The sequence below is a fragment of the Lynx canadensis genome, chromosome F1, assembly GCF_007474595.2.
Source record: "Lynx canadensis isolate LIC74 chromosome F1, mLynCan4.pri.v2, whole genome shotgun sequence".
Classification (NCBI taxonomy): Eukaryota; Metazoa; Chordata; class Mammalia; order Carnivora; family Felidae; genus Lynx; species Lynx canadensis.
The window spans coordinates 43,678,943-43,793,128 of record NC_044319.2 but is presented as its reverse complement, the minus strand read 5'-3'; the positions used below and the strand labels follow the sequence as shown (position 1 = coordinate 43,793,128).

Sequence of the window (114,186 nt, the reverse complement as noted above, 5' to 3'; positions counted from 1 at the left end):
ACTCTCCCAGCCTGAACTTGAGTTAACCTGGTGAAGGACAAAATGCCTGAAGCTCTTTGAAGGTCATTTACAAAAAAAAAATATTTTTGATGTTATTGACCTTTCAAAGGAGTTTTCTACAGAGATCACTTTTCTTTTAAACACCCTCAGTATTAGTAAGAGCTTCCTCTATTTGTCCTTTGCCAGAGAAGGAGGAAGTGATATATAACTTGCAAACTATAATTCGGGTGAATCAATCAAACACACACATATTTACAGTTTCTTCATTCAGTGGAGACTGTAGGAAATGGTTGCAATTTGAGGGACACCAACAATGTCCCCAGTCCAGAAAAACTTCTTCACTGCTGTTTGAAATTTTATTTAAGGGTTAGGCACTTCTCACCCTCTCCCTATAGAAGGTTTGTTGTTTTTTTTTTTTCCTTCTTCTTCTTCTTCGTTTCCCCTATGACAAATGCCCTGGAAAAGAAAGGTTGGGAGTTAGATCCCAATAACTTAACTCAAGTTTGTTGGTGCATATTTCCCTCTGTGGGGATCACAGTCCGAGATGGTATTATCCACTGCTTACACGGCTCAGAAAGGGGATGGAGCACCTGGGGACAGGGGGATGAGGGGAGGAGTCCAGCCCACTTAGCCCTCCCTCCAACAACAAACTCCTGATGAAAGGACCAACTTGGATTTCCCTTCAGGTCCAGCAGGAGGGACTTAGAGCGATTTTCTAGGTCTCTTAGACTCCATGTACCATTTCCCATGTCCTACCAATGCCTAAAATGCCTTTGCCAAAGTTTGTGCCTCTCAGTTTAGGGGATCGGCAGGGCGGGGGGTTCAAGGGAAATCAGAGAACCCCAAGCCAAGGGAAATCTTGGTACAATCCTAGAGCCTGCTTTTACTCAGAGATCTGGCAAGGTTTGGGTGGTGGGGTACTTTCATACTATGAATGAACCTGAATGTAGAGTGTAGTGGGATAGGTCACTCACACGCACTTTTGAGGAAATACACAATTCTTCGATGACTCTTCTGAAGCTGCTCCCATCTGGTCTGCTCTCTTCCCTAATTGCTGTTTTTTGGGGTTTTCTGGCAGCTACCTTTAGGTCTTTCCAAAAAACATACCACTCCGTCCCTCCTCCCTGTTCCTGCCGGCACAACATTATTGTATATCATCAAAGTGTTGAGCCTTTAGTGCTATATCTATGGGTTGAGTCTAATAATGACTAAAAATCTATGATGCCTTTTTCGAGAAACGTCGTGCCCACTGAGCACTGCCGAGTGAGGCCTTCAGGCCCCCGTGGGGACGCGGTCCCCTGTCCTTAGGGAGCCTCATGGGAGTCGGAGAGGCACAGGGCTGGGCAGCCTATCAGGGCCCCGTTGGGAGATAAAAGTGAGAACAAGTCAATACCCAGTGGAGGCCGCAGCTCCGCGGAAGGCGGTCCAGTTACAGTGTAACTGGCTATCAGTTATCTAATGTAAATGGCTGGTTATCAGATCCTCTGGTTTGGGGGAGGGAGGTGGGGGAGGGCGTGAAGAGGGCAGAACCCTAAGTGCGCAGAGTGGGAAGAAGCTATGAAATGGGGGCCGGAGGTGCCCAGAAGGGCAGTTTGCAGCAGAGAGGAGGCCCGGGGAGCTGAGAAACCTCGAGCGCCTCACAGGTCTCGGTGGGCTCAGCCCTGTTTACCTTCAGCTGGTCAAGGACAAACAGAATGGGCGTGCTGAGGTATTGATCATGCCCTTGTAAACACAGCTTCCCTGCATTTAATGAAGATTAGATTTGGGGATGTGGTTTTGGGTGGTTTAAGTAAAAAAGGTCTGAGGGGCACCCGGGTGGCTCAGTCAGTGAGACGTCTGACTCTTGATTTTGGCTCAGGTCATGATCTCACAGTTTGTGAGTTTGAGCCCCACATCCAACTCTGCTCTGACAGGGCAGAGCCTGCTTGGGATTCTCTCTGTCTCTCCCTCTCTCTGTCCCTCCCCTGCTCCCTTGCTCTCTCTTAAAATAAATACATAAACTTTAAAAAAAGTAAAAGTCTGACTTTATATAACATAGACTCTTTCCCAAAGAATGTGGAGCCATTATGCTGAGGGAAAGAAAGCTTCCCAAGAGTACTTATTGTATGATTTCAATTCTACAAATGAAGTTATAGAATGGGCAAAATGAATCTGTGGTAGAAAAATATCAGGACAGTTGTTGGGTGGGGGTGGGGAGGGAACAATGGGGAGGGGGCATGAGGGAACTTTCTGGAGCCATCACCAAGTTCCGTATCTTGATAGGTGTAGGCATTTGTCAGCACTCATACATGGTACACTTGAGATTCATGCATCATCACGTGTAAAACTCAAAAGAAGTAACTGCAAAGGATATTGAATTCTTGTTAATGCTATGATGCTGAAGTGTTGGCCAAATGGGTACTAATGTCTGCACCTTACTTTAAAATACATCCAAAACTACGAGGGGCGGATGGATGGATAGAGGGATGGAGAGCTGGACAGACGAGGGATAAAGCACAAGTGGCAAAATGTTCATGGTAGAATCTAGGTCTATGGTGCTCACTGTAGAAATCTTTCACCTGTTCCGTAGGTTTACAATTTTCATGATCGAACGTGGATATAAAGAGAACCCAATCATCGCGGCATCATCCTAGTTCCTTAGGACCCTCTCAGCCCTCTCCAAGCCCTCTCCAAGCCCAGGGTCTTGCTTCATTCAACTTGGTGGCTTCTGACTGAGCAGAGAGGCAAGGCACCCCTCTTAGCACTTGTCGCGCGGCTCCCCTCCCCCCCCCCATCACCGTCACCTGAGTTCACTTCCCCGGGCAGACCCAGTGACCTGCTGACCACTCCAGATGTCGTGGGCCCGCCGGGCACAGGGAAATGCTGCATCTCACAGACTCCTCACCACTTCCCTGTTCTAAGGACCAAGGAATCTGCTTCCTTGGTAACTGTTTGGCTGGTAGGCAAGCAGCCCCTCTCTGCTGTATTCCAAGCCCAGAATCTCTCTCTCTCTCTCCCATTCCCAGGCACAGAAATCAGTAAGGGCTATAGTTCCTCTGCACCTCTTACTTCGCTCTTTTATTGCTTTTCTTTCCGCCCAGGCTTGAAGATGTTCCCCAGGAGGGACTTATTTATCCAGCTGCCTCTGGGCGAGTCCAGTTTAAGGGTCTCCCCACCCCCACCTTCATCCCCACAACCAGAGAGCTAAGCCTTTCTTTCACGCTTGTGACGACTGCCATACTTCTTTCAGAAGGTTCCACGCTGTTCAGTCTCTGATTTAAGATTCTCACCCCAAAAAGTTCTCCTTTGTGTCTAACTTAAATCTTGCATGCTGCTTTTCTGTAGAAGCCAGCGAATCCTGGGGCCTGGGTCTGTGGCTCTCGGCATGTGGGTGTTCTCATGTCGGGTGTGCAGGGTGTGTTTGTATAATTGGTGGGGCAGCGAAAACAGGGGCACTGGGGTTAAACCAACCTTTCTTCCCCACTGGCCCTTTATCCTGAGCTCCACCCAAGCACCTGGTATGGCTGACCCACTCGAGGTGAAAGAGCGAGGCCCCATTCCCCCCCCCCCCCATCACCAGTCTCACTGGGCTGAGGACTTCCCAGGGGCAGCCTGGCGAGGTCTGCCCCAGCTGGTTAAGCGGCCCACCCAAGTTTACACAATGCCCTCTTTTCAACGTTGCGCTCAGTGTCCAACGCTTCCTGAGCATAAGTCAAAACAGCCTGGCAGGGTACAGAAGTGAGGACACAGGCTAGAAGGCAGGAACCTGGAGGTCTGGTGCAAGCCTGGGTATTTCCCAGCTGTGAGTAACGCATCCTCAGTTTCCACATACATAAGACGGGGACGAGTAGCCCGTCCACATCACAGGACACGGCCAGCAATTAGATAACGCATGTGCACGCTCCCTATAAACCGTAAGTATTCAGGGGCTCCTGGGTGGCTCAGTCGGTTAGGCGTCCGACTTTGGCTCAGGTCATGATCTCACGGTTCATGGGTTCGAGCCCCGCGTCGGGCTCTGGGCTGACAGCTCGGAGCCTGGAGCCCGCTTCGGATTCTGTGTCTCCCTCTCTCTCTGCCCTCCCCCGCTTATGCTCTGTCTCTCTGTCAAAAATAAACAAACATTAAAAAAAAAATTAACCGTAAGTATTCTGCAAATGCAAGGAGTCATTAAAGCATTATTTTTTCTCAACCTCCATTAGTGGCACAACTACATATGTCACCTGCCTGCCATTCCCAGGGAGACTATCAAGGTATGTGGTGACAAGTTACCAACCCACAGGGTGCTTTCCTGACCCTAAAGACTCCTAGCTCTTCCCCGTGTCTTCTCAAGCAGGAGGGCTGAGCCCTCACCCCAGGAGGGCTGAGCCCTCACCCCAGGAGGGCTCACCTTCACTGGGGACCGCCATCATGAAGATTCTGCTGTTAGAGATGTGGAGGGCTGGACGTCCCAGCTGACCCCAAACTGGGATCCAGAGTCTGGGTGTGTCTGATGAGCCCATGAATCAGAAGCCCTCCAGACCTCTCTTTGCAGGAGAGAAAGAATCTCTGTGGTCAAGTCTTTGGGACAGAGAAGGAGAAGCCAGGAGAAGGGCCTCCATTGGCCCTTTGCAAGCCGAGCCCTGGGAATCGGTCCAGCCCTTACAGTGCTGGGTGCGGGTCTACAAGCAGAAGCTGGAGGGGACTGCGTCCTCATCACACTCAGGCCAGTGTGTGTGGTGAAAGCTAAACTCCAATACAGTGGAGAGAACCCTACTACCGCGGATTCCAGAACAGAGGAGTTTTTCTCCAACAGCCCTAAACAGTCTCAAGGTGAACAGTCCAGACTGATGGAGCCCTCAGCCTCGTGAGGTCATTGGTGGGCTCAGGTCCTTTCCACATGTCGCTCTCCCATTTGCCAGGCCACTGTCATCATGCATAGTGGAGGCTGGGTCACCAGCATGGCATGGGAGGCGTGCCCAACACTTTGAGGCCAGACCCGGAAGCGGCCCCCGCCCCTCATTCTCCACTCCACTGCTGAGGGCTCGTCATGTGGCCACACCTCACCGCAAGGAGAGCTGGGAAATGGAGTCCAGCTTGCCTCCACGTGTCCCTCTGTAATACTGTCCCCAATGGTAGACAGCGATAGTACCCTGGACCACAGCACCACCAGGGCTGGGCCAACACAACGTGACACAGATTGGAGAAAAGCCACCACCCGCACTTCTGTGTGACACGTGACGAGGATGTCAGTTACATCAAGCGCTGAGACCGTGGGCCCTGAAGGGGTGGAGCTCTAGGACACAGCCTGGAATTCTCAAGGAGGGCCCCTCTCTCCGTGACTGGTGGACAATAGACAGCAAGAATGCGTTTGGAGCAGAAAACCCCAGAGACACCCAGAGCCTCCCAAGGCTGACCATGGGAACCTGCAGCCAAGGAAGGGACCCAGGCTCTGAGTCAGAGGCAGGGGACGCAAGCCAGCAAATTGTGGGAAGATCACAATACCATGAGCTCACCACCTGATAGGGTGTGGCTGTACCTAAAGCCCACTCTAGAACCCTTGGGCCCTCCCAGAGCATGGCTGAAACCACAAGAAAGAAATGATTCTTCTAACTGCCCTGGGACAGGACCCAGGATGAGGGCATTCAGTCAATGGTAAGCACTTGCGTTAGTATGCCGAGCACATTTTGGTCCGAAAAGGACACAATAGAAGCAGAACACCCAAATCCTATGCTGCAGGAAGGTAGCTTTTTGTAAACCATTAGAGCCAAATCCCAAACAGCCCATGGTCAGGTATCTAGCTTCAGTTATCACCGGAGAGTAGTATAGGAGCATAGATGCAATCAGAGCAAACAGGGCAGGCTTCATGGAGGAGGTGTGGCTTGAGCTGAAGGACTGGGACAACTGAGAAGGGAAGGGAGAACATGTCAAGCCGAACGGGGAGGCAGCGTGAAAGAAAAGACAGTGTGTGGGGGGGGGGGGGGGCTCGGGAGCTTCCCTGTGTGTTTCACGCGTTACCTTGTCTTACCTGCCCAGTGTCGCTCTGACGTGGGTGCTATCATGATCCGCATTTTGCAGAGGAGGAAACTGAGAGCTCAGAAAAGTTCAGGAACTTGCCCGTAGGCACACAGCTTGTTCCCGGGGAGCGTGAGCCGATCCCGTGTGGCTCTGGTTGACGGGTCTGCTCTCAGCCTCCTTGCCAGGGCCAGCAGCGGCGTCAGAACCTCCCAGGCAAACTTGCCGCAGCCCTTGGCAAACAGCCCTAACGGTCACACCACAGGCTGATGAGCCCCTGCTGCTTCTGAGCTCCCCGCTCAGTGGAGAAGCCTGGGTTCTGCCCACAAGCCTGGCGCCCTGCCTGCCCCCTGAAGATGTCTTCAGTGGGAATCACAGCCAACAAATGTACCAGCAGGACGAGACAAGCTAAATGCTCAAGAGGCTCCCAGGGAACAATGCCGCTCTGTGAGTAGCCGGGGCTGGAGCGCGTCCCTGGAGCACTGACAGGAACTAGCCCCAGCCGACCGAGGCGTCCCCAGGACTCCTCAGGACCTACTCACGCTGGAGCCTGCTCTCTGCACTCTGGGGGTTAGGAAATGCCCTTCTGGGACCTTTGGACCCCAGAGCCACTCAGCCAGCTTCTGTCATACCCACTCCTGCCTGCTGAGACCCAGAAAAGCGGCCCAAGCTGAAGTCCCAGAGCGCCATCCCCTAATTCCCTCATACTGGGACCACGTTCTTAGGAAATTCTGTGCACAGCGGGCTCAGGCCAGTCAGGCTAAGCAGCCTAAGGGACCCTGAGTATGTCCCCGGCTGCAGCGAAGGCTCGGTCCCAGTCCCAGTCCCCACCCCGAGTGGACAAGCCCCTTCTCCAGGGCTGAGAACCAAATCCCCGACCATGCTCTCACCCCCGCCTTAGCCCTTTATGAATAGCGTGGGGCAGGGGGCTTGCTGGAAGGAGGGAGAGGGAAGAATCATGGTGCTAAGCGCCCTGACTTTGGAAGGTTAAAAAACAAAACAAAACGAAACGGAAAAACAAACTGCAATAGGAGGCTTATTTGGGAGAGGGGCGCTGACAGAGTCCTAGACTTGTCCCCCAAATAGCCCCTGGGAAAGAACTCAGGGTAGACACGACCTCCCTTGAACGGAGGGTAGCTGCACCTGTAAGGCTCTGTTCTTGCAAAGGCTCGTGTGAGTCTAGTGCGAGTCTGACACTAAAGAGTCCAGTTTATTCCTTGGGCAGGAGGGTTCAGGACCTGCAGGGTCAGTGGGCTCACCCCAACCCACCGGATGGCCAGCTGCATCAGGAGCAGGTGAAGGACCACAGGCAGAGGGTCATCGGGGAGGATGGGGGCGAGGAAGGGTGTATACGTGCCCTGAGTCCCGCTCCCTCTTGGAAGGGCATCCCTGCTGTTGTTCAGCACCCACACCACAGATGTTCACACTCCCAGTCACGCCCTCTCTCCTGGGCACGTCCCAGAGGCAAAAGGGGACAGTGGGGGCCGGGGCTCCAAAGCCCAGGTGCAGGTGATACAGTGATGGTCTTGCTTTACCACAGCAGCTCGGGAGAAGAGCCTTTCCCGAATCCCTTCTGCCAACTGGCTGCATCCCGGGAGGCTGCCACTCCTGGTCCCCTGGGCCAAGGGAGCAGGGGCACTCGTTGTGCAGGGGGAAGAAGGGTGTCCGTCGGGGTGAGGTTGAAGCAGTCGGGCACCGGAGAGCCGATGGAGAGAAACAGTCGTGGGGGAGGGGGGCGTGTGTGCGTGCCCGAGGGAAAGGACCTTACCTTATGAAAACACTTCATTTTTGCCGTGTGTCCCCTTTCACAGATGAACAAACCGAGCCTCGGAGAGGTTAACGCTTTGCCCAAGGTCACACGACTAGCAGACCCAGAGTCAGGGTTTCACCATGAAGACTGTGTTCTTCCCAGTATGTCTTGATGCCTCCCAAGGGCAGGCGATACGGTCCCTGACAAAGAGCTGTCAGGGAGATGACACCTCGGGGACCTAGGACACCCCCACTCCTGCCAGCAGTGGGACTCAGAGAGCACAGCCATGGCCCTGGGAGAAGAGAGGCCTGTGTGATGGGGATGGTGGGTGAGGAAGTTGGAAGCACTGGACCGGGTATTGGGGGGCAGGTACCTTCCATTCTTGCTCTTTCCTGGAGGACGAGAACCGGGAGAGGGGACATGGGAAGGCTCATTTCCTTATGACTCTCCCAAGGTCACAAAAACAACACCTTCTGCCCCAGTTCTCTTGCAGCCCAGGCTAGGCCCTGGAACCCATGCTTCCCAATTCCGTGTTTCTCCAGCTACCACACTGTTCCCCGAATTGTGGGTCTCGACCCTCCATACCTCACCCTTAGAGGCAGCCCCTGTACTCAGGTTAACGTGTGCCTGGCTTAAGGCCCCAAAGCAGATTTACGGCCAGGAGGCCATCAGTCAACATTAATAGCCTGGAACTCACCCCCTCCCCACCTTCAGCCTCATTCTCAGCATGTCCAGGGCGGTGTGAACTGCCTTGAACACCCTCACCCAGCCGGCCAATTTCTGGTTCTGAGCAGAATCTTTTCCTCTGTCTGGAAGCCGCAGGACTGGCCCACCCAGGAACCGCATCCCCTGGGCTCTCAATCCCCAACACGCAGGCCTGCTTTCCCCAAAACCCCTCCCTTCATTTCTGCTTCTCCCAAACCCCTCCCTTAACAAAGTCAACTGGAACTCAGTGAACAGGACAGTGCCCCTCACGTGCCCACCTTGAAAGAGCATCATGTCTCTGGGTAACAACTGAGTGACACCCAGTTGAATGGGGACCGGGAGGGGGTCCCCACATAATCTCCTCTTCCCTTTGTGGAGGGAAAGCTTGGTGTGTGCTGGAGTCCTGGGGCGAGCACCGACCTCAGCCCTGCCACTGCATCCCTGGGTGACCTTGGGCAGGTCCCTCCCATCTCTAGGGCCTCGAGCTTCTCATCTGTGACACAGGGAGGTGACTCAGATGAACCCTAAGCCTCCTTCCTCTTCTCCCAGTTCAATAGGTCTGTGACACTCCCTTCCCTCTGACCTCAGATGCCTGGGGGTCTTGGCCAGCTCCAATCTGACTCTCTCCTGAGAGCCTTTACCCTCCACACTTCAGACCCTGTTTCTCGGTTCCTTCCAACGTACTGTCCTCCAGCCGTCATTGTGTGTACTCTGAGAAGCTCTCGACCTGCTCCTTTCAGAGTCTTGACCTCCAGGGACTGGCTCTGAGAGGTCTTGTGTCCCCAGAAGCTGGCACCGTACTGGGCACATGGCGGGAGCTCCGGTTCCCTGAACTGGAAGGCCAGACACAGGTTGGCTTCCCCCTACTCACCCTGCCTCCCATACCCTGACTGGTCTAAGATGCTCACAGTTGGGGCACTGAGCCCCTGGCTTCCCTGGGGGAAAAGGTGAGAATTGACCTTGGTATCCCCACAGCCCCGATCGCTCCCATGCCCTCGTGAAACTGGCAGCCGCAGGGCCAAGTCAGACCTTGCCACCTCAGGGCAAGGTGGTGAGACTTTTCTGTCCCCAGCCTTGAGGTGTTTGCTTAAGTCACTGCCCAAAACATGATCCTGCCCACACCTTTGGCACAGGCCCCGCACAGAGCACACGTGCAAGCAGCCAGCAGGTGTAGATAAGGTGACAGGCCCAAGGATGGACAGAGGTGGCAGAATTAGCCTCCTTCTTGGGGGGTTAGCCTCAGTTTGCTCATCTGAAAACTAGCTGTGCCCTAACGGGACCAGCTCAAAGGTCACATGTGTCAGCAGGATAATCTGTGACTACTTCGGCCTTGTCGGCATAGCTCAGTAAATCCCCAAAACTTATTCGGTGTAAGTGTGTGTGTGTGTGTGTGTGTGTGTGTGTGTGTTCATACTTCCTCGTGAAAGTGGCCACCCTGGGGTTTAGAGCTCAGGTCTCTGGGCACAAGCCATAGCAGGCCCTCTGTGCTCCCACACCTCCCACACCAGGGGAAGTCTTCTCTGACCTCCTTTCTTCCCCATCAAGGGCTGAGACGGGTGCCTCCGCTCTGTTCTCCCGTAGCACTCCATGTTCTAGAGGACAGTGTTCTCTCCATCCCCTGTCTTCCCCACCAGAGCGAGAGCTTTTCAGGGAAGAGATTGTGTCTTATTTATCTCAGTATCCCCAGAACAGGATCCAGGCACTCGATAAGGGGTGTTAAGTGAATGAATGAATGAATGAATGAACACAGCTTTCAGTCCTGGAGGTGGGGTAAAGTAGCTTTGCTGGCAAAGGACAATCTATGCTACTCCACTGAGAGGTACGGTGATGCTCACCTGTTTTCACTGTGAAAACAGTGATTGAACAAACCTCAAGACTGAGCTGCTTTGGAAGCAAAACAGTAGTGTTTTTTGCTTTTCTCTCTCTTTCCGAGTCTGTCTTTTTTTCTCTGTATTTCTTCTTTTTAATGTTCATTGATTTTTGAGAGAGAGAGACAGAGTGCAAGCTGGGAAGGGACAGAGAGAGAGGGAGACACAGAGTCCGAAGCAGGCTCCACGCTTGAGCTGTCAGCCCAGAGCCCGACGCGGGGCTCGAACTCACGAACCGTGAGATCATGACCTGAGCTGAAGTCGGAAGCTTAACCGGCTGAGCCACCCAGGCACCCCCATTTTCTCTGTGCTCCTACTGCTATCATCTGTCTGTCTCTCCATGTCTTTGTGTTCTTCCCGCCGGCCCTAACTCTGTCTCGTGGTTTAACTCTACCCAAGATCCCCCTAACATGCCCTTTTGAGCCATCAGAGCTTCTACCTTGCCTGTCCTCTGCTCATCCAACCTCTGGTCTGGCTTCCTCCTTCCCGGGTCTCCCACCCATGACCAGGGCCCAGATTCTGAGGCCTCCATCCATCTCCCTTGGTGACTTCACAGAAACCTCTGGGCTCATCTAATCCCTCCTCCCCTAATTATACAAGATCTACCTATCTCGAATTTTGCCAAAATGGCAGGAGAAGGGTTGGAGAGGAGAGCTAACAAGTTCTCAGGCCCAGAATCTGTTCTGGAGGCCCCAGCCATCTTCATCGAGGTTACTTTTGGAGATATACCTAACAGGGAGACTGAAAGTGTCTAAAAGGCGGGATCTCGTATAGGGCCTCATTCCTACCTTTTCAGGTTCAAACGTGAAAGTGATATAGTGGACAAAACATAAGATTGGAAACTATAATATCCAGGTTTGATTCCGTCTCTTCCGTCCAGATCTTTCTGACCTAGTGGCGAGTTATTTCACTTGAGTCAACCTCAGATTCTGCATCTGAAAAATGAGAGCAACATGCCTACATTACATGATTGTTATGAGAATTAAACCAGATCACCTGTGTCAAAGCCACATGTTACTACGGAAAGTCAATCACACTCAAGGGAGACTGACTCACATTAACAAAACTCACACTAGACCAATTGGCAGAGCCAAATGTCCATAGGTCATTTAAGAGACAAATGTACCTGCAGGCAGCCCCAGATGCTCCAGTCAGTTGGGCAATGCATTCTCTGTTCTGAAGGAACCAAATTCCGACCAGAAGTTTCCTCGTCAGGCATTGTACCCCAGGAAGGGGACTTAGTTGTTTGATCTTGATGGCCACTGTCACCCTGGCTATAGGGAGAACCAGATGACTCATCTGCTTTCTAGGAATCGCCTGCCCAAAATTCAGAATAGGTCAATGCCACTGGGCAATGCTGGAGATGCCTAGACAAATCCCTGCCCTCTGGCTCTGCTTTGTTTAAAGACTCCATCACACAGGCCTTCACTTATTCCATAAATCTAGCCTAAGCTCCTTCTAAGTGCAGGAGCTAGGCGAGGTGGTAGGGATACCAAAGCGAACAAAACTGGCACTGCCCCACCCTTCTTATGGAGAACCAAGCCTTTGGAGAAACACTGACAATGGAAGGCATAACTACCATCAGTCGTGATCAGCGTCTGGTTACCATGGTGAAGCAAAGGGAGTCATGGGAACCTAGCAGCTAAGCCAATGCAGGAGCCTGGAGAAGTGCTCCTGGAGGAAGTGGCCATGCACACATCCTTCCTTCAGCAGGTGGCAGGGCATGCCCCTTACCCGGTGGCAGGGTGGCTTGCCGTTCTAGCCCTCTTTCATCATGTTCAGGCCCCTGGCTACACCCTGACAACTCTCAGTGACCTCTGGCATTTCTCTCGTCCCCACAGGCAATGCATCTGTAAACTCTCCCCTGGGTTGGGCTTACAGACAATTCCTTCTTTCATTCAACACATATTTATTGAGCCCCTACTAGGTGCCGAAACCAGCTCATTTTGCCTTCCCGCTGGGACTTTCACCCTGGCTTCCAGGGAGGCCTTGCCGAAGCACCCCATACTGGTTTCGGCCCACCTCAGAGCATCCATTTTCTTCTGGAGAGATGGGAGGACGATTCAGAACCAGAGCAGCGTTGCTCCAGATGTCCCAAAGAAGGAGCTCTTGGCATCAGGTGGGGACTCTCCTTCCCGGGAGATATGTCGAGAAAGTTCCCCCGACCCTCCTACCCACCCTCTTTGAGGTTCTCCCGCAGCGCTCGGTGGACATGGGATGGGCAGGCGGCTCTAATCCAGAAGGCAGGTAGCAGCCTGAGCAGAGCCGTGACCAGGCAGACATTAATTCCTGGAAGTGACAGAGGCCTAGGATTTAGAGACTTGCCAGCCTTCCTGTCACCTTACATATACTTGCCATAAGTCCTGTTTCTTGAGCTCCTTTGCCTGATCCCAAACCCCGATGTTCCCCCTGCACCCACCTGGGAAGTTAGGAGGGCGAGGAATATTTCCCCTGTGGCACTGGTGGGTAGACCAAGGCGCGGAGCTTACGAGTGGCTTAAGGGCCGGGACAGAACTGGGAACCGGGTGTCCACTGCAGCCCCAAACCTCCCAAGGGCCCTCAGGGCTTCCTCAGGGCTCATCCCCTTACTCAGGGGCGCTCAGAGGTCTACCGTCCCTCCAACGCACGCCCAGCTCTCCGACCTTCAAAGCAAGCAGCCCCGGGACCCCACCCCTCGGGTGGCCTCAATGGGTTCCATTGTCCAAGAGGCTCTTTGGCTTGACCCCAGCCCTACAAGCAGCAGGACAGCAGGCTCGGAGAGGGGTCTGCCTTGTCCCCTCCTCAGGCTCTGCTGGCTGCCTTGGGGGAGCCTGTGGGCCAGGGGCCCCGCTGAATGTGACCTATTGTCTTCGGGGTGGATTTAGGAAGTGCCAAGCTCCCATCAAGCAGCTCTGCTCCTCAGGTAAAACAAAAAAAGGGCTGTTCATTTGGGAACTTTTCCCCCTTATCTCCTTTTCCTATCTCCTCAGGCTTAGCTATGGTGTAGTGTTCAAAACCACTTCCCCTCGGAGCCAATCAGAAGCCGGGGCTCACCCCGTGGCCCTGAGGTAAAGTTATTTATAAACGCCTCCCTGGATTATTTGAGCAGAGCCCTTTCGCACACCTCGGAACACCTTTCGGCTCCCTGCTCCCCAGACACGCCTGCAGCCCTGCCCAGCCGGCCCTGCTCACTCACCGGTAAGCCCCACCCAGCCCACCCCACGGGGCTGGGGGTCATCCCTTGAAGAGGGTGGGCACCGGGGGGCACCCAGAGGAGGAGCGACAGGAGACAGCCGGCCCCGGGGGTGGGCTGTCTGCCAACCTGAGCACGAGTGGGAAAGACGCTGCGGCCCCTGAGTCTGAGAGCCGCCCCCAGCCCTTCACATCTGAGGAGCCCGCGGGGTCCTCACTCCCGTGTAAGGACCTCGGCTGCAGGGCAGGAGGCTGCGGGGAGCTTGTAGGATGGAATCTAGTGGAGGAGGCCTGCCAGACCCCAAAACAGAGTGAGGTGAAAGAAAGGGCTGGCTGTTTTGCAAGGGCTGCTGTCCTCTGCAAAGGAAAGAACAAACATCTTGGGCCTTCCTTGGGGGACCAGCCTTTGAAGCTGCTGGCTGCACGTCTCCCCTCTTTTCAAGTCTTGCAAGCAAAAAGCACGTAATGCTGGGCTCCCCAGCCTGCTGTGTGGCTGTCTCCTTCTCCTTCTGCCCCTTAGATGCTCTCTTGCACTCCTGTATCTCTCCACCAGCTCGGGGCCCCCACATGGGCTGCATGGAGTCCCATTTATCCCCATTAGTCCTGAGGGGTTGGAAGAGGTGGAAGGAAGGGAGACGGAGGGTTAGGAGAGACCGAGCGAGGGAGCAGTCCATCAGACCGGGGGAACAGGACCCAGGGGACGTGGCTCCCAGGTGAAAGCTTCCACACAAGAGGGTTTTGGTCAGGACGGTGGTTTGGGCCAGCTCCCCCAGCTCCCAGCTTCCTAACCCCCCATCCTGAAGCTCTGAGGGGTCCCAAGTCACCCTCAGAAAATGCCCCCATTCCTCAAAATCAGACCGTGAGGTCTCCAGCCAATCTTTTCTCTTTCTAGCATGAACCCCCCACTTATACTTGGCCCTGTTGAATCTGAGCCACCAGAAGGAAGACCCGAGTTAAGAGTGTGCCCCTAGGAGTGGCATGGTGCCCCAAGTAGGGCAGATGAAGAGAGGGCCATGCCCCTGGATGGCTTCACTCACAGAGACAACCCTCTCCCAGAGCCCCCACGGTCCTTCCCACCCCCTCTTCAAGCCCAGAGCCCCACAGTCCTCCCCACTCCCTCCCCACACCCAGAGACCCACAGCCCCCCACTTCCTTTTCACACCCAGAGCCCCATGGTCCCCCCACACCCTCCCCACACCCAGAGCCCCACGGTCCTAGTGTTCAGAACCTGGCAACCCCCCCCCACCTTGGGCAGCATGGAGACTAACACACATGTCCCCTCCACCACCTTGGCCTTCCCAGCACTTCCCACACTCCAGCGACTGTTCTAAATACCCATTTGTAAAAAACCCTGGGGGCAGAGATGGACTCTTTTTTTTACCTTTTAATGTCCAGAGTCTTCCTAGAGATTGACAAGTAGTGGGTGTTGAGTGAGTGTGTGTTGATCTGAACTGAATAACCACAGCCAGCTCCCTGAAGGAAGGAGATACCAGTTCGGTGCTGACCAAGCTCTGGAGTCCTTGAACCAGACCGAAGGGCCCTTCACTGGTCTCCTTGTCCGCTCGCGCGCTTCCAAGTAAGACTAAGCCTATTTTAAGTGTCTGTTTCAGGGATCCCGTGACCTTGGTCTGGGCTCACTGCGGGAAAGTGCTTTGCAAAGTCTGACCTCAATCCCTTTTGCTGGAGCCTATTCCCTCAGCCCAACTGCTGTCCCCAGTAGGGAAAGCAGAGAAGGAGGAGAGAGTGGGTGTACTGAGGGGATTTGGGGGGTGACACCCATGAATCTCTCCCCTGCAAGGGTACCAGTCCCTAGAATTGCCAGAGAGCGGGAACACAACTCAGGGATATCGCATCCTTCTCTCCATGTGACTGATGAGGAAACCAGACCAGGGGGAAAACGGGGTGAGAAATTTGCCCAAGAAACACGCGGGCAGTAGGAATAAAAGGAATATTGATAAAACGCCAGGGAGACCTACAACCTCTACCCTCCCTCCACCTGCCAGGGGCGCAGTTCCCAGCTGAGAGGGCAGCCCTCCTCTCCCGTCCCCACCTCCCATCCCCAGCCACAGCCACCAGCCGCTCAGAGATGGCTCTTGCCCTGTGGCTCCCACTTTGGATGAGGCGGGAAGGAACCAGCAGCTAGAGCAAAGAGAAAACCTCAAAGTGACCTTTCCTCTCCCCAGAACACAGCGACCGCCCCGGTAGGGACAAGTGATAAGAATGCCAGGGCGAGTCGACCGTGCCGGGGCTGCTCCCGTGCCTGGCACATGTGCCCATCAAAGAACCCCCCCACACACACCTTACACACACACACACACACACACACACACACAGCAGGGCTGAGGAGGAAGTCAGCCTGGGCCACAATGACAGGATCACCTCCAGACCTAACCAAAACCCCACAGATGGCTCTTACCTGCTCCCGAGAGCGTCTGCCCTCGTCTAAAAAGATTCTCTGCTTCTCTTCTAACCAGTCCTGGGAAATTTCGGAGGGGCTAGGGCAGGAAGAGGGAGGGCGGACTGGATGAACGTATGCAGGCGGATAGGAAGAGAAAGGCCAAGAAAGGCAGAGTGACCTGACTGCGGTTGCAGAGCAAGGAAGAGAATTCTCTGGAGTAACCAAAGTAATGGTAATAATAACACGGTCAGAATCCGTGGCGCGCTCACCGTGGCCAGGCACCGCTCCGAGCCTCTCTATGCATTAACTTGGGTGCCACGCTGGAGCCCATCTCTGTCCAAAGTATTCTGCTGATGGAGACAGACCTAGGCAGAGATACGCCTGGGAAGAGATACCTGTGGGCTTTCTGTTGGACAAACTCACTGGGGCGGGAGGGGGGCATTAGGGTTCTATGAGGGGCCCTGAAGGAGCCTGGGAGGAAGTCTGCTCAGCCCATAACCCCTCCCCTCCCACACACAGAGTCTAGCTCCCCTTCGTCCTGCCCCCTCCCCGGCTCCTTAGCTCTGCAAGAACCCTGGATCCCCCTTGCCCCAAATGTGACCCCATTTCCCTGCCAAGCCTTGGAAACTGTCCACACACCCACGTCTCCTTCGCTGGGCATGCTCTTCCCTTCTGGCCCTCTACTTCCCTCAAGCCCCGCTCCTGCCCTCCCCACCCCCCCCAACCAGGTCTCTCCAGTAAATCAGGACCTGCCCCTCCTTCCCTCCACAAAGCGGGAGGCGACAGGGGCACCCTTTTGTTCCTCAATATTGTCACATGGCACCTGCTGTTTATCCCTGCTCCCGTGGGGGATGGGAGGCAGAGAGGGGCTGACACTGTTTGATGAGAGGCAGGGCTGGTTGACACACACCTATGGCAATGGGGCACTCGACTTTTTTCAGCGATGCTGACATCACTCGGTAGGGCTGTGTTTGTTTAACTAGGGATCAAGTCCTCACGTCCTCTACACCTCTCTCCCTTTCTTGCTCCCTCTTTCATCTTCCCACCCCTGACCTAGCATTGCAGGAGCCCTGTCTGGGGGTCCCCGAGAGCCCCTTAACTCTCTGAGAACCCCAGAGCTGTCTAAAAGAGGCGGTGCCTCCCGCCACCTGGCCTCTCCCATCCCCCTTTCCTCCTCAGCCTACAGCACTGGCCAGGGATGAAGTAACCCCCCTCCTAAGCCCCACCCCACCTCAACCCTATTCTTGGAATTAGGAAGTGTGCCCAGGGCACCTCCTCACCAGCCGCTGGGGCAGCTCCTGTGGCTACAGATTTGCCACTCTGTCTGTCATTGTCCTGAGGTAGCCAAGGCCAGAAGAGAGGTCAGAACCACTGCAGAGCCCTCAAGGGGAGAAGCAGCACTCAGAAGTCTTGTCTCGCTCATCGGCTGGGGTAGAAGGTCACCAGGGTGGTGCGAAAGGGGCACTCTGGATGCCACTCAGGGGACAGCCCCCAGAGAGCAGGAGCAGGAGGACTGGGGCCCAAGAGGAGCACTTAAGACAGAGCCTAAGGCCCCGTTCAAATCCTCATACCACCTCTCTCTAAGACTCAGCTTCCATATCCACAAGACGAGAGGATTAGACCAGCCTGGCGCTCAAGTTCCCTTCCAGACAAAACTTCCTGAGTCGAGCCGGCTGCTGGGTTCACCTTCTTTTGTGTGGCACAAACTCAAGATTGGGAAAGCTCCCAGAGCCTTCTCCTCTTCGACACCCTATTTCTAGAATGAAATGGGCAAAGCATATGGGAAAGGACAGATTTTGCATTCCAGTAAAGCAAGGGAGCTTTTTCTCCTTGGTTAGCCTGGATAGGTAGGAATTCCCCCAGCATCTGGTCCCCGTCCGTAGGAGGCCTGACACTGGGGCAGAAACGATCCTGAGTCACCCCCTCCCAGAAGGATTTCCACCAGTGTCGCCCCCTTGCCTCCCTCCCTTCCCTGGAAACGACAGCCAGGAGTGGCCAAAGCCAATTGGTGTGCGGGCTGGAGAGGCCCAAATAAAGGAGGTCTGAGGAGAAAAAGAGATCCCAGGCCAGGGTGGCCAGGAAAGGCTTCATAGAAGAGGAGAAGGAGGTAGACGAGGGCAAGGCAAAGAGGAGAGGGAGGGGAGGGGAGGAGGAGGGCCCTAAGCAGGTCTTAAGGATGGGCAGGTCTAGGGAGGCAGAATGAGTCAGGGCATCACAGGTAAGGAGGATAGTGTGGACAGAGCCCAGGGGTAAACCTGAGCCCGGCCTGTCTGGCGTGCCGGATGGTGCCAGGAGACCCAGCCAACAGCTCTACCGAGTCCCCCAAGACACGGCCAGATGGCAGAAGAACAAACACACCCAAATAAGGAGTTTGGGCTTGATCCTCCTGGGAATGAGGAGGCTGAGGGTTTCTGATTAGCGGGTATAGGCTGGAGATGGGAAAAATCAGTCAGAAGGCTAATGTAATAGTCCAGGTGTGAGATAAGAACTGAGGGGGTGGGGGACAGGAGGGACACTGGAAGAAAAGAGCAATGGGGCTTGATGAACAGCTGAATGTGGAGGCTGGCAGGGGGTAAAGAAAGGGCATATGTGGGGGTGGCCGGGGTGACAGGGAGGAAGATCCCCACTGGGAAAATGAGGAAGTGAGGGGGTGCTGGGTTAGCAGGGTTCCGTGGGATCAGACGTTGACCTCGTCCCCACAGACACACTACTAGAACTGAGAGCCTTTGAAAAAGCAGCCTGGGAAAGCGCTTCGAGGGCCACCCGCCACCTGCCAGGGGCACGAAGCGAGATCTCCCATCACCCCCTCTTCCCAGGGGCTCCCTCTTCTGGGTTCGGTTCCCCTTGAACATCTCGGCTATTCCTTCGCGGGCAGTCTGTTCGGTGGCCAGGGACAGACTCCTTCCTCCGAACCGCAAGTCTTTCTCTAAAGCCACGTTGGACCTCTGGGTTCCTCTAGACAATCATGCTCCCTACTCATTGCTCCCAAAGGGCCCACCCGGGAAGCCACCTCGAAAGCCAGACCCTTGCAACCCTCGGAAACGGGGGGCGGGGGGGCAGGGAGGAGAAGGAGAAGCAGGGGCACCTGCCTCACTGGAGGGTGAAGGACTGAAGGCCTCTGAATAGTCTCTCCTAAGAGGAAGGCAGCAGCCTCCTACCTTAATAATCATCACCATTACCGCTTACCAGGTGCCTGGAAAGGCCGCCCCTTCATGCACACTGTCTCATTCCACATCCTCATGGCAACCACCCAGAACCGTTACTTTCCCCATTTACCGATGAAGAAACTGAGTCTTTGAACCCAGGCCATTCTGGCTCTAAAACATGTGCTGTTTTCCTTGTGCCGCTCGGCCTCTCACTTCTCTCACTGAGATGTCTCACATGCCATCGCTTTTACTCATTTCTGCCCATGTCTCCTCCAAAACACCGTGTAGTGATTCATTCCACAGGCGTTTGTTGAGTGTGTCCAGGCAAGGGGCTGGGCACAGGCACCGTGGGGGGATTCCTTCCCTAACTCCCTCCCCGCCCGATATCACCCCAGTGATTTGGCGGGGCGTCCAGCCCTCGCTCGTAGGTTCTGATGGACCGCGGGGTCCTGCCACCAAATGAATTGAATTCCCCAGCCCAACCTGCATCACCTTGTGTACCATCTCATTGATAGTAACGACTCCCATTTGTCTCATTTCGGGTACATTTCACGTACCCCTTTCTTGCCCATATCTCACCTCATGGTCATACCCACCCTGTGAGATGGATGTGTTTCTCCCATTTTACTGGCCAGGAATCTGAGGCTCAGAGAGGTGAGGTCTGCTCCACCCCACCATTGAAGCCTGGACTAAAACCCAGGTTTCTGGACCCTTCGTGAATGTACTTTCCATCTTTCTGCCACGTTCTCTCCCACAAAAGGCATCAACCAACCCGCTCGCCTCCGACAACCCCTAGGCAGCCAGGCTCTCCCACGGGAAGCCGAGGGACATCCCTAGCCCCCTGTGTGGTTTCTCACTTTGAACTCCAGCTCAGATCTTTTGCCAAACTGGCCACAGCCACCCCACACTGCCCACCTCCTTCCTCCAAACGTGCCCCACCTCTTTCTTCTTTCCTCTTCCTCAGAGGTTCTCCTAGGGAGTTCTCCCAGCTCCCAAGGGCAGGGTACAGGAAGAGGGACCGGTACTTGTAGGAGGGAGGGGGAACGGCTCCCACGGGGAGCTCCTCTGGGCCTCAGGGGCCCTGGCACTCAGCTCTGCCCCGCGCAGCTCCTGGAACATCAGCCAGGTTGCGCAAAAAGCAAGGAGGAGAGAAACACCAGCACACAGGGTGGGGGAAAGGTCAGGCACAGGAAGCCGTGGGAGAGCCAGCCGGTATAGACCATCCTGATTTCCCCAGACACACCATTATCCCCCTGGGAAAACCTGTTGGTAAAGTCTTAGTTGCCTCTTTCCAGAAGGGCCCTCCTGGGGTCACCTCAGTCATCCCCCTGCCTCCGGGCAGGCTGTTTTCTCTATTTCTTCCAAGCTGACTGGCTGAACAGTCTGAGCCTTTCTGCCAGGAAAACTGAGGTCCGGGGAGGGAGAGGGGCTTGTGGGGGCACCAGCAGCGAGGGTTGGGGCGGGGGATGGAACCAATGTGCTGACATCCAGTTGTGACTCCTGCCCTTGCACTCCCGCCTCCTTTTTGCCCGGTGCTCGGCGGGGGTGACGGTGATGTCACAGGTGTGGCGTGCCAGCCACGTGCTGGGCGCCAAGCAAAACAGCCAGGGCAAGTGTGTGCATCATCAGTACCTGGGAAGGAAGGCCACCAGAAGAAGTGAGTCTGGTGGAAAGACCTGAAAGAGGGAAGGGAGGCACCTTGCTGGATGGGGGCGGGGAAGAGACCAGAATAAAACCCTGCTGTGGCCAGAACTAGAGAGAGAAAGCCAGAGCTGGCACTGGAGAGAGATGCCCCCTCATCTTCCCCTCCTCTGCCTCTCCCAAAGCTTGTAAATGCCCCAGACATGAGCCAGCCCAGGCCCCGCTACGTGGTAGACAGAGCCGCGTACTCTCTCACCCTCTTTGATGATGAGTTTGAGAAGAAGGACCGGACATACCCACTGGGAGAGAAACTTCGCAATGCCTTCAGGTAACGTGGCCCAGAGCCCAGACACCTCTTTCTTCTGCTCCCCACCAAAATCCTTTCTGCACCAGAGCATGGCTCCTGTACCAGCATCCCTAAGACAGGGCTTGGGGAAGTCTCGGGGAGGGGAGGTTCGGAACCCTGACTTTAAGATCCTACAACCCCCCCTGTACTGACACCCACCCTGTGGAGGATGGGGAGTAGCCGCAAGGACCATCCACAGTCTCAGAAGAGTTGTAGGGCATCTCCAACCCGTGCATGAAGTCTTGCCATCTTCTCAGTCCACTCAAGTCTCTCTTCGTTTCTTAAGGGAGCTCTAGACGGGCCTGCTGCCACATGGGGCAGAGGGAGCATCAGAGCCTTGCTGAAAGTCCTCTTCCCTCCTGATCACGAAAAATCTGAAGCCACCACCACTCCATGCCCTTTGTCCTCTTTCCCTCCTAGATGTTCCTTCCTTTTCCTGATCCAGAAAATGCCCAAAGGCAGCCCCTAAATTCCTGGGCCCTCCTAAAGGACACCTACCAGGATGTGGTCCTGCCAGACCCCCGGGCTCTCTTCACTCTCAGATCTGTGAGACTGCGCTAGTGGGGAGTAAAACCTCACCTCCGAGGAGGGGGCTTCAGGAGGTGATCTGTGCCCATACTCCAGGAACCTGCGGCTATGAGCTTCACCTTCCCCCTCCCTACACTTCTGGCAGACCTTGCTCAGTCCTGGCTGTGGGCTAACTTGCTCTTCCTCACTCCCCTGGGGAAACAGCTGATTCAGGTACCTGGATTGAGGTCACTGGCAATGCTGAAGTGGAGGTGCAGGTGGAACAGGTTCGGACCAGGGGAATCACCCACTTGAGTCTTCACCAAAAGCCCTGGTCCAACCCTACTTCTCCCGGGAGGCTCCATTCCCGCTGGGTCACAGCCAAAGCCTTGGGTGTTCAGTGTCCAGACACCCTACCGACAGCTGGGCTCCCGGGACCGCTGGGCTCTGTCGACCTTAGTTACCAAACAGTTTCAGTCTGGTTTGTTGCTGTGCTGGAGGGACGAGGGTATCTGCTGTTGTCCTAAAAGACTATAGATTAAAACTATAAAGTGTTGTAGGGAACTAACAATTTCCACGAGGCTGGCATTGAGCCTTAAGCAGTGCCTGACACAGAAGGTGCTCCAATAAATATTTGTTTAATGAATGAATGAATGGCTAGAAAGCTAATCCCTCTGTCCACTTCCCTCTTGGCCTCTGAAGCCTCTGTATAGGCATCTGTTTCCAGCTATTCTATCAGGCCTCAGATTGCCTTGCCCAGCGTACGACAGGCCTGCCAATAAGGCTGGACGGATACCGCCCTCAAGGGGGTTGTTTGTCTTCCCCTACTCAGCTCTCTATATGTGAGTCCAGTTTTCCTTGCCACAAACAAGCCTGAGAGAGTTCCTGCAGCGCTGGTGCTCCCTTATGACAAAGCTGTAGAGATGCTTGGAGCTATTGACCAAGGATGGAAGAGGCACACCCACCCGCCCCAGAGGAGACCGGGGACTCAGATGTCGAGGGTGATGCCCTTCCACAGAGTATTGGTTGGGACAGAAAATCTGTCCAGACTCCACAGGGTACAAAGCATTGTCTGCGTTGCTTTTAGTCTTGGGTGACGTCCAGGGAACCAAGTGTTGGGGAAATTATTGTTGAATAATAGCAAAGAGCAGGGATTGGTGCCGGGCGGGAAAGGAGGCCTAATCAGAGCAGGCTAGTGAGTCACCAAATGTGCCTTGAGTATTTGAGTTCCCTCGACTGGGAGAAGAAAAGCAAATGCCTCCCACTCCCTTCCAGTCATCAATCCATGAGCTGTCACCCCTGAGTTTTTTAGGCCCTTGTTCCTACCGCTCCTGAGTTTCTATGAAAAGACCTCAAGGTGTTCAACAAACAGGGAAGGAATCAACTTTCCCCACCCTGCGTTGGCCAACAAACAGCTCCCCCATTCCTTCCGCCCCCAGCGAATTAACAGTGGGAGGAACTCCAGCACTGGAGTCATGACACATGAAGGACGGTCCGTCAGCAGAGGCACACCCTGCAGGGACAATGGAGCCTTCTTTGGGGGAAGTGCTAAGAAAGATGGCAACAGCCCCCACTCAGGCCGAGTTTCAACACCAGCCAGTCCTTTCACTAATTCACTCATTCATTCATTCAGCAAATATTTACTAAGCAGCCCAATGCAATGTGCAAGGTACAAAAGATGAACCAGAGAGATAGACTTTTGGTCATGGTGGGGTTTATTCTCCAGTGAGGACAACAGATGAAAAGCAAGCAGTTATAACCCAGTGTGCGCACGAAGCTGTAGGAGCCCGCACAAGGGTGCCGGGCCTACGTTTGGTCAGACCGGAGAAAGGTCATCTGAGATGGGGGGCTGGACTCGGCAGCTCGGAAGGCTAAGTGACCGCAAAATCCATGCCTTTACGCCGAGTCTTCTGGATGTCCCAAATGAGCAGCTGTTTCTAGACACCCAGCTAAAACCGAGAGTGTGTGAATGGCTCTCCAAAGAAAGCCCCTGCCTTTTTTTCTCAGTGTCCCCGGCCTACTGCATGGTGTGGGGGCTGAATGAGTGAATGAATTCTGAACGAGTGAATGAATGAATGAATGACGGATGACCAGGAACAGAATATATAATATGCCTCCCCAACTCAGAGTATCCAAACCACGCAGTGCCGACTGGAAGCCTGCCCTCTTCCCCTCCAGATGTTCCACGGCCAAGATCAAAGCCGCAGTGTTTGGGCTGCTCCCCGTGCTCTCCTGGCTCCCCAAGTACAAGATCAAAGACTACATCGTCCCCGACCTGCTGGGCGGACTCAGCGGTGGATCCATCCAGGTCCCGCAAGGTGAGGGGGTCTGTCCCCCAGGTTGGCTTGGCCTGCCACTCTCCCCCTTCCTCTCCCCGTCCCCTGTGACCCCCATACCCCAACTGTGCCCCCGAGCCTTCAATCTCCTGTTCTCTGCAGGCATGGCATTTGCTCTGCTGGCCAACCTTCCTGCAGTCAACGGCCTCTACTCCTCCTTCTTCCCCCTCCTCACCTACTTCTTCCTGGGGGGTATACACCAGATGGTGCCAGGTAAGGCCTCTCCCCTCTCAGCAGGCCAGGTGACCTGGACCACAAGGACAGGGGATGTGGCAAAGGGGCTTTGGGTGTTTTCCATCTGCATTCCCCTAGAGCTGGTGCTGGGCGGTCCTGAAGGGACCGTCACTGTGAGCATCAGTCCCAGGTCCGCTGTGACCTTGAAGAAACCACTTAGCTTCTGTGAGCTTGGTTAGCACTACCTGTTCTGTCTCCCTCCCTGGAACGTGGGGAAGACTTGGTGGAACAAGGTATACCGTGTGCATAAAGTGCCAAGGAGATGGGAGGGATTACTCTCAGGCTGGTCCCTGCAGGGATATTTGGAGCTCTCTGGTGCTAAGTGACATCGAGAAAAAGGGCCTGGTCACAAGGTCTGTTTCTGGGTCAGGTACCGCTTGTATTTCCAAGCTCATTTCCTCACGTGTCCAATGAAACAATTTTAACAGTCGAGGTGAAAGCATCTTGAAAAGCGTAGATCGTGGTGACATGTGAGTGTTGGTTTTCTTGCTGGAGAGGAGCCTTGGAGATGTGGGGGTCCATCTCCTCGGGGGTCGGGAAGCACTCCCTCCTGGGCCCCTTTCTGTTGTCCCTGGGTGTGGTGCAAACCTCTGACTCCTGCCGGCTGGGTGGGCACCACAGGTACCTTTGCCGTTATCAGCATCCTGGTGGGTAACATCTGTCTGCAGCTGGCCCCAGAGTCGAAATTCTGGGTCTTCAACAATGCCACCAACAAGAGCTACGTGGACACGGCAGCCATGGAGGCTGAGAGGCTGCACGTGTCAGCAACCCTGGCCTGCCTGACTGCCATCATCCAGGTGAGGGGACGGCCGTGGCCTTGTCAAGGGCGCGGCCTCAGGGGGGCATCTTTCTGTCCTGCCCCTGCCTCAAAGCCCCAGTTTGACATTAAAGCTGATTCAGGGCCCTTCCTCCTCCCTCTCCCCCATTCCCAGGGCCACAAAAGACCTTGAGGAATCGGTGTATCTCCTCACCTGCCTCCAGCAGGTCTATGAGACCAGTCTCTGCTCGCAGTAAAACTGTCCCGAGTTAGACTGTCTGGAAGGCTCACGGGCTCTCTCTCCTCTCCAGCACAGCCCTCCTGTTTCTCTAACATCCCTTATCCCTCCTCCAGCCTCTTCTGCCCCAAGCCACAGCATCACTCGCACAACATAAATTGCACAAATTGCAAAGGAATCCGCTAGGTTTTACGAGGGGAAACGCTGCGTGATGGAACACAAGAGCAGGAAGCAACCTCCGAGGACACCTTTCATTCATCCATCCATTCATTCTTTCTGTTAACGTTTTTGGTTGTGTCGCTGTGCCAGAAACTGGCCTAGGCCTTGGGGGGAAAGCTAAGTAAAGAAGAGGCCCAGTTCTCCAGGAGCGCACAGCCCAGCAGAGGAAGTAACCACGTCAACAGATAAACTTGTAGGCAGGGAGATAAGCAGCATAATAGAGCTAGGTTCCCGTAGCGGTGGGAGCACCAAGGAGAGAGTCAGGGAAGGCCTCGCCTCAGAGAGGAGATGACATTTGACCTGAATATTAAAGGATGAATAGAGCTTGGCCAGTAACCAAATGAGTGAGGCACGGGAGGACAGTCTGGGCAGAAGGATGCACCCCAGAGCATTGAGGCTTGAGTGTGAACTGACCAGGGAATGACAAGGCAAGACGTTTTGGTGCGGCTGGACAGCAGGAGGCCTTTGGGGGATGGGCCCGAGAAGGGGCCAGAAAGGTAGGCAGAGGCTAGACAATGAAGTCTGAAGTCTGTCCCCCCTGCACTGGCCTTGGGTCTGACTGGCAGTTTATAAAGATCATTCAGGCCACGGAAAAGAGAGGTGGGGAGGTGGATTACAGTCAAAGTTAGGAGACTATGCAGAAGCCCGGGCAAGGCCGCCGAACGCCTAGGCCAGGGAGGCGGCCACGGGGAGGGCCACCGAGATGGGGTGGACTTAAGGAACGTTTTGCCGGGAACATTAAAAGGCTTGGTGAGAGCCCTGACATGGGGGTGAGGGAGGATGACTCCTAAGATCTGGGTTAGGCAACCGGGTGGAGACGAAGCACGGGGGGAGGACCAGGGTTATTTTGCAGATGAGAAAACTAAAGCCAGAGAGATGATGTGACAAAGAGGCCTGTGCCCCAAACCAGACTAGAGGTCTGCTGGCACCGTAAAGGGCCAGACAAGGTCACAAAGGGCTCACTTGCCCAGGGCGGCTGCACAGAACTGCAGCCTGGGTTTGGGTCAGGCACGCGGGGGAGCTGCGGGCCGTTCTTGGTCTTCCCCACCCCCACCCCCACCTCTCTCCCCTCAGATGGGCCTGGGCTTCGTGCAGTTCGGCTTTGTGGCCATCTACCTCTCCGAGTCCTTCGTCCGGGGCTTCATGACGGCAGCCGGCCTGCAGATCCTGATCTCGGTGCTCAAGTACATCTTTGGACTGACCATCCCGTCCTACACGGGCCCGGGGGCCATTGTCTTTGTGAGTCTAGGCACACATCCCTGCAAATGGGGAGGGGCTCAGGCAGACACAGAAGCAGGGTTTACTGTTTTAAGAGGTCGTGAGCTCCTCCTTACAAGACGTCCTCAAGCAAGGGTCTGGCTAGCCCATTGTTCAGAGAGGATTCCCAGGGGTTTCCCACTTCGGGAGGGAGGGTCAAACACAGGACCCTGCGGGCTCACTGAGGTTCTCTACGGTGAATTCCTGCGGAAAAGGAGATGTTTACTCTCCATCAGTTCCCTGACACAGTGCCTCAACCCCTCCCTGCCTGGGAGGTCCGTCCTTGTGTCTAAGCTCCATCCTTCCTCCTTGAGCTTGAATTCTTTCTAGAGAAAGAGAATCACCATTCCCATCCTGGCGTGAGATCCCAGCATGCCTCTTGGGAGAGGGAGGTGGAAGAGGGGATACTATTCATGACCGAGGTCTGGATTCTGCTTTGGTGTGCCCCCATTCACGTTGATGACATCCTTCTGCCGGGTTAGACCTCCAACGGTGGGGATAGTAGGGGAAGAGGAAGTGGGAGCCCATGAGCATGATGCTCTCTCCCCCAGACCTTCATTGACATTTGCAAAAACCTCCCCCACACCAACATCGCCTCGCTCATCTTCGCCCTCATCAGTGGCGTCTTCCTGGTGCTGGTGAAGGAGCTCAATGCTCGCTACATGCACAAGATCCGCTTCCCCATCCCTACAGAGATGATTGTGGTAAGGACCCTGCACAGGGCTGGGGGGGCGGGGGGCCAGGCTAGAGAGGCCATGAGAAAAGGAATCCAGCCCCAGGCAAAGCCACGGGAACCCTTCCCCACCCTCCCCGCCTCCTCCACCGGGCGGCCAGCAGAACAGGAAGTTGGGTGAATCCATTCCATCCCCCCATCTATGGCTCCCGCTTTTCCTGTCCTTGGGTTGCTCCCCTTTGAGGAGGCAGGGGAGTGGGAGTTGGAGTCCCCAGAGAAAAGGGAGGCTTGAGAGAGACCCCTGTTCTGCCAGTCCCCATTCTCCATTTTGGGCTTTGCAGGTGGTGGTGGCAACAGCTATCTCCGGGGGCTGTAAGATGCCCAAAAAGTATCACATGCAGATCGTGGGACAGATCCAACAAGGGTGAGTCTGGGTGGCCAAGAAGCCTGCCCCCCCTACCAGCACCTGCCTGTGGAGGCCTGGGCTCAGGGGCCAGGATGAGACAATCTCTCATGAAGGAGCCTTGTCGACTCTGTGACACCCACCAAATGTGAATTATTTCTATTACTTATTACGGAAGACAGCCATACAACCAGCCAATGCCAGCCGTGTTAACAAACAGTGAGTCTTAGCTGCCACACACACCCCCAAAAGTCTCACTCAGTGGACACTGCCAGAACAAAGACTCTCTGATCAGCCCTTTTCCGGCTCCTTGCCTCGCTCTGCCGTGTTGGTTCTTTTCATGGGGAAGAGAAGCTATTAGGATCAACAGTGAGCATCCACTCCGTGCCTGGCACCACGCTGGGCCCGGTGGTGTGAAAGGGTGGGGCTTGTGCTGTAGGGTTGGAGGAGGAGGGTGGGAAGAGGGCAGGGGAGGGCGCCGGCTGTGGGTCTGTGGACTAGTGAGCATAGAGTCCAGAAACTGAGCATGAGCAAACGAGGCCCCACCACTTACTGGCTCTGTGACCTTGGACAAGCCAAGTTGCTGCTTTGTCAATGGGAGTTATGGCTGCCGCCATCACAGTGTTGTACTGAGGGCTCAGACGACAAGGGGTAATTCATGTAGACCTTGGCACACACTGGGGCCCCGCTGGTCCCCGTGGGTTGAGGAAGGACTCGTCATGCCTCCCCTCACACCCTCGGGCCCTGCCTCCTTTCTGGCTGCTCGGCAGGTTCCCCACTCCCGTGTCACCTGTGGTTTCACAGTGGAAGGACATGATGGGCACGGCCTTCTCACTGGCCATCGTGGGCTACGTCATCAACCTGGCCGTGGGCCGGACCCTGGCCAGCAAGCACGGCTATGACGTGGATTCTAACCAGGTAGGTCCATGCGGGCAGGGCCAAGCAGGAGGCGCTGGGTCCCACAGAGGCCTGGCCAGAAATACAGTGGGGCTCCTCGACCTGATGGGAGCAAGGTGCTGACCAGTGAGGAGGAGGAGCTCTGGCCGCAGGAGGCCAGCTTCCGCTGGGCTAGGAGTGTAGGGCTTTCTAGCAGCAGAATCATTCTCAAGTCCTAGGTCCAGGATCCAGCTTGTACGGACGACTAGGTTTGGACAACACCTGCTGCTCACCCCCCGCTGCCCCTGTTTCCAATCCTCCCCCTGTCCCCCACAGGAGATGATCGCCTTGGGCTGCAGCAACTTCTTTGGCTCCTTCTTTAAAATCCATGTCATTTGCTGTGCCCTCTCTGTCACTCTGGCGGTGGATGGAGCTGGAGGAAAATCCCAGGTGAGCACTGTACCAGGGGAGTGGGGAAAGAGGGGAGAGGGTAGCAAAACAGTTGCCCCAGAGAAGCCAAGGCGCATGCAAAGCCAGGCCACCTGCTTCCCCAACCTTCCTCTCCCCTCACCGGTCTCCACTCCACCAAAGAGATCTACTGGAAATCAATCAAGAGCGAGAATTCCACACTTACACCCTGTTCCCAACTCTTTCTCCGAATAGGTGGCAAGCCTGTGTGTGTCCCTGGTAGTGATGATCACCATGCTGGTCCTGGGGTCCTATCTATACCCTCTCCCCAAGGTAAGAGCGCAGCAGGACAGCAGAGGTCAGCAGGAGACTCCAGTAAGAACAATCCCTAAGAGCTGCATAACCCTTTACAGTCTATAAAGGGCCGACACTGTCACACTTTGTCCTCGTCACAACCTGTAGACACCGTGGTTTTACTATCTTCGTTTTACAAGTGAGGGAAACTGAGGCTGAGAAAGTCTCCGTGATCTGTGGTGACGCAGCTCACGAGCGCAGGGCTGGTGGTAATCTCCAGCCTTCTGACCTCAGGATCGATTCCCCAGTTAGTGTTTACAAGTGCTTATGAGTGCCTGACTAGGAAGGCCCTGGGCATGGATGGTTTGGAGATGAGGGAGGAAGGGAGGGGCAGAGACGGGCCAGGAAGGGCCCCATGGCCTAGCACCTACACTGCACTCTCCAGCCCCGAGACTGAGTGCAGAGATCCGGGGGGCTCTGCAGGCAGAGATGTTCTGGAACTGCAGCTCTGTCCTGCCAGGCTCCAGGGTCAGGTGTCTGTAGTCAGGGCAGGAAGGAGGGGCCACCACAGGTGAGAAAGAACAATGTTCTGTTTCCCCAGTCTGTGCTAGGAGCACTGATAGCTGTCAACCTCAAGAACTCCCTCAAGCAACTCGCTGACCCCTATTACCTGTGGAAGAAGAACAAGCTGGACTGCGTAGGTATTGGGTGGCCGCTGGGTACCCCTTCGTGCCCTGCCCCTTCCTCCAGCCCCACAGCCGCGTCAGCTCTTCTATCGGCGACCCCTCCGTTCTGCTCCCTAATTAGCCTAGCCAGCTGTTAAGAGCCCAAGTGTTGGAGTGACACATCCTATGTTCACGTCCTAACGCACCTGTTCACTGGCTCTGTGTGGGCCCTAGACTAGCAAGTCCCTAGAAGTCCCTTAACTTCTCTGAGTCTTGACTTTCTCATCTGGGAAATGGGTGTCTTATACTCTACCCCACCCCCCGCCCCAGGGTTGTTTATGAGAAAGAAAGGAGATAATACAAGTAAGGGGCATGTTATCTAAATCGTCTTCTGGGTTCAATACAAAAAAATTAGCTATGATTATTTTTACGACTCGTAGTTCCAAAAAAAGCAAAAAGAAATAGCTTTAAAAACCACCACTAACAACAAAAAACTAGACCAGAAAGCCAGCAGACCAGGATCTTGAGCAAGTTACCAGACTTCTCTGGAGTTCTACTTCCTCATCTCTAATGGGGGTGACAGTCATGACTTCATCATACACTGGTTCTCAGGATTACATGAGATCACATGGGTAAGTACCATGTAACTGTAAAACACTCAGCAAACATGACCTGTTGTTATGATTAGTCACCGGCCCCGTGCATCTAGCATCAGACAATAGTAATAAGGTTACCATATATTGACGACACTGACAAAAACCCCATTTAAGCTCCACCATAAGAGGATTTACTGACTTCCTTGCAAGATGGTGAAACAAAGGGGTGTCTGGCTGGCTCAGTCAGAAGAGCATGCCGACTCTGAATCTCGGGGTCATGGGTTCAAGCCCCATGCTGGGTGTCGATATTACGTAAATAAACAAAACTTTTCTAAAAAGATGATGAAACCAAGGCTCAGAGAGGTTAAGTAACTTGTCAAAGGCCACAGAGGTAGTAAGGGGTAGAGTCAGGATTGGAACCCAAATCTTTGACTGCAAACCTCTGGGTGGCTCTGTCTCCTGGGGAAGGAGGCTTACCTGCACGGGACACAAAGAAAATCCTTAAAGCCAGAGAAGTGAGTGGCTCATCTGAGTCCCCGAGTGAGTGACGAGGATAGGGGAGTATACGATGTTCCAGTTCCCACCCCAAGGATCTGCTCTTACCACATCCCAGCAATCCCCCCCACCAAATATAGGCTCTGGTATTTACATTGTGCCTTGGGCTCACACCTTATCTTCACAGTTCTCTAGGGGAGTGTGAGCAGGTTCGTTTTCTTTAGAGGAATTGGGAGGACTATAAAGGACCATCAAGGGGTCAACTATCAAAACTGCATTCAATCCTGCCCCCCACCCACACAGCCAGACCCCAGACCGTCGGGCCAGGAAGATCACTGAGCGTGTGTTGGAAACACACAGCCTCCCGTTGGGTGGAGAGAGGGAGCTCATGTTTGTTGAGTGACCACTAGGTGCCCATCGCTGGGCTGGGACCTTTAGCTGCCTTAGCTTTTCAATCCCTTCACGAAACAGGTAATATTATTGCCCTCTTGTGGATCAGGCAACTTGGCTCACATAACTGGGAAGCGAGAGAATGAAACTTTGAAACCAGGCGTGTGTTACCCTCATGCTCTCAGCGTGCGCCATGCCGCCTCCCTGCGTGGGCTGGGGTTGTCTATCAAAAACCAAGCACGATCGCTAGGCACACTCAATCAGGCAAAACATGCAGGTGTAACCAGAGCACCAAGACATAAGACGGCGCAAAGGTGCCATGACAAGGGGAGGGCCGGTCTGAGGTTGTGGAGCAGGGAACGGCCGTGGCTGTTCCAGGAAGACTCCCCAGAGAGGCAGCCTTCTCCCCAGGCCTGCTCTGACATCTCTCTCCTCACAGTGTGTCTGGATGGTGAGCTTCCTCTCCTCGTTCTTTCTGAGTCTTCCCTACGGTGTGGCCGTGGGTGTCGCCTTCTCCGCCCTGGTTGTGGTCTTCCAGACTCAGTTGTAAGTAACAGCCCCCACACGACACAGCAGTGGGGCCCCAGGCCCGGGCTGGGCTGTCTGACTGCTATATCCTGAAAGCCCCAGAAGGAAGCCCTCGTGGGCTTGGAGGGCTGGGGGCCATACAAAGTAGGAGAAGAACAGGAAGGTAAGACCCCGAGCCCGTCCAAAGGCAATGCCGGTCCCCAGACCAGATGGGACCCTCCCCAGGGGAACACCAGGCCAGAGGACAGATGCCGTGTCCTTCCCATAGAAAGGTTAGGGAGTACAGGCCAGGGACACCAGAGGAAGAGGCCAGGGCAGGAAGAAGATGCTCTATGTTAGAGAAGCCCTGTCTTCTCTTCTTGAGGACTCAGAACCAGGAAGCAGGGACTTCAGGGCCACCTAAGCTTGTCACTTGTGTACCACGCCTTTTCTCCGTGCTGAGCCCCACGCTGGGAGCTATGTCAAGGGCTGGCCTGTCATCCCTCTAGTTACAGCCCAGCCATAGGCCAACAGGCATGTGTCTCTGGTGCGGAAAGACCAACACAACAGACACTAGGGATGAGGAAGGGCCCCCACCCCACCCTGCTTTTGCTCCAGCTCCCACCCCAGCATCCTTCCAGGCCAATTTGCTATTAGCACGCTCTTATGTGTTTTTGTTTTTTTGCATGGTCGTAAGTTTTTCTTCTCCTTTCTCATCTAGTCGAAATGGCTATGCTTTGGCCCAAGTCATGGACACTGACATTTATGTGAATCCCAAAACCTACAATAGGGTGAGTAATCCAAACTTAGGACCTCCCTCTTTTGCCGTACCCCCCACCCCAAACAAAAGAAGGTTAAGGGGTGCCTGGGTGGCTCAATCAGTTAAGCATCTGACTGTCAATTTTGGCTCAGGTCATGATCTCCCACTCATGAGATCAAGTTCCACGTTGGGCTCTGTCCTGAGCGTAGAGCCTGCTTAGGATTCTCTCTCTCTCTCTCTCTCTCTCTCTCTCTCTCTGCCCCTCCCCTGCTCATGCATGTGCACATGCTCTCTCTCTCTCTCTCTCTCAAAATAAATATTTTTTTTAAAAAAAAGGTAAAAAAAAAAAAAAAAGCCAATAACAGCATTTCTGCCACCTGAGCTCAGTCTCCCTGTTTACAGGTCCAGGAAATTGAGGGGGTTAAGATTGTCACTTACTGCTCCCCTCTCTACTTTGCCAATTCAGAGATCTTCAGGCAAAAGGTCATTGCCAAGGTAGGGTTCAGAACTCTGGCGACCAGAAGGGTTGAACAGTGAGTAACCAGAAGATGGGAGAAAGGGGACTGGGGGGCAGGCCACTCCAAAGAGGGTGGACGTCCAAACTGCTGTTGGCTCTCTCCCTACAGACAGGTGTGGACCCCCAGAAAGTACTGCTGGCCAAGCAAAAATACCTCCGGAAGCAGGAGAAGGGGAGAATGATGCCCACACAGCAGAGGAAGTCTCTGTTTATGAAAACCAAGGTGAACTGAAGCTAGGAACAGCCTGCCCAGTCTGATCTTGCCCCTTGGTGCCCCACCTCCCAGCACCCTTTGAGGCAAAGACATAACGTCTCTGTAGCCATTGCCTGGTGGCCACAGAATCTTCTTCTCCTTGGGTGAGGGGATGCCAGCTCCTGGGGGTAACTACTGAACTCCCACGGCCCCTCCCCATTTTCTGGCTAAGATATGATATGGCCCATAGACTTCCGAACAACCCCAAATGGGGGGCAGCAGTGAATTTCATGGGGTGTCCAGCCGTTTTGACGTGGGTATGGAAGTTGTGGGGAGAAGCAGGCAGGCACAGACGAATATAAAAAGGAGCACAGTTGTTTTCAGAAGCACTTTCTCCCAGAGCAGGGTGGGCAGAGGCTTCAGTGCCTCTCTTGGACGGGTTCTCCAGTTTCGTCTGGTCCGTGGGAGACTAAGCGTGCAGGCCCTGCCTAAGGACAGGGCACTGGGAGATGCCTCCCCTGTGGGGTTCCGGGGGCTTATAGTCACCACCACCGAATTCAGTCATTCACCTCCACACGCACGCTCCTTGCCCCTGCCTCAACTACAGCCAAGTCTGATTCAGTTTGCTGATCCCTGCCCCACCCCCACCCCCATCCCCACCCCCCAGACTGTCTCCCTACAGGAGCTCCAGCAGGACTTTGAGAACACCACCCCAACTGACCCCAACAACAACCAGACTTCTGCTAATGGTGCCAGCGTGTCCTACATCACCTTCAGCCCCGACAGCTCCCCAGCTGCCCCTTGTGAGCCATCGGCCTCCGCCGAGACCCCCAGTGAGCCCAGTGACATGCTGGCCAGCGTCCCACCCTTTGTCACCTTCCACACCATCATCCTTGACATGAGTGGGGTCAGCTTTGTGGACTTGATGGGCATCAAAGCCCTGGGCAAGGTGAGGGCCCAGGCAGAGGGAGTGCCGGCCCGCCCTCCACCCCAACACCCTCACCCCTGCTCTCCCACACTCCCTTTCCTCGGGGCCCTCATTTGGACAAGCTGAAAGACGAAGTTCACCAAGGAGGCAAATGGCTCGTGAGGACCGCTCTTCCCCCAGACACGACCAGGACAGGCTGTTCTCCGCAAAGCAGGCCCAGATAGCCCAAGACGACAAGTGGCTGGAAAGGGATACTAGAGGGATATCTGCTGTCCCACCCTGCCTAGGCACCCCTCTCTAGCAGAGGTCATCTCAGGTTCCCTCTCAGGCCACCAGGAACCCACCCCTAGGTCTTTTGAGTAGAGTCCAGATTGGCCCCGGTTTGTGGTCTGCTGCTCCTTCCCACGCTCACCCAGACGCTCCAGCATCAGCCAATTCCAGTCCACTGAGAAGAGAAGGAGAAATAGTATCAGTGCCCCACATTCTCATGCCAAATTGGCAGTTCATGGGACACCTTGAATAAAGATATCCATCCATCTGATAACCTTTCAGCAGCACCTCCGATGGCAGGGAGTCAGCAAACCTCAGAGTTGGCTCAGACAGAGGCAGTCCCGGGAAACCGAGGGGTCCAGAGAGTTCAGAGGCTGAGTACCATCCAGAGAGCATCGGCCAGGTGCCCAGAAGGCCGCACCCCCCAGCCGTGGGCTCAGCCTGCTTCCCTAGCCTGGGCCTGGAGCCCAGCGGGCCTCCGTCCTCCCCTGCAGATTCTGCCTGAAGCCACAAAGTCGGGGAAGAGGCAGAATCTGGGCATCTAAGCTGCTGAGAGAGAAGACCTGACCCCATAAGAAGAGGCCGCGGTGGCTTTAAGTGCCCGCCTCGTTGGCAAAGCCCCATTTCTGTCCTGCTTTCCAGAAAAGCCGACAGCCAACACTCCAGGGAGAAGTGCCTTGCTGCTATTTTTATCTTTGGCTGCCAGGGCTCTTGGGGTTGCTTATTTGTTTGGCTTCCCCTCTGAAGTGCGTTTTGTGAATCACTTTTGAGACCCACTCAGAACATTCCTTTCCTTTTATCTCCCGGTCCCAATACCCTTCCCCCGCCACTTCTAGCTGAGCTCCACCTACGGGAAGATCGGTGTGAAGGTCTTCTTGGTGAACATCCACGGTAAGAGGAGGAGGACATTTTGGGGACCAAAAGGATGGGGGTGGGTGGGGAGGGGGGGAACAGGTCGGTGGAATGCTGAATGGGGGACTGAAAATGAGAGCACCCAAACATTCTCCCAAAGCATAAAGCAGGCACGTGCCGTAGCTATCTGGGGAACACACAGACACACACAGTTTTACATACACACCATCTCCAAAAGGTGCAGATACACAGCCCCAACAACATGTCCACAGGGCAGTGGGTTTTCACATCATTAGCGCATAGGCAGAGTGCAGGGATGTGGACACACGGCAAGCACACACAGACACACAGCACAATGTGAAGGGATCCATGCACCTTTCCTCCTGCAGAAAGTCAGAACCCTTCTGGAGGCCTCCCCAACTTCAGAATTGGCCTGAGCAGGTCCCGAGCCCTGTTGAACCTGCTCAGAAAGAGAATGTGCAATGGCAGTTAGAGTCAGTGGGCAATCCCCACCACCCTCACTGGACACTCCTTAGGAAGTCATCTCTAGGATTTGGCAAAAGTAAGGGCTCTGCCACACACTGGAGGTTCCAGGATAGGTCCAGAGAAACAAGAGGAAGAATGAACCATCCAGGCAGAGAAGTGGCAGCAGCCTCCTCCACGACACTTTAGCCTCTCCCTCTCAGTTGCCACAAAGTACCGACTCCCTGAATCAAACTGCTTCCTTCTGCCCTGGGTTGAAGGTTCAGCATCCTCAAGCTCATGTTGCCCTCTGCTGTCCAGCACTGGTATTGCAAGACCCATGCCTTGGCCTGGCCTTTGGATGACGCAAAGAACACAACCCACAGTCCTCTCTCTCCTTCCCTCCCCCGCGCCTCACCATCCTTCCTTCATCCCCAGCTCCAAACCATAAGGCTGTTATCTTTCTGAAGGCCTTTTCCTCCTTCCAGCCCAGGTGTACAACGACATCAGCCATGGAGGTGTCTTTGAAGATGGGTGTCTAGAGCGCAATCACGTCTTTCCCAGTATACATGATGCTGTCCTCTTCGCCCAGGCAACTGCCAGGGAAGTGGCCCCAGGACGTGACTTCCAAGGGGTAAGGTCCCTTGGGAATCCTAGGCCCCAGGGCACTGAAATGGCGGGACTAGGGGCGTTAGAAAGAACACAGGAGAAGGTTTGAGTTCCAACACCGAGTCTGTCATCTGACTTTTCTGAAACTGCCATTTCAGAGTTCCTTTTCTGTAGAACAAGCACCCTAAATTAACATTAGCTACCTCACAGGGCTTTTCTTTTGCTTCTGTTTTAGCATTAACTGATAATTAGGCCTATTCTGTCACTTGAAAGCACTTTGTATACTGTAAACCCTTTTATTAATATTAATTTCCAAACACCCTAGGCATATTAGGTTATGCCCAGTCTGCTGGCACTGTTCACCCGCCCTCCTCCTTCAGTCTTTCTAGAAGAGGCTTTGGGCAAGGGAAGGGAGTAAGCCTGCCCGTTTTAATTTAGCAGAGCTTAGAGATTTCAGACTGGTGATGGATAAAGAGACTGGATCCAAGTTTTGTCTCAGTTTCTTGACATTTAATTTACTAGCTCACTAAGTGGTATGCAAATGAGCCACAAATAACACTGTTTAGGACTCCTGAAAGCTGTGGCAGCAGAAAAGCTCCACCCCATGGAGGGGGGGGGGGCCTGCCTTGGCGTCTCCAGCCACCTCCACCCCCGCTCCCAGAGCCTCTTTCGGTTCAGCCCCTGCCCTTGGCCTCCCAAGACTCTGTGCCCCAGCCTTCTTTATATATGAAACCTCCTCCCACCCTCAGGGGGTCATAAGAAAGGTTTTACTGGTCCTCGAGCGACCATTTGCCCTCTGCTCTAAGAGACCGATGAAGGTGAAGCCATCTGTTCTAAGTGCTGTAAGACTGCCCGCCCAGGAAGACACAAGGGCCCTGGTGTCCCTCCATGCTTAGGGAGAACAACTGTGTGGGAACAGACTTTCTGGTTTCACAAGCCTTGTCCACAGAGCAAAAAGAGCGAGATTCTGGAAGAATCCTCGCCATTTGTTATTGCACAAATAACGTCCAGTTATTACGGTTATATATTTAAAATAATTTTTAGATACAGAAAATATTTATATTTGCATACTACAAAATATATTCATATATATAAATTACACACACACACACACACACACACACCCCTTTTCAACAGCAAGGTGATGTAGAAAGCCCACAAAGTGAGTTTAATTATCCTACTTTTACAGATGAGGAAACATTTCCAGAGAATGTCAGGCGGCTAGCCAATCTTCCTCGTAAGCTAGGCCAACCTCCCCTGCCTCTAAGATGCCCACAGGGAGGGCAGACCCTGACACATGCCTCTGCTGAAAGGGGGAAGGCCACCCCGTGCTACATTTTGTGAGGCAGATGGGGGAGGGGAGGGAAGAAGCAACACGGCGACCATGTGGCAGAAAACACGGCGCCTACCCGGAGGCTGCCATTTGCACCGCGCTGTGTCACTAGGTCATGGGGCTCATTCTCCTCTCGTCTCCCCCTTTCCAGGCTTCCGTGGACCCTGAGCTGTCCTTATATGATTCAGAAGAGGACAGCCCCAGCTACTGGGACTTAGAGCAGGTGAGCTGAGGGGCACGGGCAACCGGGAGGCCGGGACTGGGAAGGAGACCCTCACGAACCCAAGGGGTTCACTGGGCTCTCTCACCTCCAAGCCAGAGCAGCCCCCTTGAAGGCAACATTTCTTTCACCTCTCTTATCACAGCAGATCCTAATGCTTCCCAATCCCTGAAAGGCATCACTGGGGGAGGGAGAGGCACTGGAGGAAAGTCTCGAGAACGAACATCCATAACACACACGATCTTGGACAGGCCACATAACACACGGGGTCCCAGTTTTCTATCATTGCAAAGTAGGAGACATATAGGTGGTACCTGCCCCCTCGACCTCACAGGATTGGCGGGGGATTCATGTGTCCTTCATTAATCAGCAGATATGTAATGACCGCGGGCCTGACACAGTTCCAGGGTGGGCAGACAGCAGTGAACCAAACAAAGACCTTAGGAAACCTTAGGAAACTTAGATTGGGGTGGGGCCAGATGAATTCAAGGGGTACAAGTATTACTGCCCTTAAGCACTGAGGGCTGTGCACATGTGAACTGTTACTGCCGCCCCAGGGCCCTGTCATCCTGACAAAGTAGCCCAACGCCCTGAATTAAAAGAAACCCAGATGTGTAGTTGAGAGAAGTCTGGCTTTGGTCCTACTAGAAATCACATCTCACTTTGTACCTCTTCGCACCCCTTTTGGGCTTGAGTTCCACGTCCCCTGGACATGTCTCTGGGAGCACTGATGGCATGGGGGAGACATTAGGAAATAGAGACAGACTGATCTCTGTGCCCCTGTGGAATCTCCAGCACATTCCAAAAGCCTGGGATAGGCCCCCAAATAGCTTATCAGAGCAAGAAAGGACTTTAGAACGGTCTCATCTCCACCATCATTTCACTTAACAATGAAAGCGAAGCCAAAAAGGACTGTGACATGTGGAGGTCACAGAGCACGCCAGAGGTGATTCAAAGTAGATTCCAAGTGGGGCGCCTGGGCGGCTCAGTTGGTTAAGCATCCGACTTTGGCTCAGGTCATGATCTCACGGTCCGTGAGTTCGCGCCCCGCATCGGGCTCTGTGCTGATGGCTCAGAGCCTGGAGCCTGCTTCCGATTCTGTGTCTCCTTCTCTCTCTACCCCTCCCCCATTCACGCTTTGTATGTCTCTGAAAAATGAATAAACCTTAAAAAAAAAAAAAAAGTAGATTCCAAGCATCTTCTCTTGTCACCTCTGTACCAGTTCACCTCTTGGGCTTCCCCCGCCCCTCCCCTGTTCACACACACACACACTCACACTCACACACACTTATTCATGAAGCTCTCTCTGGCCAGGGGCTCACAGGGTCACCTCGTGGTTGCAGCCATTGTGAACTCAACAGGTCTAATGCTCTCCCTTCCCCTCCCCTGTCCTTCCGTGGTCCTGCAGGAAATGTTCGGGAGTATGTTTCATGCAGAGACCCTGACTGCCCTGTGAGGGCCCAGCCAGCCCCCACACTGCCTCCAGAGTGCGTGGCATCTGGGACTCCAAGAAGGAAGAGCCTGGGGTCACAAAGAGTGACCGGTAGAGGAGAATACGTCCACCAGGACCTGAGCTCCTCCCTCCCCTCCCCCTCCTCCTCCTCTCTCCCTCCCCTGCCCCCCTCCTGGCATCTCTGGAGTCAGCCAATCTCAACAGGAAGGAGAGCCACCTCTTCACCCTCCTGCTGACTCTCAGGGCCCTGGCCGGAAGGAGAAAGTCTCCTGCTCACCTTACCGCACCCACCCATGCCCTGCCCAAGGCAACTGATGGGGAACCCCCCCACCCTGACTGCCGACTTCTAAGAGTGAGCCAAGAACAGAAGGGAAAGTACGACCCTGCTGACCTAGGGTGCAAAAGCCCTCGGGTCTGCACAGCTTGGTGTCAGATGGTGTCGAGCTGTCACGCGACACGGAGCTGAACTTGCTTAGGACTCTGAGGCTTGTCCCCTCCGGCTGCCCCAGCTCTGTCCCTGGAGGTTCTGCACTCCTGGGACCACGTGCTCCCTACAGCCTGGAATCTCCATCTTCATCACTGCCTCCCCTTCCTCCTCATCTCAAGGCTGCCGGGAGCTCCACTGCTATTCAGCACTTCAGACTCGAGGCTGGGGGTTGGCCCCCTCAGGGCCACCAGAGCTACCTCTCCAGGGGCAGCCCACCAGTGTAGCTGTGCCAGCCTTTGAAACATGATCACTTCCCGTGCCTTCAGGGCCGGTTCCCTTCCACTTGAGGCTGGGTAGGAATCTACAAAGGACAGGGTGGGTAGCTACCAGAACCCTCTGGCAACATAGTAACAGGTACCAGTTGTTCTGTATCAGTACTTTTTGGAATCCTTCTTTGTACAGAGACTGGAGGGGGAGGGGTGCTAGTGCCAACCCAGGGCCCACTGGTGGGACCTGAGCCCCGACGGTCCCCCTGACTTCAGAAATGCCTCCCCCTGCTTAGGAAGTTTGCCTTGTGCTTTTTTCACGTGGCAAAGAGCCAAAGATTTTAACTCTCCCTTCTCAGCTTGGGGCCTGAAGCCTTCAGCCAGGCAAGGGAGGAAGCTCCCCAAGGGCCAGCCACATCACCCCACTGGGTGCAGAATGTGGCAAAGGGCTGATCCAGATTGGGTCTTCCTCCGCGGGGTCCCTTAATAAACTCAGGACCTGAGGTCATCCTCTTCTAGGGCAGATGAAAAGAGGGGTACATTTTCCATGTATGTGAGGAGGTCATAGAGGAACCTGACTGTTGACTTGAAAATAAATAGATCGCACGTGCAAGTGTGTGGGGAAATTTCCATGGAAGTGCACAGAAAACCTTTCGGCCTTCTCCCCACTGCTTCTCTCAAGCTCCTTCAACTCAGTGACCCTGCCCAACAGGTTGGGCTGGCCCAGCCTGAAAAAAGCTTCCCAATTCCTAACTTCAGCCTGACCTGTGTTGTGTGTCTGTGTGTTGAGTGAGCCGGTCAGCTAGCGAGTCTTTAGAGTTAAAGGAGAAGGTGCTGGCAAAGAGCCAACAGATTCTTGGCCTTCAAGCACTGCTTCTCTGTGATTTCATTATGCCATCTGGCTGCCAATGGAACTCAAAATTTGGAAGGCGGAAGACAATGTTATCTGGGATTCACCGTGCCCAGCACCCGAAGTGCCAAATTCCAGGAGGACGAGAATTTTAGCCAATGACAACTCACCCTCCCCTACTCCACCTCCTTCAAAGTCCAACTGGGGCCCAGGAGGTGGAGAAAGGTCACAGAGCCTCGAGACACCCCAAGTAGAGGGGTCCTTTGAACCAAGTGTCTAGACGGTGGAGGTAAAATTGGAAACACATAGGGGAGAGGGAGACATTGAAGAAAACTTCACCGTTGGAATACTTTGAAAAGAACACAAGCAAATTCAAACAGACCACTCTCTGGACACGAGTGAGGCAGAAAAGGAGGGCAAGGTGATGAAATAATCCAGAATTTCAATACTTTTGAATGTTCTTAGTGATACTGACTTGTGATGATGGGGTTCCCAGGGAAGACCGGGGACTCGAGATGTTTGTGTAATTTATTTAATTTAAACAGCATTCTCCTTTTGTTCATTTTGGTAATAAAGTGGTTTCGAAATGTGAATAAATGCATGTGTTTGGATGGCTTTACAGCAAGGCAAAGCAAATCACCTCCAGAGAAAGCTGACCTTGCTTTGAACTGTCCTACAGGGAAACAAGGAGCTAAGACAAATCCACCAACACGATGGAAGATTTCAGTACATTTCTCTCACTGTTGATAAATCATATGGATTAAAAAAAAAAAAAGCGTGGTATGACAGAGTTAAACAGCAAAGTAAACAATCTTGATCTAATGGACATGTATTGAATGGTGCACACAATTAAAATGTATATTTCTTAAGTACACATGAAGTACTTACAAAAGTTGATCATAGTCTAGGCTTTAAAGCATTTTTCAGCAATTTCAAGGAATAAGTATCCTTCCACAGTCTCTAACCACAATGCATTGAAGTTAAAAATCAATTACAAAAGATAACTTGCACCAAAAAATACACATTTAGAATTTTAAAAAATACTTCTAAATAACTCAGAGTCAAAAAAGAGATAATATGGAAAATTAAAAACACTCAGACTTAAACAATAATGAAATGCTACGTACCAAAACTATGCAAGGAGCACCTTACTGGCTGGGTCGGTAGAACATGCAACTCTTGATCTCCGAGTTGTGGGTTCAAGCCCCACGTTGGGCATGGAGATTACTTAAAAATAATAAATCTTAAAAAAAAAAAAAACCTGCCGGGAATAGTGCTTTGAAGAAAATGTATAGTCTTTAATGTTTCCACTAGAAAAGAAAAAAGATGGGGCACCTAGCTGGCTCAGTCGGTGGAGCGTATGATTCTTGATCACCGGACTGTCGGTTGGAGATACACTTTGGGTGCAGCGATTACTTAAAAATAAAACCTTTAAAAAAGAAAAGAAAAGAAAAAAGATGAAAATTAGTGAACCAGATGTTCAACCATGGTAGTTAGAAAAAGAAAACCAATTCAAAGAAAGCAAAGGGGAAAAGGTAGTAACAATGGTATAGCTAACATTTCTTGAGTGGTTACTATAAGCTATGCACTCCTCCAAGTACATACTAATTCTCCAAGCACATACTCACTCATGCATGAGGAAACTGAGAGTCAGAAAGGTTAAGTAAGTTTCCCACTCAACACAACTCCATGAACATGAAGGAGCTTAAGATTTCAACCCAAGCAATCGGGCTCCAGAGCTTAAATTCTTAACTACTACAACGTTGAAAACTTAGGGAAATGAATAAATCACTAATAAAATATGATGTACCAAAGTGGACTCAAAAAAACAAACAAACAAAAAAAGATTGGAGGAGGGTCACTCCTTTAATAGTTTAAATTTAGTAGAAATACACGTCGCTCTCTCTCTCTCTCTCTCAGTACAAATAACCCCAAAGGTAGACAGGCAAGAGCTTGTCTAGTGGTTCCACGAGGCTCCCCAGGGACTAAGGCTACTTCCAGCTCAGCTCTCTGCCCTCCCTTGGTATAGAACTCACCATCATGGCCCAACATGGTTGCTAGAACCAGGGTCATCACATCTGAGCAGGGAGGGAGGGATTTATAAAGAGCGTGTCCATAAAAACAATTCCTTGAATCACATGCAACACTTCTGCTTCTCTTCCATTCTCCAGACGCGGTCACATGGGGAAATCCAGCTGCAAGGGCCTGGGAAATGTGGTCTTTCAGCTGGGTATCAGTACACTGAGCTAAAACTCAGGATTCTTGTTAGAAAAAAAGGAGAATGGATGTTGGGGGCGGTTAGAAATCTCTACTATATTCTCTAATTAGATATCTGAGGCTACTATACCCTTGATATCAAATCCACAAAAGGACATTATAAAAAAGAAAAACTATAGCCCAATCCAATTCATAAACAGAATTGCAAGAATCCAGTAGGGATTTATCTGAGTAGGATTTATCCCAGGAATGTCAGAGTGGTTTACATTTTTAAAATTTATTAATGTGATTCACTGTATTAACAGACTAAGGGAGAAACATGTTCTACCTGATATGGAGACATATTTTAAAGCGATAGTAATTAAGATAGTCATATTAGCATAGAAATAAACAAGCAACCAATACAAAAAAAAAATAGGAAGCCCAATTACAGGACCATTCATGTCTGAAAACATAGTAAATGACAGAGTCAGCACTACAGATCTTTGAGGAAAGGATAGACTATTTAATGACTGGTTCTGGGAAAATTGGTTATCTAATTGGAAAAATAAAGTAAAATTAGACCCTGACGTTATACTATTTACAAAAAGTCAATTCCAGACAGATTAAGAACTTTACGCTAAAAGGTAAAAGTTTAAACCTTTAAAAAGATAACATATTAAGACATGTTTATGACTTTGAAATACAGACTTATTATATAAGAGAACAAAAAGTACTACTGATTTAAAACACTAACAAATTCTGGGAATGCAAGCTGGTGCAGTCACTCTGGAAAACACTCTGGAAAACCCTAACCCTAAAAGCTAAAAATAGAACTGCCCTACGACCCAGCAATTGCACTACTAGGTATTTATCCAAGCGATACAGGTGGCTGTTTCGAAGGGACCCATGCATCCCCATGTTTATAGCAGCACTATCGACAATAGCCAAAGTATGGAAAGAGCCCAAATGTCCATTGACAGATAAATGGATAAAGAAGATGTGGTATATATATACAATGGAATATTTTTTTCTATATACAATGGAATATTACTTGGAAATCAAGAAGAATGAAACCTTGCCGTTTGCAACTACGTGGATGGACCTGGAGGGTATTATGCTAAGTGAAATTAGTCAGAGAAAGACAAATATCATATGACTTCACTCATATGAGGTCTTTAAGAGACAAAACAGATGAACATAAGGGAAGGGAAACAAAAATCACATAAAAACAGGGAGGGGGACAAAACAGAAGAGACTCATATATGGAGAACAAAACGAGGGTCACTGGAGGGGTTGTGGGAGGGGGGATGGGCTAAACAGGTAAGGGGCATTAAGGAATCTACTTCTGAAATCATTGTTTCACTATATGTTAACTAATTTGGATGTAAATTTGAAAAAATAAAAAATATTCTGCCAACGTTCACACTTATAAAAACTCATTTCAACTCAGGGCGTCTGGGTGGTTCAGTTGATTTAAGTGTACGTCTCTTGATTTTGGCTCAGGTCATGATCTCCCAGTTTGTAGGATCAAGTCCCATGTTGGACTCCTTGCTGAGCACGGAGCCTGCTTGGGATTCTCTCTCTTTTTCCATCTGTCCCTCTCTCACACGCACTCTCTCGCTCTCAAAAAACTAAATGAATAAAATAACTCATTTCAACTCTACTTTTAATGTTCTATCTTAGGCTGGGTGGTGAATACAGAAATGTTCATTATATTACTCTTTTTTTTTAATTTTTTTAAATGCTTATTTATTTTTTAGAGAATGAGAGACAGAGCAGGAGCAGGGGAGGGGCAGAGAGAGAGGGAGACACAGAATCAGAAGCAGACTCCAGGCTCTGAGCTGTCAGCACAGAGCCCCATGCAGGGCTCGAACCCACGAACAATGAGATCATGACCTGAGCCGAAGTCGGGCTCTCAACTGACTGAGCCACCCAGGCGCCCTACATTATATTACTCTTTACACCTTTCTGTATGTGTGACATGTTTCATAATACTGGTTTGTTTTTTTTAAAGTTTATTTATTTATTTTGAGAGAGACAGATCGCCAGCTGAGCCAGGAGGGGCAGAGAGAGGGAGGGAGGGAGAATCCCAAGAAGGTCCTCAGGTGTGAGCTCAGAGCCGGACATGGGGCTGGAACTCACTAAATTGTGAGATCATGACCTGAGCCAAATCAAGAGTCCAGCACTTAACCACTGAGCCACCCAGGCACTCCCATGATACTGTTTTCAGATTGTTACTGAAAAGTAAATACATGATTGTAGTTTTTCTGGGGAGGGCCATGTTTTGTTTTGTTTTGTTTAAATAGGATTACTGAAAGGGGCAAAGTACTCCCTCTCTGAGCTTTGGCAAACACCAGGAGTGTGAATTTGCAGCTTTGGTCATGAGTAACTATGCAGCCCTACTATTGATTTTTTTCCTAGAAAATTCTAAAATATGTCACTGGTGACGGATCAAATTGTATCAAGGGATCTGAAAGGAATGGTTTCTTCTGGTTCCAATAAATCTAATTTTATTATCTGTGTCTTTAAGATTTGTTTTTTTTTTTTTTTCCAAAATGATCCTGTATCCTGAATAGCTATGAAATCTCATTTTATTAAATACACCAAAATTATTAACACATAATCTTTCTCAAAATCCTTCAGTCTTGATGTATTTGCCTAGAGTTGCAAAAATGCACTAACATTAATATCAAAAACACTTTCAGTGAATTGCTAAATAGGAGCAAGCCCTCTGAATTGATCATCCAAAGCAATGTCTATAGATGGAGTAATACTGTTTCAATCTCAGAGTAAAGAAAGCCAGGGGCCCCGCAGAGCTCCAACACAGAATCTGGGGGGATGGTAATCAAGTCCTGAATTTCAGAAGTGAGAAGCAGATTAAGGTCTGGTACGCTTTGTTCATTTTATTTTCCCTTTTCGCCCTTCGGTTTGACTTCTCATAGAGTGACCAGGGATTTCTGAGTATCTCAAAGCAGATCAAGCGCAGATAAGCCCTGACGTTTAACCGGAGCCCTCACCTCTACCCTACTTTTGCCTGTCCCAGGCGAAGAAACCACAACTCCCAAAAGACCCTGCGGCTCTGGGCGGAGCCTTCCCGTGAATTGGTGTTCCGTAGCCCCAGGCAAGCGACGATTGGTCAGGTCTGGGAATAGGGTGGGGCTAAGGCAGCTGTGGTAATTGGAGCGGTGACTGGACGACCTACGCGGGCTAGTCGTTCAGGTCCAAACTCCAGCTGCAGACTGGAGAGAGGCATGGCTCCACAGTGTGTTTGCGTGCTGGCCCTGGCGGCTGTGCTGCTGCTGGGTATCTCCACAATGTCCAGATCGAAGGGCCTGGGGGGCCAGAAGCATCAGAGGGCGTCGCAAATCCCTTCTCAGTTCAGCCAAGGCGAGCGCGTTGCGATGAAGGAAGCGCTGAAAGGTGAGCCTGGGCCTCTTCGCCCACCTATGCTCAGATACAGGTCCCTCTCTCCTTGGGCCAACCTGTGCCTCCCCACTTCTACGGCACTGGGTCCGCCATTGGAACTGGAGTTCCGCCACACGCCCCAAGCCAACCCTAGCCCGCGTCCCAGCACCTCGTCCCCAGACTTGCCGATGACACTCTTGCCCCAGACCTGGCTTCTGCGGACTCTGGTGTTCCCTGCCTAGCCTGGAACCTTTCTTAGCTCCACCCTCGTCCCTGTGGCCTTGGCCTTCACCCCGGCCAATACTCTCTGTCTCAGTATTGCAATAGATTTTATTGTACTTTTAACCTTCGAAAGTTTTCACTTCTGTTAAATCTCTGCAATATCTTAAGATAAGACTAAAGTATCTTAATCTTATCTACAGAGGAGGGAAATTGAAGCTTAGGTCAATTAAATGAACTTCCCCAGGGACCCCACAGCAAGGAGTGAGCACTGGATGATAACACCTATGGCTTGTAGGATCCTCCCAGCTCCAGATGACTCCAAAAAGGGGTGTGGGGTGTTCCAAACTTCCTCTCCTGATTAAAAGACGTCTTTCCCCTAGACCTCAAACCAAGGTTAAAAACTCATTTGCTTTCTCAGTCTGCATTTTCTGGGAGAAAAAAAAGGAAAGTTTCTGTTGAGTGCTAGATCCTATGGGATAATGAACATCCTTCCTCACCACTGGGCTTAGCTCCAGTCTTTTCCCTTTCAATAAGTAGTGGATCAAAAGAAACTGCCTACATAAACATGTGCAGGCAGATTCAGGGACCAAAAGCTAACCCCTGTGGTTGAATATATATTGTGCATGTGCTTGAGCGATTGGCCAGGAGTCAGAGTAGAGCTTTCCCAAAGCACAGCACAAATAGTTAGTTCTCTGAAAGCCAGTGGACAGCTGCTCACCAGAGTCTCTTTACCCAGAAGAAAGCAAAAAGCTTTCTTATTTAAAGAACCCAAAGTAGAGACCTTATAGCCACATGGCTATATGGCCTACGTATACTTATATGGCATACACACACACACACACACACACACGCACACGCACACACACACAACTATATAGCCACATGCCTCCTGCTCCAACTCTGAGCACTTGAGTTCAGATTTTGAGTTTGCCTCATACAGGTTCATCTTTTTGAAACTTGACTTCTCCATCTATGTGTTGGGCTGTGATGTAGAGTTGATCCTTAGAAAAACTGATTCCAGAGGTGTGAGAAATAAGCCCACTGACCCAAAGGAGGGACACGGAGGCTTAGAGGGGAGTGAGGTGAGGCTTTAGTCAATATTCTTGCAAGAGCGGGTGTCTGATGGACAGACACACCGGGGCAGTTATGCAGGCAATTTTATCTCCTACTGCGCAACTCTCTCCACTGATTCCTCATTGGCTGAGTACTACAGAGGTTATAGCCTTACCCGGAAGTCACCTATGCCCACATAAGACAAAAAGTCTGATTGGAACAAATGTACATTCCTCGAGGTGACACAGACTTCAGTTCTTTGGTGCATGCTCATTGCCAAGCCGTGAAATGGAGGGGGGGTGGGGAAGAAGAACCAGGAAGTGAAGTGTCTAAGGGTTTGGGACTCGGTGAGGGAGGGGCGGTTCATACATGTTTCCAATAGGTTGTAAACCTATTGTTAATTCACAGCACAGTTTTTATTTCATATTTCTGAAAATGAATCATCTCACTTCTCACAATCCCTCTTCTAAGTGGATTCCATTTTCATTTATAGGTTATTTTGGGCACAAGGCACACACGTTTGTTTCTTTTTTTTTTTTTCTTTTATTTTTTTAAATTTGCATCCAAATTAGTTAGCGTATAGTGAAACAATGATTTCAGGAGTAGATTCCTTAGTGCCCCTTACCCATTTAGACCATCTCCCTTCCTACAACCCCTCCTGTAACCTTCTGTTTGTTTTCCATATTTACGAGTCTCTCCTGTTTTGTCCCCCTCCCTGTTTTTATATGATTTTTGTTTCCCTTTCCTTATGTTCATCTGTTTTGTCCCTTAAAGTCCTCATATGAGTGAAGTCATATGATTTTTGTCTTTCTCTGACTGACTAATTTCACTTAGCATAATACCCTCCAGGTGCATCCACGTAGTTGCAAATGGCAAGATTTCATTCTTTCTGATTGCCGAGTAATACTCCACTGCCTATATATACCACATCTTCTTTATCCATTCATCTATCGATGGGCATTTGGGCTCTTTCCATACTTTAGCTATTGTCGATAGTGCTGCTATAAACATGGGGGTGCATGGGTCCCTTCGAAACAGGACACCTGTATCCCTTGGATAAATACCTAGTACTGCAATTACTGGGTCGTGAGGTAGTTCTATTTTTAGTTTTTTTGAGGAAACTCCATATTGTTTTCCAGAGTGACTGCACCAGCTTGCATTCCCACAGATGTTTGTTTCTTAAGAGGAATCTTAAGATCGCTCCCAGGATTGTTCCAAAATGTGTTTGTTTGTTTGTTTGTTTGTTTTCCACCCAGGGACCTCAAGTCCTAATCTTTTCCCTCTCTGCCTACTGAATCCTATCTTTTCTATCATATTCCACCCCCCCCCCTTCGAAAACGTGACTCCTAACTGCCATTAGGGATTGGGACGACAACCGATCTTAACTGCTTCCTGCTGAAAGGGGGGGATGACAGGGGTATGGCAGTGAGGGCAGGTTCAGAAGTCCATCCAGAGGTCCAAAATAATGGAAAAGTATTTGGAATGTCTGGGCTAGCAAAATCTTCTTATTTTTCTGATACATGCAACAGCTTCTACAAATGACATACAAAAAGATTATTAGACTAACAAGCATTAATATTCCAAATGCAATGTCTCCTAGGGAGGAGGTCACACTATGGGAAGATGCATTGTAGCCATCCACAAAGTCCCTGACCTGTCTGGTCTTTTTGTTTTTTTAATTTAAGTATAGCTTTTCTTCCCTCTTCCATATTTATTTGGATCTTGTGATATTGTTACTTAGAATAGTTAAGGATTTGAACTCGTTTTTGGTTCTCAACCCTCAAATCTTCCTTTGGCCATCTGATTTCCAAGGAACAACTCCATGAGGTGTATTCAATTTTACCTCAAGGAAAAATTGATCTTCTATATCCAGATTACTGTACGTTTAGACAACTGTTTATCTGTCCTGGAGCTAGTAACACTATAGTCCCTAATTCAGTCATAATTGTCTCTTTCTAGCAAGGGAGTGGGCCTCTCTGGCATTATCAAAAAAAATGTGGGAAAAAAAGTCTCCCCATATGCACCCCGGTGGCTGAGAGAAACGTTTCGTCAGAAGTTTTCTGGAGACACTGTAATATGCCGTGTTTGGACGGCTGTGGCCGGGAGTGGAAAGGAGGGACACAAAAGGTGATTCCAGTGTCAAGAAGGAAATCAACCGGTTTTCCTTCTGCTTCCACAGTTACCCAAGGCTCTGGATTTCCAACAGTTGGTTCAAAGGGAGCCACCGTGAAGAACCCCAGGCCCATCAGTCTCTTTCAGGGACACTGGTTATCTGAGCCCTTGCAGACTGAGGTCCCCAAGGGCATTCAGATTTTCCAGTGGATGTCTCCACACAAGGGGCATGGCTTATGGGGTTTCGACTTCTGTTGTCCCCTCTGACATTCTTGTTTCCGGTGCCGTGATCGGACACATAAATGGCACTTGGTGCCAGAACCTCGGGATGTCTAATCTGACCTAGTGCATAAGGCCACGACTATGGCCTTAGATTTTTTTTAAGCCTCCTTTCTTGTTCCTTATTCTCCTCTCTATCTCAGTTGTAATATGCCCAATTGGTAGCTCGTAAGAGCTTCTCCAGGGTCCCTTCCGGGCCAACAGCCAATTTTTGCAGCTTCTTTCAAACACCTGGGGCCGATTGAGTGACAAATTTGTCCTTTAGAATCGTCTCAGCTTCGGGGGGTATCAGGGAGATAGCCGTATATTTAACTTTAACCTTTCCAGGAAGGCCACCAGGCTGTCATCCTGTGTCTGTAAAATGGTGGCTAACTTAGCATAATTTAAGGGTTTAACCTTAGATTTCCTTACCCACAAAGCTTGGAAGTGGCAGCAATACCCTTCTCCAATGGGACTATCATAGTCCCAGTTAGGGTCTTGGGGCAGAACTGCCTGAACCCCAGTAGGGAACTGGGAGTCCCTATAGGACCTCCAGTCCCGTGAGAATTAAGGAGTTGCTCATCCCCATATCTCTCGGCTGCTGGCAAAACATCACGCTTTTCTGTCTCACGAAGAGTCTAAATCAATAAAAGCATTGTATCTTTACGAGTCAACTCAAAAACATACCTAATATTCTGAAAAGCCTCTATATACTTATCTGGATCATCAGAAAATTTACCTATTCTTTTACCTGTCTTAAGTCATGCAATGAAAAGGTTTCTTGTAAATCTTATCTTGGTGGTGCCTTCCCGTGTTTCTCCTTCCAGCACTCTAGCTTCTTGTGGTGGCAACACACCTGCTACCTTACGGGGAGGGCCTGGCTAAGGTGGGCAGTAGGGAGCAGAAGTGCACGTTTTTAAGTCTAGATCAAGGTCCCGAGGAGAAGAAGATTGGGATAGAAGACTTCCCTTCCTCCTTTTCTAGGTCTGCTTTGGGTACGGGCAAGGGGACGTTAGTTCCCTCGCTTCATCATTGTGAACCCTCGGAAAGAGTTGCCCATAAGGCCAGGATCGACCTTACACATATCTCGATTTTCTCTTAAGGTCCCCAGAACACTGAACATAGGAGATTTCCCCCCGTTTTCCCTCACGTTTGCAAAACAGGTCAAACTGTAGCATAGCATTACAATTGATATTTCCCTATGGCCGGCAGATTTCCTCCTCCAGTTTGTATTGGGGCCAAGCCTTGGTGCAAAAGAAAATGAATCACTTTTTCTTTAGGGTTTGTGGATCAAAATCATCCCAGTTTTTCCGAATACATCCCAAAGGAACATTGGCCTTGGTTAGGGATTTGCCCATCTATAGGAAAAAGAAGGAAAAGGCATCCCTTATCTCAATTTCCTATAGCTAGCCGGGAGAAACCTCATCTTGACTCTGACTGCTGGCCAGCAGAAGCCTCATCCGTAGGCCCCATGTTTTGGCTGGCTATCCAACTGGAGTCGAAAGTCCTGTCAGTCTTTCGAGGTGCTGGGAGTACTTGCTCTTACCCAGCCATGACCCTACCACCGAGAGTTGACCCGTCTTCTCCGGTTTCTCCTACCCCTCCAGTTTCCTCCCTGTGGGACTTTGGGGGTATTGACTATGACCAAGCAAGATTCCCTTGGTTGTCGAGGGATGCATTAATTTTATTTTGGCCCAACAGAAATTTACATATCAATCATAATAAAGCTGTTCCTCTTTACAATATATTTTAAAAGGCTGGCAAAAACCTTTTCCTAAGGATAAAATCGGGCATTGAGGGGGGCTCAAAGGCCCAAAGCCAAGGTCTATTCCCTTGCCTTTTTTTTTCCAGCAACGCCCACACAAATATGTTCTAGCCATGTGGGTTTCCATTTAAAGTCACTAGATTGGTACAAGTCGGCACACACTGGGCTAAGTGTAGCCAAATGACTGCCATGTATCCCGGTAAAAGCCCTTCATGTGTCGCCCCTCACATGACACAGGCACCCATTCCTCCGCCCTGCAGAAACAACACACATGCGGAGCATTTGGAGGCCGCCAGTGAGGACACTGCTTCCATCTGCCCATCCTTTGGATCAAAAGAGGGGCAATTTCAACCAAGGCTTGAGCAAAACAAGTCAAAAGAGAGAGCTGCCCTGCCCTTTTGGTTCAAATCATAGTCCTTTCCATCTTTTTGGGCAGACAAAAGGAAGGAGTTTCGGCAGCTGCTTGGGAGTACCGCTTAAAGACTCCCTCCTAGTGTAGACTAACCACAGACAACTGGCTCTAATTATCATAGTCATTAACCCAGGAAATGAATGAGAGAGACACCCCCACATACAGCTCCTCCAGCAACCTCGGTTTTTTTGGAGGCCTGTTTAGACAATCATCCAATATATCAAGAGGGAGTTTACTAGCCAAACACATTTGGGCAAACACGTTCCTCAAAAGGCCCTCAGTTCTGGATCCTCATGTAGGGCCAGAAAGCCTGGACACGGGGTACCTCAGTCCATTTGCCCTGTTTCTTACAGAAGAGGTCTGTATTAAAATTAGTGTCCCGTTAATTTACTTCATCTCCTAAGGAGTGTTGACCGACCCCAGTATTACAAAAGATCAGTTTTTTGTTTTTTGTTTTGTTTTGTTTTTTAGATCTTGCAATCTGAACTGATTCCAGTGCGTTAAAAGGCATCCCAAGGGAGAGTCCTTGGTGACTGAAGAAGATCCCTTGTTTCCTCAGTTTCAGAGACTATAATCCCTTTCCTCCAGTGTACTAGAACTTGTCATTCACATAAAGGGCCCTATAGATCAGTCTTCCTCTAAGCCAAAAAACAGATGGCCCTTTAATTGGGTCTTTAGTCCAAACAAAACAGCAGAATTTGATCATTTTATGTTTGTCCTTATTCCTTATACAAGGAGTGTCCTCCCAGTACCATAACGTTCACCCCAGCAGACTATCTGGGGGAATCCGAAGAGACCCGCCTCTTTCTGGGTGTCTCTTCCCTTACCCCTAAGCCTGGAGTTTTTGTTCCTCATCCTCCACCAGGCTAGTTCCTGCCCCTGAGTTTCCCTGGGGTGCTCAATCCCCCTTAATGGAGGCTTCTCGCACTTTCCAGAACCGACTGCATCTGTCGCCAGCCGTTTCCATTGCGGGAGAATGGAACCATGGATAGAGACTCCTCATTCCCTTCGTATCTGGGATATGTCTCAGTCACATACACTCAGTCTCTGAGGATTTCCCAACCCCCAAAGCAGTACTTACTGATGGGGTTTTGGGGTGATAGTGGGGTGGCCTGGAGCCAATGACCAAGGAAGAATTCTTGAAGACGTCTTTGGTGCACAAAAGTAATTTTATTAAAGCACAGGGATAGGACCCATGGGCAGGAAGAGCTGCACTGGGGTTGTGACAGGTAACTGATTGTATACTCTCAGGTTGGGAAGGGGTTAGGGACAGTGTAATAAGTCTCTAAGGAATTTTGGAAGCAAGGTTTCCAGGACCTTGAGGGGCTAGCTACTGTTAGAAAAATCACCATTTATTACCATTTAGTAAAACCTCAGTCATGAGACCCTTCAGGTGTCTATCAGGGGACCATAAGCTTGGAGTATGATTCCCAGCATATATCTTGGGGGGAGTTGAGATAAAGGAAGTTTCCAAAGGAATTTTTATGTATTAGACTTACAGGACCCTGGGAGGTCAGGATAATGTTGGGCCAAGATTATCTTTTGCTTCTAACAAAGTGTCATCATCGAGGCAGCTGAGCTCCTAGAAGGACGTCACTGCCTGTTTCAAGGACTTGTCAATGGACTGTAGGCAGTAAGGGAATTTAATTTTTCACTTGCCTTTGTTTCCCACATCACCATGGCAAGCACTTCTACCCCCTTACATCTTGATGAGGGTGAAATTAGGGCTCCAGGAATTGGAGTCTATAGGTTTCTGGAGATTCGGCTATGGATCAGATAGCCTTTTTCTTGCAGTTTACTAAGTTATCTGTAAACTGAAGGAGACTCCTGTCTTGCATGACTGTGATCTCTATTAATCATTTGCTTCCTTTCCTTTCCCGTTCTTGGGCCACCAGGAGTGTCCAAGAAATATCACACATACTCCACGGGACGGTGGGGGGCGGGCCGTACTGTTAGCCTGTACTTTGCCCTCAGCTGGCCCCACGCTCCCTCATCACTTATATTCCAATTTTCCTACCTTGGTCCATGCACGGAGTCACCAGGTCACCACAATGTCTTTTACCCTTTTCCCAGCATCACTTCTTCTGCCTCCAAAGGTAAAAATTCTCGGGCGCCATGGATCCTGCCAGAGGTCAGGGCCCTCCCACAGAAAGGCCACCCAAACCGGGGTGGGGCACATCTCCCCTGTCACAGGAGGACCTGGACCCCGTGGGTCCAGGTGAATCCCAGACAGCCCCCAAATATGAGAAATGGGCCTACTCACTCAGTCAAAGGAGGGACACAGAGACTCGGAGCAGAATGAAGTGAGACTTTAATCAATGTTCGTGTAAGAGTGGGTGTCTGATGGGCCCGCACACTTGGGGCAGTTACAGCAGGCAATTTATCTCCTAGCGTGCAACTCCCTCCCCTGATTCCTCATTGGCTGAGTACTACAGAAGTTACAGTCTTACCCGGAAGTCACCTATGCCCACGTAAGGCGAAAAGGAGTCTGATTGGAACAAATGTACATTCCTCGAGGTGACGCAGAGACTTGAGTTCTTTTGGCACATGCTCATTGCAAAGCCCGTGAAATGGAGAAGGGAAGCAGAACCAGGAAGTGAAGTGTCTAAGGGTTTGGGACTCCATTGTTGGGGGGGCGGGGGGGGGGCGGGTCATTCAAATTTCCAATAGGTTGTAGACCTATTGTTAACTGGACAGCACAGCTTTTATTTGGTACTTCTGAAAACGAATCATTTCACTTCTCACAAGAGATGAGTTTGTCTTCCATAGGCCTTCCCTTGACAAATACACTGCCTAGGTGCTTTTGCTCTTCCCACCGTGTGTTGGGATATCTAATAAAACATTCTCATAATTTATTGTGTTTCCCCTCCCATTGGTATTTACGTATAATAATGGAACTCTACAGTGTAAAGCCTTCATGGCTCAAAAGGATAAGCCTAATGACAATTAGGTAAATATTTGGGTAACATGGATGAGACTATTCAGGACTAAGGAGTTTGTTTGGGAACTTCTAAATCTACCACTTCCCAGGCATCATGTGCCCAAAAAAGCTGGCCTTGGCTGAGCGATCAGTTAGACTCCGGATGAGCCAGTCCATGAGGAACAAGCTTCCTCATTCATGTAGGAACCCAGGATAGCGGGCTCCTCTGGTTCATCAAAGGGATGATGGTTTCAGAGGCAGAGTGAGACTTAGAAGCAATTTATAGCAGCTTCCTACTTAAGGTTAGGGTCCAAAATCTACTCCAGTCCATCTCCCCTACCCCTATCTTGAACTTTATTTTCTTTTAAGAATTTGGGGCGCCTGGGTGGCTCAGTCGGTTAAGCGGCCGACTTCGGCTCAGGTCATGATCTCACGCTCCGTGAGTTCGAGCCCTGCGTCGGGCTCCGTGCCAACAGCTCGGAGCCTGGAGCCTGTTTCGGATTCTGTGCCTCCCTCTCTCTGACCCTCCCCCGTTCATGCTCTGTCTCTCTCTGTCTCAAAAAATAAATAAACGTTAAAAAGATATTTTAAAAGAATTGTATTAGCCTAACCAAACACAAACCACCTGGGTTGAAATCCCAGTTCTGCTGCTTGTCTCAGGATAGTCCTGAGCAGCTCACCTAATGCCTGTAAGCTTATTTTCTCACTGCAGAATTAGGGAAAATAGCAGTGCCCCCCTTATAGGATTGTTCTGCCCTCCATAATAAGTTTGTGAATGCAAAAGAACTTTCTATGCACAGAGGGATATGGGAAAACGAATGGTTGTTATCATCTGTAACCTTCCATCTCTTGACTCCCTGACCCTGACAGGTGCCATCCACATTCCAACAGTGTCTTTTGGCCCCAAGGAGTTAAACACAACAGCCCTGGCTGAGTTTGGAGAATACATTCGTTCAGGTCAGCCACAAGCTGTGGAAGCCGGGCGGGGGGGGGGGGGGGGGGGCGCGGGGAGGGGGCAGTAGCCCTGGAGACATGATTCTTTTACAAGGTGATAAAGAGCTTCTTTTGTTACTGACCAGAGGACAGCCAAATTCTGTGGGCCTATTTTGAGTTTATACACCATGGGGAGGAATAGAAGGTCTCCAGGAGTCAGAACAGTGGCAGAGTACAGACCGTAGATTTATTTGGCCTTTGAAGGGGTCCCTGGGTGGCTCAGTCGGTTAAATGTCTGACTCTTGATTTAGGCTCAGGTCATGATTTCACAGTTCATGAGTTCAAGCCCGTGTCGGGCTCTGTGCTGGCAGCGTGGGGCCTGCTTGGGATTCTTTCTTTCTCTCCTTTTGCCTCTTCCCCTCGCTTGCTAGTGCTCTCTCTATTTCTCAAAATAAATAAATATTTTTTTAAAAACCTTATTAGGGCACCTGGGTGGCTCAGTCGGTTGAGAGTCCAACTTCAGCTCAGGTCATCATCTCACGGTTCATGAGTTTGAGCCCCGTGTGGGGCTCTGTGCTGACAGCTCGGAGCCTGGAGCCTGTTTCAGATTCTGTGTTTCCCCCTCTCTCTGCCCCTCTCCCACTCACACTCTATCACTCTGTGTCTCTCAAAAATGAATAAACATTAAAAAAAATTGTTTTAACTTTATTGGAGCATCTGGATGGCTCAGTCGGTTAAGCATCTGACTTTGGCTCAGGTCACGATCTTGTGGTTCATGAGTTCAAGCCCCACATCGGTCTCTGTACTAACAGCTCAAAGCCTAGAGCCTGCTTCAGATTCTATGTCTCCCTCTCCCTCTACTTCTCCCTTCTCTCTCTCTCTCTCAAAAATAAATAAACATTAGGGGCGCCTGAGTGGCTTAGTCAGTTAAGCGTCCGATTTTGGCTCAGGTCGTGATCTCAGTTTGTGGGTTTGAGCCCCACGTCTGGCTCTGTGCTGACAGCTCAGAACCTGGAGCCTGCTTTGGATTCTGTGTCTCCCTCTCTCTCTATCCCTCTCCCACTCACACTCTGTCTCTCTCTCTCTCAAAAATAAATAAACATTAAAAAATAAATAAAGAAATAAGTAAACATTAAAAAAAAGAAAAAAATTTATTTGGCCTTTGAAAAACTAAGACATGTAGCTAGTTGGGTTGGAGTTTGAACTCTCCCTATCTTTGCCCTAAATATGCATCAGTCAATAAATATGATGCAATCAAACGGTAGGGCTAGGAAAAGAAATAAAAGGCACAGCATAAGAATAAGTAGGACCAGGAATTCCTTCTTCTGTGCAAGTTTCCAGAACTATACCCCATGTGCCTCCCACCCCTACCTCCATATACACCTATGTACACACCCCACCCACCCAGGCCCTTTCTTGGATTCTTTACTGCCCCATTTCTGAACTTTGAGTCAGTCAGCAACTTTCTGGCCTAGGTACTTGGCTGCACCCAGTAGTCCCTTCTCTACCACTACCTGTGACCTGAGTAATTGACCTTGAGAACATCCACACCCTCAGGCAGAAGCATGGCTTTACGCCAGGCAGAACAATCTCTCCATATTTGCCATGTACAGTAAGAATATTATTTTTTAAAAAAGGTCTTTCTTCTTTTTTTTTTTTTGATATAAGGGTCGTGTTTGGTCCCAAGTAATTTGGATATCAGAGACTATATATTTAAAATTTAACTGGGGCGCCTGGGTGGCTTAGTCGGTTAGGCGTCCGTCTGACTTTGGATCAGGTCACGGCCTCTGACTTTGGATCAGGTCACGGCCTCATACTTCGTGAGTTCAAGCCCCACGTCGGGCTCTGTGCTGACAGCTCAGAGCCTGGCACCTGCTTCGGATTCTGTGTCTCCCTCTCTCTCTGTCCTTTCCTTGCTTGCTCTCTGTCTCTCTCTCAAAAATAAATAAACATTAAAAATAAATAAATAAATAAATAAATAAATAAATAAATAAATAAATAAAATTACACACCCCTAGCATCTGTATAACCCTGTAGCATATACTTGACATAACATGTTAGAGATCAGACCAAGTCAGATCTTGATCTTTTAGCTGTGATAATGATGGAATCTTGATGTGCACATTATTACATAGTAGTGGCACATTAAAAGATGAGGAAGAGGAATTTTAGAGATTGTCTCGGCAAATCAGAAATCAGACTGACTTTGTTCCAGAAGGCTTCCTAAAGGACGCTTATTTTTTTTAAAAAGGGAGGGTGGCTCAGTTGGTTAAACGTCCGAGTTCGGCTCAGGTCACAATCTCACAGTTCATGGGTTCAAGCCCCATGTCGGGCTCTGTGCTGACAGCTCAGAGCCTGGAGCCTACTTTGGATTCTGTGTCTCCCTCTCTCTCTGCTCCTCCCCTGCTCTCACTCTGTCACTGTGTCTCTCAAAAATAAGTAAACATTCTAAAAAAGAATGTTTTTTAAAGGGACAGGGGTGCGCATTTTGTATCAAATGGTAGAAAAACCAAAGGCAATTGTTATATCTGGCTTTCTCTCTCGCTGCTTTTCATCCCTTTCCCTCTAGTCTTTCCTACAGTTTTCAAAACCAGCTTTGTCCAGCATGAAGTCATAGGAGAGTACAGTCACCTGTTCACCGTCCAAGGCTCAGATCCCAGCCTGCAGCCCTACATGCTTCTGGCTCACAGTGATGTGGTGCCTGCCCCTGACGAAGGATGGGAGGTGCCCCCCTTCTCTGGGTTGGAGCGTGATGGCTTTATCCATGGCCGAGGCACACTGGACAACAAGAACTCTGTAATGGTGAAGCACTTTGTTCCCTTCGCCTTGGGGCCCTAAGGATTCGCCCAGGATGGTGAAGCTCTCGCCTGACCCCCGGGAGGCAGGAGGTTATGGTAGAAAAAAACCTTAGCTCCAGGAGACTTGGGTTCTAGCCATCACTTCTCTCGGTCTTGATTTCTCAACTGGGAAATAAGGGCTAGAGTAGGTGATCTCCAGGGATCCTTGTAGCTCTGACAGCGACCCATTTATCCTTTTCTCCAGGTGGTAAATGTTTTACGCAGAGCCACGCTTCCTCACATCGCATCCCCCAGGACCACTTGAGCTTGTTCTCTTTAAAGACAGTCTGTCTGATCGCACTGGTCCTGATGCAGGCAGCTGACTGTCGCCAATGCCCTGATACTCCTTCTTCCATTGTGCTTCTATCCCCCAGGCAATCCTGCAGGCTCTGGAGCTCCTGCTGCTCAGAAACTACATCCCCCGAAGATCTTTCTTCATTGCTCTGGGCCATGATGAGGAGGTAGAGCCTCCTTACCCCGTAAACTATCTCTAGGACCCCTATTTGGAGTGGGGGGGGAAGGTGTTTAACTCTAGTCCAGCTTGCTTCCCAGCTGTAGGGTCTCCAGAATATGGTGTGGTGGTTTGCCACCTTCTCTAGGTATCTGTGTGCCAAAACTGTCTAAATCCCCTGACCAAGATGCAGATTCCCAGGCCCTGTGACATAGATTTGAATTTGTTGTTACAAGACTTTATATTTTTTAGAGCAGTTTTAGGTTCACAGCAAAAATGAGAAGGTTGACAAATTTCCCTTACACCGCCTACCCACACACATGCACAGCCCCCGCCATAATCAACATTCCCACCAGAGTGGTATTTGTGACAGTTGATGAACCTACATTGACAACTCGTAATGACCCAAAGGCCTCGTTTACACTAAGGTTTACTCTTGGTGTACATTCTGTTGGTTTGGACAATTGTATAATGACACGTAGCCACCATTTATAGTCTCTTACAGAGTAGTTTCACTGCCCTAAAAATCCTCTGTGCTCCATCTCTCCATCCCTCTCTCCCTCCCCCAACCCATGGAAACCACTGATCTTTTTAGTTTCTCCATAGTTTTGCCTTTTCCAGAATGTCATATAGTTGGACTCATACAGTATGTAGCCTTTTAAGGTTGCCTCCTTTCATTTAGTGATACTCACAGATCTGAATTTCTAACAGACTCCCTGGTAATATCTGAGGCGGGCAGGTGTTCCATCAGTGACACTGAGAAACACTGGTGTGCTAGAAAGAGAACCAACAGGGAGCAAGGAATCAATGTTTTATTTCCAGTGATGTCAGTTACTTTGACCTTGGGCCAGTCACCTCGTTCTGTGGGTCCCAGTCTCCTCATTTGTGAAATGAGGGCAATTTGGCCCTTTCAGCTGTGACATTCCAAGATTCTGTGAAGCAGGGTTGTGTAAGGCCCTTGCCCTCCCTCTCCCCCACCCCAAGAAGGAGACTGGGAAGGGAGGTTCTGGAGTGCCTAGCAATGCTGAATGGGTCTTCATTAGCTGTTGGAGGTCTGGCTGAGGAGCACTGTGGTTGTGGGTTCGATGTCTACAGATCTCAGGCCACAATGGGGCTCAGAAGATTGCAGCCCTGCTACAGGCAAGGGGTGTCCAGCTGGCCTTCATTGTGGACGAGGGTAACTTCATCTTGGATGGTTTCATTCCCAACCTCAAGAAGCCCTTTGCCATGTGAGTAAAGTACCCCATCCCCCCCGCCCCCACCTTGGAAGGTGTTCTCATCCCATTTCAGATGACCCCAGCCTGGTGTCTGTGGGCCATACTAAGACAACTCTTTCTTTTACCCCTCTTGCCCTGCCCCCCCAAGGGGGGAGGAAGTCGGGAGGGCCCTCTCTGATCCTCTCCTACAGCATTGCAGTCACAGAGAAGGGGGCAATTAATCTCATGCTGCAAGTAAACACGACTCCAGGCCACTCTTCAGCTCCTCCAAAGGAGACGAGCATTGGTATCCTCGCAGCCGCCGTCAGCCGGTAAGCAACACCTGCCTCTGCCCCCTTGCCAGACTCGGGTTGGAAGACTTGGCGCTCTCCCACTTTGAGTTTGAAGGGGCTAAGCTGCCTGGCCTGAAGCTGGGCTGAGAAGCCACGACGGGGGCCACAGAGAGGACAGAGCCACCAGTACCCAGGCGGGGGCTAGAGATCAGAAGAGGGTTTATCCATATCGCAAGCGAGAGCTGGCCAATAAAAGCTAGGTCAGGACACGAGGGCTGCAGGCCGCAGGTGAGCATTTCAGGGTCTCACCTCTGGCTGGGTTTTCTTAGCAAAGTGGGAAGATCTGTATTAAGTCAGTGAAATATGTCACCGATGATCTAGCAGTGTGTAAGGCTTTGTGCCCAGTGATGGGCATACAATGGTGGAAAAAACGGACAGTCCCTTTCCAGAAGGAACTCACAGTTCACAGCAGAGACTGATAATTGTGCTACAGTGTGGTAGGTGACATGACAGTGGGGGTGCCTCCCTGGACTTGGTAGACAGGGGCAGCTTCTTCCGATGAACTAGAGGTGGTTCCATCTGTGCTTGGAGATCTCCAAATGGGTGGGTCGGTGGAGGTGATAGGAAGGTGAATGAGAGACATCCTCACCAGGCCTGTTGAAAAATCCTGTCTCCCTCCTTCTCTTCAGACCCCTCACCTTTGACTGGGGTTGGGGAAGTCTTGAGAACCCCATTCTCTTCTAGGCTGGAGCAGACACCAATGCCGAACATGTTTGGAAGCGGACTACTGAAAACGACATTGCAGGAACTGGCACATGAGGTGGGAGAAGGAGTCTCACACGCTCCTGGTCAGCTGTGGAAGGGGAAGAAAGGGTGGCAGAGGAGTAGCTTCTAGAGTAAGAGAAGGGCCCACTGCTGACCAGGGCTCTGCACATGCTCACCTGTTTTCAGCCAGAGGCTGAGCCAAGGCTTAAAGATCTGGCTTGGTCCCAGGGCTTTAGTGCTTCTCTGAGACCCTAACACCTGACACAACCAGGCACCCTTTGGGAACTGGTTCCCACCCATCCTGGAGGCTACCACTGAGGGCCCTCAAGGCAGATATAAAGCAGGGAGAGACCCAGGCCTCAGGTACAGTGACCCTGGTAGGCTGACGCCTCTGAGATCCCGCTGACCTGGTTCTTTCCCTTGCAGTTTCCCTTCCCTACCAATATAATCTTGAGCAACCTGTGGCTGTTTGGGCCCCTTGTAAGCAGGTAAAGTTTTCTCTTTCCTTCTCGCTCATCCTCCCCTCCCACCAGACCTACCCAGTCCCCACTCCTTGGCTTAACTGGGCTTGACTAATCATCCCTTAGCCACCAGATGCTACATCTAGTTCATATACAGGATGTCCCTCTTAGTCTTAAAGATCTCCAAGATTCAGGAAACTGGGTGCTCTTCAACCTGTTCTTTCTTCACATTAGATGGTTTTCCTATTGTCTGATCTTTGTCCTTTTGCTTTAGGTTAATAGAGAGGAATTACATAACCAATGCACTGGTCAGGACCACCACGGCACTCACCATGTTCAATGCAGGAGTCAAGGTAACATCTCCTGGATCCTCCCCTATACCTTTTCTTCACTGCCCACCCAGCCCTCTACCCTTTGGCTTTATCTCCTGTCTCCTTCTTCCTTCTCGGATTACAGTTTGAATAATAGGAAGGCCCAGTGCTGAATTGTACAATGATATCAGTTGGGTAAGCCACAAGAGCAGGTGTTCTAGCTGCGGTCCATAAACCCTCTGAAATTGCCAGGTTTTATATATGTGTATTTCGGGGGGTGTCCGTGGCCCCTCTCAGGTTCCTTGGGTCCGTACCCCTTCAAAAGCAACCATTACACTAGTATGAAGGAGGGTTGTTTGGGAGTTAATTTTTGTGAACTATACTCATTCAACGTGATATACATTTACCTAGCATGTTGGTCACGTAGACTAAATATTCTAACATGTATACCATCAAGGCTCTTTTGATTGTTCTTCATCATACTTTGGAAGATTTATCCACCTAACAAATTTAATGAATGACTAATGTCTTTTCCCCTAGTGTTACCCTGTGTTGAAAGAGAGAAACTCACCTGCCATTTGTAAAATCTATGATAACATTCGTGATATATACAACACATAATATGTATACATTGTCATTTCCCAAAATACACTAAATAATGGGTAACCTTAGCAAACATAAATTCTATAAAGTTTACTCTCACAGTAATAGGTTTTGAGTGATTGTTTTTTTCCAAGAACTACTTTTTGGCAAACTGGTCTACTTCCATTTAGATTAGCCACTAAGGGGCATCTCTGTTTAAAGGAAGAAGCCATGGAGTGCCTGGGTGGCTCAGTCAGTCGAGTGTCCAACTCTTGATCTCAGCTCAGGTCTTGATCTCAGGGTCGTGAGTTCAAGGTCCACATTGGGCTCTGTGCTGGGTATGAAGCCTGTGAAAGAAGGAAAGGGAGGGAGGGAGAGACAGAAGGAAGGAGGGACGAAGGAAGTCACAGCCACACTGGTTAGCCTGGGCCTAGGCCTTTCTGAGAACTTGAGAGAAGTGACACCCTTCCAGTTACTACCAGTATCACCAGCACAACGTTAAGGAGTGCCATTCACCTTGCACACAGTGTGGCCTTGCGGAGCTCTGGTAATCTGGGCCCAGGCTGAGCCTGGCACCCCAGTGAATTCCTGGCATGACTGACTGAAGCGTCCAGTGCGTCGGCCAGACCCGAGCTGTCTTCAGCTGCCTTAAAGTGTTCACCAGAATAACAGTACTGTGTCCTTGCATTTGAATTCCACTTTATCTGTCCAGAATCCTTTCATATTTGTTACTCTATTTGATCCTTTTCACAGCTCTCCTAGTACTATTTTTCCAATCGCCGTTTGGGAAACAGAGGCACCAACAGGTTATAATTATTCAAAATCACACAGGTGCTTTATAACAGCCCAGTTCTTCTGTCCCTAGTCTGGTGCTGTTTTGCACCAAACCAGTGCAAAGAAAGATTCAGAGTCGAGGCATCTGTTCTCTCATGGCCCCTGAGGAAAAAATCCACTCGGAGCCTAACTCTCTTCTCCAATTAGGCCTGTGTTCTTCCTGGTCAGGCAGAGAACGGAGTCAAATTTTGCAATTAGACATGGGAAACCACCCTCATCGTCCCCTTCGGGGAGCAAACACACCATGACTGGCCTGCAGAGTCTCTGGGTGCCCTGTCCTAAGTAAGCTGTAACCGCTGCGGGAATGTCCTGGGCGCCCTGGGAAAGACAGCGTAGGCACAAGACTGCCAGTGGCGCTGCACGGGGCCAAAAGAGACATGTCCGGGTGGTCACAGAGAAAACAGTCTTGCTCTGAGCAGCTCTCCAGGCCCAAGACCCCCCCACCTCCAGGCCCAAGAAGCATGGAGATTTGACCTAACACAGAAACACATCTCTAGCTCTGAACATTACCACTTGTCAAGGGCCCAGAAAAGACAAGGGGCTGGCCAAACCGTAAGCCCTGGACCTTTCAATCAAGTCAGCTTCCTTTTTCTCTACTGGGGATGGTTGGCCCTTCCTGGGCGGGGAGCACGGGTGGCTCAGCCCAGGGTTTGTGGTTCCCTCTCCAGGTGAATGTCATCCCCCCGGTGGCCCAGGCCATAATCAACTTCCGGGTTGACCCTGCACAGACAGTCCAGGAGGTACGTAACCTGTGTTTCCAACAACTGGCTCAGTGTCAGGGAGGTGTGGTCCTCTGGATTTGGGTTTAGCTGCAATCCCAGGGCCGGCCCACCTGCTTTTGTTGACTTGTTCAATAACATCGACAATTTTCGAAGGCTTCTGGGTAGCTGGCTAGGAATAGGAGACCTCTAGTACAGGGAGCCTGGGGGCGGGAGATGAATACTGATAAATGGTGACAACTGCGTGTGGCACTGTCCTAAGGGTACACATGCTCATTGAATGCCCACTGCCCACTATGAGGTAGGAATTGTATCATCCTTCTTTAACAGGGAAACTGAGGCACAGATCAAAAAGACAGGTAAGTGGGCACCTAGGCGGCTTAGTGAGTGAAGCATCTGACTTCGGCTCAGGTCGTGATCTCACGGTTTGTGAGTTTGACTCCACGTCGGGTGAGCTCCAGCCCCACTTGGGGTGAGCATGAGCCCCATTTCTCTTTCTTCCTCTCTTTCTCTCTCTCTCTCTCTCTCTCTCTCTGCCCCTCACTCACTTGCACCCTCTGTCTCTCTCAAAAACAAAACAAGACAAACAAACAACAGCAGGTGAGTGGCTTGCCCAGGATTGCACATCTAGCAGGCTAGTTTCAGAACCGCCACACCGGATGACGATTAAAACAATTAGGGGTGAACAGCCGAAGGACCAGTGCAAGGAAGGGAACTGTCACTACCTCTGAGGGTCAAGAGAGGCTTTTCAGACGGAGAAACTTGAGCTGCAATGGAAAGGACAAACAGCACCTTGTAGAAGCCAGGCGTTCAGAGTCAGGCTAAAATAACATAAGGCTAAAGAGGAGGACCGACCGGGCAAAAGTGGCAGGTGGTGAAAACGGAGTTGTAGCGTGGGGGTCAGGGCCTTGCGTACCTTGCTGAGGATTTGGGGCTCTGATTGGCGGACAGAGGGAACCGTTAGAGGTCTTCCAACAGGGCCGTGATGTCCCCAGCTGTGCTTTTAGGAAGCTGGTGCTGGTGGCAATGCAGAGGAAGTGTCAGAATAGGAAGAGGTGTTTGGGAAGCTGTTACAGCCTCTCAGGCAGTGGACTGGGCCCGGGTGATGGGGCGGAGAAGGGCACCTGCCAGGGACGTGGGAGATGGGGTCAGCAGAATGCCGTGCGTCCCAGGCACGGGGAGACAGAAAGGCAGGATGGCTCCAAGGTTTGTGACCTGGGTGGCTGGCCAGGTGCTGATGCCTTTAACCAAGATCAAGAGTGTAGGAAGCAGAGCAAGTTCACAGAGAAACGTAATGGTCGAGAAGTTTGAGAAGCTTATAAATTATAAATAGGCAATTATAAATACCTCGGGTTTGGAGAGCGAATGAACAAGAGATACAGGCTGGAGTGTTATTAACATAATTGAAACCTCTGGAGTCAATAAAATCCCACAGGAAGGATGTGCAAAATTAGAAGTAAAGAGGATTGAGGACAGAGCCTCGCAATGGCCTGCTACAAACACCAAATTAAAAACTATTAAAATCAGTGTGTAATTGCGAGCTGTGCCCTGACGCAGAGGGCCCAGGTGCTAGTGGAGAACCAAACGGAGAACCAGACCTGGCATGGGGGTGGGCAAGCCTTCCCCGGGGAAGTGGCATTTGAGCTGAAAGATAAAGGGTGAGTAGACATTATTCGGAATGTTTGTCATCTTCAGGAGAGGCTAGCTTATTTAAAAGGCAGGTTAAGCTAAAAAAAAAAAAAAAAAAAAAAAAAAAAAAAAAAAAAAAAAAAGAGTTCAAAAGGTAAATCTAATCCTTCAAAAAATGACCTTAAGAGGCAACCCAACAACTCTCAAATGAATGATATGTTCCAGAATTCAGCAGGGGCAGGGGCAGGTGGTGTTCCCTGAGTCTCTGATGTGGATCCTCGAGGCGCAGCCCCCCTTAGACTTCATGGTCCTTTCTCCCTAAGTTCTTCACCCTGAGGGTTTTGTTTGTCCTCACGCAGGGTGGGAGGCACACCCCCTCAGTGCAGGGGGGTGGGGGCAATGGACTGATGGCCTGCCCAGAGTCACCCAGCATTCGGGGGAAGCTGGGACCGGTGTGAGCCCTGGGCTCTGCTGCTTTTCATCAAGTGCCAACCTTTGTCCTCTCCCTGGAGGATCACGGGGCCAGGAAATCACTGAATTCCCCCTATTGAACTTCTTTCAACCAGTTTTTTTCCAGCCTCGTTCCAACTCCATGCCCTTTCCAAGGGCTGTTTTCCACCAGCTGGGGTTTGCGTCTCCCCAGATTCTGGCACTCGTCCCTCCTCTCTATTCCCGCACCATAGTGCCCTTCCCAATCTATCTCATGAAATCCCTGGACCCAGCCTGCCCACCTGCCCCAGTGAGGAATGAATGGAAAGTCTCCCATCATCCTGAAAACACACAGCACCCTTTTGTTCTGGTCCTTTCTCTCCCTCATGCCCTGGTTCCATGCATCGGGTTCTGTCCTCAGATATCGTGCTGGTCCGAGGGCCAAGGGTACAGGGCCTAGGACTGGATCTGGCAGGAGCATAAACAGTTCCCAGAACCTTCTTCCTCCACCTCTAACTGGGTTCTCCCATGTTGTGGCTGTAAATAGGTCCCTGGCACCTGTCTATGAAGAACAGTCTTGCGAAATGTGCCAGGCTACCCTGTAGAAGGTTTGTGCTGAATGGGTCTCAAGGAGAAAAATAAGGCTACTGGGAGATGTTTCAGGAAGCCCCCACTTAAAGGAGAGTTTGGGAATATGGTACCTTGGATGATAATGAGTTTCTCAGAGGTTGGATGTCTACCGATCTAGAGTGTGGTAGACAAGATTCTTTGCTTTCTTCATTTCTTCACCAAGTGTTTATTGAGTGGCTGCTATGGTCTAAACACCTGGGGAAATGGTGAGCAAGACGGCCCAGATTCCCATTCTGGTGGCACTACGCTCTAGTGGGGAAGGGACAGCAATAAGCAAGTAATCAAATACTTTAAGAGGTTAAGTACCATAAAGAAAATCATGTGATGATGGGTCCCAAAGCGATTGTGAAGTGGGGGTGGAACAGAGTCAGTCCTCCAAGGCGACATTTACCCTGAGACCTGAGATAGAGCAAAAACCTGGGAATGGCAACCAGGCAGCAGGGGCACAGAAGACATTCAGGGGCGCCTGGGTGGCTCAGTGGGTAAAGCATCCAATTCTTGATTTCGGTTCAAGTCATGATCTCACAGTTCCTGGAATTGAGCCCTGTGTCAGGTCTGCATGGGGCTCCATAGCCTGCTGGGGATTCTCTCCCTCTCTCTCTCTCTTCCCCTCCCCTACTATGCGCTCACATATACACATGCTCTCTCTCTCTCAAAGTAAATACACACACACAAAAAAGAGGGGCGCCTGGGTGACTCAGTCATTAGGCAACCAACTTTGGCTCAGGTCATGATCTCACAGCTGGTGAGTCCAAGCTCCCCATCTGGCTCTCTGCTGTCAGTGCAGAACCCTCTTCAGGTCCCCCATCCACCTCTCTCTCTGCCCCTCCCTCACTCCAGCTCTCTCTCTCTCTCCCTCTGTCTCTCAAAAATAAATAAACACGAAAAAAAAGAAGACATTCATAACCAAGTTGCTCAAAGGCAGAATGGATTGTAACTCGTGATGGTGCACTTTCTGCCATGGAAGAATTCAAGCACAGGCTGGATGGTAATCTCGTGAGTGTCTATGAGAGGCCTCGCCTTACAGCAAGATGGAGGCTGGACTTGCTAACTCTAACTCTAGAGACCTTACCAAGGTGTTGATATCCCTTGTCCTTGCCTTCAACAAACTTATCATTCCCTTGAGGGGAAAACATATCTACACATAAAACAGAGGGAACACGTGATGGCGTGGGAATGTGCGGTAAGGGCTGTAGGAGCTCAGAGAAATGAGAGACCAATGTGCCTTAAAGTAACCTTCGAGGTCCCTCTTACCACCGGCGGGTCCCTCCTCTTAGTCCCATCCTTGTGCCCCTGATTATTGCCCAGGCTGGCCCCTCTATTCTAAACAAATAGCAGCTAGCATATATTGAGTGCTTACTGTGTGCCAGGAACGGGCCCAAGCACATCACGTAGGTTAATTCCAGTGGTGGTCAAAACCACCTTACCAGGTAGGTGTTCCTCTTATCCTGACGTTAACAGGTGAGCGTGCAGATGGCACAGAGGTTAAGCAGTTAGCCCCAGGTCACACGACTATAAGTGGCTGTCCATGGCACGAAGTTTGGTGTCACTGCTCAATTTTTGTGCATGCCCCTCTCCAGGCTCAGACTGTCCCTGCTTCTTCTCCATCAGTTTCATATCCTCTCCTCAAATTCTGGATTCTTAAAATCCATACCACTAAGGAATCCATCCTCCTGGGCCGCCTGGCTGGCTCAGTCAGAAGACCGTGCAACCATTGATCTCAGGGTCGTAGGTTAGAGCCCCACATTGGGTATAGAGATTACTTTAAAAAATAAACAAACTTTAAAGAAAGAAAGAACACCATCCTCTTTCTGGCCCTCCTTCCGATCACCTCGACCTCTATGTGCTTTGGAGACAGTAAATCATCACCCTTGTGAAGTCAGAGACCAGATTCATATACCCAGCCCAGTGATACTCACTGTATAACCCTGAACAAGTTACTTCATGAGACAACTCCAACTATTTTTTTTTTTTTGGCTCATATCTTTTAAATTTCTGGTATCCAGCATTCATCACATGCTTTTATGCTCCTGCCCAGAAACACAGAAACACAGAAATGAGGTAGACATAGCCCCTCCTCTTATGTCAGGACCTGGCCTAGCACTTAGTAGGAAACTTGGTCTCTTGTGGCCTCTCACTGAGGGGGGCTCCCATGTGTGCCCTCTTCCATTTCTGGGGGCAGGAATCTTCAAGTAATTTGGGACAGGGGGCAGCAGGCACAGTCCCAACCCACCTTACAGGGGATGACTGGGAGCCTCCCAGTTGGTTGAGGATATATCAAAACTATGCATTAGAATTCTTATATTAGAGAATTTCAGACAGAAGTGTAGAGCGAAAATAAGCTCAGATAAATGAGTTGTCCATCCTCCTTCCAACTAATCCAACAGCGGGGAATTGGGGTTGGCTCAATGGTGGTTTCTAAGCCAGAAATAGGAACCTTCATTTCCTTTCCAGACTCAGCTCCTAGCATACTTCTAGGGGACACTGACCTAAAAAGGAGTACCCTTGAGATAATGTCCCCCGTGCAGGTGATCCTCAGCTATGGGACACCCCCCTTTCTAGGACAGAAGCAGTTCTCAAGCAATTGCTGATCGAATGAGTTGAGGCTAGTGCTGGGGCTTTCCCTGTGTGGTGGGGTGGGCTTGGGGACCACCCTAAACCAGCCTCCTGGTCCATTCCCACAAGGCTCCGTGTGACCTGAGCCTCAGGGTCTGGTCTACGTCCTGCCTGAGACCAGGACCTGTGCTGGATTCAGCTCTAGTTGTTTCAGACTGAATTCTCTAGGAGCTTCCTCAGGTTCCTTCCTGAGGAAAGGAAGCAAAGAGAGAGCTTGAATACCAGTCCCCCAACTCCTGACTTTTTGTCTGTGTTGAGCTCATCTTCCTGGCTCCAGTGCAGTTAGTTACAAACAGGAAGCAGGGATGCCCAAAGAGGAGAAAGAAAAGTGTGTGACCTTTTCCTCAACTGTCTGTGGCTCCCAGGTTGAATGAGGTCATCACATCTATCACCCTTGCCTCAAGATGGTTGAGTTCCCCTTTCTGCTGTCTCTTCTACATTCCACCCGGCCCATGACTCACGGCCCAAGAGGAAGGACACACAATTTCCTGATTTCCAATTCTCTGCCTGCCTCATGGCTGTAAGGCAAGCCTCCTGAACATTTAACCTAAATCTACCGTGCTGTAGATTTCTTTCCAAGAAGACCCAATTCTTCTATCTCCTACTGCCAATCAGCTAAAATTGAGGTCCCGGTGCTAAAATGAGCTCCTCTGTAAGCTCCAAAGTCCTGCCTTGCTGGAGACAAAGCAGGACTATTTCGATTCATATGGTACTTGCACAGCAGATAGTAAGAACTCAAACTCCCATTTGTTTGCTCCCTCAAGGTCCTAGAACTCGTCAAGAACATTGTGGCTGACAACAGGGTCCAGTTCCATTGTGCCTTTGACCCCCTACCTGTCAGCCCCTCTGACCATCAGGCCTTGGGCTACCAGCTGCTCCGCCAGACCATACGGTCTGTCTTCCCGGAAGTCAACATTGTTGCCCCAGGTAATGACTTCATCATCTGTGACTACAGGGAGGCAGGGGCTGGAACTGTTTCCTATCTAATGTCTACTGCCCCACCTCCACCCCAGCTGTTCAGCCTGGAAACATCTGGCTGCTTCCCCTCGTGATGGGACTGGAACTGTATTTTCCTCTTGGAGTGGAAGTCAGAAAGCAAACAGGAAAAGAGCAGAAACAATAAATTAGATCAGTCATGCCTGGGTCCTGGCTTCACCTAGGCCAGCCACTCTGGCATGGAGGAGAGGGTCAGCCCAGACCCCACCCCCACCCCCACCCCCACCTTACTCCTTGAGGAGCCACAGAAGAGGCCAAGTTTCCCCCAGGCTGGTTCTGATCTATGCAAGGATAATAGCTCAGCAACAGAGCTCAGAATCTGCAGCCCAGAAATGCCTCCCCACCTCTACCATTTGCATTAACCCCCTTCACCTCTCCCAGCCCAGACAGCAGTGCCTCTATGCCCTTTCCCTGGTCTTCCAGCATACCTTCGTACCTATACTGGGTAGATGGTGGCTCTCCAATTTAACAGTGGAAGAGGGTTACCTAGGCCACTTATTACAGTGAAGGGTTAGGGCTCCCAAAGATTCAGCCTAACCAAATCTGGAGAGGACACTGGAGTCTGCCTTTTTAACCTCCCTCAGGAGATTCTGAGACCAGATGATGGCTGACCACAGTTTGAGGATCTCTGGTCCACGATGTGAGGATGGCCCATAATGCTAAGACCTGTGTCCAGTTTTGTCTTTTAAATCTAGGTTTATCACAGATTCCCTCACTTTCTAAGCACATACTTAGGACCTGCCTCTGTGCTAGGCATGGGCCCATAAAGAGCATCCAGTGAAACTCTGCATCCACAAGATCAGCTGTGAAAAGGGCAGCCTTGTTTTTTAATCAACCAAAATCTAGCTATAAGCCCCACTCCTCAGGAAATCCAACCTCAGGTATTACTGAGACCTCCAGGCTCCCCACCACCACCCTCATTTTGAATCAGGCCCCGAGGTCTTACGTAGCAACCTGACATGGGAGTCCCTTGGCGGGTGGTCATAGGTCCTTGGGGCTCCCTCTGAGACATCCATTACCTAGCTAGAAAGTCACTTCAGGTTAGAGATTCCCTCTGAATTCCGGAGAGTGGGATCTTTGACTCTAGACATAAGACCCCATCTCCCTGAACATACCAGGCAACCATCCCCTCCGAGGTCTGCCCCCTACTCGAACTCCTGCCACAGAGCAGGGCTGGGTCTCCACCATCCAGGGACCCTGGCCCTCACAGTCCCCGATTCTTCTCTCTTGGCTCTCAAAGCTCCCTACGCTACCCTCTCCCCTCTGGGGCAACCGCCATAATCCTAACAGGGTTAGGCTTTTACGGGGAAAAAAGATAAGCAGGCATCAACTGATAGAAATCCCTAAAGCAAGGAGTTTGAAGGGCCTAGTTACCCATTTGAAACCGGAAGTGGAAAATGAAACAAAACACAGACTAACATCTCAGATCATCCCACCACTCTTCACTGGGTGCTTCAGGGGGTCTTTTCTCAGAGAATGCTCCCCCCGGGGACAAGGCCCAGCCCTCACTGGAGAGGGGGTGAGCTGCTCCTACCTTCAGGAGAGCAAGACACTGGAGAATAAACATCCTGGGACTTTCCTAACCTCAGGTTTGACTCTTGGAAAACAGAAAATAACAGGAAATTATGTTCTACTTTAAGGGGACTGCATTTTATAATAGTAAAACTCCCCGGGGGCGTGGGGGGGGGCGTGTTTATTTCTGACCTAGGGTGGTGTAAAGAGAGCTGAGGCAGTAAAGAGCTGATATCTAGATTTCCGAAATAGCCCGGGGAAGGGTATAAAATAAAGGTACTGGCTTCCCTGGTCATCGTGGAGCGAGGACACTTGGCTCTGGATCACTCGGGGATGGCTCACTAACGCCCTTGGGAGGAGACCCCATGCTTCTGGCCTAACGGTGTTTTAGAAGGTGTTGAGAACGGGTAACCCGAAGGTTAAAAATTCAGAGTGACAGGCTCCCAGGAGGGCCCAGGTGAAGTTCTTATTGGCCCAGGGGCCCTAATTTTCCAGCCAGTCCACCTCCCACCAGTATCTTGGCTTGATTATCCACATCAAGCCTCACCGTCCTTCATTTTCTCTGTCCAGGTGTTTGTATCGGCAACACAGACAGCAGACACTATGCAAACCTCACCACCGGCATCTACCGGTTCAACCCCCTCTACCTGAATCCTCAGAGCTTCCGGAGGTGAGTGAGTGGAATAGGTCTGGAGAGCAAGGGGCAAAGAGGAGGTACATCTGACCTGTCCCCACCCCTTTCTCCTGCCAGCCCACAGAACAGGAGAAAGCTGGGGTTTGCACAAGCTAAAATGAAGACTTCTAGAACCCAACTGGCCAAACTTCCTCATGGCCAGAGCCTTGCCACTCCCCAGAGTGCGTGGAAATTGGCCACTGGTTTTCTGGGATGGAGATAATCAGGTGATTGGAAAGTCTCTGGTGGAAGTAGGACCCTTGGGTCTTAATCCCTCCACCTCTTCCCTTTGGGAGCATGCTTACCCTCTGGACGTCATTTTCTCCCCAGAAGGGGAGACTCCAGACTTCTCAGTTACCATTCAGTGAAACAGACCCGCTTGTGGTCAAAGGTGGACACATGCTTTGAATTCTCAGAAGAAAACACTCTATAGGGGAGCCTGAGTGGCTCCATCGGTTAAGCCTCTGACTCGTGGTTTCAGCCCAGGTCACGATCTCAGGTTCGCGAGATCGAGACCCGCATCGGGCTGTGCGCGGACAATCCAGGGACTGCTTGGGATTCTCTTTCTTCCTCTCTCTGCCCCTCCCCTCTCCCCCTTTCTCTCAAAGTAAGTAAATAAAACATTAAAAAAAAGAAGAAGAAAACACTATAGGGATCTAAGACATGATCATCAATTTCAACTATTGTATGTGAATTACTACTCTGTGGGTTCTTCAGCAAAATCTTAGCCCTTGGGCGTGGGGGGTTGACTTCCATCTACCTTTCTGTTCCTTACCATATCCAGACCTGATTTCCCCACTCTAAGTCAGTTGCCAGTAGAATGAAAATACTGTTTTTGAATACGAGCTCAAGAACAGCTTTCATGGTTTTTGTTTGTTTTTTAACTGGAGCCGCAGTCCGCTGCTCTTTATTTCCTTTTATCTCTGAGGTTACATGTGTGGTGTGGTTGTGTGTTGGGTGGTGTGGAGGCTGGTTGCGGGCACAGGATCAGATGGAAATTTCCTAGGTGCGGTAGAGGTGCCCTGGGCAGTCTCCCTCTGTCTCCTTTTGTGCCCCTAGCAATGTGGGGGCCAGGGGACTCTAGCCTGAGAGAAAGAGAATTAAAAAGATAATTTCCCCTCAGGGGACAAATTATCAAATCGATTCCAGGGCAGGAAATGATTCTGAACTCCCCAGGATTTTAGTATTTTCTTCCCCCCACCATTCTTTGCCACGGTCATGGATCCAGGAAAGATGACCTACGTGTCACCTGAAACCTCACGTCTTACAAATAGCCTCTCCCCCGTGCCCACTTCCTACCCCTGGAGGGTCAAAGGCCAGTGGCTTCAGGGCACGTGAGGTGGGGGTACTCTGCACTAAGGCCTGTGCTAAAGCGGTTGGCTTTCTCCAGCCTTCCCCTACATCTCTCCCACAGCATCCACGGCATCAATGAGAAAATCTCGGTCCGCGCCTACGAGACCCAGGTGAAATTCATCTTTGAGTTTGTCCAGAATGCTGACACAGACCAGGAGCCAGTTCCTCACCTGCACGAACTGTGAGGTCAAGGAGCCAGCTGGATTAGGGGTGCCCGACCTCAGCCGACGCTAACTCAAGGGCAAAGCTAATGTCGACGAAACTTTGGGCCAAAACCACATCATGATACATCACCCTCTTGCCTTGATCACTCCGGATTCACCAAAGAACAGGCCAAGGAGTAGGGAAGGGCCAGCAGAAATCTGGCTTCTCCCTGCCTCTGAACATCTGCATCCCTAGGCTGACCAGTGCTTACTGCCTTCTTGTCCCCGCCTTAGAGGTTACCCGGCTTGTTTGTCTTGCGCTGGTTATTTAACCACCCCTTATTAAGGCCAGACTTAACAAATGCAGATTTGGGAAAATCTCAAGCAGGTTTTACCTTCTAGAAATGTTTAATTTAGGGCATGCTGGCCAGGCTGCCTTCTCCGTGGCTTATCTATTTCTTTTTGCTGTAACTTCCTTTCTCTCCCCGCACCTCCCTTGGATTTTTTAGCTGGCTTTTCATCTCTCCTCTCCTGCCCCTGCATCCCTTCTCCTGCCCTCCAATTTATCCTACATCTGGAGCAGAACTTAGTCAAACTGTGATACCACTGTAATCACTACAACAACTAGTCAAATGACGTGAGCTATGCGGCATGAAGCGGTCGCCGAGGGGTGGCACTGAGGCAGGGGGGCTTTGGAGGAACCCCCAGCCTCCGGGTTCTGGAGGCTGGAGCCTAGAGAAAAAAGCCTCTGTCCTTGGGCTCCTCCCAAGGGCTCCCTGGGCTTTGCTCCCTCCCTTGCCCTGTTCCCACCACCTGCTTCTGCCTCACCCCAGGAGGCACTAATCTGTGGAAACATATCCCTGGCACTTCCTATGGGCTGAGCTCCCAAGAGAAGGGCACTCGTGATCCCGCCTCTCAGCGGAGCCCAGGACCAGCAGGGCTCCGGCCCTGGCATCCGGTCCCGGTTCTGACCTGTCAAAGGGAAGGTGAAGGGCATGGGGTTTGGGGGAGCCAGGAGGAGCCTGACTTGAGGGTCTCTGCCCCAGGCGGCGGGCAGAGAAGGAGCAAGCTGCACTCCCTTAGGGAACAGCAGGGCTCCTGTCTTCTCTCTGCGGAGTCCGACCCTGAGCATATTTGAATCTGCTTAGTAGCTGCCAGGTAGGGGGCATTGGAAGGCAGCATTTCTTGGCTCCAAGCCGGGAGCTGAGTTTTGTGGGTCACTAGGGAGTTGGGGTCAGAGAGCGAGACGCAGAGGGAGCAGGGACTTGAGAGACTCCATTTTTCCTCACCAGACAAAGACCTTTCCCGCCTTCCTGGGGTTTGACAGCCGTGGGCTCTTTTTCCCTCCTCACACTCCCCGGCCCCCGGTTCCTCACCTCCCTCCCATGGCTGTGAGCTCTCCCTTGAAGTTTAGGCTTAATGGAAAGTGTTAGAAACACAGTGTGAGGATTATTTGAGCTTTTTTGCTACTCCCCCTAAGATTCACATTCCTTCCCTCACCCTCCCTTTTTGTTGCCAATTCAGTACTTATTCAGCCTTTGTTGGAGGGTGAGCTGGAGAACAGAAACAATCCTTCACATTCGTACAGAGCTGTACAAAGTGCTCTCGTCCACCTGATTTCGTCAGAGCCCCATGAAGAAAATATTACTGCCCCTTCTTACAGAGCAGGGATTGGTTCTCAGACTGGTTACACAGCCAGCTAGGGGCAGATTCAAACCCGTGTCACCTGGCCCCAGATGCACCATTTTTCCATGATCCTAAATTAATGATGGAATCTACTTCCCATCCGTTATCTGACTCAATCCCGACAACAGCTCCAAGGGGCTATTGCCCCTGTTTTACAGATGAGGCAACTGAGACTCAGAGGTTAAGCACTTTGCCCAAGGTCATGCAGGTGTTGGGAGCAGAGTCTCTCTGAGTCCAAAGCCTGTGCTAGTAGTACTGAAGGGGAAACTGAGACTCAGAGAAGTCATCTGCCCAAGATCTTAAGGGGCAGCCGTGGAATTCAAATGCTAGTCTAAAATCCCCAAGTCCAGTGCCTTTTCAATCGCACCACATTGCCCGTCCCAAGAACCTGTGGTGTGTGGCTCATTCATTCCGATCCAGGGAGATCTCAAGGACAAAGGCTGTTTTACCATCGGCTTTGATTCGTAGCTCAAGCTCTCTGTGTTCCCCTGGCCGACCTCACTCTATTCACACCTCTTCCCTCTGTCTGCCAACACTCCTTACCACCCCCACCCCAGCTTCTGAGTTGGGCTCCTCTCCCTTCTTTGAGTTTAGGGACAGCTAGGTCTCTAATAACCCATGGGATAATTGGAAGGAGAATGAGCAGGGGACCTGGTCCCCATTGGATCGCACCACTCTCTTCTAGTGTCAGAAAGGATAGTCTTTTCCAGCGTCTGGAGTGGGAAGGAAGACCGTTGAGAGGGAACTGCTCCAAATCCTGGTTCTGAGAACGCAAACCTTCCAGCCCTATGGCCCCCAAAGGCTTCTGGAAAGAATGAAAATGCTGGCCAGACCAGGACAGCGTGAGCTCTAAGACTCTGGGCAGGAAGGAGCAATGAATCTGAAACTTTCCCCCACCCCTCCCCACATCCATCTACCACTCCCGAAATCCTCCTGGAAGGAACCTCGGCGATAATCACACGAATACCCTACATCCCCATCCAAGACTTCACTCAAGCTTCTTACTCATACCTCAGGTTGGAAAGAAGGCAAAATCTTCCCAAGCAAAGAGGATGGGATGGGAGTCCCTTGATGTTGCCCCAGGTTGCTAAAAAATGTGGCCATTCTGGATCCAATATTCTCTCCTTCTGGAGGAGATAGTAGAAAAAGACAAAGTTCCTACTGGAGAACTGAACACTTCATTAGTCTGTTTGGGTTTTTTTTTGAAAATTTAAACCTACATGATTTTATAAAAATGAAACTACCTGCAATTTCAGGGTTCAGTGTCCATGCAGCTGCCAATAAAAAGGATAAGCATCATGCTTCATATATGTGACGTCTAGACCTACAAATATAAAGATGTAAGAATAATAGAAAGCGTTTAATGCCCCAAAATATTCCTCAGCCACCATGTGCAATGCTGTAAATACTACACTAATTCGTGACGACCCCCAGAACCAGAAACTAGAACTCCAAGAGGAGCGAGAAAATGGACAGTCAGCCCTGCTGAGAAATGGCATGTTGTCCAGGGATCCATCGCAGTCGTGCTGAGAGGAAGGATTTGACGAGTCGATTTTCCTTTCTCTTAGCTAAGCACTTTGACAACTCAGTTCCTCCCTGCACGCCAAAGCCATGTCTGTCTCTGAAGTTCACGGTGACAAAACCTACACATCTTCAGGGTGTTCTGTTTTTGTTTTTTGTTTTTTTTTTTTCTGAAGACATAGGGCAAGCTCTGTAGAGAAGTGTCGCTCTGGGGCCTGAACTGAACTGTGTTCGTCTCAGGACCATGTGTGTAGGGTGACAAGTTGCCCTGTGCCAGCACTGAGTGCTGAAACCCGAGTGACAGAAACACTGGGTTTCTGGGGTTTTTCGCAGCTTTCATTATTTCGTTGTGTCCTCAAAAAGTCAAACATAGAGTTACCATAGGACCCAGCAATTCCACTCCTATTTATATACCCGAAAGAACTGAAAACAAGTACTCAAAAGTTTGAGTACTCGTAGCTTCACTCTTCATAATAGTCAAAAGATAGAAACCACCCAAATGTCCATGAACAGATGAGTGGATAAACAAAATCTGTTATATCCATGCCATGAACGATTATTCAACCATAAAAAGGGATGAAATACTGATACATGCTATAACATGGATAAACCTTGAAAACGTTACACTGAACGAAAGAGGTCAGACACAAAAGGGTCACATATTGCATGGACCCATTTATATGAAATGTCCAGAATAGGGAAATCCACAGAGACAGAAAGCAGACTAGTAGAGCGGGGGAGAGGGGAGTAACTTCATGGGTAAAAGGTTTCCTCCGGGGGTGGGGGGAGGAAGGGGTGAGGAAAGTGCCCTGGAACTAAATAAAGTTGGTGGTTGCACAGCATGTGAGGGTACTAAATGCCAATGGATTGTGTGCTTAATTTTTGCATGTAAATTTTACATCAACAAAAAATGTTTGAGGTATTTAGGAGGTGGAGTCCATGCATGGCCCTTGGTGGTTGATGGGTAGGGGGGAGGCAAGGTAGAGCAAGGGGTCCAGACGACTCCCAGGTGGCTGACATGAGCAAATGGGAGGGCGGCTTCATTTACCCAACCGGGGAAGACTGCAAAAGGAGCAGATATCCAGGAGATGACAAGCTCCATTTGGGATGTAACAAGCTGGACGTGCCAAGAGATCCAAGCCTGGAACTCAGAAGAAAATAAACCTGAACAGTAAGAAAATAAACAACCTAAATAAAAATTGGGCCAAAGACCTTAACAGACACCTCGCCAAAGAAGATATGTGGATGGAAAATAAGCATATGAAAAGATGCTCCCTATATGTCATCAAGAAAATGCAAATTAAAAGAAGAAGATACCAGGGCACCTGGGTAGCTCTGTCGGGTTGGGGTTGGTGGGTTGAGCGTCTGACTTCCCCTCAGCTCATGATCTCACTGTTCTTGAGTTCGAGCCCCGTATTAGGCTCTGTGCTGACAGCTCACAGCTCAGAGCCTGGAGCCTGCTTCAGATTCTGTCTCCATCTTTCTGCCCCTCCCCTGCTCACAGTCTCTCTCTCTCTCTCTCTCTCTCTCTCTCTCTCTCTCTCTCTCTCAAATATAAATAGCATTAAAATTTTTTTTAAACATTAAAAGAACGAGAAACCAGTACATACCTATTAGGACGATCAAAACGCAGAACACTGACAACACAGGTGCTGAAGAGGATGTGGGCCAACAGCCACTCTCTTCCATCGTTGGTGGGAAAACAGAACTACAGCAACTCTGGAAAACAGTCTGGCAGTTTCTCACAAAACTCTTACCGTATGATCCACCAAGTGCACTCCTTGGTATTTACCCGAAAACGTTTATCTACACAAAAACCTGTTTCGTAATTGGCGAAACTCGGAAGCAAAGAAGATGTCCTTTAGCAGGCGAACGGACAAACCGTGGCCTAGCCACACGATGGAATATCATTCAGCATATCATAAAATCATAAATCATATCATAAAAAGACCCGGAGGAAGCTTGAATGCGTATCACCCAGTGAAAGAAGCCAATCTGAAAAGTCTACATACTCTATGATTCTAACTACATGACATTCTGGAAAGGGCAAAACTAGAGAGACAATAGAAAGATCACTGGTAGTGGGGAGGGGGTGTTATGGGCAGGCAGAACTCAGAGGATCGGTAGGGCAGTGAAAATACGCTACATGATATTCTAATGATAAACATATCATTAGGGGCTCAGTTGGTTGAGTGTCAGACTTTGGCTCCGGTCATGATCTCACGGTTCATGAGTTCGAACCCCGCGTTGAGCACCGAGTCAGGCTTGCTGTCAGTGCAGAGCCTGCTTCAGATCCTCTGTCCCCTCCTCTCTCGGCCCCCCTCCAAAATAAACATTAAAAAACCATACCATTAAACATTTGTCTAAACCCATAGAGTGTGCAACACCAGGAGTGAACCTCAAGGTAAATTATGGGTGATGACAATGTGTCAATATCGGTTCATCCTTGGTAAAAAATGCACCACCCTGGTGGGGCACCTGGCTGGCTCAGTTAAGCGACCGATTTCAGCTCAGGTCATGATCTCACGGTTTGTGAGTTCGAGCCCCATGTCGGGCTCTGCGCTGACAGCTCAGAGCCTGGAGCCCATTTTGGATTCTGTGTCTCCCTCTCTCTCCGCCCCTCCCCTACTCATGCTCAGTCTCTCTCTTTCCTTCCAAAATAAATAAACATTAAAACAAAGAAAATTAAAAAAAAAAAAAAAAAAGAGAGGTTAGAGTGGGAGAGAGCCAAAGCATAAGAGACTCTTAAAAACTGAGAACAAACTGAGGGTTGATGGGGGGTGGGAGGGAGGGGAGGGCGGGTGATGGGTATTGAGGAGGGCACCTTTTGGGATGAGCACTGGGTGTTGTATGGAAACCAATTTGTCAATAAATTTCATATATATAAAAAAAAAAAAACAAAGAAAAATTTTTTAAAAAAATGTACCACTCTGGGGCGCCTGGGTGGCGCAGTCGGTTAAGTGTCCGACTTCAGCCAGGTCACGATCTCGCGGTCCGTGAGTTCGAGCCCCGCGTCAGGCTCTGGGCTGATGGCTCAGAGCCTGGAGCCTGTTTCCGATTCTGTGTCTCCCTCTCTCTCTGCCCCTCCCCCGTTCATGCTCTGTCTCTCTCTGTCCCAAAAATAAATAAAAAACGTTGAAAAAATGTACCACTCTGGTCAATGGTATTGATGAAGGGGGAAGCTATGTATGTATGGGGGCAGGGGATTTATGGGAAGGCTCTGTACCTTTCTTTCATGTTATTGTAAAGCTAAAGCTACTCCTAAAAAAAACTGCCTTTTTAAAAAATTAGAATATGTCCGCAAACAGAAATTTTAAACGTACTATAAGGCATTAAAAATTAGTATAAATTTTAAAATATAAAGTATCTATGCTTGAGGACCTTGTAATCCACTTAGCAAAACAAAACCAGCCCCTCAAACAAAAAGTCCCTGTAAAGTCCCAAGCTGCGTACCTGATATCATCAGAGAGCACTGTCATCTTTCTCTCCCACTCCCCACCCAGCCATGTATTAAAAAACGTGCTGTTTTCCAAAACTGCCACGTTCTCCCTGGCCTGCCTGCCATTTCACTGTTTCCTCCGACTAGAATGCTATTCTCTATTCCCAATTCTTTTGGGCATTTACTTGGGAGTGGAATTGCTGGGGATATGGTAATTATATGTTTAACTTTTTGAGGAAACAGCGAACTATTTCTACAGTGGTGACACCATTTTACATTCTCACCAGCAAATGTACGAGGGTTTGGATTTCTCCACACTCTCGCCAACGTAGGCTTATTTTCTGGGCTTTGCTTTTTTTTTTTTTTTTTTTTTTAATGGCCAACCTATGAGTATGAAGTGATATTGCATTGTGATATTGATCTGCAATTCCCTAATGATTAACTTAAATAACTTTAAAAAAATCTTTTTTAATGTTTATTTAATTTTGAGAGAGAGACAGACAGACAGACTGTGAGCAGGGGAGGGGCAGAGAGAGAGGGAGGCACAGAATCCGAAGCAGGCTCCAGGCTCTGAGCTGTCAGCACAGAGCCCCATGCGGGGCCCAAACTCACAGACCACGAGATCATGACCTGAGCCGAAGTCCGACGCTCAATCGACTGAGCCACCCAGGCGCCCCAGACCTAAATAACTTTTTTTTTTTTTTTAATTTTTTTTTTTCAACATTTATTTTTATTTTTGGGACAGAGAGAGAGAGAGACAGAGCATGAACGGGGGAGGGGCAGAGAGAGGGAGACACAGAATCGGAAACAGGCTCCAGGCTCCGAGCCATCAGCCCAGAGCCTGACGCGGGGCTCGAACTCACGGACCACGAGATCGTGACCTGGCTGAAGTCGGACGCTTAACCGACTGCGCCACCCAGGCGCCCCTAAATAACTTTTAAATATACCTAGGTTTCCCCAATCCACAGACTTGTTTTTGGCCTATTATATTCCAACAGTCTACTTCATAGGGTAATTATTAGGATTAAATGAGTTAATAGATAAATCCACACAGGAAGAGTCAACTGAAGCATCTCCATGTCTTTGAAGACTTCTGGAGCCTTCCCAGACAAAGTTCAATGTTTCCTCCTATAACAAAGGTATATTTTTGTTAAACCTCCCCCAGGAGTTCTAATATGCAGCCATAGTTAGAAACTACCAGGCTGGGGCACCGTTCCCCAAACTGGTCAGATCACAGGAGTCATCTGGGGCACCAATTAACAGGGCGGATTTCCTGGCCTGGCACCAGATTTTGGAAACAGAATTTCCAGGAGAGAGGCCTGGAAATCTATATTTTAAAAGACATGCCCACAGGTGATTCCTTTGACGGGGCCAGTTTAGGAACCCCTGGGCCGTTGGCTAATCAAAGAGCAGTAAACACGGAGGGCGGGGTGAAACAATAATCTGGTTTGCAAATTGTGATCTTGCTCTGGAAAGATAAAGATTACTCCTATCTGGCTGATGACCCACCGCAGGGATGCTGCCCTGAGACTAGCTCCCCACCCGCATCCACGGAGCTGAAGACTGCCCGTCTTTACCCCTTTGCAGGTAGGCGTGCCCTTCACGGTCTGGGAAGGCGAGACTTCAGCGTGTACCCCAGGGAGAGCCTGAGCGGCCCTTGCATATGCCTGATCCTTGATGGGGCCTCTCCCTCTTTGGTGGAGACATAATATCCCTACTATGCGCAGGAATGTCCCGAATCTCTCGTTATCGCTAATGCTCACAGCATCTCTGAAAGAGTAGTGTCTCCTCCGTTTTATAGACATGGCTCAGAGACATCAAGGAGCTGACCCAAGGTCACACACCTAATGTGTGGCTGAGTGTGGATTCAAACCCATGTGAGCACCGAACTGGGGCACGTGCCTCTCTGCGGCACTTCCTCTCAAAGGTGACCCCTCTGTCCCCAGTGGATGCTTCGCCAGGCCATTTTGCTTGCTGCTGGGGCTTCCCAGTAACACCCAGTAATTTCAGAACTGCAGCTTCCAAATAGTTGGAAACTTCCTGCCCAAAGGAATCCAGAGAGGGTATCCAGGGGACTTCGGGAAAGGGGAGCTGAGTTACAGACAAGCGAAGGAGATGGTGAGAGCAACCAGCCCTGAGCACAGATGGCCACACTTCCCTATCCCGCCCCCATAACTACATCCTCCTAGAACTGAATGAAGCCGGAAGGGGATATCACCTCAGCTCTGGGCAGCAGGAAAGAAGTTGACCTCTGGAAGGGAGATAGGAGGGGAGGGGTTATAGCAAGGGAAAAATGGGAGGGGGCACCCCTTGCCCAGCAGAGACAAAAGACAGAAAAGTTTCCAGCCGAGTCAGGCTAGTCTTGTGACTTAACCACACTGGTTAGAGGAGCCAAGATTTACAGGGCCCTGGAATTTTATGATGTTTCAGGATGAGTACCCAGGTGGCCCATGGAGAAGCCATTGGTAGACTTCAGCTGTCCCCGATGGAAGGCCATGGGACCTGGAGACCTCAGGACCGAGGCTAAATGAACCCCGTGTTAGGAAACATGCCAAGCAAGACTGACGAAGCCTGCCCCACAGAGACGCTTCCTCACAGGCTCCTCCACAATGAGGACCACCCCTCCCCAAGTCCTTCACCTCTACCAAAAAGCCCACATTCTAAGTGAAAATGCCGTGGTTGCAATACAAATGCCATTTCATGACGCGTCATCTAGCTCCTCTCCACCCAGTCTTCTACCCCAAACCCATCCTATATAGAAAATTCTGAAGTCACCACCAGCCTCGTTGTCTTCTAGGGAACCTGGGAAAGGAGTGCTGTGAGTTTGTCACGGTGTTGCAAGGGAGAAATCCCTCCCCTGTAGAGACCCCCGACCTGATCAGGTATCTGCTGTGTCTGAAGGAAGAGAAGGAGAAGGACGGTAACAGAGAAGTGCTATAGGCCTGGGGAAAGACTTCCTGGACAGGGACTGCCAGTGACTGGATCATTTTCCATCTGCAGGATGGACATTACAGGCCACAAGGAAGTCACACCTAGACCTGAAAAAAAGAGTTCCCCTCGGGGAGGTGGGAATGAGACCCTGCAACCAAAGAGTCAAGGCACCTCCTTCAGAGAGGGAATAGTGTTTCTAAGTATAGAAGAGCTCTTTAGACTAACGAGCTTTCAGAGTGAGCATGTCTCAAGGGAGGAGAAGGCCCATGTGGACTTTGGAAGTCCTTGTCACATAAAAGTCGGCTGTGATGCTCGCTGTCTCCTTGAGGGTGTCTGGGCATCCACCCCCAATGGAGTCTCTCCTGAAGCATCTGGCTGGCTTGCTACCTGCTGCTAGTTCCTGTCTTTTCATCTGTGACCTCCGCTCCCTACTTCCGTGCTTCTCTCTTCACAGATTGTAGCTATTTCTGTTCTTTCAGTAGGGAAGGGCTGGGTGTCTTCCCCTTCCCAAGGTCACAGCTGGCTGGGCTGGAAGGAAATCTGCCCCCGCCAGCCCCTCTTGATGTTTGACCTTAGGGATCAGCCCAACACAGGGCAAGCTACCTGGATGAGTCTTACCTATCCCATCCGTTATTCATTCAACATACTTGCTGAGTCCTACTAAGTGCCAAGAGCTGAGACTACACTAGTGATCAAAGTGGACACAGAGCTCCCAGTCTTGTCCGAGTAGCCCTGGGGCTTCCGAAGACCCCAAAACCGAAGTCCTCTATTCATATGCTCATAGAAATATTTGGCAATCCCTATAACCTACAAAGGACTCATCTTTGAAATATTTAAGAACTCCTACAAAGCAGGAAGACAGAAAGTCAAATACAAAATGGACGCCCAAAATGGACAAAATGCTCGAACAGATATCCAAATGACAAATAAAGGTATGAAAAGGCACTTAACCTCATTGGCTGTCAGGGAAATGTAAATTTAAACCACAATAAGATACTTCTACATACTCACCCGAATGGGTAATTTTTTTTTTAATATTTATTTATTTTCAGAGAGAGAGAGAGCAGGGGAGGGGCAGAGAGAGAGGGACAGAGGAAATCCCACGCAGGTTCTGCGCTGACAATGCAGGGCTCAAGCTCACGAATAGTGAGACTACTACCTGAGCCAAAATCGGGAGTCGGATGCTCAACCAACTCAGCCGCCCCCTGAATGGCTAAAATTTTTCAATCTTTTTGGACTGACCATGCAGAGTGTTGATGAAAATGGGAAGTAACCGGAACTCTAAGACACTGCTGGCAGGAGTGTAATTAACAGGAACACTTCAAAAAATTATTTCGGAGCCTTTACTAACACTAAACATATGATTACTCTAGGACCCAGTAATTCTGTTCCTAGGGACATACCCAACAGAAATACGAACTTAAGTGTATCAAAGGACACAAACAAAACTGTTACAGTAGCATTACTCATAATAACCCCGTACTGGGAACAGCTCAAATGTCCATCAACAGAATAAAAGCTAAATTATACTATATTCATTTAATGGCATACAGTAAAGCAACGAACATGAGTGAGGACTGCTACCACAATGTGATATTCATGAATTTCGTGAACATAATATTGAGTGAGAGAAACCAGACGCCAAATGATACCTACTGAATGGTTTCATTTATACAAAGTTCCAAAGCAGGCAAAACTATTCTGTGGTGTTAGAGGTTGCCTTTGGTAAGGAGGGTGGGGTAGTGACTGGGAGAGAAAATGAGGGCTTCTGGGATGCCAGTAATGATTTCGTTCTGGATTTAGGTGGCGGTTATGTGGGTATGTTCATTGTGTCATAATTTGTTGACCTGTAAACTCTGGTTTTGTGCATTTTCACACATGGCTGGTATACTTTGATTTAAAAAAAAAAAAAAAACCCACAGGAGAGAACTGTTTTCAGGTGGGTAAGAAATGCAAGGTGGGAAGGGAATAGGGGAGAGAGCAAGATTTTACATACAGGTGACTGAGCTGTAGGAAGGGTTAAAGCAGCAGGGAAGACTGTTGAATGGAGCAGGATGGGAATGGTCTGCAGCCCCTGACTGAAAAGTCTCCAGATACATCAGCCTTAATTTTCTACCTAATCCTACACCCCCTCTTCAAAAACAGCTCCTTTTTGGTGGGGCCCACTGTTTCCTAGTCTAGCAGCTACTTCTCCCTCCAGGAAGAGAGACCCAGTGTTTGAGGCCAAAATTGGGGTTCTAAGACACTGACATTTCCTCTAGAGACTGCAGGCCCTTGATGCAAATGTTTTAGCAGCTAAACTGAAATAATCCTAAGTACTAGCATGGGAAGGCGGGTGGGGGCGCCAGGTTGCACATGTCTGTCGTCCTTGTCCAAAGGTATTAGATGCTCAGGTTGCTTTGGGTGTTCATGCGTATCCGAAAGAGGAAAGGGCAGCCAACAGCTTCAAAGCCTGCACTGCGTTCTCCTCTCCCCAGGCAGATCCCTACTCCAAAACCCATCCAGGGGTCTGGAGTCATGCTAGAACGCCCCCCGAGCCACTTTCCCAGTGGAAAAGGGCAGGAAGGAACCACTGGTCACAGGTTCCACTGACAAGAGGGGAAAACCTGGGGGTGGCAGTTCCTTTCTGGGGGAGGTCACATCGCCTGCACAAAAACATCCCAAAGAGAGCTGGTACTGAGTTTGCGTTGGAGAGGTGGAGATACCCCAGGGAGGAAGTGGCAAAAGGCGAGATGGGAACACCCCTCTTTGATCCCACAAGGTGCGTCAGGGAAAGTTGGATTTCGTTTCGCCCGGGATGCAGACATCTCTCCCCTATGTTGCCACCGGGAACGGTGGGTCAGAGGAAGCTCCCCTCCGCCCCTCCCTCAGGTGGGGCCTGTGGGACCCCAGCCGCGAGTCTGACCTGTTTTCGCTCCCGCCCGCCCATCCCCACCCCTTCCAAAACTGGGACGTTATTAAGGCCGGTTCCGTCAGGGCCGAGCCATTTGCTTAGAGGAACGCGGGATCTGGAGGCAGCGCGAGGGGCCGAGCCAGCAGCAGAGCGGCTGTGTCCAAGAACGAGGTGGGGACGGTTCTCTCCCGGTGCCGACCACGGGAAGGAGCGCGGGGATGGTTGCTTGAGCCCGCGGGGTCAGAGCTGGCTGGCTCCACACCGACTCTACGAAGGCCACGGGCTGGAGGAAACACTCAAGATGCGCGAGGAAACGCGCACAGGCGCACAAGCCTTTAAAGGGCGAGGCGTCGGCGGCGGCGGCGGCGGCGGCGGCGGCGGCGGCGGCGGCGGGTGGGGGGGGGGGGGGGTGGGGGTGGGGGGCTCGCGGCAGGGCGGGGCCGGCTAGGGGGAGGCGGCCCCGAGCGGCGAGCGCCGGGCAACGGAAACCTCGGGTCGCCGGCCGCCGGGCGAGGGGATCCGCGAGCTCCCGGCACACGCCGCCGGCCCGCAGCCGCCGTCACTCCTCGCACTGCGTTTCCCCGGCGCCCCGCCTCCCCGGCACAAAGCGAAGGAAAGGGGCCGGGCCGAGGCTGAGCCCGCCCCCCCCCTGCCTCCGATTGGCTGCCGCAGTTGTCCATCCTGAACCTATTTTTGATGGAGGGGGGGTGCCACCCAGTCTGCCCCAGATCACGTTTGCCACTAGCAGCCAACCAGTCGGGCCCAAGTCCGCGGGCAAGAAGCGATTGGGGGCGAGTGAGTTCAGCCCCACGGTCCCCCGTCCGGGTCCCCCCCACCCGGGCCCGAGGCGGTATATCCTGCCCTCCCCGGCCACCTACCCCTCGGGGAAGCGGAGCGGCGGCCTCGCTGTAACGCAGAGGCGAAATGTAGCGAGCCGGGTGTCGCGGCTGGACGCTCGCCTTGGCCGGGGGTGCGGGGGGGTGGGGGGCGCGCACGCCTGGGGCCGAGGAGGACTGCCGAGGAGGAGTGATGAGAAGAGGGGGAACCCTGCACCCCCCGAGACCACGGGTCCCTGCTGCCACTCGCCAGGCACCCCCCTTCCTCCCAAGCGAGAGGCAGGTCAGTCCTGTTGGGTCTGGGGCGGTGGGTGGCGGAGGGCGGGAGCCCTGGCGAGCAGCGCATTTGCTGAGTCTGAATGCGGGAGAGGCGGGGTAGGCCACCCAGTTACTTCTCCCCCGCCCTGGGTTTGGAGATACTAAAACGGGTCTTTTTTTTGTCCCCTCCTCAGGGCATCCTGGTTTACTTTTGCTTCTTTCATCCCAGGGCCTTAGGCCCGTCTGAAGTCTCTTTACTGGAAGGAGTGTGGTGAGGGACTGGCTTCTCTTCCTGAGTGCCCCCTTTCAGTTTAGGTGGCCTGCCAGGAAGACAGGAGGAGGAGGGAGGGTCAGGTTCTAGCAGGCGCTGCTGGGATAGGAGCAGTGGACTCTCCTGCTCGGAGGTCTCGTTCTGGATTTCTAGTGAGGGTCAAGAACCACAGGACTGTGTTTAAAGAGGTCTGAAAAGGGAATCTGAATGTGTGACTTGAGTCCATAGAAAGAGAAAACAATTCCCATGGGTCAGTTACCGGAGTTTGAATCACCCTTTCCCAAACTGGAGTTGACTAATTGTGTTTGGAATACTTAAGTACTTGTTCATCCTACCTAGGGAAATTCTCTTTAAATTTATTTCTTGCCTGTAAGAACTATTTTGGTGAAATGGGCTAGGGTGGGATCAGGGCCTGGGGGGGTCGTAAACAGGAAAAGTGGGACCGTTACACCTAGACACATGCATTTGGGAACAAGTGCATTTTGGCTTATGCTGCTGCTTTATATTTTGCTCTGCTTTGTTTTACTTTTTTTTTTTTTCTTCTTAGTTTTGCTGCTTTTGTCTTTTTGTTTTTTAAGAATTCCACTATATCCAACTCTTAGTAACCCTGGGGAACAGGACGAACCTAGGGAACTGAAATGTGTGCATAATAACCAATAGTTTTGCGCTCTCCCCTTCAAACTGAGATAACTCTCTTGTCCTATCTGACAAACCCACAAGGCCAAGAACAGGAGGAGAGAAGTAGAGACAGAAGCCTGGATCCCAGTCAGCGTCTGAGCTTTTTGTAACACTGCTGACTCTCAAGGGCAGGAGTGGGTAGGCCTCTGGCTCTTGGCCTTGGTCTGGCAGCCTTGCCCCATTGCCCAGGGAGTCCTCCTAGGTTTGGTTTTTGTTTTTGTTTTTTTCTCCCTCAGGGGCTATGGCTGTTTGGGGGTCTGGAGACTTTCATTTAGTGACCAGATTCTCCCTGTTTATTTGCCTTGCACAGCTGTCTCGTGACTGTAAACAATCACTTTTGCAGTACAGTGCCTCTGCTGTGTGGCCGGGAGCTTGTGACTAAATTTGTGACTGACCCCACTGGAGACTACACTTAAATAATCCCAGGTTCTTAATAAGCATTCAAGAAGGGATCTCCCCCAGGACATCCCTGTCCACCCCTGGTTGCCAAGAAGACAATGCCAAGGTCTCCTGAACCACATCTTCCCACTCCCAGGCTGGCCACATCTCGCTGCTGTTGACCACTGCGGTGACCCCTGGGGGACGGTGGGCTGCCAGTTGGGACAATGGCAGGGTCAGTGCCTGCTGGCCCTCCAGATGCCACAGTGCGGGAACGGGTAGTTTTAGTGAAAACTCAGTGCCTGCCTTTGTGGGAAAACTGTCCCAGTATGAGCTCTCCTTTGCCATATCATAACATTCTCTTTTTCTCGTCTTCTTCCTTCCCACATCAGGTGTTCCGCACAGATTCTCGCGACTTTAAGGACCAGGGATTCAACGCGGGACAAGGTCTTCCCAGGAAGGAAGGAAATCTCTGGAGGAGAGGGGAAGGGCGGCAGACACTGCCCTGGGACCACAGAGCCCTAGGAGCTGTGGGAAGCTGAGGGAGCCGCAGCCGCGGCTGCCTTCTCAAGGATTTGAACTCAAGCTACTTTTCATGAAAGAAGGGCCACCTAAGAGGCCGCCCCAGACTTGGCTGGGCTCTTCTACTCTGGATGCCCCCTGCCCTGAGGAACCTGCCGCTCAGAACCAAAGAAGATAAGAGGCCAGATAAGTTGCCCCCGAGCACAGCGCTGGCCGGCCGGAGTCAGGCACCTGCACCCCTAGCGGCTGGCCGCGGAGCCTGGTGAGGAGTTTCTTGTTTCCTTCCAGCTCGCCGCTTCAGTGCTTGATGGGGCTGCCTGTCGGTGGAGCAGTTTTTGCAGCGCCCGGTAGGAGCAGAGAGCCGCGGGAAGAGGTCCCGCGGCACCCAAGCCTGGGTTCACCCCAAGACTAAGTTCTTTCCCAACTTAGAAAGGGAGAGAGAAAGCAAACAAAAAGAGAGAGAGAGAAGTTCTCCCTTCCCCTCCTCCCTTCCCGTCATGTCCTCTAAGCCAGAGCCGAAGGACGCCCACCAGCTGAACGGGACTGGCCCTACTCCCTCACCTTGCTCTTCTGATGGCCCCGGGCGAGAGCCCTTGGCTGGGACCTCAGAGTTCCTGGGGCCTGATGGGGCTGGGGTGGAGGTGGTGGTGATTGAGTCCCGGGCCAACGCCAAGGGGGTTCGGGAGGAGGACGCCCTTCTGGAGAACGGGAGCCAGAGCAATGAAAGCGACGACGTCAGCACAGACCGTGGCCCCGCACCACCCTCCCCTCTCAAGGAGACCTCCTTTTCCATCGGGCTGCAAGTGCTGTTTCCCTTCCTCCTGGCAGGCTTTGGGACTGTGGCTGCTGGCATGGTGCTGGACATCGTGCAGGTAGGACCTGGGTAGGGCAGCTCTTGACCATGAACCCAGGGCCACCTTTTCCTCCTGGGAAACTGACTCTTGGAGTTTTCTCTCCACCTCCCTGTCAGAAGCAGCTGCTGCTTCCTAGAATACTGTTTCCCTTTGGATCACGTCCTCAGTTTCTTCTTGGTCTAGTTGCTTTCTACAGAAGCCTCGAGGAAGCCCAGTAGCCCTGAGGAGGTGTTCAGGGCAGCATTGCTTAACAGAAGCAGAATTTGTTCCAGAGCTCAGGCTTGGACGAGGGGAGATGGAACAAGGTTGTTGCCTACCATGCCTCCTGGGCATTCCTCCTGAGCCCAGCTCAGGGACTCCTCTTTGTGCTGTCTTTTTCCTTCACTTGGGGTTTCAAGGATACCCACAGTAGAAAGCTCAGTTTCAAGTCTCCCCTCCTTCCCCCTGCTGGGCAGGAATTTGTTCAGCTGCCAAGAGGGTCTCAAATTAAGTGGGAAGGTTCTTAAAGGCATTTTGTGTTGCTTATCTGCCTGTAACCTTGGTACGATCTCCTTGGAGAACAGGGGTAAGCACATGCGATCTGATGCATGATTTGGGGGGGGAAGGTGAGGGGGCTGGGGGTAAGACCTAGAAGTGCCAATTCTGTGATGTAAATGGGGACAAAAGGTAACCAGGCCTGGGCAGAACCATCTCTCCTCTTTGCTTCTTACCTGCCGTTCATGAATCTGCCCTGAGCAAAAAAGGCTTCTTGTGAGGCTACTGGGTAGAGGTGAGAATAACAACTGGCAGGCCCTGGAAGCTGAGAGCCAGGGGTATGCTGTGTAGCAGGTTAGGACTCACCCAGAACCTTCAGGTCCAAGAGAGAATTCAAGTCTTGTTTCCAGGGAAAAGTTTTTGAAGTGTAGTAAGGCACACAGAGTTCCCCTGCCCCAAGGTGCTGGGTTTATCAAAGTTAATCATTAGCAGGTATCAAATTCCTGCTGAGTGCTGAGCTCTGTCCTAGGTACTTAGAGAAATACAAAGACCAGGGAAAATCTGGCCTTTGCCCTTGGGATCCACGCGTTCCCCCCACCCCACCACCACCACCACCAGTTTGTCCCTAACCATGAAATCTCCTATGTCCATGAGGACGTGGAGCTCAACATCCCCTCCCTGGGCCAGGCCAGCCCTACACACAATGCATGTGGTGATGCAGAGAGTCCTGCTGGTGGACGGGTGTCACTTTGCCAGTGTCCCAGGGAACTGAGGGTGGTGGTTTCTAAGTGGCTCTGTCGACAGCGTCCCCCTGGACCACTTTGACTTGAGCCCTTACGAGAAGAACCCTGCGCTTCCTGTTGCTGATGAGGATGGTGTTAATGTCATGCCAGAGTGCCTCGGCCTGTCCTGTCATCTGGACAGGGCCTTCCCTCTGCCCTGACTTGTCGTCCTCAGGGTTGTTCCTCATGGAGGTTGGGAAGCCAGTCCGGAGCTGGGAAGGCAGCTTCGGATTCCTCCCCGAGTGGCTGCTTCTCCTCCTGGGGCAGGGAGTGGGGGCAGGAGCCGGAGGAGAAATGAGCCTGGGGTAGCAATGTCCGCACCTCTTCCGTCCCTTTCCTGTGGCCTTGGTTCTCATTCTTAAGAGTTTTTGAGTTCTGGTTTGGTGCTTACAAAGGGGCATACAACCAGGGTCCAGCTGTTTTATTTTCTGCATAATAATGACAGTAATGGTAATGGCCTTCTGTAGGCCCGTGAGGCAGGCACCATGATCATCTCCATTTTGTAGATAGGGAACCTCTGGCTGAGAGGGATTAGGGAACTTGTCCCCGGTCATCCTGACTCAGAGCCTCCTGGGCCGTTAAGCCCTGCAGCCTTCACCGTGCCCGTAATTTGCCGGTTGGTTAAAGACTCAGGGAGGAATCTGCTCTCCACGTCTTCCCTCAAAGGACAGAGTGGATCAGAATCCTGAACAACTGGAGTTATAAAGTGAACAAGAACAAAGGTTCCTAGCGGTCCCCCACCCCCACCCATTCCCACACACTCAGAACTCTAGAGGTGGAAAAGGCTTCTCACATCTTGCCCCACCCCCACCCCACACCCATGAGCCTGAGACAGCGGTAGGGACTTTTGGAGCCTGCCCAGCGTACCCGCAGAGGGCCAGCAATTGCCCTCAGTGTGGCACTTAGGCTCTCACCCCAGAGCTAGGATCCATTTGGTATAGATGACAATGGCTGGTTTGTCCTTGTCCCCCTCCCCCAGCCTTCCTGTCACAGCTGGGTTGGAGCAGGCCTTGCAGATGGCTACAGTGATATCAGGGCAGGAGGAGGGTGCAGAAAGACCAGGACATGGGACCACAGGGAGTTTCTTATTCCACATCCAGGAGAGCAAAGGGCAGGGGGCAGGGGGGAGAGGGGTGACTGACAATCTCAGATTCAGGAAAAGCAGGACGATTTCTAGGGATTCACACTTGTATTCCCCCTTCACAAGCTAAGATGGCCTTCAGTGGGACAGAATTTGGGAGTGCCTAAAAGACTGGGGCCATCCGGAGGGGTTGGCTATAGAGTGTCCCCGGCATCTCAGAGCAAATGAACCAAAGTCCGGTGCTGATGGCTCCTTGGTCCAGGGCCCCCCATCTTTCCACACGACTGCAGAAGACTTAGTCTCTTCCTAGGAGGCTCCTTTCTGTTGCCTCTTATCTGCCCTCCCCTCCAATGTGCACAGCCAGCCTCTGCAGTGAGATAAGGGACTGGTATACTGTCCAAAAGTCAAAAAAAAAGAAAAATGGACTGCCATCTGCTCCAGCGTCCAGACCGAGGCTGAAAGTTCCTGTGACATTTAGGAAGGAAAGCAGGGTTGGGCCCATTGTGGGAGTGGAGGCGGTTGGTTGAATGTGGTTGGATAAGGATCTGCCGAAGGTGCTCTGTGCCCCGCCCCCCCCCCAGTCTGCTCCTAGGCCTTTGCAGGGCATCTCACTCCCCTTTTCCGTCAGCCTTTTGAGGGATGGGGGTGGCAGGAGGTGGTGTGTACCAACCTTTCCTGGAATTCCCAGCTGTGTTAAGACAGGTGAGACCCCTAGGTCCTTATTTTAGCTCCCTACTCACGTACGAGAATCCCAAGGAAAGGCGACAACCTCCCCCCCCAAACACCTCCTCCTCCAGCTGCTCATGTGGAAGAGTCCACGGAGATGAAGGCGGATGGCGAATGTGGGCTTGGGGAAGTGGAGGGAAAGAAGCGTTCCTGCCAGCCTGGCCTGCTCCCAGGGCCGCCGGCGCTCGCGGGCAGGATGCTCGGATCCCATCTCCGTTGACCACTCTCTTTCTCGCCCTTTGTACAGCCCCGGATACCCAGGCTGGCCTGGGGCTCGCCTGCTTGGGCACCTGGGATGCCTGCAGAGGGGGACAGCCTCAGGCAGGTGACTCTGACTTAGTCCTCAACTCCAGCCCAGCTTCCGGGGTCCTCCCACAGCCTGGTCAGAGCTTATCTCTAGGGATTTTAGTCTTCTTTTTTTTTTTTTAATGTTTATTTATCTTTGAGAGAGAGAGAGAGACAGAGCATGAGCAGGGGAGGGGCAGAAAGAGAGAGGGAGACTCAGAGTCTGAAACAGGTTCCAGGCTCTGAGCTATCAGCACAGAGCCCGACACGGGGCTTGAACTCACGAATCGCGAGATCATGACGTGAGCCAAAGTCGGACGCTTAACTGACTGAGCCACCCGGGCACCCCAGGATTTTGGTCTTCTTCATGTCTTGATTCCACCTGTTCCTGGCTGTGACTCTCCGCCCTGCCTGCCGCTACCCTCCTGGAGGGGGAGAGAGCACAGGGCAGAATGCTCGAAAGCGGACGGAAGTCAGTATATGAAGCCAGAGGAGGTAAGGGACGGGAGAGGCAAGTTGGAAGGAGGGGGAAGAGGTCCCGGCAGGACCACTGAGGTATGAAATTTAGGGTGATCGCTTTGGATCAGGATTATTTTGGAGTGTGGGGGGAGCAGTCTCATTTCTCACCCCCGGATATCAGGAACCAATGAGCCCCTAGCCCCAGCCACGGACAGAGAAAGGGAAGAGGAGCTACATTCTGAAAAGCAGTGAGATCTGTAGATGCCCTCCCCTACCGAGTGGGGCCGTGCTTCCTGGACCGTGCCCTTTTCTGTCCCCAGCAGAGCAGGAAGGCGTGGGTGAAGGCTTGGCTGACAGGTTTGATTGACTTCAGGGGCAGGCACTCCTCACCAGGATGAACAGGATGGGCCTGAATTAGGCCAACGGAAGGAAGAGAGACACTCACTGTCTGCCCCTGCCACATTCTAGCTGCTCAACCTGAGGGCCGCCCTGCCTCCCAGGCTGGTTCCACATCACCCGCCTCTCTTCCCAGAGACACAGAGTGTGTGTGCATGTGTGTGTGTCTCAGAGGCTCCCTTCTGCCCCCGCCTGAGCTGCCTCTTTGAGCAGGCTCGGTGGGTGAAGCAAGTATGTGTGTGGGAATTGGCTACTCCGACCCATGTGCCAGTTCAGGGCTTTGCTGGGCCGAGGGTCAGGCGGTGCGAGATTCCAGGCCGAATTGTGTGTGGGCTGGGAAAACTTTTGCACAGGGGCTGTTATAGTGACTGCGTGTTCCCCTTGCCTCTCCGTCTCTCATCTTGCCGCTACTGAAACCCCCGTACCTTCTAGGTCCTTCTAACGTGCGTGCTGGGAGGTGGAGGGCTTTGGGAGTGCTTATCACGGCAGCCAGAGGGGCTTAGCTCAGCTTCCTACATTTTTTTCTTAAATAATCGCAAAGACAAACAATACGCCTCACAAACAGCGTAGCCGACATTACACGCAGACACTTAGAAAGTATTTCTTTCCAGGTCCTTTCACTCGGCCCGCACGTGCACGTTACCCGCGCCCACCAGGAGAGCCAGGCTCTGCACGGAGCCGGTGGCGTGGAAGTTGGGAGGGGCGGATGGTTTGCAGTGAGGAGGGGATACGAGGCTGTGCTCTGAGGGAAGCTTCGGAAGTCCCCAGTCAGCCACCCTCGTGGGGGGAGGGGAAGTCCTCCCCTCCCTGGAGCTGTTTGTCCAGTTTAGGGAGAGAGGATGAGGTGAAGCAGAGCAGGCCGGGTCCGCAGGGAGCTGGAACCCCAGTGGTGTGCCCTAGCTGTGTCCCAGAGTAACGGTCCCCAAGTTCCTCCGGGGTGGCCGGGGCTCGCTGGGGCTGCCTTCTCGCTGGGGACCCCGGGAGTGAGACGGGGTTCACGGTCCTCCAGTGTCTGCAAGGGGCTGGCTCTCTCCTCCTGTGGGCACCTCAAAGCTCAGCCAGTGGCGCTGGGGGAGAGGGGGCAGGCAGGGGGTGGGGGCTGCTCTCCCATCCTTAGTCTTGGGGAGGGGGTCCCCTAAAGAGAGTCCTAGGCCCTCCACCTGTGAGGGGCCAGACCAGGAGCTCGGGTGAGCATACACCCCAGCGACATGCGCACACACCCGCGAAAAGAACTCTGACAAGAAGAGAGAAATCCTTACCTTCTAGGCCCTCCCGGTAGGTATCCAGCCTGCTCAAGTCTCTGGCCCTGGCCCAGCCCCCTCCGATAATCCTTGCTCATCTTTTATGATTATTATTGTTCTTATTTATTATTGTGGTAAAAAACACACAACAAAGTTCATCATCTCAACCATTTTTAAATGGATAATTTAGTAGTGTTAAGTATATTCACATGGTTGTGAAACAGATCTCTAGAACTTTTTCATCTCGAGAAACTGAACGTCTATAACCATTAAACACTTGGGGCGCCTGGGTGGCGCAGTCGGTTAAGCGTCCGACTTCAGCCAGGTCACGATCTCGCGGTCCGTGAGTTCGAGCCCCGCGTCGGGCTCTGGGCTGATGGCTCAGAGCCTGGAGCCTGTTTCCGGTTCTGTGTCTCCCTCTCTCTCTGCCCCTCCCCCATTCATGCTCTGTCTCTCTCTGTCCCAAAAATAAATAAACGTTGAAAAAAAAAAATTTAAACACTAAATCCCCTTCCAGCCCCTGACAACCAAGCATTCTACTTGTTATTTCTATGAATTTGACTACTTTGGGTGCCTTATAGAAGTGGAATTGTAGAGTGTTTGTCTTTTTGTGACTCTGGCTTATTTCACTTTTGTATAATGTCCTTACGGTCCATCCATGTTATATAGCATGTGTCAGAATGCTCTTCCTTTTTTTTTTAATTTATTCATTTAGTTAGTTTTTAAAGTCTGCTCATTTATTCTGAGAGAGAGAGAGAGAGAGAGAGAGAACAAGCGGAGGAGGGGCAGAGAGAGAATCCCAAGCAGGCTCTGTGCTGTCAGTGCAGAGCCCAATGGGGGGCTCGAACTCACGAACCATGAGATCATGCCATGCGCTAAAATCAACAGCTGGATGCGTAACCGACTCAGCCACCCAGGAGCCCCAGAATGTCCTCTTTTTAAGGGTGAACACTGGTCCCCTGTCTGTATATACCACCTCGTGTGTATCTGTCCATCAGTGGGCACCAGGGCTGCTTGTACCTCTTGGCCATTGTGAATAATGGTGCTGTGAACATGGGTGAGCAAATATCTCTTCAAGACTCTGCTTTCACTTCTTTCGGATATGCACCCAGCAGGGAGATTGCGGGATTATAGGGTAGTTTTATTATTCTCTACATTTTTTTAAGTTTTTTTGTTTGTTTTTTGGGGGGTTTTTTTGAGAGAGAGAGAGCACAAGTGGGAGAAGGACAGAGAGAGAGACACAGAATCCGAGGCAGGCTGCAGGGTCTGAGCTGTCAGCACGGAGCCGGACATGGGGCTCGAACCCATGAACCGTGAGATCACGACCTGAGCCGAAGTCGGACGCGTAACCGACCGAGCCACTCGGGTGCCCCTAGGGTGGTTCTATTTTTAATTTGGGGGGGGACCCTGCATACTATTTTCCACAGTGGTTACGGTATTTTACACCCCAACCAACAGTGCACGAGGGCTCCAGTCTCTCCACTTCCTTGCCAACCAACACTTGTTTTTTTCTGGCGATTTTGCATAGTAGCCAATCTAATGGGTGTAGGTGATACATCTCCCTGGGGGTTTGATGTACAGCTGTCCTCGTTCTTAACTGTGGAGTGTCAATGCTGGAATTGCCTTTAGAGACCATCTGAGTTGGCCCCTGAATTGTACAGTTTACAGTCAGGAGCTTGAGGCCCTTGTAATGTGTCTGAGGCCCCCGTACAGGTTGTCCTGGTCCGTGTGGGAGGCCGCTGGGGGGAGAGCATAAGGCCCACCCCTGTGGTCTCTGTAGGAGACCCAAGGCTCTCAGTCCAGTGCCCTCGCACACACAGCACTCTGCTTCCTGCCCACAACTCCCTCATCAGCCTGCATACGCTCGCCTGGCCGCCCACCCTCCTCCCTCTCCAAAGGTGGTGACCCATTCCTAAACAAATAAGGGAACAAATACTGGAGCCCACGCGGCAGCCAGCACTAGGGAGGGAGACGCAATCCCAGCCTTTTTTGCACATCTTCAGTCTCACTTGCAATTAAAGTAGCTTTCAAATAGCCAATCCTGGCTCTTTCTCTTTCCCCTCTTGGCACGAACAAGTATTGCGCCCCCTGAACCTCTCTTTCCTCACTCACAAAATGGGGACAAAAATAGCCCCCACCGAAATGGATTGTTGATAGGAAGAGATGAGAAAACATACGTAGAGCACTTAGCCTGGCACACCGTCGGCACTTAACAGCTGTTAGCTGAAGAAACTGGGTGGAGAGCCAGGCCTGATGGTCCCCAGACCAGAACCTCTGTCTCCTGACTCCTAGTCCAGTGCTCTTCCTACAGGGCCACACCTGCCTTGCCTAGCTGAGAGACTGGGGAAGGGATGTGAGGTGCGGGAATGCAGAGGAGGCATAAAAAGCCTCCTGCAAACCAGCACGCAGAGATTTGGGGGCCCCGGTCTTGATTCAGAGCCTCTTAAGGAGACTTGCTGTGGCTGAGGCCCAAAGCCCTTGGACACAGAAACCAAACAAACTCTAATCTCAGCCCCAGCCCTGTGGAGCCTGGCTCTCGACAGCTGAGACAACACCACCCAAGGCTGCAGCCACAGAGAAACTGGGCTGAAGGCGAAGAGGTTGGGGACTGCTATTTGAGGGGGGCCTGGGAAGGAGTTCTAGGGTGTAAACCAGCCTGGGGTGACAGCTGTGTGGGTCCTCACCTCCTCTCCCCCCGGCTCCAGAGAGCAGGCAGAGGAAGTGGAACCAGGCCGGAGTTCCTGACTGGAAGCGACCCTCCACGTCTCCCCATTTCTGGGTGCCAGGAAGCGGGGGCCGTGTCGTTTGCAGCACCATGCTCTTGGTTGGGTTCCAGGGTTCTTGGAGAAAAGGCACTTGGTGTGCTCATGCCCTGCTGATTCCATTTCCTCCTCGAGCCCCTGGTCCCAGACTATCTGCTCGACCTGATGCCAACCGTTTGGGGCACTGAGATTCCTGGGTTCTGTTTTCACCTTGTAGCACTGGGAAGTCTTCCAGAAGGTGACAGAGGTCTTCATCCTGGTGCCTGCGCTGCTGGGGCTTAAGGGGAACCTGGAAATGACCCTGGCATCGAGGCTGTCCACTGCAGTGAGTGTCCTGGCTGGGAGGCATGGGACACACAGAGGACTCCGGGCGGCACAGAGCCAGACTGAGAGATCACTACAGGCCTTTCTCGAGTGCCCAGGCCTGGAGTGCGGGACTGGGGCGGGAAGGGGTAGGGAGATCCCAGCCTGGGCGTCCTGCTTCTGGGCAGGGGCTCCCCGCCCAGAGTGGTTCCCAGGCTTGGTTTCTGGATGTCCCAGCTGTCCCTGGACTCTTGCCCCACCCCCTGCTTTGCAACCCGCCTCGTGACTGTTTGTGCAGCTTTGACAGGCAAGCGTCATGCTGGTCCCTCGACCTGCACAGATGGGGGCCTCCTCTGATCTCCAGCCCTACTCCACAGCTGGGCAGGAGCAGAGCCAGGCCTTCCCAGCCCCCCTCGCATCCCATTCCCTTTCCCCCATTGCCGCTTACTCTTCATCAAGTGAATAGACAGGGAGGGGGCTGCTTATCACTCCCCCTCCCCACAGCCCCAGAGATCAGCCGTGACAGTTGAGAGAAGGAACCAGATTCAGGGCCACAGGGTGGGAGGTGGGAAGCAATAAAACTCAGGAGGCTGGGCAGCCAGCTGGCAGGGATGTCCCGCACGGCTCCAAGTCCGGAGAGGGCAGCAGAGAGAGTGGCAGCCGGTCAAGCCCACCCCATCTTGCCTTACTTCTGGCCTACTCCCACGCCACCCCGCTTCTTCCCAGACCCTCTTGCAGCCCCAGTCCTGTACCGGCAGCTGACCTTTCCTGCCCGAGGATGGCAAGCGGGCCTCAGAGCCAGGGATTGGGTCATTCTGACCCACACGGGAATGGGCCGCCCAGATGAGCAGCCGGTGGGATGGACTCTGCCTCTGCTCAGCGGCTGTCCTGAGAGGAGGCGAGAAGGAGAAGAGCGGGCTGCCTTGGGAGCCCCCTTCCGGCCCCCCGCCCCCAGCTGCAGCCTCTTTAGCTCCTTCCCTCTCCTGGCCCCCTTGATGCTGCTTCACTTTCCCTGGGGGTTGCGCCCTGGTCCCAGAGTCTTAGGCCACATGCACTGGCTCCTAATCCAGGCAGGTTCCTAACAGACGGAGCTGCAGGCCTTTTCCAGCCTGGAGCTCCAGCCCCTCGCCCTCCCTCTCCCAGGCCAACATTGGGCACATGGACACACCCAAGGAGCTCTGGCGGATGATCACGGGGAACATGGCCCTCATCCAGGTAAGAAAGCAGAGACCAGCGAGCGTGGGCTAAGCGTCCCCCTTAGTCAGGAATCTGAACGACTGAGGTCAGCCCCAGCCTGCTTGGGAGCGACACTCCAGCATCCTGCCGAGCTGGCGTCTCCTGAAGCAGCTCTAGGAGGTGACCAAGTTTCCCAGGAAAACGGCCAAGATGGGGAGGGTCCCAGCGGGCCCCATGTCAGTTCTCGACCCGCAGGGGTCCACTGGGTGTGAGTCCCCACAGATCAGACTCAGGAGTGCTGGAGTGCCATCGACCACGTGAGGCTACACAGCTTCCAGACTGGGAGTCTTACCCCTGGAGTCCCAGGCCTTGTCTGTGGACTGAAGGCTCAGGCTCTGCTGAGCCTCACCCCAATCCCCAGAGGGACAGTCATCCAGCCAGTAACACGTCCCGGGCGCCTGCAGGGTGCACTGCCCAGTACTAGTGTCTGGTGTGAAACTAAATAAATAAAGACATCATTCCAGCCTGGGAGGACTGCCTCCTGGGGCTGCCGAGAGCCAAGAAGAGGTCTGGCTAAGTGCTCAGTGACCGGTGCTAGGAATCTCTCGGTGCCCCCACCCCCTCCCCCCACTGTCTGAGTTACCACTCCCTCCTCAGGTGCAGGCCACGGTGGTGGGCTTCCTGGCATCCATCGCAGCCGTCGTCTTTGGCTGGATCCCTGACGGCCACTTCAGCATCCCGCACGCCTTCCTACTGTGTGCCAGCAGCGTGGCCACGGCCTTCATCGCCTCCCTGGTACTGGGTAAGGAAGGAAGAGAAGGGCGGGGTGTCAGCCTGGCACCTCCAATCTCTCCTTTTGTTTGTTGATACCCCTTTATCTCTTCTCGCCCCGCCCGGCCCATCCCCTTCCTCCCCAGGTATGATCATGATTGGAGTCATCATTGGCTCCCGAAAGATTGGGATCAACCCAGACAATGTGGCCACGCCCATTGCCGCCAGCCTGGGTGACCTCATCACCTTGGCACTGCTCTCAGGCATCAGCTGGGGACTCTACCTGGAGCGAGGTGAGGCTGAGGCCACTGAGGGTGTGACCAGGGTAGGGGGGATTGGGAGAGATGGCAGTGGGTTTACCGGCGTGTAAGGATTTCCTCTAAGTTCTTAACTATCTGGTTGGAACACAGTTTTGTAATAACTCCGGAGCACGGAGACTAAGTACTCTCCAATGCATGCGGGCAGCAGGGGCACGGGGAAAAGGGTCTGAGAAATCTATTCTTGCCTGATCCGGTGGATTCCTACTTGCCTTGGAGGCGTAAAGGTGGAAGGGGTGAGGGAAAGGAACTGAAGTCTGGAATCTGCTTGCAGAGTGAAGAAGGGGAGGGGAATTAGTGATTTCTGGGGATCAAAGCAAAGGAAGCTGGAATCTGGTCTCTGCCCCTAATGAGCCCCATGCCTGGGGAGCTCTCAGCTTGGTGTTCCTCATCGACAGAATGGAAAAGGCCGGCCCCTCCTCTGTCCTGGCCTTCCAGGGAGGATCAATGAGGTCATGTGTTTACAGGCACCTAGGGTGACGTTCCCGTGGATCTGCCGGCACACTGGCAGGCCGAGCCGGGGGAGGCCTGAGCAGGGAGCTGCGGTGCTCACCTCCCTCTGATCTCTGCCTCTCTCAGATGACTGGCAATACATCTACCCCCTGGTGTGTGCCTTCTTCGTGGCCCTGCTGCCTGTCTGGGTGGTGCTCGCCCGACGGAGCCCAGCCACAAGGGAGGTGTTGTACTCAGGCTGGGAGCCCGTCATCATTGCCATGGCCATCAGCAGGTAGGCTCGGGCCCTCGTACGCACCCTCACCCTCCTCCCACCCTGCCAGAGAGTCCCTGGGGAGCCCTGGGAAAAGGGGAGCGGTCTGGTGCCGACCCTAGAGATACCTTCAAGAGTGTATCGGCTCCATGGCCTTCTGTTGCATGTGACAGAAGCCATCTGAAATGGGTTGCACTGAGAAGCAGAACGCACTGGCTCAGGGAACTAAAAAGGCCCGGCTGGGCTCAGGCGCATCAGCGATAGCATCAGGGCTCCGCTACTGTCCGCCTCTCGGTTCCGCTTCTCCCTGTGATGGCCTGCAACTCCAGGTTCATACTTTCCTTACTCTTACTAACTCCCGTGGGAGGAAGCCTCTCCACAGTTCCACAAAGTCCCACGACAGAATTTCACCGGCTCTCAGCCAGTCACACGGCTCTGCCTGAGCCCATCACTCTGGCTGCGGGAAAGCGATGCCGTGATTGGCCGGGCCCGGGGCCTGGCCGTCGTTGGAGCAGTGTCACCCGAACCACAGTGACTGAGTTTGAGAGAGGCGATTCCCGAGGAAGAGCCCCACGCTGTTTCCACAAGGGGAAACGAACACCGAGCAGGCCCAACCAGGCGGCCCTCCCGGGCAGGTCGCCCTTGGCTCCTGCAGCCAACCTGCGGGACGGGTACAGGAGGCGGCTGCCTGACCCGGTGCCACCAGTTAACTCTGGGGCCGCTCTGCCAGCTCTGAATATCATAAGCAGCAACTGGTTCTGGCAAAGGGGGCAAGGCCTGAGAGACCGGGGAGCCTGGGAGCACCTCCTCTTCCTCCCCGAGGCCAGATGGGCCTGTGCCTGTCATCCCCGGAACCGAAGCACAACCCTTCGGTGATCTTTGTGTCACTTTGTCTTCGTCTGTGTAGTGTGGGAGGTCTCATCTTGGACAAGACTGTCTCGGACCCCAACTTTGCAGGGATGGCCGTCTTCACGCCTGTGATTAATGGTGAGGTCTTGGCATCAGCGCCGGGGGAACGGAGGGGGGCAGGAGAGGAGGGTGTGGGGGGCTCTGCATCGGGATTCCGGCGGGCAAGAGTATCCCGCTCAGAGAGTTCAAGACTTTAATGAAGGGGCTGCTCACAGAGCAGGGAGCAGGGGAAGGACACACAGATTAGCAACCACAGGAAGCCCTAGTCCTCAAGGGTCAAGGGGAGGAAACAGTGTTATAGGAGCCCAGAGGGAACACACCTCTGCCCCCAGCAGGGGTAAGCCTCTACCTAAAAGCAGATTGGGATAAGGAAAGACATACATGACCCCTCTCTCCTTCCCCCCCACCCCCTCGTCTCTGACTGGGGTACTGGTGCCTCCTGTTGAACTAACCCGATTAGAAGCGGCCAGCAGGGGAGCCTGGGTGATGTAGTCTGTAGAAGTCAGCCTCTCGGAGCTCCAAGCAAGGCTGAGAAGAGCAGGGGGTAGGTCAGCGGTGGGAGGGGCAACAATAAACCAGCACGGTTCCTAGGAGAGGTACCAGATTCCAGAGTCCAGAGCTCAAACCTGAGACCTGAAATCAGTTCCTGGAACCAGCACAGGGGCAGGGGGTACCTGGGTCTGCTCAGAGCTGAGGAGAGGGGCTGAGGCAAGGCAAGGCCTTGTCGCCTCGGCCGTGTGGGTGGGACAGCAGGGGCTCAGGTTCCCTGAGTCTACAGATCGGCCTGCACCCCTTCCCGCACTCTCGGCCACCCAAGGGGCACATGGGACTGCCACGTCTCCATAGCGGGGAGGACGGAAGGAGCCTGGAAGACTCCCTGGAAATGGGGGCATCTTGATCTTCCTCCTCAGTGTGTCCCTTTTCCCCGTGGGACCGGTGAATGTGTCCTGCCCTCCCCACTCCTCACTCCCCTTCTGTCTCTCTGCAGGTGTCGGGGGCAATCTGGTGGCCGTGCAGGCCAGCCGCATCTCCACTTTTCTGCACATGAACGGGATGCCAGGGGAGAACTCGGAGCAAGCCCCCCGCCGCTGCCCCAGTCCTTGCACCACCTTCTTCAGTCCTGGTAATGGCAGAGTCCCAGCCTCCCAGTCCCTTCCGGCTCTGGAGGGGGCGGCACTCAGTGAGCTTCCCTTGAGAACCAGCTGGGGCCTAGATACGCAGCTTCTCCTTCTCTCTGGAGAGCAGATCCCAGGCAGGAAGACAGTCCTTTCCTGGGACGCCACGGGGGCTGGGGACCACGGCATGGAGAGCAGAGACAGCCCCGCTGTCCTGGAGCGTAGTGTGGTGTCCCCTGACTGAAAGGCCTTCCGGGGCCAGGGCTCCTCCTCCTCACCTCCTCACCCCCTCTCTCCCCTGGTCCCAGATGTGAATTCTCGCTCGGCCCGGGTCCTCTTCCTCCTTGTGGTTCCAGGACACCTGGTGTTCCTCTACACCATCAGCTGTATGCAGGGCGGGCACACCACTCTTACGCTCATCTTCATCATCTTCTACATGACAGCTGCCCTGCTCCAGGTACGGACGGCAGGGGCGTGGGAGGGCCTGCCACACACTCTGCCACCACTTCTTCCGGGACTGGGTGGCCAGGAAACACTGGGCTCAGGGGCTCAGAGAACAGGCTGCAGTTCCAGCAGAGTCACTAACATGCTGTGTGACTTTGGCCCAGTTGCTTTACATCTCGGAGCCTCAGTGATCCATTTGTAAATTGAGAGGAATGGACCCGAGGTGGTGGTTGTAGGGTGCCGAGCAGGTGGGCCTGGGCGCCACCCCCACTGGCCTGGCCACGGAGCTCCACTCGGCTGTTTTGCATGCTGGGCTTCCTCAGGAGATGTCATTCGAACGGAGGGTTTCACGGCTTGAAAAAAAAATGTCAGCACCACCACACTAGGATCCTGTCCAGCCTTGCCATCCTGGAACACAATACACTCTCTCCCTGCTAGTAATATTCCATTTTTTTGCAACCTCTTATTTCGAAATAATTATATATTCACGGGAAGTTGCAAAAAACACGTACCAAGAGATCCCGTGTACTGTTCACCCAGTTTCCCGCACCGGTAACATCTCACGGAACTCAGCACAGTAAAAAGACCGGGCAGTGAGGGTCGGAACGGTCCACGGACTGCATCAGTTTTATATACACTCATGTGCACGCGTGTGTTTAATTCCATGTCGTTCTGTCTCCGTGCCGTAGAATTGTGTATCATCGCCACAGAACCGTTCCTCCGTCACAGGCCCCGCCTTACGCTATCCCTTTGGAGCCACGCTCACCCTAGTATTATAGTTTCAATTTCTACAGACCTGACTTTCGACCGGTAATAACAGCCCCATAGTTCAAAACATTTTAATTAGCCCTAATCGCGCCTCGGATAAACCTCATTGGCTACGATACTGCCACTGTGCCAAGCTTAAACATTGTAAAGGTTCGTAATGAGAGCTCTTCCTTTCTGCCCTCTCTCTGCCACCCAGTCCCTTCCTTCTGGCCACCCGTGTCATCCGTTTCTTGGAGATCCTTCAACCTTTTCTGTATTTATACAAACATAATTTTTCTTCTTTTCCTCCCCCTCCCCCTTTTTTTGTACACACATGTAGCATACCCTCCACACTGTCCACACCCTGGTTTTTCACCTGACAGTTTATCCTAGAGGTCAGTCCACGTCAACACATAAAGAGAAGAGCACCCTGATTCTTTGATGGCTGCGGTCTTCTATCGTATAGATAGATGGACATGATTTCATTTAACCAGTCCGCCATTGGGAACCTCTTATCCCTCCAGCCCCTCACCCCACACCTTGAAAAGGCTGCGTGTTGGGACATCTTACCAAGGGCTGGGCTGGGAATCAACCATCCGTTCTTGCCCCGCGGCAGTTACCTACGCAGCACGTTCCCCTGCAAGTTGGGTTAAGTGCCCTTGCTGGGAAAGCGGGGGTGGGTACGCTAAGGGTCTGTGGCTGGAGGTTAGCCCTTGGCCTCCATCAGGAAGGATACACCTTGGCTCTGTCCCCATTTGGGGCCGGCTGGAGGCACCCTCACCTCTGCTCTCTTCTCTAGGCCTGTGGAGGGCCAGAGCTGGGCACTTAGTCCGCTGTAAAGGTTCTTCCTGCGTACTTTGCCCCCTCCTCTCAGCCATGTGTCCTAGAGCTGGCTCGGGAGGCTGGAATGAGGGGTCAGCTGCTGCCGTGCCCTTCCTGAAGCTTGTCCTGAAGTCCTCCTGGCCACACTCTTTATTTGGGACTCTTCTGCAGCTGCTGGGAAGGGTGCGAAGTTAGGGGGCGGGAAAGGGGGGGGGCGGCCCTCACCCAGGGCCAGGGGCAGGCCACGTACAAGGCTGCTGTGTGCAAGGCAAGGGGGAACGTGCAGGGTGCTGGAACCGTAACCTCTGGCTGCCTTCGAGAGAACAACCAAGTTTGCCTAAAATTAGGTATCGGTTCTGGCTTCAGGATCCCCCAAGGGCCTCCGGTTCCTGCAACTGAGCCCCTCAGGGCAGAATTTACATACCAGTTTTTGCAAAATATGGTTAAGAGCAAAACCTCCCAAATGACTGTGTTGGAGATTCACGGGTAGAAACCTCTTCATTCGCACGCAGATGTGGGCATTTAGGGAGCCCAAATGGTGCTGAGGATATAGAAGACATGGTCCTGCGTCACTCCCCTCTAGTGTTCTACATCAAGCGCTTTGCCAACTTAAAAGTGTACGTGAATCTTGTTAAAATGCAGATTCCGATTTAGAAGATCAAGAGGGGGACCTGAGATTCTGCCTCTGTAACCAGCTCCCAGCTGTTGTTGACGCTACTGGTCCTGGGGCCCCCTAGCAAAGTTCTAATCTAGATCATTCTTGATCTGTAGAAGTGGGAGGGAAGTAAGGGCACAGATAAATCAAAGCAGCAGATGATCCAAAATGTGTTTTGAATTGATATGCGCTCTGGTTTACATCCAGCTGACAGACTCGTAATTCTGTTTTGCTAGGGCCAATGTTAAGCTAGACCTGCTTTCCAGGAGCCCATGGCAGCAGAACCGAAAGGGGCAGGAGGAAACTAGCTTGGGATAATCGACTGTTATTTAGACAACGGTACAAGTGTGCTGGCAGCAGCCTCAAATGCTGTCCTTATTCTGCTCTGCTCTGCTCTGCTCTGCTCTGCTCTGCTCCGCGGAGAAGCCCCTGTGTGGAAGGCCAGCTCCAGTCCCCAGCCCCTTGCCAGGCTCCCGGAGAGGCCGACAGGGCAGGTGCTGGAGGGACCCGAGAATAGGATGACCCAGAATTAGAGGCAAGAGCGCTGAATTTCTGCAATAAGTAGGATTTAGATTACGAAGTCTCTTGTTTGGGACTGGAAACAATGCAGGGGTGGAAAGATGAGCCGTCCCACTGTGGATAGCCGAGCCTTGTGAGGCAATGGGTGCGTGCCATCGCGTGGCCTCTGGCTCCCCCTGGAGAGAGGGGATGGCTATAGGCCGGGCCCTTCTGTCTCCCCAGGTGCTGATTCTCCTGTACATCGCGGACTGGATGGTGCACTGGATGTGGGGCCGGGGCCTGGACCCAGACAACTTCTCCATCCCGTACTTGACAGCTCTGGGGGACCTGCTCGGCACTGGGCTCCTAGCACTCAGCTTCCATGTCCTCTGGCTCATTGGGGACCGAGACACAGATGTTGGGGACTAGCCTGGTCACTCAACCTTTTCCCCCACCCCTCCTGCACTTTCTGTTTGAGTTTTTTCTTTTGTTCCCCTTCCCCCAGCCCCACTCCACACTCCCACCTCTTTCTAGGGACTTCACTTTGATACTGAATTCTCATTATTTTCAATGGGAATTTTTATACATTGAGCCAAGTTTGTATAGCAAGAATTCAGACAGGACAGATGGACTGAGATGAGCAGTACAAGTAGATTTTTGAGACAATCACCAAGTGCAATTTCCTGGTGGGTGCCTCCAGGCGATGTGGATTGGGGCAGGGGTTTCTGTCTGGGATCTGGGGGCATCTGGTTTAGCTTTAGCAAACTCGGTCATGGCCCTAATGAGAAACCCTTTGTAAGTGGGTTCTGGTTTTTTGGGTTTCTTTTCCTTCTTTTTTTTTCTTTTTGATTGAACAGAGAGATAAATATCATTCCCCCACCCCCACCCCCATTCCTCCAAAACACACACATATTTTCTTCTATAAACGGACCAACTTCAAAGCACTAGGAAGGAGATAGCTGCTCCTGGCCCCGTGTAATCCTAGCCCTGTTCTCTCTCGGTCCCAAAAAGAGTGAGGCAGACTGACTATTCAGATTGTACACACGCCCCTTACCCAGCTGTCTGATAAACACCACCAACCCCTCCCTTTGATCTTTTTCCAATTGACTGTCACATCCGGGAAGAAATGAGTAGGGGCCTGGTCTTCCTGTTGACCCGTGTCCACCAACAGGTTTACCAAGATCTACATCCTCCCTGGGCCCAGAGGACCGATTGTTTATCTCTGTTTAATCTTTGTGTCTAATTGTCTCTCAACACCACCTTTTCCAGAGCTTTCCAGGTTGGGTTCCAAGATTAGGGACAGGGAATGAGTATGTGGAGGGTGGCTCACTGTCGCTGTTTCTCCCGAGGGCATTTCACATCGTCACCTTCGACTCTGCCCCTTCCTGAAATCACTCATGCCGTCCTGCTGTGGAGGGTCTTCTCTCTTGGCTTCTGCCGTCATTCATCATCCATCCATTCATTCATTCATTCACTCATTCAACAAATACACAGCCTCCCCAAGAGGAGCTCATGTGCAGGCCTGGTCTGAAGCATTCACTGAGCTATACTGATGGAGGGCCGACCACGTGTTAGGAACCGTGCCGGCGGTCAGGGAAACGGCTCTAAGCTCCCCTGCTTCCCCGGACACAAAGGCCGTGTGCCCCTTCCGGGGTGACAGAGAAAGCTTCCTTGCTGGAAGTGTTTCCATCTGTGTCATCAGGCCAGGCGCTGCCTCTAGATCCCGCCTCCGTGCAGTGCTGACCCCAGCTAGAGCCCCCAGCCCCACTGCTCAGCCAGCAGGTCACTTCCCTAAACCAGCCTTCCTCACTTTTTCTTCCCCCTGCCAGCCACCCGAAAGAGGATTCCGACCTGGTAGGCTGGACGTCACCAGCTGCTGCTCCTCTGCTCTGCCTAGTGCAAGACCTGGGGAACACGGGAGCCTCCCCATCCGCCCCCGCCCATTGCTCTGACCAGAGCGGGAGTCTGCCCACACTCACGTGTGTGCATAGCCAAGCGTTTGGATGCAGGTTTCTTCTAGCCTCTCTCTCCCCCGCCCCCATAAACCCTCCTCTCTCTAGCCGGAAGGGCCCGCCTCCAGCAGCAGGCTAGGCACTGACCCTGTGTCTTCCCAACACCAGGTCTCATCCCAGGAACTCAGCCTGCACCTCCAGAGACTATCTTTTCTGTCCCTCCATTTCCGCCCAGGCCACTTTCTGGAGTCTTAGAACTGGAAGGAACCGTAGGGGGGTTATCTAGCTGGGGCCAGGTCTGGCAGAGTTCATTAACACCAGCCTTGTTTCTGCTTTTCCCTCAGGCCCTCTTTTATCCTGCCCTCCACCTCCAGACACATTTGCACACAGACTCTTCTTGTACAGGCACCAAAACCAAGTCCTCTGCCCCCGAGGCTGTGCCCCTGTGTTCCCCGGTCACCCCTGCCCCCAGTCACTCACCCCTTCCTCGTCCCTGGAGTTCAGCCAGGCCGCCCTGGAGACTCGGGAGCATCCTCCTTTGCTGAAAAAGCAGGAAGGTAGGCGTGCCCCAAGCCCTCAGTGTGTGAGCAGAGGGAGGACTGTGGGATGAAAGGGAAAGAAAATGAAGCGGACTTTCCCGGAAGACTCGTTTCTTTTCCCCTGATTGCACAAACTGCATGTCATTTTGGCCTGGCTGAGAGGAGCAACATTGGTTTACTCTTGTATCCTTAAAGAGTTACAGAACTGTGTCTTAAGAGGATTATTTATAGTTACTATAACTGAATTGACAAATGTCAACGTAACTGATAAATTATATTTGGTAAAATAAAGAGGACGTTTATTTAGGTGGTTGGCGGTTCCTGTGTGTCTCACCCTGAAGCAGCTCCAGCTGTTTAGCCTCCCCTCGGTAGTCCCACCCCCTCCTCCCCCAGAAGTGGCAAGAGGCCAGAGTATGACAAGAAATGAAACATCTCTTACATACAGAGCTGTGTGCTAAAACGCACACATCAGTCATTTATTGCGAAACGATCAGCAGTGCCCTGGGACTTATTCCAGAAGTCCATGCAGTGTCCTTGCCTTCCAGGCACTGAGTCGGCCTCGGGTGGGGTATCGTGCTAAGGGGCACAAGCGTCTATGGGTTAAGATTCCTTCCCTGCAGAGCTGACGGTCTGGTTGCGTCAAATTAATAGCAGCTAGGATTTGTTGAGGACTTACTACGTGCCTTCACTATGCTCCGCCCTGTAAGCCCTTAGAAATTTACAATGGCCTTCGAAGTGTTTGGAGCCAGACAGGCCTTGGTTCAGATTCTCGATCTTCTGCTTGCACTTGTGTGACGTTAGCAAATCATTTATCCTCTCTGAGCCTCAGTTTTCTCATCTGTACTAATACCTATTTCCTACAATTGCTAGGAGATTTCGGCGAGGTAATACATATAAAGCACCAAGCTCTGTGCCTAGCACACTAAACCCCCAAAATACTAGTCATTGTTTAAAGGGCGGGGGGGGGGGGGGGGGCCAATGACAAAGCAATGTCAATACAGTGACCATAGGGGTAAATGGAGGGTGGCTACGGGAGCAGGCAGATGGGGAAGACACTTAACCCAGTCTCGAGGGTCAGGGAAGTCTTGGAGGAAGTCAGGGGGAATAGGAGTTAGCAGAAAGTGGGAAGGGAAAGAGCCATCTCGCAGAGGGAGCAATAGGCTAAGCAAGGAAGTGAGCCTGAAGCTTTGGAGAACTACAGAGAGTTCCATGTGACCGGAGTTTGGAGGGCAGAGCGTGACACAGCCTTAGCAGACGCACACAGACACACACGTTTGTGACAAAGCAACGTTTCTGAGATGGCAGATAGGGAAGAGCAGAGCCCCAGTGCGGCTCCCCCTAGGTCTGTCTGACTCCAAAGCCTCCGCTGTCCACCCGGGACACTTGCCCCACAGGACGTGGGACAGTCTTCCAGAGCATATACTAAATGCCGAGCATTACTCACCCCAGTAATCAGCCTTGTTTGTTTGTTTGTTTGTTTCAGCTTTATGGAGGTAAAATTGACAAATAAACTTGTAAAATATTTATAGAACATGATGATTTGATATATGTATATGTTGTGAAAGGATCCCCCCCATTGAGTTAATTAATACATTCATCACTTCACATATTTACTTTTTTTTTTTTTTTTTTTGGTGAGAACATTTTAAAAAACCAGCGTTTTATAACAGGCCCGGGCTCTCGGACTAACTCTTCAAAGAAGCAATACGTTAGTAAGGTGATTAAGGGTTAACAATAAGAGGATAATTGCTTATGAATTATTATTTGTACAATGTTTTAATATACAGTATAGTATACTATACAGTATACCTTTAAATAATGGCCTCATTTGCAACTCCAGTATTATCTCTAATAACTCTGCAAAATTGATATTATCATCATATTATGAGAGAGAAGTAGAGTCTCAGAGAAGTTAAGTATCTTGCCCAAGGTCATGTATTCACACCCAGGTTTCTCTCAGCCCAGTGCCTTCCCACCTTGCCTTGGGGCCAGACGAAACAGCTAGCCAAGGTGCCCTATATAGAGAAAACAAAAGCATTGCCGAAGTGATCAGAAATATGGAGCCTGTTATCTCAATTTTGCCCATGAGACACCTCACATTACTGCACCATGTTAATTGTCTACTGAAATAGATCATATCTTCCAGTGGACATTTAAAAACATGCCTCCCAGGCGCCAGTCTATCCCTGATGATATTTTTGCAACATAATTACAGGCAACAACACCAACCCTGAGAGCTGCCAGCTGCCAGTCTCCTGGAATCCTCTCTCCTTCAGCTAAAATCCAGAAACTGAATATTGTACAATAGAGTGCTGTTTACTGTACTCTACTGTATCTTATTACATTATCTAGACATAAAATCTTTCAGTGTGGCTCCCAAGAAAATGACTGGCTTGGAAATTTAAAACAAACAAGCAAACAAACAAAAAAAGCTAGAAAGAAAACAGAAATTGCAGAAAAGCGAGAACAGTTTGGCCAGCCAGCAAAGATTTTTTAAACATAATTTGAAAGACTTTATGGGAATATTCATGTTTAGTTAAGTGTGGGTGACTAAGACTGCCTAGCTATCGGTGTTTTTTTTAAGTTAAAATAATCCCAAATAAGTTTAAATGTTATGTCATATTCAGTGCATGGCAAAAGTTCCTTATTTTGAACATTATAGAAATTATTTTCTCTTAGCTCCTATCAAAGAAATGAACAAATAGAGAACATTGCTTTAAGGGCGCTCCAGATTGTGGTCAGCCTGGGACAACCCCATGTTTTTCTGTCCTTGACTCCCAAAGACTGTCACATGTGTGAGTTTCAAGTACATTACCTAAGTTGTTGAGGACCTCACAAACAATTCAGAAATGGAGCGTTTGATTTTTAGGAGTTAGAAATTTGTGGACACTAAAGCTTCAAGAGAATAAATGATCTGTCAAATATGAAATATTTACTAAGATCTCTGGATTGCCAGGCCAAGATCCAAACCGTCCTTCTGCACAAGTTCAGGAAGGTTGGGGTGGAGGAATGTCGCCAATGCCCGAGGTACTCTTGGGGCAACCACTCCCAAGCTGGGGGTGCAGTTCAGCTCCTTCTCCCTGGTAACTCCCATGCTGTGGAGAACAGAACAATGCATCGTGGGCCCAACCCATGCTTCTACATTCCGTGTGTCTTGCTTTGCTGAGAATCTGGGTTATCTCCTTCCTGTATCGGGGTCAAAGATGGCAGTGAGAATCCGCTGGGATGCCCCAGGGCATCGCTGGAATTCTCCTGCTCTAACCCTGCATGATGCTAGCCTGCTTTCTCCAATCAAGGCAGAATCTTATTCTTTGACCTCAATAAGTAAGAATCCGGATGTCCACTTTCAGAATGAGGAAACCTAGAAAACACACGAAGGATGCTATAGGCTTCTTCTGGGACGTCTCCCTAGTCTCCTCATGTAGCTTAATTGTCCAAGTGACAACAGTTAAGCACAAGCTTTAGAGGTAGGCAGAAATCTGAATCCTACCTCTTTCAGCTTCTGGGCATAACTAGCTGCTTCTGATCCCCCAGTTGTCCCATTGGTAGAACAGGACAATAATGCTTTCTCTGTGGGGCTGCTGGGCACACAGAAGATCCAATAAATAGAAGCTTTTATTATTATTTTATAATGTTGACTGAATTGGTGGTATAGCAAAATGAGAAGAGAAAAACTGAGAATACAGAGTTTGGGATGAGAGGAAGTAGCTAGTAAATCAAGAAGCTGACAGACCCAGACCCTAGACATTACTCCTTGGTGACAGGGTACAGCGCAAGTTGGACCAAGCTGTGCAGGGAAGAGGACTGGCTGGCTTCACAGACAGGTCTCCTTTGGATGAACACACCATGACCCTGAGCCCGGCTTCATCCTCAGAGGCTCAGAAACCCAATCCCACCCGGAAATCATGTCAGGGAGGCTGACTTGGACCCACCAACTCACGGAGCCCTGTGCATCAGACCAAAGACCAAACCCGGGAAGGCCGATGATTGGAAGGGACCCAGAGAGTTCCGAATCCTAACAGAGAAGTTAGTTTTGTAACTTGAAGATATAATGGCACCA

The 114,186-nt window shown here is 51.5% G+C and overlaps 3 protein-coding genes and 1 non-coding gene across 9 annotated transcripts; 3 read left to right on the top strand and 1 right to left on the bottom strand.

The window, feature by feature from the left end:
- The first annotated feature begins 13,385 nt into the window (after positions 1 to 13,385).
- On the top strand, positions 13,386 to 41,577 carry SLC26A9 (solute carrier family 26 member 9). Of its 4 annotated transcripts, XM_030302998.2 has the most exons (22): positions 13,386 to 13,470; positions 14,930 to 15,040; positions 20,835 to 20,977; positions 23,681 to 23,820; positions 23,941 to 24,051; positions 24,694 to 24,869; positions 26,361 to 26,525; positions 27,095 to 27,247; positions 27,558 to 27,640; positions 28,390 to 28,537; positions 28,832 to 28,945; positions 29,159 to 29,236; positions 29,799 to 29,894; positions 31,783 to 31,889; positions 32,572 to 32,641; positions 33,013 to 33,105; positions 33,237 to 33,350; positions 33,988 to 34,269; positions 35,355 to 35,409; positions 36,321 to 36,466; positions 37,926 to 37,997; positions 39,403 to 41,577. In XM_030302998.2, exons 3-22 carry the CDS (start codon positions 20,853 to 20,855, stop codon positions 39,448 to 39,450), a joined length of 2,376 nt encoding a protein of 791 aa, XP_030158858.1. In that variant the 5' UTR covers positions 13,386 to 13,470; positions 14,930 to 15,040; positions 20,835 to 20,852; the 3' UTR covers positions 39,451 to 41,577. The 4 variants fall into 4 exon arrangements, with proteins under 4 accessions (XP_030158858.1, XP_030158857.1, XP_030158859.1 ...); XM_030302997.2 differs by lacking the exon at positions 14,930 to 15,040; XM_030302999.1 differs by lacking the exons at positions 13,386 to 13,470; positions 14,930 to 15,040 and adding an exon at positions 20,588 to 20,665.
- A 4,822-nt stretch (positions 41,578 to 46,399) lies between these two features.
- On the top strand, positions 46,400 to 77,691 carry PM20D1 (peptidase M20 domain containing 1). Of its 3 annotated transcripts, none has more exons than XM_030302852.2 (13): positions 46,400 to 46,609; positions 56,207 to 56,293; positions 58,839 to 59,071; positions 59,481 to 59,567; positions 60,653 to 60,786; positions 60,966 to 61,085; positions 61,791 to 61,866; positions 62,238 to 62,299; positions 62,547 to 62,625; positions 64,668 to 64,739; positions 70,787 to 70,949; positions 73,101 to 73,200; positions 74,618 to 77,691. In XM_030302852.2, the coding sequence occupies exons 1-13, from the start codon at positions 46,441 to 46,443 to the stop codon at positions 74,739 to 74,741; spliced, it is 1,506 nt and encodes a 501-aa protein (XP_030158712.1). In that variant the 5' UTR covers positions 46,400 to 46,440; the 3' UTR covers positions 74,742 to 77,691. The 3 variants fall into 3 exon arrangements, with proteins under 3 accessions (XP_030158712.1, XP_030158710.1, XP_030158711.1); XM_030302850.1 differs by having other exon boundaries at positions 46,410 to 46,609; positions 74,594 to 77,691; XM_030302851.1 differs by lacking the exon at positions 74,618 to 77,691 and adding an exon at positions 73,282 to 73,660 and having other exon boundaries at positions 46,410 to 46,609.
- A 10,214-nt stretch (positions 77,692 to 87,905) lies between these two features.
- On the top strand, positions 87,906 to 110,433 carry SLC41A1 (solute carrier family 41 member 1). The gene is made up of 11 exons (XM_030302147.1): positions 87,906 to 88,288; positions 89,983 to 90,984; positions 99,390 to 99,497; positions 100,619 to 100,690; positions 101,309 to 101,453; positions 101,569 to 101,715; positions 102,319 to 102,466; positions 103,353 to 103,432; positions 104,343 to 104,477; positions 104,778 to 104,926; positions 107,879 to 110,433. The coding sequence occupies exons 2-11, from the start codon at positions 90,610 to 90,612 to the stop codon at positions 108,062 to 108,064; spliced, it is 1,545 nt and encodes a 514-aa protein (XP_030158007.1). The 5' UTR covers positions 87,906 to 88,288; positions 89,983 to 90,609; the 3' UTR covers positions 108,065 to 110,433.
- On the bottom strand, positions 105,681 to 105,817 carry LOC115505771. The gene has a single exon (XR_003966129.1). It is a non-coding gene; the product is annotated as a U4 spliceosomal RNA (small nuclear RNA).
- Positions 110,434 to 114,186: the final 3,753 nt, after the last annotated feature.

What these genes read in the sequence shown, in the direction of transcription:
- SLC26A9 (XM_030302997.2), top strand. Translation starts at nt 20,853, where the DNA reads ATGAGCCAGCCCAGGCCCCGCTACGTGGTAGACAGAGCCGCGTACTCT. An exon ending in AGAAGAACAAGCTGGACTGC is followed by an intron (nt 29,895 to 31,782) that starts GTAGGTATTGGG and finishes CTCTCCTCACAG; the next exon opens with TGTGTCTGGATGGTGAGCTT. An exon ending in GGCAAAAGGTCATTGCCAAG is followed by an intron (nt 33,106 to 33,236) that starts GTAGGGTTCAGA and finishes CTCTCCCTACAG; the next exon opens with ACAGGTGTGGACCCCCAGAA.
- PM20D1 (XM_030302850.1), top strand. Translation starts at nt 46,441, where the DNA reads ATGGCTCCACAGTGTGTTTGCGTGCTGGCCCTGGCGGCTGTGCTGCTG. An exon ending in ACAACAAGAACTCTGTAATG is followed by an intron (nt 59,072 to 59,480) that starts GTGAAGCACTTT and finishes TCTATCCCCCAG; the next exon opens with GCAATCCTGCAGGCTCTGGA. An exon ending in AATCCTCAGAGCTTCCGGAG is followed by an intron (nt 73,201 to 74,593) that starts GTGAGTGAGTGG and finishes GGCTTTCTCCAG; the next exon opens with CCTTCCCCTACATCTCTCCC.
- SLC41A1 (XM_030302147.1), top strand. Translation starts at nt 90,610, where the DNA reads ATGTCCTCTAAGCCAGAGCCGAAGGACGCCCACCAGCTGAACGGGACT. An exon ending in TGGTGCTGGACATCGTGCAG is followed by an intron (nt 90,985 to 99,389) that starts GTAGGACCTGGG and finishes TTCACCTTGTAG; the next exon opens with CACTGGGAAGTCTTCCAGAA. An exon ending in GGAACATGGCCCTCATCCAG is followed by an intron (nt 100,691 to 101,308) that starts GTAAGAAAGCAG and finishes CTCCCTCCTCAG; the next exon opens with GTGCAGGCCACGGTGGTGGG.